Below are 140727 nucleotides of genomic sequence, written 5' to 3'. Positions count from 1 at the left end.
ACTTGAGCCTCAGTTTCCTCATCAGTATAACAGTCACCGTAGCACTAGGAAGTAGTGCAGCCGAAGCCCCTGGCTTGGTCCGTGCCTGGTGGGCAGTGGTTACTCAGTGAATGCTAGCAGCTGTCTTTACCTTCCCCTGGCCAGGGTCCCGTGGAGAGAGGAGGGGGACTATCACAGGGAAACAAAGGTGGTGTTAAATTTCACAGGCTAAATGCATTTGTTTCAATGATCCTCAAATTTTGGTGAAAAGCCGTGTTTGTTCTCTAGGGACGTGCAGTCACTGCCCTCCCTTCATTGGTCATCTCATCTGTGCCCTCCCCTTGGCAAGACTCCACTGGGACCTCTCCAGGACCTTGTGGGGGGCAGGGAGCTTGCTTACATAACGTCACTGAAACAGTTTTGGTGCAGGGGCGACGACCTTGGGGTTTAGGCTCTTCTTCCTTCCCTCCCATGTCCTCAGAAGTGGGTAGTGGGAGTCGGGCAGGGGTAGGAGGACCGGCGCAGTGGAGAGAGAGGATGCCTCTGTGACCAGCTCTTTGCTTTGCAGATCGCTCCTCCAGAAACGCCTGACTCCAAAGTTCGTATGGTCATTATCACTGGACCCCCAGAGGCCCAATTCAAGGTTCTGATCTTGATTGTTTTTCTAAGCTGGACACATTGGAATTGACTCGGGGTGGTGATGGTGCAAGTCCGTCCCCATTTTGAAGCTTCCCTGCAGGATATAGGGCTGCAAGGCCGCTTTACAACTGGCATCGAACTTCATTTCTATTGACTTCTACTTCCCTCGTTACTTCTTAAAGGTCAGCAGGCATATGGGAAAGAGGGAAGTCTGAGGCTTCTTCCTTGCACTCCGCCTTAGTTACTAAGGAAGGCCTTTGATGCCAAATTCTCTTCTCTCCTTTATGTCTCTACGACATCCCTGAGTTCTCGAACTTCTGGTCAGACAGCCAAAGAGCTGACAGGGGTGGAGAACTTAGCCTGATAGGGACGGAGAATGGGGACAGCTCTGCAGGCTGCATCGAATGTCCGAGAGCCTTTCCTCTGAGTCACTCGATCAGCTGCCCCTCGGACCTGACTTGCTAGCTCCTGCCTTGTTCAAATAAACAGTTATCCCAGAATCCCACAGGCCGGGTTTGTAGCCTATTTTTCCAAACTGAACCCCCTCCTCTAGGAAGGTATTTGGTTACTCTACCCAAGTTCTCCTGGAGAGATAAGCAGAAGGGACACTGATGGGTCAATGCTGTTGACCTTTTCCTTTTCCCTGACCTAGATGGTTGCTCCACCCCCAGGTGGGATGGGCTCAGGGGCCTGAAGAGGGTTGGGTGGAGCTTGGGGACTACACTTCATATTTGTCACATATGTGTGGCCCGAGATTAACAGTGACCTCCTCTTCTCAGGCTCAGGGAAGAATTTACGGAAAACTCAAGGAGGAGAATTTCTTTGGTCCCAAGGAGGAAGTAAAGCTGGAAACCCATATCCGGGTACCAGCATCAGCAGCCGGCCGGGTTATTGGTAAAGGTGGCAAAACGGTAAGCTGTGAGGGCCACCTTGAAAGTTCTGGATCTTGGTCCGCAAACGCAGTGGCTCTACCATGACCTACCCTGCCCAATCTTAGGACTCCCAGTTTGTCCATTTCCTTGATTCTGCTCCCCAAATTCAGCTTCTGACTCCCAGTTTTCACCTACTAGTCACCCTCTTGCCCCTCCCTCTAAGCCTACCCAGGCTTTCTTAATGGCAACTTGAGCTCCTCTGCCCACCCTACCCCCAGGTGAATGAGTTGCAGAATTTGACAGCAGCTGAGGTGGTGGTGCCAAGAGACCAGACCCCTGATGAGAACGACCAGGTCATCGTTAAGATCATCGGCCATTTCTATGCCAGCCAGGTATATGAGGCAGTCCCCATTCGGGAGGGTGCAGGAGCCCAGGGTCAGATACGCAAGACTCCAGAGGTTGCCCAAAACGACCTGACAGGTCCTGTGACTCTGCCTGCCTCTCGGTTGGCTTGTTCTCCTCGAGGGGCAGGAGTTATTCCCTCTGAGATTCCCTAGGGAAAGTGATTTGACAACTTTAATGTGTTTGCAATAATTGTATGTTACATAACTTTAAATATTATACATTATTTATTAGTGATCCTTCATGTTATTTAACCATAGTCCTTCCCTAACCATTTTGTGCACTGGATAAGAAAAGAAATTGATACTTTATCACCCAGTCTGGTTCATGGGAAGGAGATGTTCTGGGACACTTCTGTCAAGTGAATTGTACTTTGCCATTGATTTTCCTTATAAAACTTTGTTCTCAGGGAAAAGACCTTTTTAAGAAAGAGCAAAAATTCCTTGGTATTTTGCCCATTTCCACAGTGGCAGTAGCTAATCCATCTCCGGGCATTTTATCCACTTTCCTGGGGATATTTACATGTGTAGTGGAGCTGTGATTTGTGACAAGGTCTTCAAGTTAATGACACTTTGATCAACATTTATCTGGAAACTAGGAGTTACATTGTAGGTTCAGTAACATGGCAACTTTGTTGTTAAGTTTTAAATTCTGAATAAATCTACCCCCCCGCCCCCACTATATTATCCAGTGGGTGCTCGGGGTCCACTCGGAGGCAGAGAGACATAGGCCACTCTAATCCTCAGTCCTCCTCTTCGAAGTCCTATGTGTCCTGTTTGTGGCTGATGTCTGGGTCCCTAGGACCCCTCTCCCTGTGGAAGGCTGTCTCCTTCCTTACCTTTGGAGGTCCCCACTCTCTCCTCGCCTGTGCTTTCTGCAGATGGCTCAGAGGAAGATCCGAGACATCCTGGCTCAAGTTAAACAGCTGCACCAAAAGGGACAGAGTAACCAGGCTCAGGCACGGAGGAAGTGACCAGCCCCTGCCCACCACATCGGCTCGAGGACGACGGGCTGAGATCGAGAGCGCGTTCTCCCCAGCAGGCCTGAGAATGAGTGGGAATCAGGGACACTTGGGCCGGGATATAGATCAGGTTTGCCCACTTGTTTGAGAAAGATGTTCCAGTGAGGAACCCTGATCTCTCTGCCCCAAACACCCAACCGATTGGCCCAGCACTGCCCGCCCCTCAGGGTGTCACCATGGAAATTCTAGCTCAGGGTGCTTTTAAACGTGGATTGTTTTAAGTAAGTTCTTCAGGTCCCATCGAGAGCGTGGACCAGATCCCAGTGGGAAGAGAAATAAAATTTCCTTCAGGTTTTTAAAACATGCAGAGGGGTGTTTTAATCAGCCTCAAAGGATGGTTTGCTTCTTGACCCTAAAATCCTTCCAACCTTCTCTTGCTTGGTCTGTTGATTAAAATACCTCTACATTCTCATGCCCTGACATGGCCTCTTCCTATACTCACACTAATTGTTTTATCTTTACTGCTGCCAGAAAAAGTGAGAATGAATTCATCGCTTAACATACGTTATTGACTCAAAGGGAGAAGACACATCGGCATCTGTAGTTTAATTCCAGTCCCTCCCTAACCAACCAACCTACAAGAACAGCAAGGAATAAAGAATGGGGGAGAAAGATATTAAAATATAGTAATCCACGTTTAAAAGGAGTGCCCTTGTGGCTGATCTATTCCAGATCACCACCTTGGAAAATTGGCACAATTAAAAGTTCCCCCACTCTGCTGGGGCTTCCCCACCAAGATTCCCTGCCCCAGTCACATCCCTCCAACCTGCAGGTCCCACATCATGTCGAGGTGCACATGGGTGGTACTGAATGCTCAGTGGGATAGGGGCCGACCACTGTACTGTCCCTGATTCCCATCATTCTCAGGCAGATTTTATATTTTTTTAAAGTCTATTTTAATGATTGGATATGAGCACTGGGAAGGGGACACTTCTCCCCTTGATAAAGTCTCAGTTCCATGGAGGACTTGAGTGGCCCCAAAGGCTGCCACTGTGCCCTCACCCCAGCCCATGTGCTCCCATGAGGGCTGGTTCCCAGAGGCAGGGGTTGCGGGACGCTTCCCCCCACCCACGGCACTGTTCTTTTGGTGGTGATGGGATGCGGAACCCAACCCTGAGCTCCCAATAAAGCTAAAGTTCATCATCTGGCATAAATTATGAAGATTCAATAAATTGGAGAGTATTTGCTTCTGTTTTTATCCTAGAGGCATATTTAACTGATGGCTTCTGCCTCCGTGACTCACTGGCCTGAGGAAAGGTGTGCCTAAAAAACAAAGTTCAGAATACCAGCAACCTATTATGCACAAAGGGGTAAATACACTTTATTAACTTACCAGCCGCAATAAGATCCAGTTGGACGTTCAGCCCTTGTGGGAGACCGCAGCCGTCAGTTACCTGAGGTTAGGCCTCCTGCTCTACTTCTCGTCAATGCGTATTAGCCAGGTGGTGTACTTTAGCTGCCTCGGACGATGCTAGCAAGTGTGCTGGGGAAGGAGAAAGGTCTCTGCGTGTGGGACAGTCCACTGCGGAGCCCCCCCCTTCCGACATTGCAACAACAGTCCCAGCCAGCCAGCCAGGACACGGGCGGAGTCAGTCAGGTAATGCTGTGCGCAAGTAAACTACCTCAAGGTATGAAGTTACCTCAGCAATTACTTTCCTTTTTTTTGTCCCCCCCCCCTTTTTTTTAAAATTTTTTTTCTTTGCGGCTTGCTGATATTTTATATGAAAAAAAAAAGAAAAGCAAAAGAGAAGCTGATAGTCTTGAATATTTTATTTTTTTAATGAAAATAGAAAAAAAATGAGAAAGTTATGTTTCGTAATTTCTTAATTTCTTACCACATGAGCCAGTGTAACCCTTTAGGAACTCTGGGGAACAGGCCCCGTGGGAAAGGCAGCGGGGCTGTCTCCGTGGGAGCAGGCTGGGGCCGGCAGGGAAGCCAGTTCGAGAGCCCAGGCCTCTGCTCTCTGACTCCAGTCTCCTGGGAAACCCCACCTGGTGTGATTGAGGGGCCCGCCCGGCTGTAGGCCCCCAGCGGCAAAACAAGCCTCTGGTGGCCCCTCTCCCGCTTTGGTTAAAGGTCATCCCAGCTGGTCTTTCCCACCAGCGGTGCTGTTGAGATATTTTTAAATATTGCCTCCGTTTTATCGAGGAGAGAAATAAAAGTAAAAAAAAAAAAAATACCCTTTAAAAATTTATATTTCTCTGTTTAAAATATGGGAGCCAAGATTCTGTTGGTGGAAGAGACAAAGCCACCCTCTAACCCTCCAAGAGGTCTACCTGGTCTGCCGTTGCCACGCTTTGCATTTTTTTGGTTCTTGTCTCATTTCCATCCCATCTTGTTACTCTTCTTGGTCTGTTGCAGTAGGACCAAGAGACCAGCAGATTATTGGACGACTGCTCCTCGCTGCTGCCCTGTCTTTATATTGATCTGACGGTGGACCCAGCCTTAGGGAACTCTTGATTAAGGGTGGTGGGTGGCAAAACGGGCAGGGGACATGGGAACGTGATTGGGGGCAGGTCTCTGCCTCATTCATGTCTTAACCACTTTCTCACTGTGACGTTCCTTTATTTTATAGTCCCCAGAACTGTACTTTTAAGGAGAAGAGGAAGCAGGAAAGCATTTAGGGTTAATGTCAGGCCAGAAACAATGAAGCTTCCCATCTGTCCTAGCCACAATTAAAGGGTCTTCTAACTTCCATCCCTGGCTCTACACGCTTTATCCCCAAATGAAGCAGATAACTTTCAGACATTGGCCGTTTAGTGATTTAAGGTGAATTTCCAGCAGCCAGCATGCTTTGATACCTGGTTCAAACTACCATCAGAAAAGAAAAAAATCCGCAGTACCTGAAACGTGATTGTTGCAGTGCTCAGTTTCCTTGGGATTCTGCTCCCGTCACACCTGCATCCCAGGTCCTTTTCCTTTGGCTGATTCAGCTCCCAGGAGAGACCCGGAAGTGTGGCAAGGGACTGGCAAACTTGTCTAGGATTAGGCACAGCTCCACCCATCGCTGATATTTTGCCCAGCAGGAAAACGGTGAAAGTTAACACTACCAGAAAGCAAAAGGAATGGTTTGGTGGTTAAGGTTTAGCGGGTAAGGGGCTTGTCTAGGTGGGTCCACCTCTGACTCATAGGCAGTTCCTCACCCTCCTGCACATCACCTCCATGTCCCCATTCTTGGTGAGATGACAAGCTAATGTGAAAAGCACTTGGGAGATATGTATGATCTGAGAAAAGTGACTTCTGTGCTCTAAGATATATATGTATGTGTGCGTGCGACATATATTTTTAAGAAAGGACCATCTCTTTAGGATGTATTTTTTAACTCTGTGGAACACGTAAAAAACCAAAATGGTTTGATTCACTGACTTTGAAGCTGCATCTGACAGTTACACCCCAGTGGCTTTATTCCCTCGAGGGTCTGGTTGCCTTTTGCAGTTTGGGTTGTGGGCTGGGCTTCTGTGAAGGCTCTGGGTAGTGGAGAGCCATGCTTAGGGCTAGGGAGTTTTATCATAACCTACCCTTTTCTCTCCTCCCCAGTCCTCCTCAGTCTTTTCCCCCCTGAACTCTCTACTTCTGGAGGCACTTGGGAGCTATTCTCCTAGTTATGCCTCACTATTGGCAGAGAGACCCCCTGTAAAACCCAGAGAACGCTGGATGGGACACCCCCCTTAGTTCTTTGTGTCCATTTTCCTCTGTGCCAAAGACAGACAGAGGCTGAGAGAAGCCGTTTCTGAATCAAAGCAATAGCCATCTTTCAACATAAGACCCGGGCTATCTGAAAAGGAGAGGGCTCCTGGTAACTTGTGAGCTAAAGACGGGGCCCTTCCTCTCTGAGGCTCCTAGGGGGTGTAGCGGCTATACGTGCCAAGGGGTAGGGAGCTGAGACAGGGGTCCGGTGGCTCCTGGTTGCACTTTGGGGATGGAGGGGAAGTTTGGGGCTCCTCCACATGGGACAGTTCTTTGTCCCCTTCCCCCACTGCAGAGATAGCACCCGAGTTCCCTTCAGGCCTGGCAGACTGGCAGTGAGGAGGGGCCTCAGTTAGCTCTCAAGGGTGCCTTCCCCTCCTCCCACTCCAGACACACGCTCTGCCAAACTGGGAACTAGCAGTGCTATGTAACTACCTCACAGAGCCCCAGAGGAACCGCCTGGTCACCCCCTTCCTCCCACCGCTCCTCCAGGGGTGGGGGAGCCTCCTCTCTTCTCTGCCCACCGCCCAAGGTGTTTATGGGGAGACAGATCCTCGTGGCTCTGACACTCCTACCATGCAACCGTCTTGCCTGTTGAGAACTGGTAGAGGGATGGAGGGCACAAGAAAAATCCTCAGTGCCAGGGGACGTAAAGCCATTTCCCTTCCAAACACTGAAGTAATTAGATGCAGAACATTTCTCTTGTACTCAGACTTAGAGCAACACCAGCTGAAAACCAGTTTCTGCCATTTGGGTGCATAAGGCTTCTCTGTGGGGCACAGGACAAGGAGACCTCGTGACCCAAGGTGGAATTGGAGGGTGAGGGCCAGAGCCCGACCCTGACACTCTGCCCTTCTTCGGGGGGCACAGTCTGATGGCACCGATACTGGTGACGGTATGGTTGACTCCGGACTGACAAGTTTTTTTTAAATAGCAGGAAGCTCCTTGGGAGCGTGTGTTTTGAGTAACCACAGGTGGTGGGTGCTACGAGTGTAAATGGATTAACTACCTCAATCCTTACAGTAAGATTGGAACCAAGGGCAGGGACTCGTGCATAAGGCAGGGATCCCAGCCAAGAGGAGTGAGTTGAGGCTTGTGCCACAAAAGGTTTGTCCTTGAGGAACAGGCAGGCCTGCCAGCTTCCCTGACTCCTGTCAGTTGGGTCGGGAGGGCTGGCCATCAGTTCCCCACTTTGCCTTCTTTGCCCTGGGGTCCCGCGTTTCACCCCCTTCCCCCTACTTGTCCCTCTCACCTGCTATATCTGTGGGTTGGACCAGAGGGTGAGGAGCGGAATCGCCTCCTCTTCTACCAGAGGGGGCTGGCTGGGGGTGAAACCTGGGGCTTATCCTGGGACCCACCACTCAGCCCCAAAGCCAGGAAGCCTGGGGAAGCCAGAACTAAGACCTCTTGACAGGGTTTCTTTGAGATGCCCCACCCCCACTGCATCCCCTTCTCAGTCTCCACGGAGACAGTTGGCCCTAGAAGGAAAAGAGGTGGAGCAGGATCCTTCGTCCTGAGAGTCTGAGGGCAAGGTCCTCTGGACACTCGGGTGTCTTTGTAGTCCGGGGAGTTCACTGGGCCATCCCAGCCCCTCCCCACCCTCTAATGGACCTCCTCATAGAAGCCCCATTTCACTTTTGTTTATCTACCTCTTAGCAAGACAATAGAGAGAAATTAGGTAGTGGCAACTCCACTTGCTTAGGTTAGGGGAGGGGGGAAAGATTTCTTTTTCCAAAGGAAAAAAAAATTACCTTAAAAATTCTTTCCAAAAAATTTTAAAAGCCAAAAAAAGAAAAAAAAAACTAATTAAAAAAAAGAGGGAGACATTTTCCAGTGACTGCTGGATTATTTTAATTCCCCAAACTTCTTTTCCTCCATAAATAAGTTTCACTCTGGTGATTTTCTCCACTCGTTTAGGTGATGAGCAACTCTTAACAGGTACAGCTTTCCCAGCTGGGCCCCTGGCCTGCTCTGCCCCCACAGCCCATTCCTGCTCATGAGTCCTACCTGTGCTTCTCACCTGTTGCCCCTCTTCCCCACCCCCTCCCCCGCCAGGTGACTTCCAGTCTCCCCCAGCAAGAACTAAGGCTTTGTGTGTGTGTGTGTGTTGGGGGGGGGGCTTCGGTCATGAGTCACCATGGGTGGGGGTTGGGGGACCACTTGTATCACTTTTTTGTAAATTTTATGTAACCCACTGCAATGTAAGATGAATTTCAGCAGGTAATGAGTTAACATCACAAACAAACATCTGCCAGCATTTGGATTCTCCCCCGTCTCCAGCGACATGATCTTGGTCCCAGAAAAGAGCCCCCTCCCCTGAGGCAAAGGGAATGGCTTACTCAGGACAGTGAAAAACGTATTGTTACGAATGCGCATCATGGTGGGGGCTGGAGGGGGACTCAAGTTTGTGATTGTGCTGCCCTATTCTGTAAATGTGGCCACTTTGGAAATTGTACTTTGCTGGAAGTTTGCCAGCCATCACCGCCCGGATTTTGATTGTATGCTTTCTCCCACCGCTTTATCTGGTCTTGACTTTGCCCCGGGGGGAGGTGGGGCAGCTGGCTCAGACTTTTGGGGTTTGTTCTTTTGCTGGAGGAGCACTCCAGCGTCAGCCACAAACCACTTCATTCCACTGTTTCTATTTCAAAATAAAAGGAAACTTATATTGAAAGCTGAGTGTGTCTGTGTTCTCAGAGGAGGGTTTTCTGGGTTGGGGAGGTGAGCTGCTTAGACATTCAGAAGAACGACTCAGGGTGAAGAGACCTGGTTTCCAGGGTCCAGAGTTACCCAAGTGCAAAGTAGGCATTTTGCTTACATTTACAGCCCAGCAGCAGGGGCGTGGCCTTTTAAGTGGTGCCTTGCTCTTAATTTTCTTTGTATATTAGAATACGTCCTCTGTTCAAAGATGTTGAAAATCACTGCAGATCCATCGCAGTTGCTCTAGAAATAAGGGTGTGTTGCTGTTCTTCCTGAAAACTGTCCTAAGAAAAACTATGCAAACAGCTTCTGCTTCTTTTTTTTTTTTTTTTTTTTAAGGTTTATTTATTTATTTTTAGAGGAAGGGAGGGAAAAGGAGAGGGAGAGACATTACATGTGAGAGATACATCCATCAGTTACCTCTTGCGCACCCCCAACTGGGGACCTGGCCTGCAAGTCAGGCATGTGCCCTGACTGGGAATCAAACCAGTGACCTTTCAGTTCACAGGTCGGCACTCATTCCACTGAGACACACCAGCCAGGGCTGTCTGTGAAATCTTAACTTCCACTGGGGAGAGTGGGGAGTATTTGCCAAGTGTTGTTACACAAGTATCTGGCCTTTCTTTCCTCCTTCCTGCATTCTCCATCCTTTCTCCCCGCCCCCCCACCCCCCACCCACCTAACCCAGTCTTGTTTGAAAAAATTTAAAAGTGAATCTGCATGGGTTAAGGTCATTAGGCTAGATTTGGTGGTGGTGTTAAATATGCCTCACCAAACAATTGGATGTAAGTTCGGACATGATTTTTGAGTCCTAGTGGAAGCTTTGTATAGGAGGTGAATATTTATTTGTTCCCAGTCTTGTTTCAGAAATAATTAAGTGGTTTAAACATAGGAATGAAACTGGAAATTTTGCTAATAATGACCAATACTTGAGATAAATATTGTGCTTCTTGCACACCTGTAAGTCATTAAAGACTTTACATGGTGGATTATTTAAGCCTCACAACAATCCTAGAATATGACTTCCATGTTATAGAAGAAGACAGTGAGGTTACTAAAGTCACAGACATTTGATTCGAGAACCTATACCTTTTAACGGTACAGCTAATTATCTCTGCAAGAGAAATCTTCATTGGTGCATGTGAGACAAGCTGGAAATAAACATTTCAGCTGTAGATTTACTAGAACACATTCTTTTTACTGTCTTTGTAAGTAATAAACTTGAGTTCTTAAAGAGGTTCTTCGAATATTCACTGGTCAAATCAGTTAGACTTTGGCCTTGGCCTTGCCTTGTTATGTGTGCATGAGCTTGACAAGTTTGGTGCTCAACCTTGGGACCCATAAAGTTACAGAGCCCCTAAGACTGAAGGGCACATGGGTCAGGTTAGGGGGTAAAATGCGTGCCCCAGCACTGGGTAGCAGAGCCCTCGCCTAAGCAGTGGGTGAGAGGAGAGACATTCTATCCATGCGCTGTATGGATCGAGGTCAGGTTAGGGGATAGGACTTCCTGGGGTCTCAGCCTATGTACCCAGTTGGTAAACATTTGGGGGTTAAGTGGCTAGAGGTAGCATTGGTGCCTTCAGGTATTAAAACCTAGTCAGTGCAAAGCTGAGTTTGCCTGTTCTCTCAATAACAATTTGGTTTCCAAGCATTCTCCAAAGTGAAAGATTTTTTTAAAAAGGATCTTTAGTAATTGATGAATTTTAACATAACTAATGTGTTTCAGCTCATTGTTTTTGTTCTTTCTGCTGCTTGGTCCATTGAGGAGACAGAAACCAGTTATTTAATATAAATTTAATTTAACAAAATTATTACTAAAAATTCTTAAGTAGGTATAAAGTTGGTAAGCAGGTAATTCAAAGTGTATAAAGAACTATAGGGTAGCAACTTGCAACCTTTTTAATCTCGTGGTACATTACACATAAATAATTAGTGAAATTATATTTTTTGTCCATCTGACAAAAAAAAATAGGTGTAATTTTGATTCATTGACACAGAATGGCAATTGTAGTATTGGCTGTTGTCATTTTAAAAATTGGACAGTCTAAGAGATAGACGTCAGTGCCCCTGACTAAATAGGTATTGGAAGTTTTAAAAGTCCTTGCAGCACACCAGTTGAAAATTGTTGCTCGGGTATTCAGGAGTTAGGGTTGTCTGAAGTAGCTACAAATAAGAGGAAGAAGTGTCCTCTATTGACTTTCATCTGTAGCATTGGTTACGTTTTTTTTTTTTTTTAATAAGAAATATTGTATTTATTTTTAGAGAGGAGAAGAGAGGGATAAAGAGGAGAGAAACATTGATCGGTTGCCTCTTCCCACATCCCCAACTGGGGATTTGGCCAGGAACCCAGGCATGTGCTCTGACTGGGAATTGAACCAATGACCTTTTGGTTTGTAGAAGGGCACCCAACCCACTGAGCCACACCAGTCAGGGATCATTGGTTACTTTTTTAACTATATATTTCACTTTTCATTTATCCAGATTAGGTTTTCTTCCTCAAACTTTGAACAAGAAAGAGGTGTTGAAACGGAGCAGACGAACCAGAACAAGTGTAATTTGGGAGTCAAGGGGGTTGCAGATTCTGGAAGAAAGAGGGACCAGGATTTAGTCTTCAGTAGCCATTTTGGATTGCTTATATTAGAAAAAGCAGAGGTTGGAAGCGTGGAGGAGAAAATGAAGCAAATAGAATTTGATAGAAAAACATGTGCTACTTTTCTCTTTGTTTCTTTTTAATAAGAAATTGGATTAGTTAGTAAATTGCTATAGGCTAGGTGTTACAGGTCCTGAGATCTGCTAGTCTCATTGTTTGTACTATCATTAGGGCCATTTATTTCTGTCAAGTCTCAATTATATATGTTATTGGGGAAGGTCTATAGATAATCAGATTTTAAACCCTCTTCCTAAGCAATAGCTTTACCTGCCTTCTCTTTCTTTTAAACCCTTTACCAGAAGCACTGTACAGGGAACAACATGATTTGCGTTCCACGCTCTCCTGTCCTCTTCCCGTTTGGTGGTGGAGGTGCTGTGAGAAAGAAGTGGACGGTTCATCCATAAGCTCGGAGCATCGGGCTCTAAATCCCTGAGAACCAGCTGCATCCCTCACTCTCAGGCTCACTTTTCCATCTGACCTCCCTGGGGGCTTCACACAGGCCATCAAAGGACCCTGGAAGAGCACTGGTCATGGTGGGGGTCCTAGAGCCCACAGTCTCCTCTGGGGAGGTGGTCAATGAGTAGATGCCGTCTGTGTCTGTGGGCTGTTTTCTACTTGAGATCATCTCACTGAGGGTGACAGATGGCTGTGCAGCAGCAAACTGGGCAGCCGAGGATTCTGGGTGTAAACTCAATTTGGACACAGATACAGATACGTCTTGCACTTGCTCTCTCCTTTTAGACTCATCTGACCTTCGGGAAGGAGTTCACAGAAGCGGTAGAAGCCAAACAGGTGGCCCAGCAGGAAGGGGAGGCAGTGATTACACAGGGTCAGATGATTGAATGGTCTCAAGTGACTTTTATCTAAGCTGCAATAGTGACAAAGGATACAATACAGTAGAAGAAAGAAAACAAACCAAATATTAAAGAGACCTGAGATATTGCAGTCCTTTCTCAGTCACCTAAAACATGCTTTTTGAGAAGATTACAAATCACCAAGATATATGTGAGGTATCTAGGTCTTAATCGAAAAACAAGATGATATAAAACTGCAGTGCTACAGACTGAATTGTGTCCCCTCCAAATTCATACATTGAAGCCCTACCCCTCAATGTGATGGTGTTTGGAGATGGAGCCTTTGGGAGATAATGAGACTTAGATGTGGTCCTGAGCGGGGGCGAGGTGGGGGGAGAAATGTGGAAATGGTGCAGGGACTAAGAAGCATAATCGGATGGTACGAAATAGATGGGGATGTTAAGAATAATATAGGAAAGGGTGAAGCCAAAGAACTTATATACATGACCCATGGACATGTACTAAGGGGGGTGGGATTGCTGGAGGGAAGGCGGGTACTGGGCAGAGGGGGGCAGGGGGGGCAGAGGGGAGCAGAGGGGAAAAAAATTGGAACTACTGTAACAACATAATCAATAAAATATACTTTAAAAAAAAGTCTTCATTTTATTCTAAGTTTGTGGGGGATACTGGTTTTTCAGCAGAAAGTGTCATCATCTGGTCCACCCTGTGATGTGCAGAATGGCTTGTTAGTAAGTATAGAAGCAAATAAACCAATTAGGAAGCTCTTGTAATCAAGAAAGCAAATAAGTGATGATGATTTTGGCAAGGGTAGTAGCTGTGGCAATGAAAAGAAGTGAACAGATCTGTAATATGAATTGGGACTTGCTGATCGATTGAATAGAGGGAATAGAGAAAGAAAGACATCAAGGGTGATCCCCAGATTTTTGGCTTGAGAAACTTACTGGACCCTGGCTGATGTGGCTCAGTGGATTGAGCACCGGCCTGTGAACTGGAAGGCTGTTGGTTCGATTCCCGGTCAGGGCATAACCTTGAGTTTCAGGCCAGGTCCCCAGTTGGGGGCGCGCAAGAGGCAACCACACATTGCTGTTTCTCTCCCTCTCTTTCTCCCTGTTCTGTAACAATTTGGCGACGCAGACGGGACGTTAATAATTGCCCGTGGCAGGTCGACCCCCTTGGGAGACACCTTCTGAGGGCGCCGACCGCCTAAGCACGCCAGTGTGGTGAAAAGAAAATAGAACTGAGAAGGGATTAGAGAAGTAAGATTGTTTGCTAAAACTTATTTCTGAAGTATTTCTGAAATAATGGCATCGTGGATACTAGATTTGTTTGTCCGATTAGGAGAATTCCTGGAAGTAGCAGAACTATGGATGCCTGAGTGGTATATATGCTTTCTGGTCTTTGGGGTTTTTCTGGTTATAGCCATTGTCATGTATGTCTGGGTCAATAAAAGCAGTTCTTGGCAAGCCCCTGAGTGCAGTCCACTGAAGAGAATTTTGGAAAATTGGAATATGTACTGTCGTTATCCTATGACTAAGAAAATGTTAATTTATTATTGTAACACTGTTTGGCCTGAGTACATTCTGGATGGTAAGAAAAGGTGGCCTGTGAATGGTTCTCTGAATTACCTTATGATTAATCAATTAAAGAGGTACTGTCTGCAATCGGGAAATTGGGAAGATGTTTATTATCTAAACGCATTTGTAGAGTTGCATAATAAGACCTTAGCAAAAATAGAGGGCCAAATAATGGTGCAGAGGGAAGAAGAGGCCAAAAAGCCTTTTCCTGAGAGTCAAACGCCGGAAGAAAGGGAAAATGAGGAGGTAGCCCTCTTTAACTCTCTAAATCCGGGAGACAAAGGAACTGTTTTGGCGCCAAACTGCGCCCCGGTAAAGGCGCCTCCTGTGGCACCACCCCTTCCACAGGTAGGGGCAGCTCCCGAGGCAGCATCCAGGGCTCCTGGGGCGCAGCCCTCTCTGCAGGTGGGCGTGGCTTCTGCAGTGCCCACCCGTCTGCAGATTCAAGGGACTTCCCTCTCAGCACGCCTTTTGGTTATGGCCTCTGAAGTGACTGCAAAGCCAATGACTCCACCTCTTCAGGAGGAGAAATGGGTCTCTCCCTCCAGAGCCCGCATGAAGGTTGTGATTTGGACACTGAGCCTCATAGGTATACTGCCATTTTGGGTAAGCCACGTGAGTGCTCCACCATGGTGGATAAGTCACGTGGGTTTGCCACCATCTTGTGGGTGGTACTTATGGGTGCCACCGTCTTTAAAGATGCTGGATGTAATGCTGCCACCATCTTTGAAGTGGGCAAAATGGTGGGTTAGGTATGCTCTTAAGGTGATGTGCTTTGTTTGCAAAATGGTATATGTCTAAACATTCAAGTCATTGTTGCATGAGAGGTATTTGCAAGGTCTAAGCTTCAGAAAACTGCAGAATATCTACAAATCTAGGGAAATTTTAGCTGCTAAATACTGAGTTTGGGTAGAGTCCTTTACAGTGTGGAAAAGAATTGGAAATGGGTTATGGTTAAATCTGAATGGGTAAATGTGTAAAAAGGTTGTGAAAGTTTTAAACCTGGGAAAAGGGAAACCTCAACTACTTGTGGTCTAATTGTATGGTTACTGTACCTCTGTATTGGCATGTAGCCATTGGGGACCTATGAAAGATCATTTGGAATTCCCTGTGTTGGCATTTAGCCTTGGGACCTATGAAAGGTCGTCTGGAATTCCCTGGATTGGCATTTAGCCTTGGGACCTATAAAAGGTCATTTGGAATTCCCTGTGTTGGTTTGGCATTAGCCATTGGGGACCTATGTAAGGTCTAGAATTCTCTGAGACCTAGGAAGGTCTGGAATTCTCTGTATTGGTACTGGCCATATAATCTAAAAGGAAAATTGAGGTTTCCTAGAGAAAGTTAAAACTTCACATGTAGAAAAGTGAACAAAAGAAAGTATAAGGCATGGAAATGCAATTTTAGGAAATATTAGAAGGACAAGAATTTTCCTTCACACTGTATATTTTTCTCCCTACCTGATCCCTCCAGAATTTGGCAATTTAAAGGAGTAAGTAATTACATTAGGTTTCTTTGCATAAAACTAAAAAGACCAGTTGTTAATAAAGGTATTGTTTACCAAGACTTTTGACTGGAGTGACATGCCTAAAGGAGGCATGCTTAGGCTCTGGTTATCACCAGAAAGCTCTGAGGAACTGGACTTGACTTTTGAAGCTAAGGAAAGCCCAGAAGAGGAAAAAGGCCTGACACCTTGGTTGGTTGTGCGGTTCATGGCAGTCTTTCCAGGGAAGGAACGAAGGTTGCTTTCCTGAAGGATGGCTAGAAAGAACCTAAGGCACAATGGAAAAACCCAAAGGACTTGGGAAAGCAGGTGTTTGCAGGCAAGGCTGAATGGCAGGTGTGTGGCTAAGCTTCTGTGCCCTGATGGGCAGACTAAAGTCAACATGAAGGTTCCTTGTATAAGTTCCAGCAAAGTAGACTTAAGAATCACATGTGATCAATCACTGCTGCTCTTGTTGTGTTTATGCAAATGAACAGGCTAAATTAAAAACTGGACTTAATGCAGTCCCTTTACTGACAAGGAGGGTGATCTTAAGAAGAAAAATCATGACTCAAGGAAAATCACAATGCTCAGTGCAGCTAACTGTCTATAAAGTTTGTTTTTCATTTGAAAGTTAAACCAAGTCTGTGACATTATCAAGGATGTTTAATTTACAGGCAAGAAGAATGTCAAGTGCCTTGCAACTGGATGTCTTCCCAATAAGACAGTCTCTCAGGTTTGAAGACTGGTTTGTCAATTGTGTTGTGTGATTTAACATGCATGTTCTTTCTGTTTTCATAGGGCGTAAGCCTATGATCTCTACCTGAGTGATTATCTGTACATATAGGCCTCACCTAAGAAGCCCATCTGCATCGCCACCTCCTGAGACTCAACGGTTTGGCTGAACTAAGTGGTTGAGTTGGTGAAGTATGGGGTGGTCTGCGGGCTTCACTTTAAAACTGGTTTCTTTTCTGTCCTAATGGCTTGGACAGAAAGGGCCCAGAGGTCTAAGAGGGGGGGAAATCCAAAATTTATACCCCTCAGCCCAAGCTAAGTATAGTGGGCAAAAAGGGCTTTGGACAGGTGTGACATGCCCTGCACACCTTCCTCCAAAGAAGCCATTCTTTTTTCTAATGTGGGACATTGAAAAAATTAACTCCTGCCTTTTGTATATAGTGGTTGTAGGTTGAATTGTGTTTTTTAACCCTGTTGCCAAATCTGTTGCCTCAGAATACAACAAGAATGCCAGCTTGTCCAGCAGTGCCAGCCCTTGGAAACTGAGCATGCTGCTACCCAGGAACAGCCAACCGACCTGGACTCTGCAAGATCCTTCCCCATGTGGGAAGGCCACCCTCCCCTACATCCCCACTCTTATTAGGGATTTCTAGACCCAAGGGTAGGCAGGACAACGACCACGTCCAGCAGGAAGCAGTTAGAGGAGCATGAGACCTTCGCCCATTGTCCTTTATAAGATTATAAAGGGTCTAAGTCTGAGAGGGGGGAAACTGTTACAGAAACAGGGGTGTTCCAAAAAACCCCAGAGTTTGCAGCTGGGGGATGGGGAGAAGGAAGCAGCTTTTCAGAATGCCTCCACATGCCTGAGGCCGGTGGCTAGTGTCTTTTTTATGCAAAATGGCTTTAATGCATCCAAAGCCTCAGGTAGATGGGAGGAGTGTTGAACCAGGGGATGGTATGGAGAAAGCACACAGAACCCGAGTAAGGTTCTGTGAATGGTCAGAACTGGTTACCGCACCCACTACATCAGAGGATGTAGTCAGGGATTTAAAAATAAGCGGCAGACATTTTAGGCAGGCTGACTGTGCGGATTTAACTAAGGCTGAGGCTGACTGTGTGGATTTAACTAAGGTTAAGGCGGACTGTGCGGATTACAAAAGGCTAACTATACAGTTTACAAGGAGGCTGAGAATCCATGAGGTTCTGGATTAAAAGCTGGTGGACCCCATAACACAGACGAGGTCTCCCCAATCAGGATTGAATGATTGGCAGCTACTGGTAAAGCTGAACTGTGTTTGGAAAGTAGGGAAAGGGTTTCTCTGACTTTTCTAAAACTAGCCTGGTTTGGTAGAGGGGAGGCAAGGATATGTGTTTATGGGTGTTTTAAAGAACATAAGACTTAACAACAGAAATCTGCAAATAACTAAATCTATATAACTGTTAAATAAACTATTCTTTTTCTTTTCACTAAACTCTGGTATTGAGAGTTATAATTTTGTCGGCGGGCAATCGGGCCCCTAACTAAAGAGCCCGCGGGTTTGTTTTCAACTGGAGCAGCCCAGGGGTTCTGTAACATGGTGATCCCTGAAATTGTAGCCAGTTGGTCAGAGGTGTGGGTGGTCTGTATAGCCCTGAATGTGGCATGTGAAGTGAGCGTAGTTTTTGGCGACTGTGCCCTTAAACCTATAGAGTCTGTGTTAACTCTGGGTGGTTAGTGTCAGAACAGGACCGTAATGTTGCAGCAAGTCTGGAGTTGAGGGAAATGGTGGAGATATAGTTAGTCACTGGCATGGAGATGGTATTTAATGCACGGTCTGGATAAAACTTTTTAGAAATACTATATAGTTGGAGAAAGGAGTCTCAGGAATGACCTTAAATAATGCTAACATTTTGAATTTGAGCAGGGAAAGAAGCTGCCAGGGAAGTAGAAGGGAAACCCGAAGGATGTGGAAGGGCAGAAGCCAAAAGAAGAATGAATGGGTTCCTGGAAAGAGGGAGGGAGCAGTTGACTGTGTTAAAAGCTCCTAAGCCCTGGCAGGATGGCTCAGTTGGTTGGAGTGTTGTCCAGTACACAAAAGGTTGCGTGTTCAATCCCTGGCCAGGGTGCATACCTAGGTTGCAGGTTGAATCCCCAGTAGGAGCACATCTGAGAGGCAACTCGTCAATGTTTCTCTCTCTCCTTTTTTCTCGCTTTAAAATCAATAAACATATTCTCGGGTAAGAAGTGAAAAACAAAAAAAAGCTCCTATGAAGAAGATAAAAAAACATGAGTATAGAGAAGGGACCATTGAATCTGGCAACGAGATATTCTCAGGGCAGTATTTACCACCAGAGTCCCTCTTGTTAGATCTACCTCATTGCTCACAAGGTCTTTCTTTTCTCGTCCTCCTCCTTGGTCACTTTGGAAGACAGCATTGACAGTATGCCCTCTGTGCAGGTGCGGAAGCTTCGTTAGCCTCCTTCCTTTCTGTAGAAAGCAGGGGGCAGAGAGGTGCTTTTACAACTCTGGTCTCTTTTAGGCCGGGTTGGGCCACTTTGTCAATGTACCTCTCACAAAATGGAATATTTTCTGTGTATTGGACTTCAGATAACTTCATGGGCCAAAGTCATGCCCATAATTATTTCAGGCATATCATGTTTCTGTAGTTCTACAATACTTTACTCATTTAAAAAACCCTTCGGTCTAGCTGAATGGATCTGCAGGCACCACCTTAATTCTTCCAGAGGTCTTTAAATAAGGGTGTAATAGCCACACCCTTGATTTAATATTTGTCCTAAAACTATGTGATAGATTGCAGTATTGGCCACAAATTCCTCCCATTGTATGCACACTGCTTTGTTTGCATTGTGACAGTCAACTCTCCCAACAAAAGACAGATTTTTTTTACCCTTTTAATATGGGTTTAGCTAGGTGGCTTGCTCTATCCAATGGCACAGTGCCTGTGCTAACCTCAGTGCTTCTGCCGGCACCCGCTGTCATGGTCTTATAGAATGTTTCATGCATCATCATGGTGTCCCTCACATTTTATGATGAAGCAAGTATGACAATGGGCTCATGCTCACAGAATTCCTGGTCTTAACAAGTGGTGCCATCACAGAAGCAATGTCTTGACAGAACATTGAGGACTCAGTTACACAGCATCTGGGAGGCAACACATGTGCCTTTGGGTTTCTATCCTACAGCACACAGGACACGAACTCACCCCTAACATTTGTGAGGCTAAGGCAAGGATACAAGTAGAGGTCTAAATAGCTTAAAGTTAGGAAAAAGGCTAACAGTCCAGTACAATGTGTTCTGTCTTCATACCTTCATAACAAATTGGGAAATCAAATTTAAATTCAGTTTACGGATCTCTGTAGTGCACACCAAGCCAGCCCCCAGCAGTAGCCTTTGGCCTAGCCCCTTCTTTTTCCAACCACTGACTTTTTTCCCCCCTAAATGTGTATGGACACCCAAACCTTCACATGCCAAGCTCCGTTCACGTGCCTTGCAAACAGCCAACCCTTGGCCACTCCATGAGCTTGGGGTGTGTACACTGATGGCGGTGGTACATGTCTAGGCAAGAGGCCTGGCAGACTCTGCAAGCGGGCAGGGAATTCCAGGGTTCTGAGTGCCCGGAGAGTGGCCTGGGTGGGTGTGGGCTCTGGGTTGGTACATCTCCTTAGCCTGGACTCCTCATCCCATGAGGGTGCCCTCATGGGAGAAACAGAGCAGGGCCTCTAAAGTGCAAGGCCCGACTCCAGGGACCTTTTTGCCTGCGTCTAAAGGGCACATGCCTTAAACAAGAGGCTGATATAGGCTATCTTTCTCTAGATGCATGGCATGGGAGCCACAGAGCGAAGGAGAGGGTAGCCCCCCTCACTATTACCCCTAATAGCCCGCTGGATTAATCTTTGCTTCGCATCCGCTTAGACTTTAGGGCTGTGAAGATCCTAGTGCACAAGAAGAAATGTTCTCATCTAAATGGACAGTCATGGTTTCACTGAATTAGGAACTGAAACTGCCTCCCGAAGGTTTGGAAAGAAAGGAGTGGAGCCCTGGCTGCTGTGGCTCAGTGGATTGAGCGTCAGCCTGCGAGCCAAGTGTCGCTGGTTCGATTCCCAGTCAGGGCACATGACTAGGTTGCACGTCAGGTCCCCGGTTGGGGACGCGAGTGAGAGGCAACCACACAGTGATGTTTCTCTCCCTCTCTTTCTCCTTTCCCCTCTCTCTAAAAACAAAATAAACAAATTATTTAAAAAAAAAAAAAGAAAAGAAAGGAGTGGAGGTGGTAGAGAAGCGTTTCTCCAAGTTGGTTGGTGCTCTTGTTTTTATTTGTTTGTTTGTTTATTTATTAAGTCTGTCCATTGGTTTTCCTTTTAATTATCTTTTCTATTTATACACCTTCTATGTGAGTCTTTTTTTCAAATCTTGTTTTTTCCACAATATTCTTTCTCTAAGGATTCAATGTCTTCTTTATTCCCTTTGAAAAATGCAAGACACTCATTTTAAAGTCTGTTTCAAATTGTCATATTATTTCTAGTTCACAGTTTGTTGTATTTGCTAACTAGTTCTCATGGTGTTGGGTTTCCTTATACACTTCATAATTTTCATTTATGAGTTTCTCTTGAGAGAGTCTCTCCCTGGGCGTTTCTTCTTGTGGAATCCTTGTTATTATCCTGGATTATGAATATGTCCTATGATGGTACCTTTTATGGTTGCCTTTTTTGAAGGCATACAAGATCCACTTGTCCTGTATCAGTTTTTACATCGGTGTGTTAGCTGGGAGTTCCTGCAATGTAAGCTCAGTCTGTCATATCTATAGAAAACAGGGGTGAGGCTCAAAAAAGGGCTCAAATTTAAGCCCCACCTTGGGCTTAAAGGAAACATTTCCCATTAGGGGAATTAGTGCCAACTCCTCCCCTTAGGTTTATTTTATTTTATTTTATATGTTTTATTGATTATGCTGTTACAGTTGCCTCAATTTCTTTTCCCTCTGCTCCCCTCCACCCAGTGACTCCCCTCCCTCCAGTTGCCCCCCTCCTTAGTCCATGCCATTGGTTGTGCATATAGTTCTTCTCAATATCTTCCTGTCTACTCCACTCCCTCCTACTATGCTTCTTAATTCCTGCACCATCTCCCTCCCTTTCCTCCCTTCCCTCTCCCTGCTGACCTCCCCACAAAATGTTCCGCATACCTGTAATTCTTTTTCCACTCTTGTTGCCTACTTAGTTTGCCTTTGTTTCGGTTCCCTAACTTCTGTTGTTGGTTATTGTGATACAGTTTTCATTTTAATGTTCATAGTTTTGATCCTCGTTCTCCTAAACAAGTCCCTTTAGCATCTTTAACAGTGGTTTGGATCTGATGAACTCCTTCAGTTTTACTTTGTCCTGGAAGCACTTTCTCTGCCCTTCTATTCTGAATGACAGCTTAGCTGGATAGAGTAATCATGGCTGTAGGTTTTTGCTTTTCATTACTTTGAATATTTCTTGCCAGTCCCTTCTTGACTGCAGAGTCTCCTTTGAGAAATCAGCCGATAGTCTAATTGGGACCTCTTTGTACATAATTCTCTTCTTCTCTCTTGCTGCTTTTAAGATTCCCTCTTTATCCTTAATTTTTGACATTTTGATTATAATGCGTCTTGGTGTGGTTCTCCCTGGGACCAGTTTATTTGGAACTCTCTGTGCTTCCTGGACCTGTAAGTCTATTTCCTTCCCCAAGTTAGGAAAATTCTGCTTCATTATTTTTTCACATAATTTTTCAATTTCTAGTTCTTCTTCTTCACCTTCTGGCAACCCTATAATTTGGATGTTGGCCCGCTTATAGCTGTCCCAGAGGTTTCTGAGCCTCTCCTCGTTTTCCTCACTTTTTGTTTCCTCTTTCCGCACTGGTTGTTTGCTCCTTCCCTATGTTCCGATTTGTTGATTTGATCCCTGGTTTTCCTTCCCTCACACTTGTTTCATATGTGTTTTCATTCATTTCAGCAGGACTAGTCATTCCTTCCCCATCTTTATTAAGATCCTCTGTTAGTTCTGTAAGCTGTCTTATAACTATAGCTCTGAACTGAGCCTCAGAAAGATTATATATTTGCTGGTGCGTTAAATCATGTATTTGTTGTCTGGTCAGCTTCGTGACTGGGATCTCTATCATTATCCCTGCCATCCTGACAGGTTTGTTTACCTCTCCTTCCTGGGCGGGGCTATCACCCCCCCTATGCTATCGGGGGCAGAGCCCTATGCACACATCACTACCTGGCGACCTTTCTTACCACACTGTGGCACTTTCTGTGGGGGTGGGGGTCCAAGATGGATTCCTGCCGTTCCCTCTCCGCTGAGAGACCAGGAGCCTCCTTCTCCGTCCCCATGCCCTCTGGGCCTCACAGTCCGAGGCAATGGGGGTCTGCCTTCCCAACATTGGAATCACGAGCTGACGGGTTTGGTCTGCAGCCAGGGGTGCTCCCAGGTGCTTCTCACCTCCCCTTAAATACTGGTGTCTGTGCTTACTGCCGTCCCACTGCCGGTCACTGCAGCTGTCGCCGCCTGCACAGCTTGACCTCTCTGCCCTGGCTTCGCCCCTCCTACCCGTCCAGACGAGCACCACTTGTTTATAATTCCATAGGTTGGACTTCCATGTAGCTTTATTTTCTGGAACTTCTGGTTGTTTCTGGTTTTCCGGTAGTTGTAGTCCTTCTTAGTTGTGGGGGGAGATGGAGCCTGTCAGTCTAGGCCTCCATCTTGGCTGGAAGCCTCTCTTCCCCTTAGGTATTAAATGTGTCCCAACGTCCAGGTGGCAACATCTTTTCTGGATGTGACAGGGACTGTGGACTGCCTTCCAGTATCCATTCTTTCTTTCTTCATGGCAGAACCTCAGTTTTATTCAGGCTGTCAATCAGTTCAGCTGAAAAAAGAGGAATAAAAAAATACCACATTTTCAGCCTATCTTAAAGCTAGTGAGGTCATATGACACAATTCTGGCCAATGAGATGTTAGTGGGAATCACTGGCTTATTAAGAAGGGGCAGATTCAACTGGGAGACTCAGTTGTTTGTACTTGGTCCTTCCTCCCTCCATCCAGAAATGTGGAGCTGATTGCTCCAACCTTAACAGTCAACGTGTGAGCATGAGGATGAAGCCTCACCCTAGGAATAGAGTGGAGAGCGGGAGAAATCTGGGCTCCTGGTGTTGTAAAGCCACCATCCCAACTCCAGATTACCTTCCTCTGGATTTCTTGTTATACAACATAAATGAAACTTCTAATGTGTTTAAGCCACGCTTTTGATAGTCTGTTTCTTGCAGAAGATCTCAATTCCTAACAGATGTTTAGTGTAACTCTTTCTTGGTGCTTGGCATGTGGACAGCTTAGCTGGGGCTCCGGCAGCTTTCCTGTAAGTTCCTGACTGTTAGAAGGACGTGTGTATAGGCTAAAACCAGGTCTATACAACCCTGAATAATGGGACAGCTGATCCTGGTTTGCTAATACTATATCAGAAGCTTTCCCTGTGCTGCAATTCAAAGTTCTGCTCCAGCTCACCACCTCTGCTTGGTCCTACTGCTACTCCCAGGCCTGGGACCTCACCACACTGCCAACAGGTACCCAGCCAAACTCTGGTATCAGCTTGGTTTCCTTAACTCTACCCATTTCTCTGTAAACAGTCCCTTATTTGAACTCCATTCAGTCAAACCCTTCTGAATGAGTCACATTTTACCTTTGAAATTGACATTCCCTGATGTATACAATTGTTTAAAGAAGTTTAAATATTAACAGTCCCTGATTGTTGTGGCTCAGTGGGTGGGGCGTGGTCCCACAGAGTGAAAACTCTCCATTTCGATTCCTACTCAGGACACATGTCTAGGTTGCGGGGAGCCAGGACCCCAGTTGGGGGCCTGTGAGAGGCAACTGAGCAATATTTCTCTTGCACACTGAAATTTCTCTCCCTCTCTTTCTCCTTCCCTTCCCCTCTCTATAAAAAATAAATAAATAAAATATTAAAAAAATAATAATCGAAGTTTCCTGGAATTTAGGATTAAAATTTACTGGTTTGCCTTGACCAGCATGACTCAGTTGGTTGACTATCATCCAGCAAAGCAAAAGGTCACCGGTTCAGTTCCTGGTCAGGGCACATTGCCTGGGTTGCAGGCTAGTCCCCAGTTGGGGTGCATCCAGGAGGCAATTGACAAATGTTTCTCTCACACATCAATGTTTCTCTCCCTCTTTTTCTCCCTCCCTCACCTCCCTCTAAAAATAAATAAATAAAATCTTAAAAAATTAAGGTTTAATTATTAATAGAAATAAAAGTCTTAGCTGACTTTTGCCACAATAGTGCTGTATAACAAACCACCCCAACAATGCTTACAAGAAACATTTATTCTCAAGATCTTGGGTCCAGAAATCAACTATGGTTTAGCAGGTCCAGGCTGAGCTCAGATGGGTGACTCTACTCTATCCTGCTGTCTACCTAGGCTTGACTCCAGACCACATGTTTGGTTTGGATCTGCTTCTTGGTTTTTTTCTAGAGCCAAGGCTGAAGGAGACAACAGCTACCTGGGCATGTTCTTCTAATGGCAGATCATTTTAACTCAGAAAAAAAAAAGTCAGTTCAGCCCTGGCTGGTGTGGCTCAGTGGATTGAGTGCCAACCTGTGAACTGAGAGGTGACTGGTTTGATTCTCATTCAGGGCACATGACTGGGTTGTGGGCCAGGTCCCCAGTTGGGGGTGAGCAAGAGAAAGCAGATCCATGTATCTCTTGCACATTGATGTTTCTCTCCCTCCCTTCCCCTCTCTCTCTAAAAAAAAAAAAAAAGTAAATAAATAAAATCTTAAAAAAAAAGTCAATCCACACAAACATATTTCAGCCTTGTCTAACATCCCTTTAGCTAAAGCAAATGTTATAGCTAAGTCCCACGTTGCAGGGCATGGCCCATCCTGAGGCCATGACAAATGTGATGTGTAACTCTAATACAGCAGAGTGAAGTATTGGAACCAATAATTCATTCCATCACAACTAATAAAATCTGTCCATTGTTTGTTATTGCAGTTGTCCCCATTTGTTCCACTTTTGCCCTCGTTTACCCTCTCCGCCTCAGTCAATCCCCACACCATTGTCTGTGTCCATGGGTCATGCATGTATGTTCTTTTGCTAATCCCTTCACCTTCTTACATCCAGTTCCCTGCCCCTTGCTCCTACAGCTGTCAGTCTGTTCCATCTATTTATGCCTCTGTTTCTGTTTTGTTCTTTAGTTTATTTTGTTCATTAGATTCCACATATAAGTGAGATCACATGGTATTTGTCTTTCACTAACTGGCTTATTTCACTTAGCACAATAGTCTCCAGGTCCATCCATGCTGTCGCAAAAGGTAAAAGTTTTTTTTTTACTGCTGCATCATATTCTATTGTATAATGTACAAGTTTTTTGATCCACTCATCTACCAATGGGCACTTATGCTGTTTCCAAATCTGGGCTACTGTAAATAACACTGCATGTTGAATACAGAGCTACATTTGTGACTCACAAAATTTAATATTAATTTAAACCTTAGAAATCACAAAGAGACTTTTCAATGCATAGGAGCTGCCATTCAGATAATAATTGCTAACACTTACTATAGAAGTATTATTTCCTAATAATACTTTGTGTTTGAAGCACTTGAGTGCACTTTGTACATGTATTAACTCACTCAATTCTTAAAACAACCTCATGAAATAGGTGCTATTATCATCTGCATTCTTATAACTGAGAATACTGGGGCACAGGACATTAAATAACTTATCCGCGGTCAACACAGCAGGTAAGGGGCAGAAGAAAAGCAAGGCTCTGGAGTTCATCTTTTAACCAGTATATTATACTGCTTCTTGAAGGCATCCAGACAATTCAGAAGACAATTAAGAAGAAATTTTCAGCCCCGGCTGGTGTGTCTCAATGGATTGAGTGCCAGCCTGTGAACCAAAGGGTCGCCAGTTCGATTACCAGTCAGGGCATGTGCCTGGGTTTTGGGTCAGGTCCCCAGTTGGGGGTATGCGAGAGGCAACCGAATGATGTATCTCTCGCACATCAATGTTTCTCTTCCTCTCTTTCTCCCTCTCTTCCCTCCTCTCTAAAAATAAATAAATTAAAAAAATTTTTTTAAAGAAGAAATTTTCAGCCTCTTAAGTCATGCTGTTTTTGCCTCAGTCCACATAAATGATGTACTTCTTGACTGCCAGGCTCAGGCTGAATCCAGCAGAGTAGCACCCTTGACTTTTGTCCTTGCTTCATTGTTCCAGACTTGGCCCTGGTCCTTCCTGGCTGTCTGTCTCTTCTGCACCTCTCCCATACTCACTAACCTGAACACTCCCCTACACCCAGGCAGCACAGGGGAGGTGTAGGGCTTTAGATCCAACAGACCTGGCTCCAATCCTTCTGTGTCCAATCCTTGAGTTTCAGTTTCCTCCTGTGAAAATGAGAAAGATGCAACACTGAAGGCTTGAGATTGTTCTGAGCATCAAACAGTATAATAAAATTCATTCAACTAGGAGCCAGCCCCTATGCTAGGGATACAGTGGAGAGCAAGACTGAAGTGGTACTGCTTTTCAGTGGACATGGGAAACAGGCAGCAAACACACACACACACACACACACACACACACACATATACAATTACAAACTCTGTCCAGGACTGTGACCAGAAAATACCGGGACACCAAAAGAGGAATCTGACCTGGTCTAAAAGAGGCCATTTTGAGGATGTGACATTGAATCAGAGACATAAAAGCCAGACAAAAGCAACATGCGACTGTGGAAGAGTCTTTCTTAGACAGGGGACAGCATGTGAGAGCCTGAATAATCTTCAGGGCTCTGAGATTCTAACACAATCTGCTCAGGACCTTCCTCCTTTGAGAGCACAACTCAGCACACTCATAGCTTAATTCTCATTCTGGAGCAAATGACACCACTTCCTTTTTCCTTGAGTTTATGGTAAGCCAGGTGTTGTGAGAGATAATCAGAGGACTCCTTGTTGACTCTTGAGTTGGACCGGGGATCCTCACCCCTGTCCTGTCCTTGGAATATATCTTCCACCCCACCATTCTCACAGTGGGAGCTGCTCCAAGGAGCCTTAAAGAAAGGTGTTGTTGAGACCACCTGGACAGTATATATGATGGACCCCACTGAAGGCCTCTATGTAAACTTTAAGACTCTGGTGGGTGAATGCGAAGATCTACTCATTTTGTAGCCACCCAAGACAAGCCTCTCATGTAAGAGTCCTTGTTTATTAAACCGGCCACTTACCAAGAGAAAAGCAGTTAGTTACCTATAAGGAAGCTCCCATAAGACCTTCAGCTTGTTTCTCAACAGAAACTTTACAGGCCAGAAGGGGTTGGCACAAAAAATATAAAGTGACGAAAAGCAAGAACCTACAACCAAAATCACTCTACCCAGCAAAGCTATGATTTAGAATCAAAATACAGATAAAGAGCTTCCCAGATAAGAAAAACTAAAGGAGTTTATCATCACCAAACCAGTATTATAAGAAGTCTTAAAGGTTCTTCTTTGAGAAGGAAAAAAAGATAAAATATATGAATAATAAAATGGTAATGAGTATATATCTATTAATAATTATAATTACTTTATATGCAAATGGATTAAGTGCTCCATTCAAAGGACATATAGTGGGTGGCTGGATAACAAAAGAAGACCCTTACATATGCTTTGTCTACAAGAGGCTCACTTCAGATTGAAAGATACACATAGACTGAAGATGGAGGATGGAGGAAGATGTAACAACGAAAAAAGCTGGGATAGCAATACTTACTCCAGACAAAATAGATTTTAAAACAAAGTCTATAATGAGAGACAATAAAGGTCCAGCCATTCCACTTCTGGGTATTTAACCGAAGAAACCCAAAACACTAAATTGAAAAGACATATGCATCCACATGTTCATTGCAGCATCATTTACAACGGTCAAGATAGATGAGTGGATAAAGAAGAACTGCTACATATAAACAACGGAATATGACTCAGCCATAAAAAAGGATGAAATCTTGCCATCTACAACAATATGGATGGACTTAGAAGGTACTGTGCTGTGAAATAAATCAAACAGGGAATGACATATGCTATATAATTTCACTTATATGTAGAACTTAAAAAACAAAACAAAAGTGAACAAGCAGAACTGAGATAGACTCCAAGATACAGAGAATATTTTGACAGTTGCCAGATGGGAGGAGAATTGGAAGGATGGTGAAAAAGATAAAGGGATTAAGAAGTACAAATTGGTAGTTACAGAATAGTCATGGGGAGATAATAAAGTACAGCATAAGGAAAATAGTCAATAATATTGTAATAACTGTGTATGGTGTCATATGGGTACTGGATTTACTGGGGTATTGCTTAATAAGTTACATAATGTCTAATCACTGGGTTATACACCTGAAACTAATATAATATTATATGTCAACTATAACTGAAAAGTAAAAAGATGATTTTAAAAATAAATTCTGTAATTACCTTATGAATAGCATAATTAAATTGCGGGACATTGTCACTTGTGATATAACATTAAGAAAAGGTTAACTTAAAAAAAAAAAAACACACTGCCTTTCTGGAGTGGTCTGCCTCTTTGTTTGGTCTTTCCTTGCCCTCCATGGACATGGCCCATTTGTAAACTTACACCAGGGTTTTTTGTCCCTGCTTCAGTCTTCCGAGCAGTTGACCCCCATCTTTCTTTCTTTCTTTCTTTCTTTCTTTCTTCCTTTCTTTCTTCCTTTCTTTCTTTCTTTCTTTCTTTCTTTCTTTCTTTCTTTCTTTCTTTCTTTCTTTCTTTCTTTCTTTCTTTCTTTCTTTCTTTCTCTCTCTCTCTCTCTCTCTCTCTCTCTTTCTCTCTCTCTTTCTCTCTTTCTCTCTTTCTCTCTTTCTTTTTTTCTTTCTTTCTTTCTTTCTTTCTTTCTTTCTTTCTTTCTTTCTTTCTTTCTTTCTTTCTTTCCTTTTTTTCTTTCAACAAACATTTACTGAACATCAGCAAGGACTGATTTGAGAATGAGGAAGGTCTATTGACTCAATGCAATCATTTACTCAGTCGATGATGAGTGCCTACTCTGAGCAGTTCTGCTGTGAAGTTCTGGAAATAAAAAAGTGAATAGAACAGCCTTGGCTGGGTGGCTCATTTGATTGGAGTATCATCCTGTATACCAAGAAGATCTTGGAGTTGATCCCCGGTATGGGCACATACAGGAGACGACAAATCAATGTTTCTCTCTCACATCGATGTTTCCTTATCTCTTCCTCCCTTACTTTCTCTCTAAAATCAATAAGCATATCCTCGGCTGAGTATTAAAAAGAAAGTGAATAGGACATAGTTACATTCCTCTGGAGCCCAGAAGTTGCTATCAGACACCAATACCTTGGTAGAGGGTTGGAAATCATTTGACTTCTTTCTTCCCTAAGTGTTCCTCCTCTTGACTGAGAGCACTGTTTTAATTGTACCAGGATACAAAGCTCAGATATGTTCCAGGTTATGTAGCTGAGTTCCCTGTGGGCCACTAGAAGCTTCTCCCACAAGGGACGAGTAGACAAGAGCCCGATTGTCAAGGATAAAGAATTTGCCTTTTGGTTCAGCGACACCAGTGCCAGCCTGGAGTGGCTGGGATGATCAAGCACAGAGGAGATTCAAATTACATAAGAACTGGCTGATTTGTCAAAGTGACGGCCAGAAATGGGTCAGCAGCCCATTCACCCTAGGGAGAAGTGCAAGTGTTGTCATGCTGGTAAAACAGTAACCAGCCATAGTGAAAAAGTTTCAGGTCATCCACTGGGAAAAGCTACCCTTGGGCTGACCCCAGACAGCACCTCGAGTGTGATGTGCACAGGCCTAGCCGCCCTCAGGGCTCCAGGCAGTCTTGAGAGGCCATTTCTTCTCTGTGATGTAGGGCTCTGTTTGGCTTGGCTGGGCTCTGTATCTTGGCTCCCAAGGACTACAGTATGGCTGCCATCGGAATGGGTGTTAGCAAATTCTCACTTAGCTAACTTTCCCTTCTTGCCAGTCACACTCAGGGCAGAGAGAGGCACAATCACAGAGAATTCACCTTGGAACTGAATCCACAGGTCAGGACACTTCTGTAAGGCAGAAGGTAAGGTTGAATTAACCTCATCCCCACTTCAAAGTCACAAGAGTTTTCCCATTTTGATAGAGCTGGTGAGGCAGGGTGTACAGGGGAGCCAGCACTGACTGGCCTTAAGGACCCAACTCCCGGGTGCGAGTCCTAGCTCTGATCCTGGCCAGAAAAGTTTGAACAAGTCATGAAATCTTTCCTAAGCTGATTCTTCACATGTGTGAAGCAGCTCACAGTGTTATTAGGAAGGTTGAATTAAGGAGGATAATGTATATGAAACTGCTTTGTAAGCACTGAGGTCACTTTACTACATGGACATGGTTAAGTACAATGCTTTGCTGCTTAGTGTTGTCCAGGGAAGCATAACATCCCTCTCAGAGCCGTTTCTAGAAAGCAGTTGTATGCAACTGCTACTTCAGAGCCTCCCCTCCAGCAGGGCTTTTCTCTTTTCTGCTGGCTGCCGAGAGGCTCAGAGCTGAGTTTGAGACTCACCTGCACCAAGGCTGTAGTCTGTCTGGCATTTCTTTCTAATTACTTTCCTGACTTATTTGGTCCGATTTGTTTTTTTCTCATTATTTACACCACCTTGTATTTGATGTATCTCTGTCTTAAATTCTTTTGAGGACAAAGCAGGCTATATAATTAAGAACATATGTATACACATAGAAACACTCGTTACTTTGCATGCCATTGTTTTGCCTACTTTAAAAATATGTCATGTTTGCAGCTTAGGCTGGGTCTCAGAAAAATACAATACAATCACACCTGCGATAAGGCACAGGAAAGCACTCAGCACCGCATCTGGCTTGTGAAAAGGTTCCTGCAAATGCTAATTTCATCGGAAATTCAGCAGACTCTTCCAGGCATTAACTGGCTGCGGGGGTCTGTTAGAGGGGTTCAACCCACTCCAGCTTTCCTCCCGGCAGCTTCTGCCAGAACAATTCCGGTGGAGTAAGGGGTGAAGTGAAGTGTGGAGGCAGCGCAAAGGCTGAACTTGGTGACCCAAGTGTAAGGGGAGGGCTGGGTGGGGGTGGAGGAAGGGACGGGGTGAGAAGGCTCAGGGACTGTAAACACAGCTTAGCTGGGAAGGAAAGGAAGGGGCAGTAGTGGTAAGGGATCTAGAAGTGGGCACAGGGATTTTATTGTTCTTTCAAGGTCGAGAGAGAACTCCGATTACCCACCGAGGAGAAGGAGAGGAGGTGCCAGCTAGAGGCTGGGAGGTCTGGCGAGCAGCGCAGGGGCCCGAACTGCAGCCATCGGGCAGGGTGCGCAGTGTGCTGACTGGCTCCGGCAAGAGGAGGGAGAAGGGAGACAGGTGTCGCCATGCGCTCCTGGTCCTCGCGGGGGCACGTGACCGTTCTCCTGTGCGGCCTCCCTGGGTCCGTGACCATTCAGAGGTTTGGGTAAACCGCTGAGTCCACGGGGTCCTCCGCAGAGAGCCCCCCTTCTATGAACTCGGACCTCCAACGCTGTGGAGTGGGACGGGCTTGGGGGCTCCGCGATAGCGGGGCAGAAAGCGCTCCACTAGCCACGCGAGCTTCCAAGTCACCTAGAGGCGGTTAGAATCCCAGCTCCACTTACTAGCTGGTCACTCCCACTTTGCCTCAGTTTCCACGTCCTAACAGTGGGGCTAATAACGTTACACACCTCTTAGGGCTGTTGTGACGAATAAATGGCACAACGTAAATGAAGCGTTTAGTGCGGAGCCGTACCTAGGATCATACAACAGGGACTGTGGTCATTGTTGTCACCTTTTCCAGCTCTCCAGGGCTGCTCGCTCTGAAGTTTGGTTGCCCCCAAACGACGGTATAGATGTTTGGGCAGATTGGCTGGCACCACGCTGGGCTCACCGAAAGAACCAGGAGGCGGGCGCGGTGGTGGTAGAGGTGGTGACGTGGGACTTGGGGACCGACCCGAACTCTCACGCCTCCTCCACCTGCCCTGCTCCCAGAGAATTTGCTGGCGCTGTTGCCAGGACCTGACAGCCGGCGGGGTGACTGCCCGGCTCTGCTCCACCAGTTCGCCCCGCTCTGCCTCGCTCTGCCGGTCCGAGGCGGCGTGGTTCAGAATGACCTTGTGCGGGTGAGTGTTACCCGGGCACAGAAAAGGAGGAGGTCAAACTTGGCCAGCCCCGCGCCATCGGAGAGTGGCCAGATGTGGGGGCTGCGAACGCCAGGGCAGGGGGAGGCAAGACTTGGTCTTTAAATTCAGTCCAGTCGGTCCCCCCACCCCCACGCAGGGGGGCAGCGAGAAGGGGACCGTGCCTAGTGACGCTGTTGCTGTGCCCCTGGGGAACACTGGTTTTCCAGTTAAAAAATTTGACTTGGAGACGGAGAGTGCCTCTCCTGACCCGGAGCGCAGGGTTCTGAGCTCTCGTTGGAACCCAGAGGCTCTGGGCTTCTTTTCTGCAGTCGGGACCGATCGTCTCGTGGACGTGGGTCCCCCACCCGCGGGCTCTGGACGGTTGGGGAACTGAGGCTACGTCCTTTCTGTGGCTCCAGAAAACACCCGAACAGGCAGGATTTTGGAAAGTCTATTTCCAGGTGCATTCGCACAGCCTTACCGCAGAGCGAACATCCTCTCCGTGTCCCCGAGGAGCGCTAGCGGGCCTCTAAGGAGAAGCATAATCATTAATGGGAGGGAGGAGACTTGGAGGTCTACCTTAATGCTTACAAGCTACTTAGAAGGATCAGAAATACAGCTTGCGCCTTTTTATTCTCAAGTTTCTCTTTTCTTTGTAGAACAGTTATTTAGTACTGACAAAGAAGTCATCTTTTGAAAACATGTTGGTGAGATGGTGTTTATGAGCGTTAAAAGGAAGTTGACTCTGTACGGAGGATGAGACCAAAAGAGGGCAAGGGAAGCAGCCCTCAAATTGATGTTGTTTGCTAACTTCATGTCTACTATCTTAAGGCTGCTGGCTGGTGTGACCTCGGGGAAACTGAAGTTCCTCTGAAGAAACTTCTTTTAAACTTTCCCTTGCTTCTAAATTTTCTTTTTCATTTAAAAAGTCTGATTTTGACATGGATACTTTTGATTTTGTCCTTCTAAGATGAGGTAGCCCAATAAACAATGGGGAAAAAGTTGACTTGGAGGTCTACCTTAATTTTCATAAGCTACGAAGAAGGGTCAGGAATACGTTTTGTGCCTTTTTCTCCAAAGTTTCTTTTCCTTGTATTTTTCAAAACTAGAGCGATCATTTGATACTGACTAGGAAGTCAGTTTGCAAAAATGCAGAAACATGTTTGTGAGATAATGTTTCATAAGCATTTTAAAAAGCACACAGTGTACAGCAGATGAAACGCCCCAAGACATTCTCCCCTACCCAGGAAACGATTTAGTGCTTTGCAGTAAGCTCAGTACATCCTTGTTGGTAAATTCCTTTCCTTTCCTACGCTATGGAGCACCTATGTGTTATGCATAAGTCCTGCTCTAGATGGTCCCAGCAGTGCTCACAGCGGAGCCTTTTGAAGAAAGACAGTGTTATAATGAATGGCAACACTATATTTGTTTATATTATATTTAATATTTTAATATTTTCAAAAACACTCTCTCTTCTGATACAGCAAGCAGCCCAATAAAATATAAAGGTTAATTATTAACCGTATTTTAGAGATAGGGAAACCGAGGCTCCAAGTACCTTGTGATTTGCCAAAGATCACAGAGGAAATAAGGAGCAGGGTAGGGCTTGAACTTTGGTCTTCAGACTCTAAATCCTTAGCCTAATAAGTTTAGTACTTAATTATTCTTCCTAACTTATTTTATTTTTTTAATTATTTTTTTTCCATTTTTTAATTGTTGTTCTATTACAGTTGTCCCATCTTTCCCCCATTGTGCCCCCCTGCCCCGTCCACCTCCTCCCTCTCCCACAGTCAATCCCCACCCTGTTGTCCCTGTCCATGGGTCATTAACATTAGTTCCTTGACTAGACCTTTCCCCTTCTTCCCCTACTTCTCCCCCTCCCTCCTCTCCCCTGGTCGCTGTCAGTCTGTTCCTTGTTTCCATGCCTCTGGTTCTCTTTTGCTTGTTTGTTTGGTTCATTAGGTGCCTGTATTAGGTAAGATCATATAGTGTTTTTCTTTCACTGCCTTAAAACCAATGCTTTTTGATTGTGTAGGACATTTTATTCATAATATTTCATTCAATGAATATTTGATAACCCTACTATGTGCTAGATATTGTACTAGATGCCGGGAATGAGCTGTTCAAACCTTCTGGAGAAGTGGCAACTGTCGCATATTTGACATCATCAGCTGATCATGTTTAACCTCCCTCCTCTATAGAATAGAATTATTTTCTATAATAATCAGTAATAATGATTATTCCCTTGCTTTTTTATTTCATTTTAAGACAAAAATAGGCTACATTTTTAAAAGACACTCAAATTGGGTAATATATTTTATGTATGACTTAAAACCCTCACATAACAAACAAACTGTACATACAAACTGTAAAGAGCCCATAGAAGTCACTTGTGTGTGAGCTCTGCCGAAGTTAGTGGTGTTTTAGGATTCCATCTAGTATATGCATACTCTGATTAAAGTCACTCTGTATAGCACCAATTCTTTATAATACTGTCTCTAAAACATTTTGTTAAATAAAAAAGCAAAATGATCCTTTTCAATATATACTTAATGTATACTTTTATACACTTACTCCAGGACTGGAGATAGTGTTACCATACTTCACCTAGTAAGTTTCCTTATGCCACACAATCCACCATCTCAACCAAAGGGGGCATCACTGCACCATCATGAGTTCAGTATGGTTCTCTACTGTGGCTCGTTACCCAATGAATGGCCTCTTCCTGCTATTCATTTTAGCCTGTGGACAGTCACGATCCACAATGGCTCATGAAAGTGGGCAGATAGTGGAGCTGGACTTGACAAAGAAACTGAGAAAGGATATAACATGATGCTAAAATGCCAGTTTTATGAAGGCTCAGTGTGTTCTTAATGAAATGGTTGTCAAAACAGAGGGTTAAGACCAGTGAGTAATTAGGGATTTATCAAAGTTGTGCAATAGTGTATTTCTAAGTATGGCTTTTTAGCTGCTTTCCAGAGGCTTTGATATGTGACATTTTCATTATCACTTAAGCCAGACTATTGTCTAACTTCCACTGAGATTTATTCTTTGGCCCATGGTTATTTAGAAGTGTATTTCTGAATTTCCAGAAACAGGAATTTTCTAGTTATATCATTGTTGTTCACTGCTAACTTAAATGCGTGGAGGGGCAGGCAGAAAATATACTCCATATTATTTAAATTCTTTGAAATTTTGGACACTTGTTTTATGACCCAGAACTTGTTCAATTATTGTAAGTGTTCTGTGTATGTTTGAAAAGAACATCTATTTTACAGTCACTACCTGCAGTGTTCTATCTACGTTCATTTACATCAAGTTTGCCGACTGGTTCAAATCCTTACTAATTTTTTGTTTGCTTGCTCTATTAGTTAGGCAGGGCAGTATGTTAAAATCTCTCAAACTTATAGTGGATTTGTCTATTTCTTATTGTAATTCTATCAGTATTTTGCTTTATATCTTGAGAATAAGGAATTATAATACCTTCCTCTGAACTGAATATTTTATAACTTTGAAATATTCCCCTTTATCTGTGGTTTTGGCTTTTTGCCTTACAATGCTACTTCATTGGATACTAATATAGAGATAGCAGCTTTATCTTGGTTACAATTAGTATAGTTATATATGTTTTTACTCTCAGAGTGTCTGTATCTTTGTGTTTTAGATATTTCTCTTACAAACCACATATAACTGGGCTTCTCTTTTTCCTTTGGTCTGACTAGCTTTGTGTTCTAATTGGAGCACTTATTCAGTTTATATTTATGTAATTGTTGATACACTATACGATTTATTTCACCCTGGCTGGTTTGGCTCAGTGGATTGAGCGTCGGCCTGCGAGCTAAGTGTCGCTGGTTCGATCTTCCAGTCAGGGCACATCAGAGAAGGAAAACTCTGACTCCAAAAAACCTCCGCTGCCTTGCGGCACACCTCTTCAGGGGAAAGGCTAAGGGAGTAAACCCCGACAGAAAATCCGGAGCCGGAGTCCCTAAGGCGGTTGGACGTTGTAGTCAACACCGGCAACTCCTGCGGCGCACCTGAAGCCAAGCTGTATTGACTCCGTCTTTCCCTTGGACCCTTCAGCTGCGAAGAGAGGGGGGTCTGCTGCATGGGCAACAGCAGACCCTCCATATCACCCTGCCCAGGCTCTGTAGCTTCAGCTTCACTGGAGAGGACACTCCAGCGTCATCGTAAGATGTCGATTCAACACGGGAGGAGACAGATACCGTGTCACTCCCGAGTCGGACTGCACAGCCATTCTCGGCGGTGCAGATAGACTCTTAAGAAGCTACACCATCGTCTCTCGAGACGGACGGCTGCCGCCGCCGCCGCCGCCGCCGATATGATTTGTTTCAGTCTAACATCTCATTCAGTGCTTTCTATTTTTTCTACCGAATCTATGTTCTTCTTTCTTTCTTTCCTTGCATTTTTTGGTATTTTTTTTATTACTCCATTTTCCTGTCAGTTGAATTAAAAGTTATTCAATATTTGTACTATTTCCATAGTAGTTACATTATAGATCATAACATACTCTTGACCTATCAAAGTATAAAATTACTTGGTATTTCTAATCCTCTTCCTAAACAATGCTAAGACCTTAGAACACTTTTAGTTTATTTATTGCCTTTCCTAACATGTTATTATTTTACTATTTTTATTCTATTGTATTTTAAATCAAACAAACAGTGTTATTGTTTTATGCAGTCAATAGTTATCCAACTTTACCCACTTGCCTTCTTTATTTCTCTTTATTGTTTCCTTATGACCTGCCCTCTGGGATGATTTGCTTTTGGTTGCTACATTAGTGCAAATATGCTGGTGACAAATTTCCTCCAGCATTGTTCACCCTTCTCCAAGGTGCTGCAGCCCATTGGTGTTCTAATGCAAATTAAAGGGGATTCACCAGAACCCCCCACCCCCACCTCCACCCACGGTGGATCCCGAACTCTAATATTTATTCCTCTAGCCCCAGGAGGCTGAGAAAAGCATGCTTAGCCTATGAGCTACTCCGTCACCCCTCCGCAGGAAGCAGCAAACACATCCAGAGGAAAAGTAGCCTCCACCCTTACTTCTATTATCCCTCAAATCCTAGCTAAGTAATTCACTATGTTGGCAACCATCTGGTCTCTTTAAACAGATTTCTTTTTTTTTTTTTTTTTTTTTGTCCAGCTTTTCTAGCTGTCATCAGTGGGAAAGTTGATCTGAATTGCATGGTCCCCCATTATAGGAGGCAGAAGTCCGTTTTGCCCCTGAGGCTCTTAGATGAGCCAGTAGAGGAGGTGGAAGTTGATGAGACTGTTTTTGGACTTTCCGCTGGTCACAGCAAGGGTGGAGTATGGCCAATTTTAATTCAGTTTAAGAAAATAAAGAAAGGTGATATTGTTTGTACTCTTAGTACACAATGAAACACTGAAACAATTCACAGTCATTACATATATATATAATTTGAATGGGTTTCTGTTAACTTGCAACCAAAAATTCCTGACTAAAATATCCAAAAGCAGTATGTATATACTGTATTACTTTTGCCCACGATCTCACCAAACACTTTGGTTATTAATAGGCATTAAGTGCTACCTCAAAGTTATTTTTAATTTCAATATTCTTAACTTACAAGTGAGAACAAACATTTTCCTATGTGTTCACCTACTACTTACATTTATTGTGGGGTCAGTCATTTCTTCGTATCTCTGTCCATTTATTAATTGGTATCTGAATTAAGATGAAAACTTTGCTCTTGTAGTAGCCCTTTTAATCTCAGTGTTGATTTTCACCATGCAGACATTTTAAAAAGTTCTAATGCACACACAGAGATGAAGCACACAAAAATCGAGACTGGCTTCTTCGGCAAAAGAACTATTGGGGCTGCTGGTTAACCGGCTTCCATGGTTTGCAGAGAGAGCTTGACATCAGGTCCATCCCTGCTAGGGTACAAGAGTCCCTCGGGGCAAAGAGGACCACCATCTTCTGACTCAGCACTGGGCTGCCCTTCAGTCTCTGCCTGGCTCCAAAGCTCTGTATCTGGACTAGGAGAACTGCTTGGCAGAATTAAACAGCGGCACATGGCTGATACAGATGACTGACTCATTTCCTTATTTCTCACTGACTCCTGAATGTTTTTCAAAAATGGCCCAACAAGAATAGCAGAGCCATACAATTATAATTTTAAAATGCCCACTTAGGCACAAAAACGGTACAGTTTTAACAGTGCAGAACATTTGTAGTTATCTAGTAAAAATCCAGCTGTTGAACATTTTATTGGCAATCTAACCACACAGTTCCTATTAATGACTACATTAAAATGCTGTCCTAAGACGCTATCCCTCTCTGGAATCAGGCTTGTGTCAGGTTGCCTTGCTCTGAGAAATCACCTAGAGAACAGTCTAGAATTTTACACCAGGTTTATTGAAGGAAGAAGGGAAAGAGGATTGGAGGAAAGAGGAAACTCCCAGTCTAATTCAAGGGCCCATATGAGCAAGGAGCAAGGAAAAGAGAGAAGAGGAAAGGGGGAATGAAAATTCCCACTCACCCACAAAGAAAGGCCTGTAAAAATTACCTGCCTGTGTGTTTGGAGGCGCCCGACTCCACACTTTTCCGAACATACATTTCGGTTAGGGTGAGTTTACCCAGCAACACTTTACATCTCCCTGCTTTTCCTCCATCAGGCCAGTCAACATGTGGTGCTAAGTCTATCAACAATTCTTGGCACCAACAAAGTCCATTTTTATTTCCTATGGGAGGGGCTAGGTCCAGGTTATTTTGCATATGGTTCATTTGCATACATCAAAAATCCCAGGGATGGGATGGTCTAGCTGCCGCCTTGTTCTGACAGTTTGATAAAAAGAACTCTAAGCTGAGACAGGTCTGATCAGATGGTCAAACTTGAAGTAAAGGTCTATTTTCTACCACTGTTTCTGTGAGTTGATTACTTCAAATATATCTATCTTTTTCTTTTTCCTTTATTTTTTAAACCTGACTGAGAATATGTTTTTATTGATTTTAGAGAGAGAGAAGGGGGTGCAGAGAGTAGAGAGTAACGTCAATGTGAGAGAGAAACATAGATCTCATACATGCCCCAGCTGGGATCAATCCTGCAACCTTCTGGTGCACCAGACAATGCTCCAAACAACTGAACCACCTAGCCAGAGCATGTTCATATTTTCCTGAATACCATTTTAGGAAATCAGATGGCCACAATTAACAACTGATGTGTGTCATTTCAGATATTTTTTCTGCGATTATACACTTCAAATTCACATGTGGTCTAGTATACAGACCAATAAAGTTTTAGTTTGAGGACTCATACTATACTTTCTATGTATATTCAGCCATTTGCTTTTTTGAAAATTTAGAAATGCATTTCATTATTTTAAAAAATATTTTATTTATTTATTTTAGAGAGAGGGGAAGGGAGGAAGAAAGAGAAGGAGAGAAACATCAATGTGCAAGAAATACATCGATCAGTTGCCTGTTGCAGGCCCGCAACTGGAGACCTGGCCCACAACTCAGGCATTTGCCCTGACTGGGAATTGAACCGATGACCTTTAGGTTCACAGGCTGGCACTCAATCCATTGAGCCACACCAGCCAGGGCTCATTATTTTTTATTTAGATGTTTAAGCTCTCACACTAGGATTTAACAAGGGGATGCACGCTGGAGAAATCCGAAGAACTATAATCACACATTCTCAGCATAAATATATGATTGAACTTATATCAATATACATCACATTTTATCAAATACATAATAAAACAAATTAGCAAGTATCCAAATATTACACTTCACAGCTCAAAAGGCATCTATTAATGCCTGTTTAATTGATTATCAGAAGCTCACCTTTTTTTAAAGAGAAATTGGGAAGAAAGGGAAAATAATCACACTTCAAACAAAAATAATTGTGGTAAGTCCTAGCCAGTGTGGCTCAGTTGATCGAGTATCATCCCGCAAACTGGAAGGTTGCCAGTGTGAGTCCTGTTCATGGCATGTGCCTGGGTTGCAGGTTCAGTCCCTGGTTGGGGAAACCAATTGATGTTTCCCTCTCACATTGATGTTTCTCTCTCCCTTTTTCTCCCTCACTTCCCCTCCCTCTAAAAACAAATTAAAATATCTTTAAAAAATAATAGTGGCAAGCAACTTCTAAGGTACAAAAACATTACAAGATGTTCAAAATTTTTATGATTTAACCTTGCATTAACAAAGCATCACTATCTTCTGAAAATATTTACTAAAGGATATGTTCTACATGTTCTGCTCAAGACAAAGGCAACATTTTATTTAAAATATTAATAGTCTTGCTCATTTTTTTCCAGGCCCTTCCTGTTAAGTTATACTCCAAATGCAAACATTCAATTAATTACCTGTAAAGGTGTTTTGTCTGACGGCATTAAAGACAGTTGCTTCTGTAAAATGTCAATTTTCAAAATGGAGGTTTTCAATAACAGCACAAAATGAAATTTGTAGAAAGAAAAATAATCACTGTAAGATTTGGTTAAAATCCAACACAAATTAATGGTTGCATCGATCTGATTATACTGGTACAAATGTGGAAGATTTAACATAAAACAAACAGACCAATTACTGTACAAGCCCTTCTTTCTGTGTTTGAAATGACTGAAGGGAAAAACCACAGAAGATCTAGTGTGTTCCTGGGATTTTAACTCTATAGGATACTAAAAATACACAAGTATTGGGTTGGGTATTTTGGTATTTAATCTCTCTAAATTTCTTGTATGTTAATACAATTCTGGCATGTGAATAGGTTTAAAGAAGACATAACTTAAGACTGCATGATTTCAGGGAAGGCCAATGATACTAATGAAAAGTCCATTTTAAATGCTGAACAGCAACAATCTTTTGCTAAGTGTCCAAATAGTGTCATGAGACAGGCTCATGGGGGTTACCTTAACTGTCTGCTGCAGAGGTCCCACAGGTTTCTTCTCAGGTTTCTGCTGCCTGGGTGTTCTGTCCCTTTGTGTTGTGAATTTGAATTAGGTCTCTTCTTTCACTATATTTTGACTCCGTTGGCTTATAGAGAACTGTGTAGTAGTGTGGTTTTGAGCCCTGTATCCACTGCTTATCAACTGAACAATTTCCTTTTCCTCTTTAGGCAAGCCTCCGCTAGCTCATCTGTTAATTGGGTGACATAATAGAACCTCTCTTTATGTTGCTGTGAGAACTAAATGCGATAATGTACACAAAGCTCTTGGCAGAGGATTAGAACATAGTAAGTGGTCATTAGATGACAATATTAATGATTATTATTAAAAATATTTATGACCTGACCAGGTAGCTCAGTTGAAGCGTTGTCCCCTTGCGCCAGGGTTGTGGGTTAGCTCCCTATCAGGGCGCATGCAGGAGTCAACCACTGGGTGCATCAATGGGTGGAGCAACAGATTGATATTTATCTCTGTCTCTCAAATCAATAAGCAAAAAATATATTTATTTCATATCTAGTTACCCTACTGAAATCTTACTATTTTTAAGTTTCTTATTTAATACATTTTAGTTTTCCAGTATGCAATTATTTCATCTGTAAAAAAAATTATGCTTGTTAGTCCCCCTTTTTTAAAAATATGCTTTATTGATTATGCTGTTACAGTTGTCCCAATTTCTTTTCCCTTTGTTCCCCTCCACCCAATGACATCCCTCCCTCCAGTTGTCCCCCTACTTAGTCCATGCCCATTGGTTGTGCATATAGTTCTTCTCAACATCTTCCTGTCTACTCCACTCACTTCTACTATGCTTCTTAATTCCTGCACCATCGCTTGTTAGTCCCCTTTTTGTTATATATATATTCTTATTTTATAAGCTAATTTTACTGCATTGATTAGTGCTTTCATGATGAAGTTCAATAATAACAGTGGGCATACTTATCTTTTCCCCGACAATAACGGAATAAGAAGCATGACTTTTTACAGATGAACTGATTGCCTACTGGACAACTAAAATGCATTAAATGAGAAACTATTGGACCAGAGGCAGGGATTTCTGTCTATATAGGTCAGCTCCCCTCTGGCCCTGGGAGTACATTTTCCCTTTCCACCAAAAACTGAAGACTGTGATTCCCAGGCTGGAGTTGAAGATGAAATACCAAAGATGTCGTGTAGGAGCAGGACAGAGCAGACCAGCGCAGGGCAGAGCGGACAGGGGCCTGGTCCTGGGGCCACCGAATCCACAGGGCTGTTTTCACAGCTCTTCCGTGTCACAGCTGAGCTACTTGCAGAGAGTAAAATCTCCTTCTTCACCATACCCCAAATTAGGAATTTCTGTTAGTGTTGAATTGATGTCAGCTGACCTTTGGTTGACACATCATTATTCCTAAGTAGTTATTTTGTATCCCCGTAAAGCTGTTTTGTAAACCAGGCTGCAATTGTTTATGTTTGAAACATAGATTTGGGACTTTGTTGAGGGGGAGTGGGGGATAGATATGCAGGCCTTCAACAACGTCCTCACTTTTTTTCACTTTAGAGGTCTATTTAGATCATTTGTGTTTTTCTAGAAAGTTCTCTCTTTCATCTAGGCATTCAAGATCTAGGCTTCTCTTGTGTCTCACCTTCTATCTGCTCTCTTCTCCCCTTTCTTCTCAGTTCAGGGTACCAGGATAAGCTAATCAATATCTCTGACTCCCAATTCCTGGGGGAAAAAATCTGGTTTATTGGCCCAGTTCAGACGACGTGTTCATCCTCAGCCCAGTCAACCATGAGCAGGGGAGAACCATGTAATACAAACTAGGCCTGTAGGTGTGACCTCTGTGATTCAGGAAAAACGTCTTAAAGAAGGGAGGTTATAAACTAGCAGTTATCCCCCAAGTGGTCTATCCAGTGCTTAGATTTAGTAATTATTCAATTTTAGGATTTTTCTACTTTATGACTTTCTACTTGCATTATAATTAAGTTCTTGTTTCTACTTTCCTTAGATTTATTTTGTTGTTCTTTTTCAAACTTCTTGACTTCTCCATTTATTTTTTTGGCTTATGATTAAAGCTTCAAATTTTCCTCTTCATACAATTTTAGAGTATTCCATAGTTTTGGTATGTGATGTCTTTATTATCTTTACATTCTTGTTCTGCTCTTGTTCTTGATTCAAGAGTTGTTTTGGAAAGGATTTTTTTTTTAAATTAAATTTCCATGTTTTAGGGGGAGGGAGTTTGTCAATAGGTAACTGATTGCACTGTTGAGTATATGATCTGAACTATTTCTATTTTATTGCAATTTTCTTTTTTATTTTATTTTTATTTTTTAATGTGTTTTATTGATTATAATATTACATTTGTCCCAATTTCCCTTCCCTCTGCTCCCCTCCACCTTGTGGTCCCCCTCCCTCCAGTTGTCCCCCCCTTTTAGACCATGTCCATTAGTTGTGCATATAGTTTTTCTCAACCTCTCTCTGTCTATTCCATTCCCTCCTACCATGATCCTTAATTCCTATATCGTCTCCCTCTCTCTCCCCGTTCCCCCTCCCTGTTGACCTCCCCCCAATATGTTCCCCGTACCTATAGTTCTTTTTCCACTCTCATTGCCTGTTTAGTTCGCCTTTGTTTCAATTCCCTAGCTTCTGTTGTTTCTTGTGATGCAGTTTTCATTTTAGTGTTCATAGTTTTGATCCTCCTTTTTCTAAACCAGTCCCTTTAACATCTCATATAACAGTGGTTTGGATCTAATGAACTCTTTCAGTTTTATTTTGTCCTGGAAACACTTTCTCTGTCCTTCTATTCTGAATGACAATTTCGCTGGATAGAGTATTCGTGGTTGTAGGTTTTGGATTTTCATTACTTTGAATATTTCTTGCCAGTCCCTTCTTGCCTGCAGGGTCTCCCTTGAGAAGTCAGCTGATAGTCTAATTGGGACCCCTTTGTACATGATTCTTTTCTTCTCTCTTGCTTCTTTTAAGATTCTCTCTTTATCTTTAATTTTTGACATTTTGATTATAATGTGTCTTGGAGTGGTTCTCCCTGGGTCCAGTTTTTTTGGAATTCTCTGTGCTTCCTGGACCTGTAAGTCTATTTCCTTCCCCAAGTTTGGGAAGTTCTCCTTTATTATATTTTCACTCACTTTTTCAAGTTCTAGTTCGTCTTCTTCGTTCTCTGGCAAGCCAATGATTCTTATGTTGGGCCTTTTATAGCTGTCCCAGAGGTTTCTGATCCTCTCATCGTTGCTTCCCGTTCCTTCTCTATATTCTGGTTTGTTGAAATGAACTCTGGATTTTTTTTCCTCACAATCTGTCTCGTATGTGGTTTTGTTCCTTTCGTTATGAGTGTTTTTCGCTTCTTTCTCATCTTTTTCCAGATCTTTTGTTAATTCTGTAAGCCACCTGATAACAATGGCCCTGAACTGAGCCTCTGACAGGTTTCTTATTTGTTCATCTGTCAGATTCCTCATCTGTTGCCTGGTGAGCTGTGCCACCGGGATTTCTATAGTTGTCTGCCTCATTCTGACAGATGCGTTTTGTTTTCTTGGGCCGGCTATAGGGGGCAGTGCCTGTGTACTCTTCTCGACCCAGCGACCGGCGGCAATTCGCAACCTTTCTCGCTGCGCCGTGGTGCTTTGTCGTCACAACCCAGCAACAGGCGCCTGTCCGCAACCTATTTCGCAGCCCTGTGGCGCTTTCTTTGGGGGCGGGGGTCCAAGATGGATTCACACAGTTATTCCGCTAGGAGACCGGGATCCGTCCTCCCGCCCCCCTGGGCCTCAATGTTCAAGGCGATGTGGTGGCTGCTTTCCCCAGCGTTGGGGTCGCGAGCTGCCGGGGTTTGACCGCAGCCGGGATTGTCCTCCCTGCCGCTGTTCCTGGTGCGACAGCAAACAGCACCGCCCCCTTTCGCTCCCCTTACCTGCCCAAAGGGCGCCGCTGGTTTATAACTTCATACGTTGGGCTTCCGTGTAGCTTTATTTTCTGGAATTTCTAGTTATCTTTTGTTTTGAAGTAGTTGTAATCCTCTTTAGTTGTAGAGGGAGACCGAGCGTGTCCGTCTAAGCCTCCATCTTGGCCGGAAGTCTCTATTGCAATTTTCTTTGTGTCCAAATATGTGGTCAAGTTTTGTCAATGTTCTAAGAGCTTTTTCACAGAATATGAATTCTATCATTTAATTGCTCTACTGCCTTATATATTTTTGATACTTGATCTGTTAAGGACTAAGATGTTAAAATATTAGATGTGAGAATGTTAGACTCTATGGCTATTTTTGTCTTTTGAATCCCTTTCCTCTTATAATCTGCAATTCTTTACTTTATGTATTTTATTTAGTAGCTAAAGTTCATGACCACTACATCTATTCTGTGGGTCATGCATTTGATAATTATAAGTGATCCTTCTTGTCCTATTTAATACTTTTTTTTCTCCCTTAAATTCAACTATGCTCATACTAATATCACAAAATTTACTCTTTTTTTCCCCCCTTTGGAATGTTTTTGCCTATTCTTTTATTTTTGATTTTCCTGAGTCTCTTTATTGCAACTTGATTTATTTTTTTGATTTATCAGGAATAAATTTTCATAAATGGTATGAAATATAAATTTAACTTACTTTTCCCCCTCAAGTTACAGTTCCTTTATATATTACACAATCAAATAATTTAATACCTTATCAAGAAAAAATATGTTAATGGAGTTTGCTTTTTTTGTGTTCCAACAGCTCTAGATTTCGGTGGCTCCTCAAACTATTCTTCTTCTTTGGAGCTGGCATGGGTTTATTGGTTCTCATGGAGGAGTACCTTCCTGTAGAGGTCAGCCCCCAACCAGAGCGCCCTCATCCTGCTCAGGCTGTTCAGATGCCAAACCTTCTGCCTGAGGAACATCTCAGGAACCTCTTTACCTACGATGGAATTTGGTAAGATATCACCTGTTCATTCTCTTCCACCTTGGTCTGACATTTCCCTCGCTCCTCCTGTGGTTTGCTCTGCCCTCGTGTGCCCATTTTACAGGTGGTTCTCTACCTTCCTGAACCTGCATTGGTTACTAAAGTGATTCCCAATGGTGGGACCAGGGAGTGCCCGATGTCCAGGGCACAGTCTTTGTTCTCTGCAACAATCAGCAAAGTCCTTTAAAGCCTTCCTGGGCCCATTTAACTGCTGCCTTTTCGTCCCTCCAGCCTCCTCTTCTGGTGGGGCTGAAATGCCACTGTCATTCCCATGACTTAAGTTTAAAGATGTTTGGTGCAGGGGGTAATTCATGAAAGGGGGGGCCTTCTTCCCATCTCCCTTCTCTCTCTTCCCCGTGTCTCTGTCAGGGGCCACTGCTGAGATTCCAGGGTCTCAGCCCAGCTAGGACAGCGGGTCTAGGAAAGGAGATTCTCGGAATGACCCCTGGATGAGACCTCAGGTTCCCCTCCCCCACCCACCCACCCACCCACCCTCTAATGTTCAGTCAGTCCTCTTGCTTGTTTTAGGCTGTTCCCGAAAAATCAGTGCCAGTGTGCAAACAACCGTCAGGGCTACAACTTTCAGGATGCCTATGGCCAGACAGACCTGCCTGCGGTGAAAGCGAGGCGGCAGGTTGAATTTGAACACTTTCAGAGGAGGTAATGTGGGCTGTGAGAGGACTCTTGGGTCCCGAGAAAGAGCAAAAGCTCTCTACTTTGTCCTGAGAGCCTGGGTTCAAAGAGAGAAGGGAGGAGCTCCCCTTCCTGCAGGGTCCCTGGGCGGAACTACTAAGAATAAACTAATGAAAGGCAGCTGAGGAAATAGCCCTTAAGTGAAGATTTAGAGACTTTGCATGTATGAAACATTTCATAATAAAGAAGGAGCGAAGGAATGACGCTGGTCTGAAATGTCAGTGGGGTGTTTTGGCACAGCCTCCATGCACCCAGGCTATCCTAGCAGGTGGTTTTACAGTCCCACCAAGTTGTACTATCTTATTCAGTTACATTGAGAACATACTGTCTCCCTGCTATGTGCAAGGCACAGAGTTAAAACACTCGAGGTGTATTGACCAGGATTATTGATTGAAAAGAGCAGAAACTGATTCCAGCTGGCTTCTGTCAAAAGAGAATTTGTGGGAAGGACGTTGGGAAATCACCAAATCTGTAGGTGGTAGGATGACTGGGCTGAGAAATTAAGATACAACAGAGCACATAAGGGCTGGACAAGCCCTTCCATCTATTCATTTATTCATTTACAATCATTTATGAGCTATTGTAGAGGGTGTGCTATGATAAAAAAAGATAACAGCACTGTAATTAAAGACTTTAACTTTGAAACAAGCTGGATGGCAACTTACTTGACTTCATAGCACTTCAGTACCTTATATGAAAAATTATAATAGGGATACTTCCTTCAAAAGCTTATTGTAAGGTGAATTGTATTAACATGCAAAGAACCAGAAACTCAAAAGGGGCCTGACATATAGAAGCGCTGCAAAAATATTACCTTCTCTTATTGTTGAGGTTTATTATTAATATCATCATTCTTATAGTTCTTCACAGGCAATACATAATACATGAAGAAATACATAAATCACCCATATATTAGATGGTTAGAAGTGCTATGTGCAGACATAAGTTAAAATACTATGGTAGGATGCTACCTGAAGTCATAAAATTTCATGAGATCATGAAGGAAGGTGATTTTGAACTCTGACTTGTATGTCAAGCAGGGTCTGCCCAGGTCCCCCACAAAAGAGCGTTCCAGAGAGAAGAGTTCATGCAGAGCCCAAAGCCAATGTGGGTCTTTCAAGCTGGTAGCATGACAAGAAAGCGGGCCATGGAGCCTTGTGTACCAGGGAAAGGCAGGTGGTTTCTCAGCCCAGAGGGAGGCTGGTCAGGAGGACCATTGTAAGCCAGCAAGAGGAGTTTGCATTTTGTTTTCTGGGTAGTAAAAAAGTGGCAAGTTATCCAAGATACGTTTGTGAAACATCATGCTGGCCTCTGTGGAGACTAAATTGTCGGGAAGGTATAGGGAAACCTGTTGAGTTGTCAGGTGGGAGGTAAATGTTCCTTCTGCTGGAGTCTTTGCCTGTATCTTCACATTCAGCAGTCCCCAGGTTACTTGCCTTAGTGCTCAGTTGTCTGAGCCTAAGTTATGAATCAAGGAAGAGGAAGAGTGAATTGGGTTCTCTCCAGGTTTGATTTGGGTCACTACCCCCAAATTACATACACATGGAAGATTCCCCAGAAGAAAGATGGCGGCACCAAGAGGAAGGAGTACTGAAAGCCAGAACCAGTGGAATATGCAGGTGATTCCGGCATGGATTTGAACTCTGGCCCCATCTAGTTGTGTGAGGACCAGTACAGGTCAGCAGTGAACAGTGCTGCCAGGTGAGGCAGACGGGCTACATTCAGGTCCGGCATCCTCCATGTCCGGCTAGGTGACCCCAGACAAGCAGCTTAACCGCCTCTGTAAATGCTGATAGTAATAGTCCCTAGAGTTTTTGTGAGCATGAGTTGATACCTGGAAGGGCTTAAAACTGCATCGGGCTTGGATCCACAATGAGATTATACACAATAGGATAGTAGAGATGATAAGCAAAGTATCTGTAACTCCATGTGATAAGTTCTCACACCAAGCAGCACCTGGGCTCTGGTTCCGACTCCCTCTCTCTGCCTCCCACCAGGAGGTTCCCATTGTTTGTCTCCTGGTGTCTCTGTGAGATCCCTGTAGGTGGGGACTTGAGGTGCCTGGCACAGAGCAAGGTTCAACAAACGTCTGTTGAAATAAGTAGATGGTGTGAGAGGAAACCCTGGGGCATGTTTTCTTCAAAGTATATTTTATTGATTATGCTATTACAATTGTCCCAATTTTTTCCTTTTGCCCCCCTCCACACAGTACCCCCCTTCCCTCCAGCAATCCCCCCCTTAGTTCATGTCCATGGATCGTGCATATAAGTTCTTTGGCTTCTCCATTTCCTTTACTATTCTTTTTTTTTTTTTTTTTGGTCACAAGTCAGTTTAATGAGGAAATTGAGATGCTAGAGGTTAATTCTAATCACTTGGTTACTTTTCAGTATGTCAAAGAAGACGCCAAAGTCCACAAGTCATTTAGTTACACAATTACTTTCCCATATTTTGTTCAGGAATATAAAATTCAAATACAACAAAATGTTCAAGTAAATCTAAAAACTTTTTTTCCCCAAAGGGTTAGGAAGTATGGTGATAGGGAGGAAGGACAAAAATGGGACATGTAGAAGACAAATACTTTTGCTGGATTTCATTTTTAAAGTTTCAAATCTTCCCAACTTAAAAAAATTTTTTTGCACCAAAAAAGGGATCAATACTTTTCATTTCAGTCTTGTCAACTTTAGCCAAAGCCTTTTGAGCTGTGGTCATTTTGCTATTTTTCTTTTCAGTCTTCAAATCTTTAGTATTAAACTTATTGTAATCTTCTTTTGCTTCTGTGGGTTCATGTAATAACTTTATTTTCTTTGATGGAGGGCTTGGCAATGAAGCTGAAGGTTCTGGAAGCTTTAAATATTTAGATAAGTCATCACTTAATTCTTCTGGGATGTAATCAGATATCAGGCCATGGGCATAACAAAGATAGTCCCTTCCTTGTCACTAGAAATTGTGTGACTAGGGGAAAATGCAGTTGACTATGCTGCCATAGTCTGAGTAACCTTTTTTCCCAACCACTTTAATGTCTTCTCTTTGCTGTACTTGTAATATTTCTTTTTGTCTATTTCTTTTTCCTCTGTTACATGTCGAAGTAACTTCTCAAGTTCAGGAAGTTTCAGCAATAAGATGCAATTTGGAAACACGTCATCCATCCAAACACGCCTAGAGGCTGAAACTTTTCCTTTGTCAGCCTTTATAAGGTAGTGAAGGAGTAGAAATAGAGGGTCCATGGATGTGACAAAGTGAGAAGGCCTCCTGATTGAACTGATTGGTTTATAAACCAAGAATCGTGTTTTTCCTTGAAGACTTTTATTTCAAACAGCTGCTGTAAACACATATTGAACAAGGGTTAACTAATTTTACAAACATAAGTCCAGTTTTCATCTTCTTTGAAGCATCTTTTAAATATTCTGGAAGCAGGAGCACGTGTTGCCGGGTGCCAGTGCCTTCCCCGCAGTCCATGTGGCCAGCCCCCTAGCCTGCCCTCCTTTACTATTCTTAACATTCCCCTATTTTCTGCGAGGAGGTAAAACACATCTACCTACACCTCCACGTTGGCCAGAAGTCCCTGGGGCATGTTATGTAGGATGATGGCTCTGTTCTTCCCGGGCAGTGTGGGGACTGCTGAGAGAAAGAAGTCATGGCTGTGTCAAGGAGGGAACACCTCAGGTGTGCAAGTTGCCGGAGATGGCATGGTGGGGAAGGGAGAACAGGAGATGGGAGAGGTGAGCTAGGGAGGACATGAGGCAGGTGACACTTGGGTGGAGCACTGACCTGGAGAGAGCTGGGAAGAAGGAATTATAAGACAGAAGTGACTCCAAACAGGGAGGAGCTGGCCATGTCCTTACATGCCCCGCCCTCACTTGTGGAAATGCCCAGCTATCTTGGATTTACACCCGACAACTCAGGTGTGTGCAACAACAACAACACAAAAAACAGAGCCCAATAAATAAAAATCAATGTGAACCAGGTCTCATGACTGTAAGGAAGTAGCTGGACTGAGAGTCGCTCGGTTCCTACCAGTGCCTCAGATTTCTCAATCGGCTGATGGAAAAACACTGAATATCTGCTTTGAGCAAGGCACTGAATTAGATACAAAGAGAAATCTGATCCAGATCCTGCTCTCAACAAGCTTGCAGCACAATAGAGAGGATACAATCAGTGGCCCTTCCCCAGAGTCATGTCCTTTCCCACTACAGACACGGCGTGCCGTCATAATCACGGAGTGGCCGAAGCCAGTGTTGAGTGAGTGTAGGCAGTCGGTGGCCCATACATTGTAGTCAGCAAACTGTGTGGAACTCAAGAGTTCAATTCAAAGCTCAAGATTTGAAGAGCAGTCAGAGGGAGTGATGTGGCACGTCTTAGAAGGCAGAGTCGCTTCCAGCTCTGAGACTGAAAAAGGAACAGTCAGGAAGGTGGTGACATTCAGAGCTGGCCTCATCTCTGTTACTGAACAAGTTTCTAGTTGTTGGGGTTTGGGTCTGGCTTCCGCCCTTCCCAGGAACGGGGCTTTAGTTTCTTTTTTGTTCCCAGCTGAGCACAGGGCCTGGCAGTCAAGAAGTGAATGAGTAATGGGGCATAAATTGATGTGTGACTCCAGGCAGAGCCCAGGGTGCGGCTCCTTTCTTGAAGGAATGCAACCAGTTCGGAGGACAATGTTTCAGGTGTTAAAAGGAATGAAGAAGATCTAGACACAGTGATGGGGAAAAAGCTCTAGTATTTATTATGACAAAAAAGCAAGGTGCAAAAAGTTTGTACAGTATGCTACCATTTGTGTTTTTAAACCTACCATTTGTGCAGGGAATATTTGTGTGCGTGAGTACGTGTGTGTAGGTCTGTTTATATATGTTGGGGGAAAGGTATGAACAGTGGGGGCAAATGTTTAACAATGGGTTTTTGAGGCTTTTGATGGATGCTTTCAGTGTTTGCCAATATCCATGATTTAATAATCACACCATGACTGATTTCAAGCTATCAACATAATGTCACTGAATGCATACCTGGGAAGACAAACAGAGGAAGTCACCATTATGCAATACCTACACTGTACAATACCCCGATAGATGTAGATAGCCTCAAGAGCAAAGATAGTAAAATAATTAAGAAGTGAGGAGTTCTGGGTGTTTATTACCTTTGTGGCATTACATTATATTTAATTTTAAGTGTATGTAATTTAAATTTTATTAATGGCTGTGTTTAACAGCTGGCTTGCACAAGTCCTGAAAATTCAACTATTGGCTTTCCTGTGCCAGTACAAGCCAGCCCCAGCATTGGGCCACATGGTCTGATTATTTTTATTTTTTATTTTTTGTTGGTCATGATTTCTATTTTGTTTTATTTTTATTGTTGACACTATTACAGATGTCCCCATCTATCCACCTCCATCCAGCCCTTGATTTTTAATTTTTAAGCACTTTGTTGTAAACTGCCTCAGTTTCTTTGTGGAATTAGAGGCTGGGAATAAGGGAGGGGGAGGATGGAGGGGAGATGGGGGACAATCTACTTTCCATTTCTCCCCAGTGGCAGCACAAAGCTCTGGGCGCAGACACTGCTTTAGGAACTAACCTGGGCCGGGAGTCAGGACAGCTGCTAACATTCCGTTTCCTTGCAGAGAAGGGCTGCCTCGCCCACCACCCCTGCTGGCTCCACCCAACCTCCCCTTCGGGTACCCGGTCCATGGAGTGGAGGTGATGCCCCTGCATACAGTTCCTATCCCAGGTAGGTATGTCCCGTCTGAGACAACTGGGCAAGTTTCCTATTCTTTCTTCAGCAAAATGAGGAAACAGAAGGGAATGGTCATGAACGGAGTACCTGCTGTGTACCCAGCACAAGGCAGGAATTTTGACACGATTTCATTTAATGTTGATGTCACTGTTTTCACCACTGGAGATCACCCTGAGTAGCTGTGACCTCCCTGGGGCTTTGAGATAACACAGAAGAGGACAGATATCTGTGTACCCCAGGAATCTTAGGGCAAATTGTCTTTTTGGTGTCCTACAGCATCATGGGAGCAGGTAAAGCCAGAGCCCTTCTCCAGGGAGTGGAATATTTATATTGATTAGAACTCCTAGGCCTATGCCCTGACTAGTGTGGCTCAGTGGGATGGGCGTCCTTCCATGAACTGAAAGGGTCATGGCATCAGATCTGAAGAGAGACGTGTTCATGGTGGGCCAGGGCCGCTGCACACACAGGGGCCCGGATAGCCCCATCCTGGAGGAAGATCTAGAAATGAAGCACTTATTTGGTTTTTAAGCAACTAAAAAGCCTGTCCTGAGCAGGACCTTGCTCAGGGGAAAAAAAGAAAAAAAGATTTTTACACACGTCTCTATCTCAGCATCACAGCTTTGTGAGGTAAATATTATTTTGCCAATTTCACAGATGAGTTAGTAAGTTGTCTATGGCCACACAGGGAAGATATGTTTGAATTAGAACTTGAATTAATCATATTATAAGAGAAGAGACAGATGCTAAGTACATTTGAGGTTAATTGTTAGTGTTTTTGAATAGTCACTTAAAAATGATATGACACTTTGGATGATTCCTTTCTTATTGTGGTAATGTATACATAACAAAATTTGCTATTTTAACCATTTTTAAGTGTACAGTTCTGTTACATTAAGTACATGCACGGTGTTCTGCAGCTATCCATGCCCAGAACATTTTCATCTTCCCAACTGGAACTCTGTACCTGTATAACATTAGCCCCCTCTCCCCCCTGCACCTGGCCCCCACCATTCTACTTGCTGTCTCGGTGAATCTGACTGCTCTAGGTCGCCGCATACCAGGACTGTTTCCTTCCCTTCAGTAACGGAGATACCTGGAAGGGGCTGGATTAATTCACAGCACCCACCTGAAGCTGAGGATGGGCATGAGAGGTTTTAGAACCACTGGAAAGACCATGAAAAGCATCTAACAGGACCCTGGGGAGGAGGTGTGTCAGCAAACAACCTGGATAGGAGGAGACGCTTAAAGGGACTCTGGAAGGATATAGAGTCAGCCAGGAAGGTGTGAGCCTCAGAGAGCCCTTGGAATCCTCTCAGATGTTGCTTTCTTTTTTTTTTTTTGTCCTCTTTTCTGTGTCCTGCAGGTCTCCAGTTTGACGGACCCAACGCCACCATGTATGAGGCAAGAGTCCCCTTCCCAGTCTTTTTGTGCACTTGGCAGCCTGTTCTTGATTCACTACCCATGCCCCCTCCCCCAGGGGTGGCTGGTCTCAGATTCTAACAGAGCCTCCATACAGATTAAATATTAGGCAGGAGTCTGAGGGGGGAGGGGACAGGGAGAAGGGTACCTATGGAAGGCACACTTTTTCCAGCCATAGAAGTGGCTGGAGTTCCAGGGAGGACTTCCAAGACTGCACCAAAGCCCCGAGCCCCCACGGACACTGCTGCTTCTCCTGCAAGAGGAAGCTGCTGTGACAGCCATGGCTCCTGTGTCACACGGCCTCTGTCAGGGTTAGCGCCACCAAGATGGGGGCCCCATGCCCTGCCCAGCTTTCCCTACTTAACAAAGCTCCCAATCAAGGTCTGCAAGCATATCCGACTAGTGGGGCGAAGGTCACATCAAGAACTCTGACTAAAAAAGAGCCTGGGAAATGTAGTTTTAGTTTTCTAACATCTGCATGTTAAAAACAGAGGTTGGAAGCAGTGATAAGTGAGCAAAGCTACTCCATCCTGCAGAGGCCCCCTCTGCTCCCGGCCCCCAGCTAAGCCCCCCCCCCCGCTTCTGTTGCTTTCTCAGTACTCTGTTATCTTCTTCGTAGAACTTACCTGTACCTGAATTACCTTATAATGTGTTATTATATGCTCATTGCCTCTCTTCCCTAGTGGACTATAAGCTTCTCGGAGGCAGGGTGTCTGTCTTATTCATGATTCTTTCCCCCACGCCTATAATTTCGATCTCAGAAAATATCCATTGACTGATTAAAGTATTTTCAGGAGTGACATAATCTAGTCCACTCTTCATAAAGATAAGTGGCCACTGCCAAAGATCAGAAGGCCAGAGAAGAGAGTAGCATTAGGGAATAGCAATGAGGACGAAGAGAGGTGGACCAATTCCAGCTACATTTTGAAGGTAGGAATGATGGGACTTGTTCATAGACTAGCTGCAGGTGTGAGGGAAAGGGCAGAAGAACAGCGACGACTTCCATTGCGGGACTTGAGCAGCTGCGTGGAGGAAGGTGCCGTTCACAAGGCAGGGACAACCAGGGAGGGGGTGCCAACAGGTTTATAGAGAAAAACCAATAGTTCAGTTTTGAAGATATCAGCTTGGTTTGCTTGTGAAACTTCCGAGCAGGGCAACCAACCAGGCAGTTGGATCTCAGAAAGAGACAATCTGTTGATATAAAATTTGAAACCATCAGCGTATGGATGGTATGTAAAGCCTTGGGAATGGATGAAATCTTCTAGCGAGAAGGTGTTAGAATAAGAAGGCGGAGGGTGCAGAATGAAGCCCTGGAAAGCTCCATTTGAAGGTCCAGCAGAGAAAGCGGGGTTGGCAAACTGAAGTCAAAAGGAACAACCAGTGGGAGGAAGAAGAAACCTAGAAGAATGGTATCGTGCAAGCTAAGAGATAAGAAAATAAACTGCTTGAATGCACCAGGGCACAGGGCTTGATTCTCCTTTGCTGGCACTAAAGCAGTGACACTGTGCAGAGCCAGACCCTAGCTTCTGGGACACCCATGATGCTTCTCCTCTCACCCTAATATGCTCTGCTCCCTGCTAGCCAAGATGGGTATGTGCCCTTCCTTGCATTTGGACTCTGTATTTCACCCCCTGCTAGGTCACCCTGGCAGCTTCTCTGGGGACATTCAACACCCTCGTTGACATCGAAGACAGTGTGGTGAAGGGCAGAGGCCAGAAGCAGCTGACCATTTCGACGGATGACCGGAAGCTTTTGAATTTCATCCTCCAGCACGTGACCTACACCAGCACGGTGTACCAGCACCCCAGGGTGGATGTGGGTGAGAAGCTCTCCTTGGATGGCAAATAGGGAGCTGGAAAACACTATGGGGCCCTCTCAAAGTCTTTCTCCTCCAAGAAGCCTGCCTGCATTTCAGATGCTTCCCTTGCTCCTGTTTCTAATCCTAGACCCCTAACTTCCAAATTAATGTACCCAATACTGCCCCCACATTGCCACTGACTCTGCAGAAGTGACCGGAGGAAAGGACAGGTGGAATGCCTGCTCTTCTCTCTGTGTGCCTGGAAACCATCCAATTCTGTTCCCTATTCTCTAGTGCTCAAAGCTGAAGGCTTCAGCTGTGGTAGAGGAGGAAGCCAGTCTCTGCATCCGTTTATTGTCCTGCGTATTAACAGGAAAGAGGGGTATAGGGAACCTCCCAGTCCAAAGGGCAGTGGTTTGGACTCTTCCTTCCCAATCAACCCCCAGCCTCCACTCTAGGAATCCCCTGGAGAACAATTCCTGCCATCTTCCTGGCAGTCCGGTTTCTCCGTGGATGAGAAAGTCACCCCTTTCTCTTTTCCCTAGCTTCACAGGGTGCATTCCCAGGACACTAACAAAAAGAAACGAAACATAGGACAGATTACCCATGACCGCACACTAAAGAGTGCGTTCTCTCCACCTTCAAGTTCTCAAACATTTCCTTTCACAAAATGACCCTGTGAATTAAAATAGGGCAGGTATTAATATCCTGGCTTTGTAGCTGCAGCAGGTTGAGTGATCTGCCCAAGTGTTTCAGATAATAAATGGCAAAGTCAAATTTAACCCACACCCTCTGACTCCACACCTACCCCACCCAACCAGCTTCTAACCAGGGCAAGAAATATGAGTTTAGGAAGCACTCAGCAAGTTGTTGTGGGGACACACAACAAGTCAGGAGCCAGAACGCCACAGACTCCATTAGGTCCTCAATTTCATCCCAGCTGGAACATTGTCTACCAGACCTTCACTGCCACCTAACATGGGCTTCCCCGGGGCAGCATGGAGAGTGGCCCAGACATGGTGCTGACCACTTGACCTTTTCTCTCTCTCCAGTGAATCTGAGGTCCAAGTCCACAACAGCCAAGTTTCCAGTGACCATCCGCCATCCTGTCATACCCAAGTTATATGACCCCGGACCAGGTAAGGCCTTTGCCCCTGAGGCTGCATGGTAGCATCCTGTAGAGCTATTGGGAAATTTACATATCCTCTGGGACAGAGGATGAAGCTTAATCAAAATAACAGCTCTGATGTGATTCCTCACAACAATCTTTGTTTGAAGGAAAACAATTCTAGGATCCACTGCCCTAAAACAGTATTCCCTCACTTACCGCGGGCATTACGTTCTAGACCCCCCCGCGACAGGTGAAAATCCACGAAGTAGGAACCTTACATTTATTTTAGTATTTATATATATTTTAAGGCTTTATAAACCCCTCCCACGCACTTATAAACCGTTCCCAGTCCCTTATTAGCCTTTCCCACTTCCTTATTAACCTTTTCCACACTTTTATAAACACTACTTACGTTCTTAAACACATTCTACACTCTTAAACCTACGTAAATTTAACAACATACGTATACAGTACCGCAAAATCCCGCAATATAGCGAAAAATCCATGATAAATAATTAAATATATTTTAAAAAATCCCGTGACACAGTGAGGCCGCGATAAGTGAACCGCAATATAGAGAGGGACTACTGTATTGCTTAATTATACTTATTGTATGGTTGCGCTTGTTTTGAAAAAGATCTAAGGAATAGTAACATTTGTTTATTTTCATTTTTTTTTGAATGGTAACAGTTTAATAAGTAATAATAATAAAAGCAGAATAGTACTTGAGCATGAATAGATATACGTATCAATGGAATCGAATTGGAATTCCAGAAATAGACATGTTGAAATTTTACCATGTGATAAAGGTAACTTTTCAAATTAAAGAGGGAAAAGATAGATTATTTAAGAAATGATGTGGGATAACTGTGTATTACTTTCTATCTATTTAGAATTTTGAACAACTTGGCATTTAAAAATATATACTACCTACATATTTAAAATATAATCTACCCTATCCAAATAATTCTATTCAAAATATAAATTAAATTGCTTAAAATAGAAATAAACATTATGGACGGTGATTTAAAATATTTGTTTAATATAGCTATCTCAAAAATAAATGAAATAAGCATAAGAAAATTCCCAAAACCCTTTTTAAAGGGCTTCAGGCTTGTTTTAAAGATAGTTACAAACCGGATGGAAATCTCCACAATGTATTCCCCTCCCTGTCTCCGTCAACGACAATCATGGGTATCTCTTCCCTGCTTTTGTACATTTAATATGTAGATTTCTATTCACACACACACACACACACACACACACACACACAATGCATACAGTGTGATTTTATGCATTTTTGAACTTTTCATAAAAGTTATCATGCTGTATGGTATGAAGTTTTAGATCCTGACCTTTCGTCAGCCCATGGCTTGTCTTTTGATTTTGTTTCTGTTTTGCTTTATCTGTTAGTGTAGTAAAATTGATCCATTGTTTTCTTTCTTTCTTTTTTTTAAAATTGTTTTTCTATTACAACTGTCCCACTTTTTCCCCGCATTGCTCCCCCTCCACCCAGTCTACCCCTTCTCCCACAGTCAGTCGCCACCTCATTGCACATGTCCTTGAGCTATTTATACTAGTTCTTTCTGTTTTCTTTCTAGTCTTTGCTCTTTGTGCCTTGTTCAAGAAGTTCTTCCCTACATTAAAGCCAGAAAGATATTCTCTTGTATTTTTTCCAAAGATGTATATGTTTGCTTTCCCATTTAGATAGCTGAACTACCTAGCTATTACTTTTATGTGTGGCGTATGATGGAGATCTAATTTTTTGTTATATGAACAGCAAGTTGTTCCAACAGCACGTAATTTTTTCCTCCTCCCTGGCTTGTGTTGCACTCTGTCACACACCAAAGTGCAAGAGTCTGAATCTGGGCTTTCTTAGGTTGCTTCTTTATCGTTGGCTTAATTCCATAATATTTTGATACACTTTATAATAGATTTTCTATCTAGTAGGGATAAATCTTGTACTTAAGGATAACTGTACTTCATTTATAAAATGTTTTAATGTTAAATTTTTTTTGGTTTTTCACTCTTCCATTAGAATTTTAGGATCAGCTCAAGATCCTCTAAAATCCCTTGAGATTTTAATTAGAATTTTGTAGATTTAAATACTAATTAGAGATGAATTCTCAGCATTATGAAGCTGACTATTCCCAACAATGAGTTCAGTATACCTCTCCACATTATAGTCTCCATAGGTTCTTCAGTAATTTTTTAAAAAACATTTATTTATTTATTTTAAAATTATTTTAGAGTGAGGGGAAGGGAGTGAGAAGGAGAGGGAAAGAAACATCAATTGGTTGCCTCTTGTATGCGCCCTGACCAGGGACCAAACCCCCAACCTAGGCTTCTGCCCTGACCAGGAATCGGACTGCCGACCTTTCGCTTTGTGGGATGATGCTCAACCAGCTGAGCCACACTGGCCAGGGCCTCTTCAGTAATTTATTTTGTAATTTTATTTGTAAAGGAATTGCACATATTTTTATTGGATTTAGCCTTAAGTACCTTGTATTTTTATTGTTATTGTGAATTGGATCTTTTTCTTCTAGATTTAATTGATTGTTGCTAGTATATAGGGCACTGGTAATTTTTGAATGTTGAACTTATAAACAGCATCCTTGTTGCACTCTTATTAATTTTTTTTTTTACATGTAGAATCTCTTAAACAAATGGTGATGATTTTTGTCTTTTTCTTTCCAACTCTTATAATTTGTTTCTTTTTCTTGTCTTATTGCATTTGGCTAAAGTCTCCATTTTTACAGTGAGCTCAGTAGCAGTGGTAGCAGGCAAATTTGCTTCTTCCTGACCTGAAGAAGAATATTCTAATGTTATACCACTAGTGGTCGCTCTGTATGAGTGTGGTGGATATAGCAGGGTAAGAAAGTGTCCTTCTTTCCTTCTGTTTCTATTGCTAAGCATTTTTCTTTTCCTTTTTGCTAAGCACTTTTCTATTTCTGCTTCCCGTTTTCTATTTCATATTTAAGAGTTTTTTTTATTATGAATATTGAATTTCAGCAGGTAATTTGCATATTGAAAGCTTTTTTCCCCTTGATTTGGGTTCATACAGTGATTTCTACTGATTGATTTTCTGCTGCTGAAATATCCTTGCATTGCTGGAATAAATCCATCTTGATTGCAATACATTATTTGATTAAATGCTGAATTAAATTTACTGCCGTGACCCACACAGCTCGATGTTGAAACCTAAGGTACCAGAGAAGGAGGCGACCTGGAGATTAAAAGAAAAACACAGACACAAGACACAAGATTAATGCAAGTGGGGGTCAGCTAGTCCATTGCCCTTGGATGGAGAGACAATGACACGGCCTGAGTCCACCAAGTTTATAATGTTCCATTACATCAGCTACTGACATCAGCAGTCAGGAAGTAAAACTAAGAAGTGAAACTTCTAAGAAATGAAACTGATGAGAAACTCCTGAGAAAGGTGTAGGTGGAGTGTTCTCAGATATCTTGCAAGTAGCTTCTGCTTTAATCTAACAGTCAGGATGTTCCCTGCTCCTGCTTTGTTTCCAGGCCCCACCGCTCCAGCTTTTGTTATCAAAACGCTACATGTTGCAAACGTATTCAGTCAGGCAAGACCTTGCAAATACCTGATCCTGGCCAAGCAAGTTGGCCTTCCTCTTGTAACTTCAGCTTTCACCGTCCCCTACATCTCCCCCTTTATTCTTTTCTAAACGAAACTGATGCAGGGCTACTTGAGTTTGCTGCAGTTCTCCTTGCAATCTTTGGCAGACTGAGGAAAAAGCACATAACATCATTAGCAGAAAACATCCTAAACCGTTAAGATACCAGAGTGTATGCTGAAGCACATTAAATGGGTTAAGTCCTTTTAAATCATTTAACAAGTTCTGTGCTAACTGCGCTGGACTCAAGATAGGATTTTTTGCTTCTTGAATATTAGTAATTTCTTTATGAAGAAGAGCCAAATCAAGGCTTATGTTTTGATGATGCCAGACTCCAGATAGATGTTTTTTAACTTTTTTTTAAAATCCCACTTGCTATCATTATAAAGCATGCGAGTGACACAGATAAAAGAAATTTTTAAGTTTCGTTGTCGAAACTTAACTGCTTCTACCTGATCTCTAATGCCACTCTTTCCAATAAGCCAGACCTGCAGCCCTTGCTGAAGCTCTGGAATATTGTCTTTCAGCTGCAGTTATACCCTGTGTATCACAATTTTAAAAATTTAAAGTGTACAGAGTTAAATTAAGATGTCTTGTGGAGAGGAGATGACGTCTCTCCTCCCGCCTTTTTGTTGTTGTTGTTATTGTTGAATATTCTGTGAGCTCATTCTACAATAGCTTGACCTTGAGAGTTATATGGAATATCAGTTTTATAGATAATATTAGATTGTTGACAAAAGGTTTGAAAAGCTACACTAGTATATGCTGGACCATTGTCAGTTTTACTCTGTTGAGGTTTTCCCATTGCTGCAAAAGAATTAAGACAATGATTGACTTGTTTAACACTTTCTTCAGATTAACAAGTAGCAAACACAAATCTAGAATAAGTATCAACACAGACATGTACCTATCGAACTCTACCAAAGCTAAAGCAAAAGGAGACATTGGCCCATACATGCTACAAGCTTCCTTAAGATCCTTAAGTTTTATTTTATTTTATTTATTTGTTTTTAGAGAAGGGAAAGGAGAAAGAGAGGGAGAGAAACATCACTGTGTGGTTGTCTCTCACACACCCCCAACTGGGGACCTGGCGTGCAACTTAGGCATGTGCCCTGAATGGGAATCAAACCAGCAACACTTGGTTCACAGAAGATCCTTAAGTTTTAAAAGGAATTGCTGTGTGCTGCCTGAGAACCTACCCTGGATTATTTGGATTAGGAGTTTTAAATATTGGATACAAAGAGAAATCCGATACATCTTCTCCCTCTGCTGCTGCTTGCCTCAAAGCCTGTTGTAACCCTGTTAATTTTGCTTTTCCTGATAATTGAATCTGAGACTGCTCTTCTTTTTGTTTTGATCCAGTCTGGGATTTAGCAGAATGCGGCAAAGCCATAGCTTCTAACAAATTCTTAACTTGCACTGAAAGCTGAAAAAATCTACGGACTAAAGACTGCTTCTCCTCCAAATTATTTATAGAATCTTCCTCTTCTTTATCAGACTCCTTATTCCTTTTAACCATGTGTTTTTTGTGCCTCATTTTAAAATTCCTTTTTACTCTCAATCGACAAGGATTCAGTGACAGCACTTCCCCTCCGAGGCATAAGGGGCAGAGCCATTGGTGGCAGCTGTAAAAGAGAAGAATCCCCTGCCTCTCTAATAGCTTCTTTGTGGTATCCTGTTTCACTTTAACCACCTCTTTCCTTTGATTTATAGAATCCCGAATCAGTGAACAGAAAGTGAAAGAAAAAACAGGCAACCCTGAAGGGCCCTCCCTTGTATAACGCTCTTGTAATTGTTGACCTACTCGAGCCCAAGTTTGCTCATTTACTGCTCCCTCCTCTGGGAACGAAGGACAAGTACCCTGAACGTATTCTAAAAATTGCTCTCACTGCTGACTTTTCACATTTACTCCTTTATCTGCCAGCATTGATTTCAACACCTTAACATATAACTTGCTTTTTGACGATCCTGAATTCCCCATGTTTTACACCTGACGCTATCTAGTCCTTTCACTCGGGCCCAGTTGCTTACGAGTGTACAGTCTTCCTTCGGAGCATCTCCTGGTCTTGGTTAAAAGTTCCCCATACTCTCTAGCCCCACACTGGGCGCCACTTGCCACGACCCGCGCAGCTCAATGTTGAAACCTAAGGTACCAGAGAGGGGGGCAACCTGGAGATTAAAAACACAGACACCAGACACAAGATTAATGGAAGCAGGGGTCAGCTAGTCCGTTGCCCTGGGATGGAAAGACAATGACACCGGCCTGAGTCCACCAAGTTTATTTATAGTGTTCCATTACATCAGCTACTGACATCAGCAGTCAGGAGGTAAAACTGAGATGTGAGACTTCTAAGAAACGAAACTGATGAGAAACTCCTGAGAAAGCTGTAGGCGGAATGCTCTCAGATATCTTGCAAGTAGCTTCTGCTCTAATCTAAAGGTCTGGATGTTCCCTGCTCCTGCTTTATTTCCAGCCCCCATGACTCCAGCTTTCATTGTCAAAAGGCTACATGTTGCAAATGTATTCAGTCAGGCAAGACCTTACAAATACCTGATGCCAGCCAAACAAGTTGGCCTTCCTTTTGTAACTTCAGCTTTCACCATCCCCTACAATTTACTACTATTTTATTTAGAATTCTTGCATCTGTATTCAAAATTGAGAGTATCTTTTCCTATAACATCCTTGCTCAGTTATCAATGTTACACAAGTCTCATAAAATGAGTTGGGTAGCTTTTCTTTCTTTTTTTAAAAAATTATTTTCTGAAATGAATTGTAATAAAGTAGGAATTACATGTCTCTTGAACTTTTGTTGAAACTTATCTGGTCCTTGTGTCTTTGGGGGTTCTGAGTTGCAAGGTGTGTGGTTAGGGGTTAGGAGCAGGAATGTAAATGGGAAAGAGTGAGAGAAAGGGGAGAAATTTTAAAAGACAATTCTGTGTCTTTTCAGTTATTAATCTGTATGTACATTGAGTCAATTTTTTAAGTGTTTCTCTAAAGGTATCCATTTGATGTTTTTTGTCATAAAGTTGTTCATAGTGTTCATTCTCTTATGCTTTTTATAATATTTAAATACATCTGAAGTCATGCCCCCCTCTTGGTTCTTAACATTAATCTTCAATAATTTTAAACAGCTTTCATATTCAAATATTCTCATTTTCTTTATACCTGTTTTTATTTCACATTTTCTTTTTTATATGTGTGATTCTGTTATTGTTTTAAAAATTTTAAACCCTTTTCAGATGTCTTATTTTCAGTCTATCTGGAGTGGGTTCATCTGTACAAGGTAGATTTGTTGGCCATTGTTTTTCATATTAATTTTGAGTGTTTTGGAATTTTTACTGGTGAGTTCATCTGCAGTAGGAGACTTTTTCTTGCTTGTTTTCCCTTTTCTCTTCCTCTCCTGATGCCTTCCCATCTCACAGCTTTACAGTTGCCTCTACTCTCAGTAACCCCAGATTCCCAGTCATTCTCTTATACTGGGGTCTTGGATTCCATCCCAGGGTGCTACTGGAGTTTCTAAAGAGCCAGTTGCTGGGCCCGAGGGTGGCTTGGCACACGTCCTGCTGTGAGGTGGTATCATCTCTGTACTCAGAGGTGTGTATAGGGGTGATAGCTGTTTGGGGTTCCTTGTACAGTGGGTAGTAGGTAGAGGATGGAGGAACTGCAACCTAGTTTCAGTCCCTGGATTCCAGCAAAAAGCCTGGCTCTAGACCCACACATCTCCTGAGACACTTGTACTCCGATACCTTTCAGAATCTGCCTCCCACCTCCTCTGTTGCTCTGACCCCAGAATCCAACCCCTGCTTGCTGCTTTTTATTTCTATTCCTTGGAAGAAATGTCATCTATTTTTGAGCATGGCTATATCTTTGTGTTTTTCTTTATCATTACTGTGTGTTTTGGGGAAAAAAAAGGGAATCTCAAAGCAGAAAGCTACACCACCATCAACTTGGCCAGGAATCCCTTACCTTGATCACAACTTGTGATAATTCACACTCTTGATTCTCTTTAACAAAAGAACCACACTTGTCATGTGGCCTGAGAAACAAAAAGGGAGAATTCATTTGACATGTTCTTGAATGTGATCTACTTGACTCTTTCAACTGATACCTTTATCCCTCACTGCCTCAGACCGAGCGGAGCTGGGGTAATGGAGCAGCCTGGCGGGTTCGGGAATGACTCCTGTCATTCTGAGAAAGCGGCTCTGCAGTGGGTTTAGGGAGCACCGACTCATAAACACTGGGTAGGGTTATGTTTTCAGCATGAATTAACTCCAGCTGAGCAAGCCCACCCAGACCCCTGCGTGCTCAGTCAGCTGGTGTGGCTCTGCTCTCAATGGCTAAATCCCAGACACACACCAGCAGCTCTCGTTCGTTGTTCCATCACGCCGTCCTTTCCATAGAGCAGCTGTCCCTTCTCCAGCCTTTCACATATCACATCCCCTAAGGCGGACAGTCTGGTCCAGACCTTCCAATCTCCAAGTAGACCTATTTTCATTCATGTCTTCCTGAGCCTAAAGTTCAGATAGATTTCTCTCTAGGAGTCTCAGCTGATAACGGGGGCAGGTCTCAAATCCTTTAGATCTTCTCTCCCCTTCCTGGGCCCGTGACCTTCCATATTGAAGGGCAAAGCTCTGTGCATCTCAGATCCTAGTATGAAGGGGAAACAAAGAGCAAGCAAAGTGCTGACAGACAAGTGTACATACACTGAAGCATCCAGATCGACAGTTAGGAAATGGCACCATGGAACCAACAGAACCAGTAAAAAGAAAACCTCTGGAATACAAGACAGATAAAATTTCAACAAACTGCATATGTTTTAAATTTATTTATTTATTTATTTTCTAATTTTATTAAATTTATTGGCGTGACACTGGTTAATGAAATAGGTTTCAAGTGTTGTCGTCGTCGGCAGCTGTCCGTCTCGAGAGACGATGGCGTAGCTTCTCGAGAGTCTATCTGCACCGCCAAGAATGGCTGTGCAGTCCGACTCGGGAGTGACAATCCCTGCCGCACTTGTTACAGGTGAAGGCAGATGGCTGTTGTTGCTGCTGTTGACGCTGCTTCCGCCTCGATCTTTTCTGGACCGCCTCCTCGTTGCGCGCAGCCTCTGCGCGTGATGTACCTTGCCTGACCGCGAGCCTCCAGGCTAGGCGGTCGTCTGCTTGAACTTCCCATGTGTTGAGATTGATGGAGCATTGTGTCATGTCCTTTTTGCAGATGTCTTTGAACCGCAGTTTTGGGCGCCCTGTCATCCTCTGGCCTTCTGCTAGCTCGCCGTAGAGGAGGTCTTTGGGAATACGGCCTGCATCCATTCTTTTGACATGGCCGAGTCACCTGAGGCGTCTCTCACTAAGAACTGCATGCAAACTGCTCATGTTGGCTCGCTTCAGCACCTCGGTGTTGGGGACCTTATCCTGCCAGGCGACATGCAGGACGCGTCGCAGGCACCTCATGTGGAAGCTGTTGAGTTTCCTTTCGTGCCTTGCGTAGGTGGTCCACGTCTCGCTGCCATAGAGGAGAGTGCTGAGTATGCAGGCTTGGTAGATGCGCAGTCTGGTTTTCTCGGTGAGGCTGGAATTGTTCCACGCTTGCCGGTTCAGTTTGGCCATAACTGTGGCTGCCCTGGCGATTCTCCGGTTGACCTCCAAGTCGACTGACAGAGAGCTCGAGATGGTGGACCCGAGGTAAGTGAAATCGTTGACAACCTCCAGGGTGTATCCGTCGATGGTGATGCATGGGGGAGTCCCTGTGCCTTGAGCCATAACGTTCGTCTTCGTCAGGCTGATGGCTAGTCCGAACTCCTTGCATGCGTGGGAAAGGCAAGTGACTAACTGCTGGAGTCCCTCTTCGGAGTGTGATGTCAAAGCTGCGTCGTCGGCGAAGAGCATCTCACGGATGAGCACCTCTTTGACTTTGGTCTTGGCTCGTAGACGGGCCAGGTTGTAGAGCTTGCCATCGGATCTGGTGTGAATGAAGACACCCTCGCTGCAGTCCTTAAAGGCGTATTGGAGGAGCATGGAGAAGAAGATTCCGAACAGCGTAGGCGCGAGGACGCAGCCCTGCTTTACTCCGCTGCTGACTGGGAAGGCCTCAGAGGTTGCGCCGTTGTAGGACACCGTGCTGTGCATGTTGTCGTGAAAGGACATGACCACAGCAAGCAGATGTGGTGGACAGCCAATCTTCCGTAGCAAGCTGAAGAGTCCGCTTCGACTGACCAGATCAAACGCCTTCGTAAGGTCGATAAAGGCGAGGTAGAGTGGTTTATGCTGCTCGTGACACTTCTCCTGCAGCTGGCGTAGGGAGAAGATCATGTCCACTGTTGAGCGGCCAGCTCTGAAGCCACACTGGGACTCTGGGTAGACGCGGGAAGCAAGGGTCTGCAGGCGGGCAAGAGCGACCCGGGCGAATACTTTGCCGACGACGCTGAGGAGAGAGATGCCCCGGTAGTTGTTGCAGTCGCTGCGGTCTCCTTTGTTCTTGTACATGGTGATAATGTTGGCGTCTCTCATATCCTGGGGGATGTAACCCTCCTTCCAGCAGCGACAGAGTAGATGGTGGAGCGGCTGTAGCAGGACTGGTTTCCCGCTCTTTAGGATTTCTGGAGGGATTCCGTCGCTTCCTGGTGCTTTCCCGCAAGTGAGGCGGTCGATGGTTTTGCCGAGCTCTGCCGCAGTAGGTGGGGTGTCTAGCTCCTCCATGACTGGTAGGTCTGGGATGGCGTTAAGAGCAGTGTCTGTTACGGTGTTCCTCGTTGTGTACAGCTCAAGGTAGTGCTCGGTCCACCGCCGCATTTGCTGTTCCTGGTCAGTGATGACCTCATCTGTCTTGGACTTAAGGGGGGCAATCTTGGAGGGGATTGGGGCTGTTGCCTTCTTGATACCCTCATACATTCCTCGTGCGTTGCCTATATCGGCGGCTTCCTGGATGCTTCTGCACAGGTTTAGCCAATAGGTGTTGGCACAGTGGCGGGCGGTCTTCTGGACTTTGTTCCTGGCAGCCCGTAGAGCTTGAAGTATACTGGGAGTGGGCATGGCCTTGTAAGCCAGTAGGACCTTCCTCTTAGCCTCGATCACGGGTTCCATTTCTTCCCAGTGAGCCTCGTACCAGTCAGCGTTCTTCCGCTCTTTCTTCCCGTAAGCAATAATGGTGGAGTTGTATATGGCGTCGCGGAGACGTGGCCAATTGGATTCGATAATGTCGTCTGCCGCCATTCCCTCGCCGAGTGCATCTTCCATCCTGTTGATGAATTGCTGGGTCTTAACTGGGTTGCTGGCACAACTGGTGTTGATGCGTGGGCGACCCTTCATCTTGGAGTGGTGCAACCTCTTCGGCATTATGCGCACCTTGCTTACCACGAGGGCATGGTCCGTGTCGCAGTCTGCACTGTGGTAGCTGCGGGTGAGGAGGGTGCTGCCAATATCCGTTCTTCTGGTGATGACGAGGTCAAGCTGGTGCCAGTGGCGGGAGCGGGGGTGCCTCCATGACACCTGGTGGATCTCTTTGCACTTGAAGAATGTGTTTGTCACGCACAGGCCGTGATGACATGAAAGCTCAAGCAGTCGCTGACCATTCTCATTGATCTTTCCTCTCCCAAAGTTTCCGAGGCAGGTGGGCCAGGCCATGTGGTCGGCTCCTACTCTTGCGTTGAAGTCTCCAAGGAGATAGAGAGCGTTACTTCTGGGGATCTTGGATAACGCTTCGTCCAGTGCATGGTAGAACTGTTCTTTCTCTTCGGTGGTGGCGCAGAGGGTTGGGGCGTACGCGCTAAGAATGCTGACTGGGCCGAAAGTTGTTGACAATCGGAGGGTAAGTAATCTCTCTGTGCCTCCTGTGGGTGGCCCTATGGAGTTAACAAGCGTGTTCTTCACAGCGAACCCAACACCGTGCTGTCTTGGTTGGTCCGGAGACTTCCCTTGCCAGTAGAAGGTGTAGTTGGTTTCTCTGATAGTTCCGTTGTTGGCCAACCGGGTCTCCTATAGAGCCGCAATGTCGATGTTTAGTCGTGCCAGTTCCCTGTCAATGCCGGCGGTTTTCCTGACACCATTGATCCACGGAAGGTCTGCAGTAAGTCCGGGACACATGGTCCTGATGTTCCAGCTAGCGAGGCGAAGAACTGGAGGCTTCTTTCTTGTTGTTTGCTTGGAATTGCCTGATGCGAGTGTTTTGTGGCCCACTTTTCGAGAGATGCCTCTCTGATCCCCACGCACCCAGTGGGGCAGGCGAGCCATGGCGAGACGGCACCTAGTTGGCTGGGGGCTACCCAGCTTGAGGCGGGTGGTAGCTGTCCAGTGAGGTGCGATGACCTCTCCCACCATCAGAGGAGACCCCTGGCGCTCGTTTCCTTCGCCAATCGGATGAGCTTATAACCAGTATCTGTCTCCTCCCGTGTTGAGTCAACATCTTGCGATGACGCTGGAGTGTCCTCTCCAGTGAAGCTACAAAGCCTGGGCAGGGTGATATGGAGGCCAGCTGTTGCCCATGCAGCAGACCCCCCCTCTCTTCGCAGCTGAAGGATCCAAGGGGAAAGACAGAGTCAATACAGCTTGGCTTCAGGTGCGCTGCAGGAGTTGCCGGTGTTGACTACAATGTCAAACCGCCTTAGGGACTCCAGCTCCGGATTTTCTGTCGGGGTTTACTCCCTTAGCCTTTCCCCTGAGGAGGTATGCCGCAAGGCAGCGGAGGTTTGGAGTCAGAGTTTCCCTTCTCCTGGAAGATCCTGGTTGTAGGTCCTTGCTTTTCATCACATTGAATACTGCTTGCCTGTCCCTTCCTGCCTGCAAAGTGTCCTCTGAGAAATCGGCTGATAGTCCTGTAGGCATCCCCCTCAGGGAACTCTCCGCCTCTCTCTTGCTGCCCCCAGGACTCTCTCTTTATCTTTCACCTTTGGCATCTCAATCATGATGCATCTTGGTGTGGTCCCCTCTGGGTCTAGCTCACCCGGGACCCTTCGTGCTTCCTGGACCTGTATGTTCAAGTGTACAGTCCTATAATACGTCATCTGTATGTTGCATTGTGTGCCCACCACCCAAAGTCACGTCTTCTGTCACCATGTATTTGACCCCCTTCCCTTCTGGTAACCACCAGACTGTTGTCTGTGTCTGTGAGTGTATGTTTGTTCATTTGTTGCTTTCAGCTTTATGTCCCGCATATGAGTCATACCGTATGGTTCTTGACTTTTTTCGTCTGACTTACTTTGCTTAGCGTGATGATCTCAAGATCCATCCATGTCGTTGCAAATGGCAGTATTTCATCTTTTCTTATGGTTGTCTACATGTACCACATCTTCTTTATTCGATCATCTTTCTAAGGGCAACTTGGTTGTTTCCTTATTGTGGCCACCATGAATAGTGCTGCAGTGAACATAGCGATACATAAATACGTTCATTTTCTAACCCCATGAACAAACCCTTCTTAAGCACCTCCTGAGGCATGAGGCTCACAAACATGGAGAGGCTGTCGCGTAAAGAAAGCCCCAGAGCAGTGCAAGTTAAGACCGTGAGACTGCCTGAAAGACGCTGCTCTGACATCTGCCCTTTCTTGCCCAGAGAGGAAACTCAGAGACCTGGTGACTATTGCCACCAAGACTTTCCTCCGTCCCCACAAGCTCATGACGATGCTCCGGAGTGTGCGTCAGTATTACCCAGACTTGACCGTGATTGTGGCTGATGACGGCAAGGATCCTTTGAAAATTAATGACAGCCATGTGGAGTACTACATCATGCCCTTTGGGAAGGTATGTCCCTCCCAGATGGGGAGACACAAGAGGGCTCCAGAGTCAGGTTCTACCCTGGATGGGGCTGCTTCAGGGGCCTTCCCAAGGAAGCAGGGTCCTAGAGTGGGAACAAGCAAGACTCTTTTCTGAGTCCTCTTGCTGACCCCAAATTCACAGAGAAACCTGGTCACTCTAACTTTTCTATATTAACAGGGTGGTTAATTTGACTTTCCTCCTACTTAGTGTGGAAGTTGATTGAGGTCCTTCTAAGTGATTTGAGGTGTCTGACATCCCCAAAATTCCTCACATATGGATCCACCAGCAGAGAAACTTCTCATCCCTATGATTCCACCCGAGCTGGAGTGGCTGTCTCTCTGTCTCTCTCACCCCCACACCTTCCCCCAAGGACACACAGAAGGAAGTTGATACTATACATACCAGAGTCCCACCTTCCAGCATCTTCCAGGCAACATAAGGGGAAATGGAAGGAGAGCCCCAGAGACTCTCAGAGAGAAAAGGACTTCAATCCATTCATATTGGCCACAGGGCCAAGAAAGGGCTTTCTAGTCTTGCAGTCTTTGATCCAGAAGTCATTGTCCTTCTTCCAGTGTCTCTGAGACATGGACTCTCTTTAACCCAGTTGTTCTCAACCTCAGTTGTATATTGAATTCACCCCCACAAATTTTGACTTAATTCATATGGGTGCAGCCTAGCTATTGGGAATTGAGAAAGCTCCTCCATGTGATTAATCTGATGGTAACCACTGATCTAACCTCATTCCACCTGCAGGGTTGGTTTGCTGGTAGGAACCTGGCCATCTCTCAGGTCACCACCAAATATGTTCTCTGGGTGGATGATGACTTTCTCTTCAACCATAAGACCAAGATTGAGAGGCTGGTGGATGTTCTGGAGAAAACCGAACTGGATGTGGTAAGGGAGAGTTGCCAGTTTTACCCCAGCGGCAACCTGTAGAAACAAGTAAGAGAGGGAAGAAGAGGAGAAGAGAAGAGAGGGAAATAAGTGAGGGAAGAAGAGAAGAGGGAAGAGGAGAGAGAAGGAAGCTGAGGGAGAGGGGCTGATGCAGGAGATGAATAGCCAGCGCAGCTCTGGGGCTCAGAGCATCACACCAGGACTCAGGAGAGGCAGAAGTTCTGTTTCTGCCTCCATACATACTTTTCTTGGAGAAAATTACAGCCCCTCCCCAATCCACCATTGTTTCACCATTCAAATGCTGTGTGTAGGCATCCCTTCTAACCTCCTCTCTGGAATGGTGTGAGATGAAGGAGAGGAAGTAGTGCTCTGGTCACACACCGTTTGAAAATAATGTAAATGGTACAAAGTTGTAAAAGCACACTTATCCCTAATGACATTTTAAAAAGAAGAAAATAGCAAAAACATCAAAATTCAATTCACATATAGAAAAGAGAAGAAAAGGGTGCTGTTGGTAATGATACTCTATTGTATTCTAGAAATATGGGACAGGACAGATCTTAAATCTTCTCACCACCCACAATGATACTTAGGTTAAAGTGACAGATATGTTAATTAGCTTGACTGTGGTGATCTTTTCACAATGTATACGTACATCAGAACATCAAGTTGTATACCTTAAATATATACAATTTTAATATGTCAAAGATGTCTCAACAAAAGCTGTTAAAAAAAGAAAATGGATTAGTGACATTGTAACCAGATAACTTTTACTCCAGATGGCCAATCCCCAAAGCATCCAAGTGACAAAGAGATTTCTTGGCTACTCTTCTAGAGACCAAATCACAATAACATAACTGAGATAGAAGGTATAGTTCCCGCTCATGTTAAAATCCAATCTGGCACTTGACTCTGCTTCTGAGGTCATCCTGGACCAGCTTCCTTCTCTTGTTGCCCCATTGTCCACATGGTCCTCAGGCCAGAGGAAAAGGGGACCGAAGAAGGGGGGGATCATTTTCTTTTAAGAATGTGATCTATCTAAATTATCTAAATTATAGCCCTTCAGCCCAGACTTGGTCACATGGGGAAATTTCTTCTTTAGCTGGATAGCGAACTGCATCTTAATTTAATCCACTTAAAACTCAGAGAATTCATTTATTAAAAGGAAGAAGGGAAGAACAGGTGATGCGCAAGAGCATAGGCTTTACTACACCATCTTGAATGATTATGATGTTTCAGGAACAGATGTACTCGCTTGTCCTGTTTGACTTGGGCTCAGATATATAAATGCACATGCCTCCCAATAAGTACAGGGACAGCTACTCAGAGAGGTGAGTGGGGAGCAGAGAATGGAAGGACAAACTGCAAGAAGCCCAACATTAGAGACTCCACATATGGACCACTGTGCATGTGGACTGTCTTTTGCCTGAACCCAAATACTGCTCTTCCTAATGGAACGGAGTGAGTTACCTTCTTCTGGAAAGGATGAGCTTGCTGTAGGGTAAGCAGAGCAGAGAACTTGTCTGCGCTTTCAACTTGGTATAAGTGCTTTCTGCTCTCACGAAGGAGATTTTCTGGGGTGAGTAAGAATGAAGGATCAAAGGACCCAGCAGTATATGCTGAAGGCTGTGGCCATAATAGCAAGAGAGAGTAACTAAGGGATAGTATGAATGGTAGTTAGAAAAAAGGTGTGATTCTTGTTGTAACTGAAGTTCATTCCAGTAAGACTTCCTGGAAGAGGCAAGATGGATATTGAGTCTGTGTTCTCTAATGTGGATTTCTCTGCCCACGGGCTAGGTAGGTGGCAGTGTGCTTGGAAACACGTTCCAGTTTAAGCTGTTGCTGGAGCAGAGTGAGAATGCTGACTGTCTTCACCGGAGAACAGGATCTTTCCAGCCCCTGGAGGGCTTCCCCAACTGTGTGGTGACCAGTGGCGTTGTCAACTTCTTCCTGGCCCACACAGACCGACTGCTAAGAGTCGGCTTCGACCCCCGCCTGCAACGAGTGGCTCATTCAGGTGAGAAGGCTGAAGGTGTGAGGATGGCGGCTGGGTTATGAATGGACCTTAGACGTTTGTTCTTTCAATAGCACGCTCCACTGATCACAGTCGTTTGCTGGCAACCATGGGTTTCCTTTCCCTTCCATCCCAAATTCAGGAGCCTGTGGCCTCTTGGGCCTCCCTCTTCACCCTCTCTTTGACATTTTGTCTCCTGCAGGCTATTCCTACTTATCTGAGACACCCTTTCCCTTTGTTTCTCCACAGCTCCGTCCCCTCCCTCTTTCTCCACTCTGCTTCCCCAAAATCCTTTCCTATTTAACTGCAACTGGTTAACTGCCCTCCCTCTTTCCCCTCTTATTCCCTCAGTCTTGGAGTCCACAGTCTGTCCAGCCGAAAAGCTACTCTTTGTTTCCCTGCCTCTCTACCCATATCTCTGTCTGAGAAATGAACTTATTTATTTCCTTCCAGATCAACTTGGGCAGATGGCTCTGCATGAGCTGAACCGTCCCAGGGATATAAACTGTGTCTCCTCCCCCTGACTCTCATCCCAGACCTGGAATATGGCCCTGGGTTCCTGGCTGAAGCTCACATTTCCTTCTCATGCCCTCCCTCTCTTGGCAGAGTTCTTTATTGATGGGCTCGGGAGCCTGCTCGTGGGGTCATGCCCGGACGTGATTATAGGTCACCAGACCCATTCTCCAAGGGTGGACCCGGTGCTCGCTGCCTTGGAGAGGACCTACAGCAAATACCGGACCAACACCAATGCCCAAATCCAGTTCAAGCTGGCTCTCCACTACTTCAAGAACCATCTCCAATGCTCCACATAAAGGTGCCCAGGCATCGGAAAGGCACTAGGTCGACTGCTTGTGGGTATCGGAACAGTGGAACCGGTGATCAGGCTACCAAAAAATGGACTGCTAAAAAGATGAATGTTATAAAAAACTGTATAGTGTGTAGGGCAGATGGGATGGGTTCAATTACTGGAAAGACCAATCAAAGCCTAATGATCATTAGAAATGGACCAATCACTGCTCAGTGCAATGGAGACCATATTGATAATGATTATTTATTTGTATGATGCCCCACTGTTGATGAAGTATTTGCACATATAGTATCTTACATCGTTTCCTTCAGTCTCACAGGAAAGAAGGTTGGTATTCTCAGTCAAAAGAATGGCTGGCTTCTGGGTCCTTGAGGGTTATTTGGTGGCAGTTATGTAACAGCCAGAGCATCACCTCTTGCATCACTGTCACCCACAAAATTTTATTTGGTCCTACCTTGTGGATTCAGATAATGTGAATAATCCACGGTCCTTGCCTTGAGGAGGTTGCAGCCTGGTTCAGTTCAGTCCACTAGCATCATCATGGAGCCAGGGTCAGAGGGTCTGAGGAAGGAGAAGTCACTATGGCCCAGGCAGCTGAGGAAGGCTCTGTGGAGTGAGCTTATCTGCAGCCTGGAGATGGATGGGATTCAGGTAGTTGGAGGGCAGGAGGAGAGCATTGGGTAGTTTACTGTCTGCCAGCACAAAGGGTCTCCTGGTATCAGACTTGCTACCACAAAGACACATTCCAGAATGCCAGGGATTGAACTTGGGCCTCATGCTAAGGTGTCACAATAAACGGTATAAGTGTGGTGGCAAGCCACTGAATTCCTGGTCCTTGAGAGCAGTTACTGACTACTCAAGACACATGTCATCTACAGAATGGAGCCAGCACATGTCGTTGAGGAAGGCTCTCTGTTATCTTTGGAGTCAGCAGATTCTACAACAGTTGATCTAGCCCTGCCTTTATGTTTTCCACTCTTTTCTACTGAAGATGGCCTAAGGCAATTCAGGGTCTCTGAAGATGTGTCTGTGAGATATTAATAAAACTTAATGAGAAATATTTTAGGCCCCGGCCGGGTACCTCAGTTGGTTAGAGCATCGTCCTGATATGCCGAGGTTGCAGGTTTCAGTCTCTGGTCAGGACACATATAAGAAGCAATCAGTAAACACATAAATAAATGGAACAACAAATAGATGTTTCTCACTCTTGATACATATATATTAAGAGTGAGAAGTATATATATATATATAAATATATATATATATATATATATATATATATATATATATATATATATTAGTGGTCAAATGATTTTAAAAAGTTGCAACTCACATTAGCATAGTAAAGGCTCTGAGAAGCTCTGTAGTAAAGAAATCAGTTTAACTGCATTTCTCAGATGTGCATATAGACTGGCCATCATTTTCTATTTTCCCACATTGGAATTGAACACACCTACCTCATTCCATTGTTGTCATAAAGAGTCTATTGCAAAAGCTTTCCTAGATTGAACTAACATGCACAATCACTTTATGTAATAGTACATGCATTTTATGTACAGTAATGCTAGCTAGGACAAGGGTCTCAAGGTCCGGGCAATTCTTACCAAATGCCATTCTTGCTAAATGTTATGTAAAATGCAGCACAGTATTTTGCATATGCAGCTGTAATCAGATGAGCTTCACCCAAAACCAACCAGATTAAGTTTAGCCTACTGCAAAGAAGAAATCAACATTAATATTAACCAAATAGTATACAAGCAATGGCTAAGCCTCCTTTTGGAAGACAGAGATTTTGGTGTGAATCCTGTCTCCAAAATTACATAGTGACAACCATGTCTCTTTCTTGAACAGGATACCCCAGAGGTGAACCCCTTGAGCTGGGTAACATTCACAAGCCTGGGGCTGGCCATAGAGTTAAAACTCACTAGCTATTTTCAGTCAGGTTCTTAAACTGAATTGCTAATGAGACCTCAAAAACTTACAGGTTTTCTGTTATTTCCAGTCAGTTCCAGACATCTCGTCTAGAATCTCTGAGACTGGGAAATCCATTCTGGTAACTACAGGCCTCTATGACTTGCCTTTGGCACTCAGTTAAATAGCCTCTGCCTTGAGGAGTCTAGGGTACAGAGAGAGACCATTTATAATCCCTTTTTTGCCCCCACGTTTTTCCTCATCATGGGCAGAAAATGTTTAAAGCTTTGCAATGTAGTAGGTTGGTTTTTTTTTTGCTCAAATTGTCTCCTGCTAAGTCTCCAGTCTTTGCTGGTGCTTTCTCTTGGGGTGGAAAATTCAGTTTTGCCAGCCCTGCAAGGCTCCAAATGATAGGACTTGGACTGCAAACCATTCTCAGCAAGAGCATATTATGCCTGCTTTTAAAACAGGGTGTCTCAGCCCAAATCTTGTCTCCCCTATAGGACCAGCCTGAAGACTGCATGAAGTCACTAACACACACTAACACATCGTCATTAGTTCCGACCATTTCCTATTCTTGATATTCTACAGTCTTGAGAAACACAGTCTGTGCTCCAGACACGAGCAAGTTTCAGGATGACCCGCTTTCCAGAAGGTCACTGCTCTCTATCCCGTTTCTTTTGCACAATCCTACATCTAATGACCTTCACAGGGGATTCATATCTGTGCACAGTTCTTTTTCTTAATCTTTTGCTTGGATGCTCAGTCTTCCTGCTCCAGCTTCCAACAAGTCTTCTTTATAAAATCTACATTTCTCATCCCCCTTTAAAGTTAACTAAGAGACTTTCAAGGTTTTCATTATGCAATTGAGGAATCTTTGTAACTGCACATGTCTATTTTCTACTTCATATGCTTGGGAAAAGACCCCTGGTCTCTGTATGTAAGGACCCAGAAGGCGTTACTCACAAAAGGAAAAAAAAAAGGGGGATATATTTGACTTGACCAAAATTAAAAACTCCTGCTAATCAAAAGTAAAAAAGATAAGCCACAGACTAGAAGAAAATATCTATGATACAAATATTTGGCAAAATATTCATATCACATATATGTAAAGAATTCTTGTAAGTCAATAAGATGACAACTTTTAAGTATACTTTACTGATTATGCTGTTATAGCTGTCCCATTTATTTTCCCTTTGCTCCCCATTGCCTAGTACTCCCCTCCCCTTCAGCAATCCCACCCTCCTTAGTTCATGTCCATGGGTCGTGCATATAAGTTCTTTGGCTTCACCCTCTGCTATATTATTATTAACTTCCCCCTGTCTATTTTGTTTCTACCAATTATGTTTCTTAATCCCTGCACCTTTTCTCCCATTCTCCCCCTTCCCCCTCCCAGCTGATAACCCTCTAAATGATCCCCATACCTATGATTCTGTTCCTATTTTGGTTGTTTGCTTAGTTTGTTTTTGTTTTTATCTTTTAGATTTTGTTGTTGATAGTTGCGAGTTTGTTGCCATTTTAATGTTTATAGTTTTAATCTTCTTTTCCTTAAATAAGTCCCTTTAACATTTCATATAATAATGGCTTGGCGATGATGAACTTCTTTAGCTTTCTTTACCTTGTCTGGGAAGCATTTTATCTGCCCTTAAATTCCAAATGATAGCCTTGCTGTATAGAGTAATCTTGGTTGTAGGTCCTTGCTTTTCATCACTTTCAATACTTCTTGCCAATCCATGCCTGCAAAGTTTCTTTTGAGAAATCAGCTGATAGTCTTATAGGAACTTCTTTGTAGGTAACTTCTTTTTTCTTGTTGCTTTTAAGGTTCTCTCTTTATCTTGAACCCTCGGCATTTTAATTATTATGTGTCCTGGTGTGGTCCTCTTTGCATCTAGCTTGTTTGGAACTCAGTGCTCCCTGGACTTATATGTGTATTTCCTTTGCCAAATTAAGGAGGTTTTCTTTCATTATTTTTTCAAGTAAGCTTTCAATTTTTTGCTCTTCCTCTTGTCCTTCTGGCACCCCTCTGATTTGTATGTTGGTGCTTTTAAAGTTGTCCCAGAGGTTCCTAAGCCTCTCCTCATTTTTTTTCAATTCTGTTTCCTCCTTCTGTACTGGTTGACTGTTTATTTCCTCCTTATGTTCCAAATCATTGATTTGAACCCTGGTTTCCTTCCCTTCACTACTGGTTTCGTGTGGATTCTCCTTTGTTTCACTTAGCATAACCTTCACTTCTTCCCTTATATATTTGTCGTACTTAATCTTGTCTGTCAAGTCTGTGTGCATTGTTGTTACCAGCGTTTTGACCTCTTCATTTGTTAGGTTGGCTATCTCATTGTCACTTAGTTTTCCCACTGAGACCTGATCTACTCCCTCCTTTGGGCCATACTTCTCTCGATCCTCAACTTGACAGGCTTCTGTGTTTGCCTCTGTGTCTTTTGTAGAGCTATCACACCTGTTACAGTGTAAGGGGCAGAGCTGTAGGTGTTGTCAGTAGGAGGGAACCCATTTTACCACGTTGTGAGGCTGTGTGTGGGGGAGAGGTCTGTCTGGATGAGTATTTCTTCTTTAGTTCTTTGTTTGTTGAACTTCCATTCACTTAGATTTTTCTGGTATTTCTGGTTGTTTTTTATAGTTTTGAGGTAGTTGTATTCCTTTGTAGTCGTGAAGGGGGTTGCAGCGTATCTACCTACACCTCCATCTTGGCCAGAACTTCTGAATTATCTTCAGATGACAGTGTTTTAAGTGGGAAAGATACTTGAAGAAACACTTAGAAAAGAATATAACCAAATAGCTAATGAGTATGTTTTTTTAAAAATGTTCAACTTCATTAACCATCAGGAAACTGCAAATTCAAGCCACAAGGAGAGATCATTATACACCCATTAGAATGGCTAAATTTAAAAGACTAATAATACCACATATTAGTTAAGATATGAAGCAACTGAAACTCTCATACACTGCCGGTGGTAAAATTGTACAGCCACTTTGGCAAGCTGTTTGATAGTTCCTAATATGTAAACGTAAATGTTTAGTTAGCCTATGACCCAGCAATTCCATCCCTTGTTATATACCCCAAACAAACAAACAAAAAAAATGTTAGCACAAGAATGGTCAGAGTAGCTTTATTTATATTAGATCCAAGGTGGGAAAAACCCAAATGTCCATCACCCAGAGAATGAACCAAGAAATTGTGGTATCATCATACAGCAATAAAAATATGCTGTTGATATATAAAGGGAGATGGACGAATTTTGAAAACATTGTTACCACAAAACGGTATCATTTGTATGGCTTCTTTATATATATATAAAATTTAAAATAGGCAAAACTATTTTTTTTGGTGATAGAAACCAAAATAGTGATTTCAGGGGAGCAGGGTAGGTAATGACTGAAAAAGGGCACCAGGATATTTCCTGTGGTGATGAAAACTCTCTATGTCCTCAACTTAAAAAAAAAAATTAGCTCTCAATTACAGTTTACATTTAACATTGTTTTGTATTCGTTTCAAGAGTACAGCATAGTGGTCAGACAATCATATACTTTACAAAATGTTCCCCTTGATATTCCCACCTGACACCATACATAGTTATTATAAGAAAATGCTCTGTATCTTTTTTTTTTTTTTAATCCCCACATTGTCCATGTCCATGGGTCATTTATACATGTTCTTTGACTAGACCTTTCCCCTTCTTAACCCTTTTCTTTCCCTCTCCCTTCCCCCCATGTTGCTCTATATCTTAATCTAGGTGATGGTCACACGGGTGTATACATTTGTAAAATTGTGATTTCAGATCAGATTTGTGTATTTTACTTTATGTAAATAATGTCTCAGTAAAATACCATTTAAAAGGAATGAGCCCTGGTGGGTGTGGCTCATTGGGTTGAGTGCTGGGCTGCAAACCAAAGAGTTGCTGGTTCAATTCCCAGTCAGGGCACATGCCTGGGTTGCAGGCCAGGTCCCCAGTTGGGGGTGTGCAAGAGGCAACCACACATTGATGTTTCTCACCCTCTCTTTCTCCCTCCCTTCCCCTCTCTCTAAAAATAAAAAAAATAAAATCTTTAAAAAAACAGTTTAAAAAAAAGAATGAGATCTATTTTACATGTACTGTTGTGGAACAACTCTCAAGATTTGGTGCAAAGTAAATAAAACAAGGTGCAGAACAATGTTCTTTAATTTTTTTTAAAGAAAAGAAATATGCATACGCATGTATATTTTTATAAGAAGAAAATATCTCTAGAAGGAGAGTATTGGAAGTTTCCTCTAAGTAAGAACAGAAAATTTTCATCAGGAAGTTGTATTCATCTATGTATTTCCTTTTGTACCCTTTGAATTTTGTATCATGCTCATGTATTACCCACTTAAATACTTCTAACATTTTTAAGGAAAGAAAAAGCAACACAGTTTTTAAGTAACAAGTTATTATTATGTTAAGTGCCAAAACAAAACATAAAATTTTACACATACTGTGAGACTGACTATGTAAACATGCATTTTGAAAAAAGAAAACGAGCTCTGGCTGGTGTTGCTCAGTGGCTTGAGCGCCGACCTGTGACTCAAAAGGTCATTGGTTCCATTCCCAGTCAGGGCACCTGCCTGGGTTGCGGGCCAGGTCCCAGTTGCGGGCTTGTGAGAGGCAACCAATTGATGTAGGTCTTGCATGTTTCTCTCCCTCTCTCTGTCACTCCCTTTCCCTCTCTCTAAAAATAAATACATCAAATGTTAAAGTGCTTGTTGGGACTCTGGTTATTTTGAACTCTTTCTACTTTATTGCATTTTCTACATTTTCCATCATAAATGTTTTACGTTTACAATCTGAAAAGATAAAATGATTATTTAAAAAAGAGAAAATGAAAACATGCAAGAAAAGAATAAAATGTAGGTGCTGCTTTGTTCAAAATAAGAAGGTGGCCAGATTTCCCAGGTTTTCCTGGGAAATGACAGGCCCAGAGCAGGCAGCTGGGTGGGGCCAGTTGAGAGACTCAGAGCATCACTTGTCACCCAGCACAAGGAGGTGCTGGTGACTTGCCTGGCATAGCCAGAGCTCCCAAGGTAAAGTGGAGAATTTGTGGCAGATATCACCTAACCTGGGTGGTGAGGACACAGAGCAAGGCAGAGTCTATCTCAGCTCACTGTGAGTGGCCTCAGCATGGATAAAGGAAATCGATTAACCTTGACAGTGAATATGAATACTTTTTGTGTTAAGTACTCAGAGCATCACTGTACCTATTATTTCAGTCATTATCTGTCCATACAGAATCACAAGAAGCCTGGGAGAATATCTTAAACGTTCCTTATCCTGGACTTTAGCGCTCTTTTTTTTTTTTTTTTTTAAGTATATTTTATTGATTATGCTGTCACATTGTCCAAATTTCTTTTCCATTTGCTCCCCTCTGCCCAGTATCCCCCTCCCCTCCAGCAATCCTACTCCCCTTAGTTCATGTCCATGGCTCATGCATATAAGTTCTTTGGCTTCACCCTTTTCTATATTATTCTTAACTTTCCCCTGATTATTTTGTCTAACCAATTATGCTTCTTAATCCCTGCACCATTTCCCCATTTCTCCCCCTTCTCCCTCCCAGCTGATAACCCTCCAAATGATCCCCATATCTATGATTCTGTTCCTATCCTGGTTTGCTTAGTTAGATTTTGTTTTTATTTTTTAGATTCAGTTGTTGATAGTTGTGAATTTGTTGTCATTTAATGTTCATAGTTTTGATCTTCTTTTTCTTAAATAAGTCCCTTTGACATTTCATATAATAAATAATGGCTTGGTGATGATGAACTCCTTTAGGTTCACCTTGTCTGGGAAGCACTTTACCTACCCTTCCATTCTAAATGGATAGAGTAACCTTGTTGTAGGTCTTTGCTTTCCATCACTTTGAATACTTCTTGCCAGTCCCTTCTTGCCTGCAAAGTTTCTTTTGAGAAATCAACTGATAGTCTTATATGCACCCCTTTGTAGGTAACTCTCTGCTTTTCTTTTGCTGCTTTTAAGATTCCCTCTTGATCTTGAACCTTTGGTATTTTAATTATGATGTGTCTTGGTGTGATTCTCTTTGGGTCTAGCTCTTTTGGCACTCCCTGTGCTTCCTGGACTTGTATATCTATTTCCGTCACCAAATTTGGGAAGTTTTCCTTTATTATTTTTTCACTCAAGCTTTCAATTCTTTGCTTTTCCTCTTGTCCTTCTGGCACCCCTATGATTTGGATGTTGGCAGTTTAAAGTAGTCTCAGAGGTCCCTAAGCCTCTCCTTGTTTTTTTCAATTCTTGTTTCTTTCCTCTGTACTAATTGACTGTTTTTTTCTTCATGTTCCGAATCATTGATTTGAACCCTGGTTTCCTCCCCTTCACCACTGGTTTTGTGTATATTTTCCTTCGTTTTATTTAGCATAGCCTTCACTTCTTCCTTTCTGCTTTTGCCATACTTAAGCATATCTGTCAAGTCTGTGAACATCTTTATCACCAGTGTTTTGAACTCTTATGTCTCTTAGGCTGGCTATCTCTTCATCGCTTAGTTCTATCACTGGAACCTTGATCCATTCCCTCTCTTGGGCCATACTTCTCTGTCTCCTCATCTTGACAGGCTCCCTTGTTTGTCTGCCTCTGTGTCTTGGGTAGAGCTGTCACACCTGTTACATTATAAGGGGCAGAGCCTTAGGTATTTGTCAGTGTGGAGCGACCTGTTTCACCACGTTGTGGCGCTGTATGTGGGGGAGGGGTCTGAGAGGGAGCAATGCTGCCTGCTCATCGCACTTGCCCCTTTTCCAGGCACTTCTCCCACTTCCTATATGGGACTGGTGCCCTTCTAGCTGTTGCCCTGGCTGTTGCTCCCCAAGTGACTGGGTCTGCGGATGTTCTAGGACTCTGGGGGCGCTTTAAACAAGCGGACTCTGCCGAGAGACCAGCAGATTCTTCCTCTGCCCCAACCCCCACTGGTTTTCAGTCAGAAGCAATGGGGTTTTATTTTCCTTGGCTCTGGGACCATAAGCTGTGCAGTCTGGCCTGGTGCTGGGAACACTCTCCAGGTGTCCCTCTCTACTTTTTAGAACATGTAACTGCGCTTTTTTCTGGCCTGCTGCTGCCACTGCCACCACCACACCTCGTCCTCTACACCCCAGCTCCACCCCTCTTACCTGTCTGGATGAATATTTCTTCTTTATATCTTTGTTTGTTGGACTTTCATGCAGGTTGGTTTTCTGGAACTTCTTTTTTTGTTGTTTATTTTATTTTTATTTTTTTAATTTTATTTTTTGTTATTCAATTACAGTTGTCCCATTTTCCCCCCATTGCTCCCCCCTCCCAGCCCATCCCTTCTCCCACAATTATATCCCTCCCCATTGTCCATGTCCATGAGTCATTTATATACGTTCCTTGACCTGACCCTTCCCTTCTGTTGTCTCTAGTTTTGAGATAGTTGTATTCCTTCTTAGCTGTGGAGAGAAACACAGCATGTCTGTCTAGGCCTCCATGTTGGCCAGAAGTCGTTAGCACTCTTTTCTTAAACCCTGGCCTCGTTGTACTTTTGGGGGTACACTCTGCCCAAGTTTACCCCTTAGACTGAACCCCACCTCAGGTTAACCCCACTTGGAGCAGAGCCCTGACTCCCCTACACTTAAGGAGCCACTTGTGGAGGTTTAGAGTCTGTTCTCAAAGAGGGCAAAGACATCTTCGGGATGTCATTCACCGTGAATTTAATTAAAAGAAACTAGTTATGCTAGGGCAAGGGGATTACATATTATCTGTTTTCTCTTATCTCTGGGCACAAAATAGAAAGTTGTTTCTTCCTCCCAAGTTCTCCTGGGCCCTCTAAAGGGGTTCAATGAAGTGTTTGGTAAGGCATAAGCCACATTAAAAGATCAGCAAGTCCTAGGCCCTGTCACCAAAGGAATTCACAGCCCAGCCAAGGAGGGGAGGGAGGAAAGATGAGAGAGACTGAACCGTCGTCGTCGTCGTCGTCGTCGGCAGCCGTCCGTCTCGAGAGACGATGGTGTAGCTTCTTGAGAGTCTATCTGCACCGCCGAGAATGGCTGTGCAGTCCGACTCGGGAGTGACAATCCCTGCCGCACTTGTTACAGGTGAAGGCAGATGGCCATTGTTGCTGTTGTTGACGCTGCTTCCACCTCGATCTTTTCTGGACCGCCTCCTCGTAGCGCGCAGCCTCTGCGCGTGACTACCTTGCCTGACCGCGAGCCTCCAGGCTAGGCGGTCGTCTGCTTGAACTTCCCATGTGTTGAGATTGATGGAGCATTGTGTCATGTCCTTTTTGCAGATGTCTTTGAACCGCAGTTTTGGGCGCCCTGTCATCCTCTGGCCTTCTGCTAGCTCGCCGTAGAGGAGGTCTTTGGGAATACGGCCTGCATCCATTCTTTTGACATGGCCGAGCCACCTGAGGCGTCTCTCGCTAAGAACTGCATGCAAACTGCTCATATTGGCTCGCTTCAGCACCTCGGTGTTGGGGACCTTATCCTGCCAGGCGACATGCAGGACGCGTCGCAGGCACCTCATGTGGAAGCTGTTGAGTTTCCTTTCGTGCCTTGCGTAGGTGGTCCACGTCTCGCTGCCATAGAGGAGAGTGCTGAGTACGCAGGCTTGGTAGATGCGCAGTCTGGTTTTCTCAGTGAGGCTGGAATTGTTCCACGCTCGCCGGTTCAGTCTGGCCATAACTGTGGCTGCCCTGGCGATTCTCCGGTTGACCTCCAAGTCGACTGACAGAGAGCTCGAGATGGTGGACCCGAGGTAAGTGAAATCGTTGACAACCTCCAGGGTGTATCCGTTGATGATGATGCATGGGGGAGTCCCCGTGCCTTGAGCCATAACGTTCATCTTCGTCAGGCTGATGGCTAGTCCGAACTCCTTGCATGCGTGGGAAAGGCAAGTGACTAGCTGCTGGAGTCCCTCTTCGGAGTGTGATGTCAAAGCTGCGTCGTCGGCGAAGAGCATCTCACGGATGAGCACCTCTTTGACTTTGGTCTTGGCTCATAGACGGGCCAGGTTGTAGAGCTTGCCATCGGATCTAGTGTGAATGAAGACACCCTCGCTGCAGTCCTTAAAGGCGTATTGGAGGAGCATGGAGAAGAAGATTCCGAACAGCGTAGGCGTGAGGACGCAGCCCTGCTTTACTCCGCTGCTGACTGGGAAGGCCTCAGAGGTTGCGCCGTTGTAGGACACCGTGCTGTGCATGTTGTCGTGAAAGGACATGACCACAGCAAGCAGACGTGGTGGACAGCCAATCTTCCGAAGAGACTGAACCACAGAACATGATTAATGACAAAAGCTGTAAGGGAGATGATCCTTTTATGCCACTTGAGGAATGCATGGGTAGAAGGGTTTCAGATAGGGTCTCATTTGGGCCAGTAAAATTTTTCTCAAGTTTAAAAAGGAGGAGGTAGGAACTGCAAAAGAAAAACAAGGGAATGGGAGTGGGGAGAAGTGGGAGGAGGAAGTCACTCCTTCACCCTTGTACTGGACAGAAGGAACTATATCCTATACACTTTCAAAGGCTATCATCTTCACCCTGTAGGATTTCCACAGTAGTTTTGGAAAATTAATTGCAATACACTTTCACAGAGCCCTTGTAAGAAGGAAATAGATAGGAAAGCTGAGGTCCAGAGATGCTAAAGTCATTTGACATTAAGTCAATTCAATATTAAGTCACTCCAGCCTTCATAGAGGGACACCTTTATCTCATGAAAGGAGCTCAAAGGGAGTTGGGTTTGGTCCTCAAAATGGAGAATTGTCCATGTTTCTTTTGACAATCAACAAGAGTTATCAATGTTTTTCAAGCAATACAGAAAAATAGACCCTCATAAATTTACTCCCCAGAGATACTTGTTATCAACAGACCTTTTCCAATTTGGGCTAAGAAAGTTCTTGACTGTATGAAACAGAAACGGACTTTGTGTACCTTAAGCAGAAAAGGGACTTATTGGAAGGAGATCAAACAGCTCATAGCACCAGTGGGAAAGCAAAGTCGGGAAAATGGGCAAGAATGAAGGGAAACTAGGCAACTAGGAACCAAGCCAAAGTCAGGATCTTAGATAGTCTGGTTAGGATGCCACTTCTGCTGCCAGTGGCCATGGTATAGGTGCCATAGCTGCTCCTGTGACCCTGGGTATCACAGTCACCACCAGCAGCAGAACAAGTTCTAAAATATCCCTGCTTCTGGATTCTAGGTCCAATTGGCCAAGCTAAGGACACATACTTCCTCTCTGGCTACCAGAAGCCTGGAGAATATGTCTGTCTTGGGGAGAGCCCTGCTGTCACCCAGACACATACAAAGTTGGATGCCTCAAGAAAGGGAGTCATATGTCACAAAGCAAATAAATGGCAAATGTTTGTTACATAGGCACACGGCTTTCCTGTTTTAATAATGGGATTTTTATTATTCATACTATTTGGTAAGTAGATGTTTTTGTTTAGACCTGTTATATCTTTTCATGTTAATATAATAACTTATCCCTTAAATTCCTGCACAGTATCGTATAGTCAATATTTGTCTAATCGATTTTCACTTAATGGAGATTTAGTGTCTATTCTGTACTGTTATAACAGCACAGCTGAGACCATTTTGAACACTTGGCACTTGTCCCAGTAGTTCTTTACATAAAGTTCCAACTGTGAAATTGCTGAGTCAAATGGCATATAAAATTTTATCTGTCGTGCGACTGATGTGAAGGAACATTATCCATTTATGCTTTACTAAAACTAATGAGAAAGTCCAAAAGGGACCGTCTCTTTCACCGATCTGATTGTAACATACATGCCAAAAGGAACCACCTCCCAAGTAGCTTTGAAAGTTGAACACGGAACTGGAAGTGAAACCTCCCGTGCAGAACTCTGCTGCTTCCAGCCACGTGAAACCCCAGGCATCAGTTGGGATGCACTCCCTAACCAGAAATTCACGCCTGGCGCGCTCGGGCCTTGAACCGTGATCCACTAACGTGCCAGTCCGCTTGCCTCCCCGCTCGGCCAAAATATTCCCATCAGAACACTCGTTTGTAAATAAATAAACAAGTACGAAGCCCAGGACGTGGGCACCGAGTTTCCTGCTGGGAACGTCGGGAACTAGAGCCGACCTTGGCCTCCAGCCAGCCCAGCATCACCGGCCCCGCCCACCTGAGAGCGCCCTCGCACACTTGCCGCCCTCCGGGATTCCCGGGACACGCGGCGCAGGACCCCGGGAGGACAGCAGGAAGAGGGGAAGCAAGAGATACCACCCAGAGACCAGAAACGTCAGGCACGCTAAAGCCCTCGCTTTTCGCTTCCGCCTGCCCGTGCTGTCTCGCGCCTAGCGCTCAGGCTAGGTGGAGCCGACATTAGCCAACAATCTTGAAGAACAATTCGTCCCTCTTGCTATATGGTTTGAGAGGACTCCCGGTCGCCTAAAGCAGCCAGCAGGTCCCATGGTGTAATGGTTAGCACTCTGGACTTTGAATCCAGCGATCCGAGTTCAAATCTCGGTGGGACCTCTCCAAATGCTTTTTGTTTTTGTAATTCCTGTTTTGGGAACCAATGGCGGCAGCGGCCACCTTGAACTGTGCCGTTGCCCCTGCGACCTGCCGGACTGCAGTTTAGGGTCCCTCCTCTTCTCTCAAGACGCTTTCATTTCAGGGCAGGCCCATGGTTCGCAGTGCGCATGCGTACGAGTCTGGGCGGAAATAATAGAGCTGTCGGCGGGACTTTATCCTGGAGAGAACAGCCGGAGGAACCTGAAGGGCACCTGGGACCCTGTTTCGGGCGGGCAACAGCGGCAGTCTTCGGGACTGGGAAAGCCCACCCCCTTAAAGCTGTCGGGAACCCTTCCTGTGGGCTAGTGTGCAGAATGCGATACATTTCTGTTGTGTTGTATAAACCAGGACGAGCTCACCCTATCGAGCCAAGGGGAGCGCGAAGGAATGACTGGCTGGGGAAGAGGGTGTTTGGAGGTCAGTCTATCTGTGAGTCGGTCAGATACTGAAGTGTGTGTGTCTGTTTTGGTTGTGTGGTATTGAGGAAGTACAGTGATTTCTGTGTTTTTCTTTTTTTAAAGATTCTTTAAATTTTTTTTCAATTAAAGTTTACATTCAATATTAATTTTGGTATTAGTTTCAGGTAGACAACATAATGGTTAGACAATCATATTTTACAAAGTGTTCCCCTTGATATTGCCATACATACATAGTTATTACAACATTATTGACTACTATTCTGTACAATGTCTTCCTTTTTAAGAAATTTTTTAATTGATTCTAGAGAGAGGGGAAGGGAGGAAGAAAGAGAGGGAGAGAAACATCGAAGTGAGAGAGAAACATGGATCGGTTGCCTCTCTCACACGCCCCAAATGGTGGGGAGGGGGTTATTCTTAATTAAGTTATCTGTTCTTCAATCTGTCTCAGCGTGTCAGGGTATATCTCCTGTCGGTTTCTCATAATATGACGCACTATTTCTCCTAAGCAGAGGGTAGGAATCTCTATATGGTTCACCAGCATCGTTGAACGAATCTCTATATTGGCAAGTCTGTCCTAAATCCGCGTTTCGGGTGCTGACCAGGCGCACATGATTTGCAGGAGAGGGTGTACCTCTGAAGTAGCAGGGAAAAAACATGCATGGAGTGCTGTCTTCTTTGGATTGGCTTCTGGGTTTTGAGAGCTGTCTGTCCCTCTGGGATAAAGCGAGGAGAGAACCCACTGACGCATTTGTGATCTCCCTAAAGGGTGATTGGCAGACATGGTGGTTATAGTTCCCGCCCCTTGGGAAGATGCCATAGTAACAGAGAGGATCCTAGGACTGCTCTGAATCTCTCCCTTGAGTGCCCCTCTCTCCACTCTACCCCGTCCCGCACATTCTTTCAAAGTTTGAATGGATTTGTGTGTATGAGCCATCCTACCCTCAAAAGTACCTAGGCATAAGAGGTGGGAAGACTTGCTCTACCAGATATTAAAGCTCATTATCAACTATAAACTATAGGAATTGAGGTAGTATGATGATGGTGCAGGGATACTGGTGCAAACATACCAACGGAGCAGAATAGAGAGCCCAGATGCAGCCTGGCACATACTTGGACAAGTGATTTATGACAAAGGTAGCACAACAGGGCAGTGGGGCAAAGGGCCTAGTTTTCAGCAAGTTATTCTGGGACAATGGATGTCATATGGAAAAATATGAAATCAAATTCCTCCCAACTTACACTAAGCAGAGCAATAAATTCCATGTGAACTGTAGGCCTTTGAAAGGAAAAGCAATAAAGCTCTGGAAGACAACATAGGAGAATATTTTCATGACCTCAGGGTAGGGAAAATCTTAAACAAGACACAGAATGCCCTAAAAGTTTGATATATGGCATCATATTAATATGATATTCTATGTTCTTCTCCTCAAAGACCTCAACAAGAAAGTGAAAGGTAAGCCACAGAATAAGAAAAGGTATTTGAAATGCATAACTGACAAAGAATTTGTAATCTAGATTATATGAAGAACTCCTAAAAGTCAATTAAAGACAAACAACCTAGGGAAAAACAGCAAAAGACTTGAAATGGCACCTCACACACACACACACACACACACACACACACACACAAGGAAATTAAAAATAATTAAGCATATTAAAAGATGCAAAACACCATTAGTCATCAAAAAGATGCAAATTAAAAGCTCAATAAAAATGACAACAAACTCAGAACTATCAACAACAGAATCTAAAAAATAAAAACAAAACAAACTAAGCAAACAACCAGAATAGGAACAGAATCATAAGTATGGGGATCATCTGGAGGGTTATCAGCTGGGAGGGGAGAGGGAGAGGAATGGGGGAAAGGTGCAGGGATTAAGAAGCACAATTGGCAGGAACAAAACAGACAGGGGGATGTTAAGAATAGTATAGGAAAGGGAGAAGCCAAAGAACATACAGGCATGACCCATGGACATGAACTAAGAGGGGTGGGACTGCTAGAGGGAAGGGGCGTACTGGGCAGAGGGGAGCAAAGGGAAAAATATTGGGACAACTGTAACAGAATAATCAATGAAATAAAAAATTTTTTTTAAAGCTCAATGAGCTGCCACTGCACACTCACCAGAATGACAATGTTGTCCACAGAGAGGGACTCAGGATAAAGATCCTTTACTCTGAGCCAGCCTAATGCATTTGGAGGATCAGGTTCCATTCTGAGCATCACATAAAGTCACTGGTAAATTTCCTCCTGTCTGGGTGCATTTGGGTAAGCAATTTAAATGTTCAGAAATTGTAAAGTAACATTTTCAATGTGAGGTTATGGATGTGATAAGTAAACTTGTGGTAATCATTTTGCAATATATATTAATTAAATTTTGCAATTTAAACTGTTGTACAGTTTAAGTTTATACAATGTTATGTGTCAATTATATTTCAATAAGGCTGGAAAAAATTAAAAGTAAATATTCTGAGCCTCATCTGTAAAAGGACAATAATGGTGCCTTTTGCATAGCAGTGTTGCAAGAATTAGTAAAATGGTAATTGAAAAGTTCTTTTTCTCTGCATCTGATCCACAGTAGGCTCAATAATGGTAACTGCTAGAAAGACAACCAGAAGACTAAGGAAGCTCAACTTCTTGAGAAAAGAAAATGAACTTAGAGGTTCCAACAGAGGCAGAGAAGGAGAACTCGTGGGTGGATGTCAGAGAGCCAAGTAGGAAAAACTCCCTAACAGCTTGAGCTGTCCATCAATAGAACAGACTTGAGAAATTCTCAGTTTCTGATACCTGCAAGTCTCCTGGGGGGGCTCCAAGTTCTTTGTCACTTGCAGGTGTAGGAAGATCTCTCCACTGAGATGGAAGTGGGGCTCCACAAAAGTGGCCTTGCTTTCTGCCCTGAGGTTTGATTCTGCTGTGAGCCTCACACCCACTCAGGATTTTTCTCACACCCACTCAGGACCTTTCTCATCACTTCTCCAGTGGCTTTCACCATTTTTTGTTGGTTGGTTTGTTTCTACCAAGATCCTCCCTAAGATATCTGTTTTACATCACAAACCAGTACACACACACAAAAAAAACTGAAACAAAAGTTTAAGAAACAATATTCACTTTTACGACGTGTAACAGTACAGTCATATTTTTATTATTTTTTAAAAGTTGGTTATAATCTAAATGGACTTCATAACACTAATGGTACTTAACTCACATTTAGTAAAATACTTATGAGCTCATCACCATCCCTCCCCTCCTAGCTCCAGCTTCTCTGAAACCCCCTCCACGTTTCCTTCTCTTTCCATCCCTCATAGCTCAGGGTACTACTTCCCTCTCCTTCTGGCCACCAGTCTGAAGAGACCCTTCTAGCGGTTTTATTCCCTTGAAGGGACCCCAGGAACAGCATTTTCCAGAAGATGGCGCCGGCAGTTTGTTGTACCTGGCCAGAACCACCAGCAGAGGGCAGAGCACCAGGCATATCCCTTACGCTAGATTCCTAGGGTTGTCCATTCATTATCTTCTTTATACATCAGATAATGTACATGTAACACTTACCCCAATGCCTCTCACGTAGTAAGCCTACAAGTGATAAAACAGGTAGAGGCATTTAACACCCACCCATTTGTTGAACACCTACCATGTTCTAGAAGCTGGAAACACAAACATCAAAGACTTCACCCCTGCCCTCAAAGGGCTTGAACTCTCGACTGATAAATTGAAGACTAAAGTAGAGTGTAAAAGGAGAAGCAATAGGCTCAGGAGTGTTTGTGGACACAAAGGTAAGTGAAATCCAACGTTAAGAAAATCCAGACAACAGCTCAGAACAGCATGTAAGTGCTACCATTTATGTAAAAAAGGGGGAGAACGTTTGTATATATTGGCTTGTATATGCATAAAACAGCTCCTAAAGGTTATCTGAGAAACGGGTAACATACATCTCTCCAGGGAGGATACTAGGGGGAGGAAAGGAGGGAAGGACTGTTCAACGTGTACCTTTTTGCACCTCTTGAATTCCGAGCCACCTGATTTTGAATGACCTAGTCACCCAGTCACCAAGGATAGAGTCAGGGAAAGCTTACTAGAAGTGATGTTTAAACTGAGTTGTGACTAAATGAATTAGCTAAATAAAGAAGTGGAGTCATGATAAGGTGTTTCAGCTGGAGTCCTGGGGGCAGGTGAGGTGAGCCGTGGGGAGAGCTGAGGCCCAGAGGTAAGTTAAGCAGGGCATGCGCCATTGATGTGGGAAGGGCCTTGGTGCTAAACTCCGAAGTCTTTATTTTTTCTTCTTTCAATTACAATGACATTCAACATTATTTTATTAAACCCAGAAGTCTTGACTTGGTCTTACAGGGAGTGAGTGTCAAGAAGGTTTCTGAGCAAGGGAACCGGAGAGAATACACAAGCAGCCAAGTGCAGTGTGAGGCGAAGGCAGGCCAGGTAGAAGGGGTGTTTCCCAGCAGGCCGTGAGTCATAGGGTGGGAGACTATGAGTCTAACTAATGGTTTGGCAGAGGGAGCAAAGGGATAAACAGGCAAATGTGGGGGAGATGTCGAAGATAGGATCTCAGGTATTTGCCTGATTAGATGGGATGGGGGAGAGGGCAGGGAGGGGCAAGTGACTGCGCTTCTTTGCCTCTCTCTTCTCCTGGCTGGCTTCCTTGGTTTCTGTTTCTTCAGCTCTGATGCTAACAGGTGATAAGTCGCCTACATTATCCATTTTTGTGGTCTTCTAGAGAACAGGAAAATCAGAGGGGACAAGGGGACTGCAGAGTTGTCTTCTCTACCCCAGCTTCAGAAATGGTGGAGGAGGGGAGGGAGTAGGATGGTTTTGGTGCTATTTTGAACCCCACCTTAAATCCTGCTCCTAGATAAGCCTCACACCCCCTCCACCAGACCCCGGACCCTGTCTCCCTACTCAGGACCAGATACAGAAGGGGTGGGGCCCAGTACGAAAGGAAAATGTGAGGCCTCTGTCCAAAAATTATTAAGAATTTCAAGGTGGCACCCTGGCCGGTGTGGCTCAGTGGATTGAATGCTGGCCTGTGAACTGAAAGGTTGCTGGTTCGATTGCTAGTCAGGGCACATGCTTGGGTTGTGGGCCAGGTTCCCAGTTGGGGGCACGTGAGAGGCAACCACACATCGATGTTTCTCTCCCTCTCTTTCTCCCTTCTTCTCCCTCTCTCTAAAAATAAATAAATAAAATCTTTAAAAAAAAAAAGAATTTGAAGATGGCTACAGCAGAGTGTTAAACCGAGCACAGGGCCCTTCTAAGCAGGAGGCCCTTTATAACAGCTCTGTGACAGCACAGGTGGAACACACCCATAAAGCTGGGCGTGGCCTCAGGCTCACAGCAAATAAAACAGGGTGCAGCAGAGGGCTCTAACTTTCCCAGAGGCCCTGGGGTCATGGGTGGGGTATCAAACTCTGCCTAAGGCACCAAGATGCCCTACAGACAAGACTTCATCCCTCCAGACCACAGGGGTGAAATCCAGGAGGCGCCAGGAGTGGGGAGCGGGCGCTGGGCTGTATGATTCACTAGGAAGGATTTCAGCTTCAGCCAGCTTCCGAAGCTGAGCCCTGAACTTATCAGTCAGCTGTTCCCCTCTTCCCCTCCCCTCCTTCTAAGGCCTGGGAATCCCGTCCTGGGGGTCTTCCCTGAATGTGTGGAAGAAAGATGATATAGAATTTGAACCCTGAGAATTACTCAGATTCATGTAGGTTGACCAGGAAGGCAGGAGCATTCCTCCTGATGGGGGACTCAAATGTTAGAAAAATTTTAGTTTCAATTGATAGCTAATAAGTGTAATAATCAATGTATGTAAAGAGCTGTTGTTTCAGCAACTGAAGGTATGACCCACCTTGACTCCAGGAGACCATAAGCAGTTCCACCTTTGTGTCTTAGGAGGACTGCAAGCAATCAGGATGGTATTTGAGCCATTGTATGCCAGGGTGAGACAACCTTCACCCAGGACACAAAGACCAACAACACCCAGGACACCGATGAAGGAATGCTGCAGCTTTTATCTGATTAACTTTTTCCCTGAATTCCAAACCCCTTATCTACACTTTTCTCTCCTTATAAAAAGGGCCTGTTTATAATGGAATTTAAGATGGTCTGTTAAGGTACACACCTGCTGTCTTCTCAGATTGAGGACCATCTGAATAAAGCGCCCACAAAGATTCCATCCCTGTCTCTGCTTTTTGGGTCTGGTAGGTGACAGGCAGCATGAACACCGGCTTTTCCGGTTTCACCACCACTCATGGGGTCAGTTGCTAAACTAGGGAAGAGCAGAGTGTTTCCCAGTGGGATCAACGGGGATTCAGCAGGTAGAGGAAATGATGGCAGAAGAGTTGAAAGTGGGGTTGGAAAATGGATTCACAGTGCATGCAGCCAGATAGCTTTACTCATTCTGTGACTAAGGGAAGGAGGAAATTCACTGATTCTCTGCGTGTCCCAGGACAGTTAGTTCTGGGTGAGGAACAGGGCTGAGAAGGGCCAGACAGTCAGGGTGAGGGGCTCTGGCACCATCAGCTTATTATACAAGTGCCTTTCTCCTTGAAGGGATTCTTGTCTTCAGGGATGCCTTTGAGAAGAGGGTCGTTTCCTGCTTGGGCCTCCACATAAACCTTGATTTCCTTTCCTGTCTTGGAAATCTGCAAGAAAGCAAAGCAAACTTTCAACCCTTGTTTATTGCTCAGCATCCATGACTTGGTCAGTCCCAAGGAAACAGGCTTCTGGACAGGGTGGAGACAGTGGCCAGAGAGGAGAAAGGTGAAAGGGACAGGCAGGTGTGAGAGGGGTGTCACGTTCTTGGCCAGAACCATAACACCTGACTTGCCTGCAAGGGAAGCTGGGCCAAGGCCAGTCCAGAGACCAGGACAGGCTCAGAGGCTCTCTCCTGAGCACCTCCATGGGGTCAAACCCCAGCCTCTTTTCACATCCTACCCCATCCCGGAGGTACCCGCTGCTCCTTCTACTGCCCTGGAGAGGTCCCACCACCCCATTATCCATCGCTTCTTCCTTCAAGTCCCAGCTCCATGAAAAACAGAAAGGGATGGAGAAGAGGGAGCAGGGAAGGGAAGAGGAGGCTCACCAGAGCTCTTGGGTTCTTCACTTCCTTCTTCAGCTGCTCCACCTCCATCCTCAATAGCTCTTTCTCACTGAGTTCCTGGGCCATCCTGCTCTGGAGAGACCTGGTCCTGGAAAGGATTTCGTGGCCCAAATTGCAAACACCCTGGGCTCCCCCAGCCCCCTCCTCTGCTCTCTCTACGCCTTAACTTCTACCATCATCCCCACCATGCCCCTCAGTTCAGGCCCCTCGTTGCTCACCATGTGCTCACTGCATCTTCCCCCACCCCAGCTCCATCGTGAGTCTAGGCTCAGGAGGTAAAGATGCCCCCAATCTGATGGGGGAGGCACAATCTCCGCCCTCGAATTAGGACCTGTCTATGGAGGAAACAGGAATCAGAGCATGGGGAAAGGAGAGAAAAAGAGTTTCTTCCAGTGAGGCAGATTTGGGAAGCAAAGTTATTGTTGCATGTATTATGCAGGTATGAACTCTGGGTCCTGTCACAGGAGGGGGAAACCTAGTGGTTAAGAAAAGGGCTCTGGAGCCTGTCAGGCTCCGGCTCTGGTCCCAGCTCTGCTACTTCCAAGCTGTGTGGACTGAGGCAAGTCACTCAACCTCCTTGAGTCTTACTTTCCCCATCTGTAAAATGGGTATAATAGTAGTATCTACCTTATACGAATATTGTAAGTACTAAAAAATTAATTCACATAAAATATTTTAATACACTGCCTGGCACATAATGAACACAATACATTTATTATTATTACTATTATCATCATCATCAACATCATTATTACACAAGTATCTGGAAAGCCTGTCTGGTGCCTAACCTCAATAATTCTAAGACTAGACCCCAGCTCAGCACAACCTTAGCCCCTCTCACCTTCCAAGAAAGAGCGTGCACTTCAAGTCACTTCTGCCTGGCCCAGACAAGATGGTGTTTGAGCCTCCCAGCTCCTCATCAGCTGAAAGTCTTTGGATAAAGCAGATGGTCTGGAAGTCCAAATCTCTGATGCCTAAGCTGATCATAGGCTCAAGGTTCTAAGCCTATCCATCGGCCCGAGCCTCCAGCTCTCACTGCCACCAGAGCACACACCTGCCCCTGCATGAGCTCCACTCCTCCAGTGACTCCTCTGGCCTAGAGCCTATTTCCCCAGTTCTCACCCTCCAGCCTTACATGCTCCTCCCCCGCTTTCTCTCCCAAGCCCTCCTCTCCCCTACCTCTGAGACTGTGCTTTCTTCCCAGCAAGGCAAGTCCTAGATCAGCTCCTAACTTTCTCACCCAAGGAGACTTTGTGTCCTCAACTGGAGCCCCATGATTTCCCTTTATAAGGTTCTCCCAGCTCACTCTTCATTCAATCATTCAATAAAGACGTATCCACATAAGATGTTATGTCATTTAGCACTTGGGGCCATGGCCACCTCTAACACGCAAGTCTGTGCCTCCTTCTGAGCCCTGAGTGTGGGTCTCCCCCAGAAGAGAGCACACATCCTCATCTTTCTCTTGGGTCTCCTCCCAGGATCACCCAAGATAACAGACACTGAGCTCCTGCTTGGGCTGATGCTTGTCCAATACCAATATGATCAGTGAGCAATCATCTGTTTCTCCTGCCTCTGGGGTGACAGGCTGGGTGCTAGGAGGGCTGGGGAGGGGGCCCAGGATCCATTTTAACTTCCCCTGATCCAGGCTCTCTAAGAATCTGAGATCAGGACAGGACCCTGGAGGCCATTCAGTCCAACTCCCCGTTAATGCAGGAATAGAGCACCTACCTCCCGAGGCCAGCTCAGTGCTCTGTCCGCTGTTGCTTCCTAAACCCAACCAGTTCATCTGGAACTTGAACCTGGTGCTTCTCAAAGCCAAGTCCTTTCTGTTGTCTAATCTGAGTCCCTCACCCTACACTTGGTCCATTTCACCTTCTCCTGCCTCCATCGGGCATAGAGCATGTACGCCAAATCTTCATCGCATGTAGTAATCCTGCCGAGGCTTGACAACACTTCAGGAGGCTGCTGGCTGTATCTTCCTGGTGTCCAGCCTGATTCCTCTTGCTGTTGCATTGTCTGTTTTCCCTTGTTGCTGCTCTGCCACCCTCCAGGCTCCCAGCGTGACTGGTCTCCATATCCTCTCCACCCTCCGCTCTCCTGTCCCTTGGTGACTCATCCCTGGCCTTCCCAAGGAAGCGCCCACCCTCTGTCCTTTCCTCCCCTTCCATGAGTGGAAAATCCATCTCCACCCCCACTGCCCCAGAGCAAGCCAACCCCCTTCCTCCGTAATCTCCCCCCCTCCCCAACAGTTTCCTCTCCAGGCCGAGGGAGTAATCACAGACGCCCCAACCTTGGCTTCCTCTGCTGGGAGGGATTGGGGGGCAGGGCCCCCAAAGGGGGTACTGGCTTCCCCCTTCCTCTGGGCAGGGGACAGAAGGGCGCAGGCCCAGGGAGCAGGGACTGACTTCCTCTTGTCCCGGAATGAGCATGCCTGCCCTTTGCAAGCAGGTTTGGGTCTCTCATGAAGAGGAAACCAAAAGCAGTGAGAGAGAGGGAAGGCAGAGCGACCAATCAAGGGCAGGGTGAGGCACAAAACCAGAGGCTCCCCAGGGAGCCCGTCAGAGGCTGGGGGCCATGGCGGAGCTGCAGCAGCTGCAGGAGTTTGAGATCCCCACCGGCCGGGAGGCTCTGCGGGACAACCACAAGGCCCTGCTGCGAGTCGCTGATTACTGTGAAGACAACTATGTGAAGGTAGGCAGAGCGGGCACAGGCTCCGACACCCCAGTCCCTGGAGCGGCCCTGGGCAAGGCCATGGGGGCTATCCTGACAGGTGCTTTGGCCGAGAAATCCTCCCACTCTAGGTCTCAGCTTCCACTCGGTCCCCCAAACTTTAACTGTGACTCATTGCTACACAAGCCCCCACCGTGCCTCTTCTCTCTCCCAAAGCCTCAGACGTCCAGGCAGCACTCTTCCATCCTATCATCAGGCCTCACCCGGGGTTCCTCTCCTTTCCAGCCTCGCACTCAAATCCACAGGCCCAAAGACTTGACCTCACACACACATGTTGGTGCCATCATTTCATTATCAGGCTAGTTCTAGGTGAGCCTTCAAAAGACTTCCCAAATACCTCGGTGAACGTGAGATGGACCAGGGAGAGCAGAGAGACAGCAGACTAGGCTGGGTACAGAGACGGGGTCTGACACCGAGGCCAGGGCCTGAGCAACATGACTGGAGGGAGCAGGCTGCCAGCCAAAAATGAGGATACAGTGGCCTTTTAGAGCAGTTTTCTAAATTGTGTTGTTGTCCCAGGACTGAGCATGTAGATTCCTGGATCAAGGGAAGAGGAATGAGAAAAAATAATGACTGAGCACCTCCGTTATTTCATTAATCCTGATGACCGCCTCATGAGACAATACTATTATTTCCATTTCATAGATGAGGAAACAGCGATGCAGGGAGGCAAGGGACTTGCTTAAGGTCATACCGCTTGGAAATAGTAGAGCTGGACACCAGCTTCTTGACTTTTGAAGCTGAGCTCTCCACCTTCCCGTCTCCCTGACATGCTGTATGACTTAAAGGCAATTTATTTATACTCTCTGTCCACAGTTTCTTCTGCTCCTTAAAGGCTATAGGCTAATCCTGTTATCCCTTGGGCAAAACCTCGTTTTTCTTTTTTTAAAGATTTTATTTATTTATTTTTAGAGAGAGAGGGAAAGGGAGAGAGAACGAGAGGGAGAGAAACATCAATCGGTTGCCTCTCACACAACCCTCACTGGGGACCTGACCCACAACCCAGATATGTGCCCTGATTGGGAATCGAACTGGCGACCTTTCAGTTCACAGGCCAGCACTCAATCCGCTGAGCCACAGAGGCCACAGCAAAACATTTTTCTAACCTGTTCTGGCCAAACTGTCAGATGAGGCACAGGAACCTGCCAGATTAATAAGTGTTGACAAATAATAATGAAAGGAGCAAGTGCTCATGGGAAAATGGCAGATTAAAGAGAGTCAATGATAATAGTTAAAACACTCTGCCCCCTTACTTTAAGCAGGTGAGTTGCCTTCTTTGGTCCTCACCCCAATACTGTGCGGTGAGAAGCACTCCCACTTCACAACCAAGAGGTTGAGGTTCAGAAAGGTTAACTCACTTCCCAAGGTTTTCAAGCTAAGCTCTGGATTCAAAACCCATAACTCTAACTCCAGAGCCCACCTAACAAACCTTTAGTTGCAAACACTACCCAGGGAGTAATTTCTGATTGAATAAATGCTGAGAGGCTTGTAAACCAGCTCCAGTCTTGCAGCACTGGCAGGCACGCCCCTCCCGACGATAAGGAGGGAAGCAGTCCTTTCCATTCCTTCAGTAACTTCTGTGCGTCTCAGAGTATGTTCAGGTAGTTTCTCACTTGCACACAGTGTGCAAACAGCTTGCGAGGCTGCAAAGACCTGAGTCCAATTTTCAGCTCTACCAACTACTGACTATAGGACCTGTGGCAAATTTCTCCCTCTGATTCTTCACGTGGGTTAAATGTGATAATGCGTTGAAGCATTTAGCCCAGTGCCTGCCCCTTATAAAGGCCAGGATAAATGGTAGCTGTTAATATAATCATCATCATCATCATTATCATCATCATCAGAGTCATCAGGAGAATGAGAGACACAGAAGTCAATTCTAGCGAGGCAGAGCAACCCTTGCAAAATACCCAGGGCACAGGAAGCTCTGACCCAGGTTGGAATCCCTGGGCTCCCACTTCCTTCACACAGAACACTAATGGGGAGACCACAGAACCAATGACCTTTCCTGGCCTCTCTTAGGAGTTTTGTCTGAAGAGCAAATGCCTGGAAGGGTTTGGATGACTTCTCAAAACTGCTCATTAACAAGGCCTGGTTCCCAGGCCCTCAGTGCTGCCCCTCACTCCCTCCCTTCACCCCAACCAGGTGTCAGGAAACCCATGGGGAGTGAGGAAGGGCAGGCTGGGGTCAACGGCAGAGTTCTCCCTTAGGGTCCATGAAGTTTACAGGCAGGGTAATTTGCATGATAAATAAGCAGTCAGTTATGAAGATAGATACCAAACCCTTGACCTCCAGACCTAATTTTGGTTTAACATCAAAGCCAGAGGTCAGTAGGCATCCAGGCTCTAGCTTCCCAGATCTGGGCCCAAGCAAACCTTCTTCCTATGTAGGCTGATAGGAAAAATCTGGTGACGAATTCCATCCACTCACGAGTCCAGGGAGGGAACAGTACAGGAGAGCCGAGGTAAGAAATCTGGGTAGAGACCAAAGGAGTAGCCACTGTTCTATCTGGGCCTTCATTTCCTCACTTATTAAAGGCAGGTCTTGAACAAGAACAAGGCCTGCTATCCTTTCTGGTTTTAACATCCTGGGTTGACTGCTTTGCTTGTTCAAGGCACTTAGTTACATATGCTGATTAAATGTAAATTGCACGCAAATGAGCATCTCCTACCTGGTGGTGTTGGAACAGAAAGGCAGGGAGGGGCTCCAGAGAGGAATACCACAGGAGGGATGGCTTGTAAGGGTCTGAGTCTGCCCTTTGGCAGTGCAACCCTGCCCAGCCCCTGGCACAGTACCTGGCATGCAGTGGGAAGATGTCAAGCAAGTATTTGGGTTTACAGTGAATCCATTAATTAACTCACAAATGCATATTTATTATCGTCTGTGTTGGGGACACTATACCAGACTGGGATAGAGAATTAAACAGATAACTTCCCTGCCCTCACTGTGCTTACGTTTCAGTGTGTGTGTGTGGTGGGGGGAGGGATAGATAATTAAGTAAATAGATAAATAATTGCTGATAGTGCTAAGTGCTCTGAAGACAAAAGAACAAGGTAAATATGTTCGAGAGTTGATACAAAAGTGGGCTGGGGAAAATCCTAAGGTGGTGAGGGAAGTTGTCTCTGAGGAGCAAAGACTTAATAATAAGAAGGATTCTAGAAAGAAGTACAGGTGCAAAGGCCCTGAGGTAGAAATAATTTTAACTTGATGAGAAACAGAAATCCAATGGCCAGTGTGGCTGGAGGGGAGTGAGAGAGGAAGTGGTAGGGGTTGAGAGTGAAGAGAAAACAGTACCCAGCCGCATGGGGTCCTATATAGGCCATGGTTAGTAGTTTGGATTTCATTCCTCATGTACTGGGAAGCTATTGGAGGGAATGAATGAATGAGGTCAGTCTTCCGGCTTCAATTTCCTTACCTATAAAACGGACCAAATCATTGTTCCCCAAACACCCACCTGCAGAATGGAGCTAAACCAAGAACGTGAGAATCACCTGGGGAGCTTTTAAAGGTACAAGCTCATCACACTCACTCCCAGAGGATTCTGGATAGAAGGACTGGGATGAAGGGCCTGACATTACTTGGTTGGTTTTGAGTTTGAGATCTCCTCCAGCCAGTATTGGGTTTCTCTTTCCTTTCACCCTTGACCCCTCAAGAGGTCCTCAAGAAGGTCGTAGGGTTCATTCTCAACTTGACTATTTGAGAAGTATCTTTCCCTTCCCTTGCCCCCATTTCCCAGGGCTTCAGATTTGCTTTTCTGATGTCCTCTGAGGTACCATCATTCTTATGGAAACCACTTCAAACATTGAAGGGGTGTTGCTTTTCCCAATTCAACCCCACCCTCCCGATACCTTCTCCCCTTCTACTTGCCCAGCAAAGAAAGGATCAATGCAAGATGCTGGCCTCCAATCAGGACCGTGTGTATTTCAGGCCACAGACAAGCGGAAGGCGCTGGAGGAGACCATGGCCTTTACGACCCAGGCCCTGGCCAGCGTGGCCTACCAGATCGGCAACCTGGCCGGGCACACTTTGCGCATGCTGGACCTGCAGGCAGTGGCTCTGCGGCAGGTGGAAGCCCGTATGAGCACGCTGGACCAGGTAAAGAATGTGGAAAGGCTTCCTGCATCAGCTCCCGACTCTTCAGGCCCACCTGGACATTTTTTCCAGTAAAACTTCTTTCCTGCCGTTTTCCACATCCAAATGCCTGACTCCACCCACCACAGAAGCTTGGTGATTCCCAAGTGACTTGAACCTCCTTAAGTCTGTGTCTGTGTTTCAGTGCTGGGTCTTGCTACCCCATCAGAACAGGTAGTCCCTGAAGGCTGAGCTCTTTCTTTCTCTGAATTTTATCCGGCATGGTAGAAAGCAGGCTCTACCAATCCCGGTGGCTGCACAGTCTAGGAAAGAGGCAAAATAGATTCTGTTTCTATCTAAGCACAGGCGACGACTTAATATATGTCCTAGACCCAGAGTGCTCGCGTGGCAAGGTCATTTTCAGCCCTGGAAGCACTGCCACCACCATACAGTGTCCCCCACCCACCTATTACACACACCCTCCTCTTTCCTTCCTGGATCCTTGGCTGAGGAATTAATTGCCCATAAACCACATGCACAGATCCGATTACACATCAGCCTGGCCTGTACAGCACCCCCATGTTCAGTGTGGGTGTGTCTTTTTCTCTTATCCCCGCACCTGGGAGTTCCTGCCCTCTCAGTGCTGCAGGTTTCTCCACAGAACATCTCAGGAGGAAGACAATTCACTTATGTGTCCCTTAAAAGGGAGAGCTGATCCTGCCACAGTTCTCAGCCACCTCCGCATTTTCCCTCTCTGCTCACAAGCCAGCCCAGTGCTTCAGTCTCTTCCTGACATCCCCAGGGATGCTGTGTTTTCTCTTTTCCTCTGGTGCCTGCTCAGCTAATAATAACCCACATTCTCTTCCATCAGGAAGTTGCTCCAAAGTGGCTCACTGGCAACACTTCCCAAGTGCCTTGTGACCTTGGGGTGCAAAACCCATTCTTTCTCTGGACCTCACTGCCTCCCACAGTCCCTGCCCCCCACCCCAAAGTCTCTAGCCTCTTGCTCCCTTAGGGGAAAGGGCTCTGTGTAGAGCACCCCCCCACCAGTTACCTCAAATCTTGTCACGTAGATGGTGAACATGCATATGGAGAAGGTGTCCCGGAGGGAAATAGGCACCTTAGCCACTGTCCAGCGGCTGCCCCCCAACCAGAAAGTCATTGCCCCGGAGAGCCTGCCTCCCCTCACGCCCTACTGCAGAAGACCCATCAACTTCAGTTGCCTGGATGACATTGGCCATGGGATCAAGGTAAAGACAGATGCTCCTCTTTCTCCACAACCCCTCCTTCTCTGCCTCATGGCCTCCTTCTCTCTAGAGCCCCAGTTCTCTTCCACACCCATGATCTTGTCCCAACCTGCAGTCCCGTTCTCTTCTCACTCCCTGAAGCCATCACCCTAAGGAGGAGCACTTCTCCTTAAAAATCTCCCCTGCACCCCCCCCCCCAACTGGCCTTTACCCTGTACTCAGATGATCTGCTGAGAGTGACATTTGAGCTGTGGGGGCTGGGTATGTGTGAAGGGCAAAAGGAGGAAGGGCGGCTGTCAGGGTGTGCATGAGAATGGCTCCCCAGCCACATGAGAACTGTGACTTCCTCTGTCTGGAGGTTTGAGGTCACAGCACTGAGATGTCACCTCAGAGCTGCTGCTGGGTGAGAAGGGGCAGGGGGGTGCAGCCAGTCGAAGGGGACATGGTGAAGACAGGGGAACATGACCCTGGCATTTTCTTCTCGGCCCAACTCCTCCTGAGAGGTGGGAGAGGACACACAGCCCTGTCCCGTTTTATCAATTCCTGTCTCCACACGCCAACATTCCAGGTTAGATTAAAGCTCCTCTGCACCTAAGTGACCCCGCCCCCCATATCCTTAACATACCTTCTCCCCAAAAAGAAGAAACGAAACTCCCTCCTTCAGTCACCAAGCCTCCCCACCACTAAGTTCTTTCTATTGTCACACTTAAATGCTTTACGGTTCAGTTCAGGCCCCTTTGTTTTGTCCCCAGTGAAGTAGCAGCGGAGGGTGTCATTCCCCACATGCCTACTCTTGCGAGAGCTGCTCTGTTGCACGTGGGTTGCACCTTGTTGTTGGTACCCCCTAGTCTAAATCTTCTGCTCCTCTCTGCCCTGAACTCCCCAAAGCCAGTTCCACAGGCCTGCGCAGGTGGGACATTTCTAAGTGTGGTGGTCCTCTCCTTTCCCCACGCCTTCCTCAGCCCCGCGCTGGGGCTGGGGGTCTGTCAGTCAGCGGCCAGCACGCTGGGCTCTGAGATGCTTTGAGAGGGGTGAGATGATGGGCCCACTCAGCCTCTGAGGCCACGCAGAGGAAGTGGCCTTCAGACTGTGTCTGTGCGCTGAGGTTTCCGTGGGGCCGGTGGCAGACTTGGTGCCCAGGCAATGAGCAAGGGGGCGGGGCGGGGCGGGAGAGGGGGCTGGGAAGTGGAAATGGGAACTTGCTGTGCCCGCACTCCCTCAGTTCTTGTCCCCATCCCCCATTTCCTCTGTGGGGTGAAGGGGCTATTGGGGAGTACCCATCAATGTCAGCCCAGCTCCCTGCCCCCCGCAGGATGTGAGCACGCAGCTGTCGAGGACCGGGACCCTGTCTCGAAAGAGCATCAAGGCGCCTGCCACACCCGCCTCTGCAACTTTGGGGTGAGGCCTCACCGAGACCCACAGCAGCCCCGCATGACCCTGAAACTATCCCCCCACCCTCGTCTCCACGCCGGCGCCAAACTTCCTCCTCCGCCGGCTGCCCTCGCCTCCCCGCACCAGCCCCCTGTTCGCCAGAAGCCTTCCTACCCCCCCATCCCCCGCCCAAGGACACATTCCCCTTCCTCCACCCCAAGGAGACCGCCCCGGATCCCGGAGCCCGTGCAGCTGCCCGCGATGCCCGACGGCAAACTCTCCGCAGCCTCATCTGCCTCTTCCCTGGCCTCAGCGGGGTGAGCCCCAGAAGTCCAAGCTGGGAGTGGCTGTGGGGCGGAGCGGGCGGCGGGGGTGGGGCGGTTGTTGGGAGGGGTCTCCTGACAGTTGTCATGGTGACTACTAGGGTTGGTATCCCCAACCAGCTGAGCCTTGCTTTCTCTCATATCCAGCAGCGCCGAAGGTGTTAGTGGGATCTCCGCGACCAAGGGGCAGGCAGCACCCCCAGCCCCACTTCTTCCCAGCTGCACGGCCCCACCTCCGCCACCAGCCTCCGACACCTGCCTGCTGCCCCCGCCACTGGAAGAACTGTCCCTGCCCCCACCGGGTATGGCTCTCTACCCTCTCCTCCTAGCTCAACTCTCGGGTCCTCCTCTCACCTTCCGAAACCCCTTCGGATCTAACCCAGCTCTTGGATCTAACCCAGCTCACCTCAGTGAACACTTTGTCCAAGTGAGAGTAACAGGAGAGAGGAGGCAGAGAAAGTGAACTAACATAACTTAGTACCTGCTTTATACCAGGCCTTGGAATCGAAGCTTCTCATCTACCTTCTCACTTAAACTTAACAACCCTGAGAGGGTCTTCACATTCCAATTTAACAGATGAAGTTGAGGATGAAAGGTTATGTGACTTTCCCTGAGGTCACCCAGCTAAGTGGCAGAGTCTGACTACTCTACATTGTCCAAAGGTTCAGTGTTTACTGAGCACCTACTATGCGCTGGAAGCATTGTGGGAGGACCAGGCTGGGCAAGGGCTGGAGGAAGATTACATAAAATGGGTAGATCCTGGGGCTCTGCTCTTGAGTATAAGTTTCTTGGGGTGGGTGGGAGTTCCCTGTGCCACACTGGCAGCCTTTCTGCTTTCTCGCCCAGCTCCAGACCTGCCCCCTCTTCCAATCCTGGATGTAGATGAATTGGAACTGCTACCTCCACCTCCACCAGACTTTGGGCTGGAAGAGCCTAGCTGGGTCCCTGCTTCATACTTGGAGAAAGGTACCTGACCAGATCCCACCACCAGGGTTCCCCCTACTCTTCTACCCCAGAGGCATTCTGTGCCTATTGTCCTGCCCCCAACCCACCCATTTTCTGAAGAACTGAACAAATGTTCATCCAGGGGTTGTCCAGAACCAAGCTGGGAAGAGAGCAGCTGGCCTGGTATCATTATTAACTGAGCTGGGGAAGGGACCCCAGGGCTCAGGAGAAGGCACTTCCTGCCCATTATTTGTAGCCTTCTCCTCTGGGTGCTCTGCCCCCTAGAATCACGTGGGCCCCTGCATTGCCATGGCTGGGCAGCAGGCAGTCTCACAGCACCCTCTCCTCTTGCCCTGCAGTGGTGACACTGTACCCATACACTGGCCAGAAGGACAACGAACTCTCCTTCTCTGAGGGCACTGTTATCTGCATCACTCGCCGCTACTCTGATGGCTGGTTCGAGGGTGTCAGCTCGGAGGGGACTGGATTCTTCCCAGGTAACTATGTGAAGCCAAGCTGCTGACAGACAGCCTGGGGGTCTCTCTGGACTGCTGACCACAGGTTTTCCTCTGTGTGACCGTGGAGCCCCAGGCCAAAGCTAGCTCCAAGGTCAAGCAAGGCTGAACTAGGCTTGCCTGCCTCTTGAGCTGTGTCTGCACCTTCCCCCATTGTGGTGGGAAGGGGTACCTGAGAGAGAGAAGAGGTGCCCAGAGGCCTGCTGCAAACAGGAAAGAACTGAAAGCCAAGGAGTTTGGTGATCTCATCCACAGAGGACCCCTATTCTACGGAGGGTGGGGTCTCCAGCTGTCAGTGCCAACTTTGAATAAAACTCTGATGAACTCCTGATGGATTACCCTGCAGGACGGCAGGGCGGGGCAGAGAGGGACTGAAAGGCATTTCAGTTCTAAGGTTTCTGCTACTTAGTGAGCCCCCTCTGCCTGCCTTGGCAGCGGTATCTCTCCCATCTCCCCCATCTCACTGCCTGCCCTCTCTGTACTGGACCCCTGATGTCCTTGCATTGATGGGCCAGACTTTGTCTGCGTTCAGTCCCGGTTTCTCATGTGAGCACTCCGCCAGAGTGGGGAACCAACTCCCTCACTTAAGTGGGGCTCCCTGAGAGCAGAGACTGCCTCACCCTCACTCCTCAGATTGCGGCGCCAGAGACCCCAGTCACCTTTTCCCCCTTCACCTGCTTTATAGCTCTAAAACACCAAGGAGTGAGGAGGGGCTTGGGTTTCGCTGGCTCAGCTTTAAAACATCATGGCTTTCTGTTCCATACGGGAGGAGGGGGCCGCAAAGGGCCCAGCCCACGAGGGTGACTTTGGTTAAGTCCCTGGTCTTGCATTGCATAGACGAGGCTGGAGTGCGAGGACACCGTGGCAAGCTGCGAGGTCCCTGGCTGGCCCGACCCGAGCGGGACAGCGTGCTACCTCGTTCCACCACCAGGAGGCGACTGTTCCCTCTGGCTTTTTTTTCCTTTGAGGATGCTGGCAGGGTGGGCGGGCGAAGGGAGGCAAGAAAAGGGATGTAGTGTGGGAAAGCGGTGGGTGAAGCAAGATGTAGGCTTGGGGCTATCGGGAGAGCGAGGGAGCGAGAGCGCGGGAGAGCGTCATCTCTCCACCGGGAATCCGATGCGGGAAGATTTCGGGACCTGAGTCTCCTTGACCTAAGACTGAGGGAAGGGGCGGGGCGGGGGTTATGCGGCCCGGGCAGCAGTTCAATTTCTCTCCCCTGCAAAGGAACCCCTTCCTCCCAATTCGGAGGACAAGGTTTTTGCAACCGCTGCTGCGTTCCCAGGTACACGCACCATCCAGGTTGAGCCAGACTCCAGAATTTAACTATTTGCCGTGGATCTGAGGGAGGCAGCCGAGCTAGTTTAACTGCATAGATAAGGACAGCTCCGAACTCTCCCCTTCAGCTCCCAAAAGGACGAGCCTGGAATTCTAGAAATTCCTGGAGGGACATACCAAAGCGAAAGGGAAAAGGGAGTTATGAAACCAGGTTGTCTTTCCCGATCTCCTCATCCCTCTGCGTCCGGGCGCCCCCTGCAGGCAGCCATCTCAGCACGTCTTCAGCACCTGCTGCAGGTGGAGGCGTACTTCGGCGGCGGTCTCCCAGGGCACCACGCTGGCGCGGAATGAGCTGGGCTCGGCCTTCTGCGCCTCCTGGATAAGGCGATGCATGGGATAGCCACGGCGCGGGAAGGCCACGTCGCCGCTGGCCAGCAGCCCCATGGGGCAGAAGTCGTTGGCGCCGTCGCCCACGTAGAAAAGGCGCTCGAAGTGCACGCCGTCTTGGGCCCGCTCGCGCAGGTAGTCGCTGAGCACCTTGTGCTTGCACATGTTGGCGGGGCAACGAGCGCAGCTGTGCGTGTGGAAGGGCCTCAGCGTCAGCAGCCCCCGCGCGTCAGGCGCCGACGGGTTGCTGAAGATGCGGCGGAACAGGCCGAGGTGGCCCGCAGCGCGCAGCGAGCTCTCCACACCAAAGGTGTTGGCATCCGAGATAAGAATCACCTCGAAGCAGGTGCCCTGCTTGGCCACAAACTGCAACAGGTCGCCCATGCCCGGCGACAGGGGGATGGCCTCATAGACAGCGCGCAGGTCCCGCGGCCGCACGCCCTGCTCGCCCAGGTACTTGAAGACCCGCTGCATGTACTCGTTGTAGAAGCCCTCGCGGTAGGTGGCACGCAGGCTCTCAGGCAGCCGCTGGCCAGGCGCGGCGCGCACTATCGAGTCATCGCTGTTTTCGTCCACGATAGTCTCGTCAAAGTCGAAGGTCAGGAGGAAGCGCGGCGCGCCCTGCACAGCCATCCCGCTGTCCTGGGAGCAGTGGGGAGAAGAGCAGGAGGAGGAAGAGGGAGCAAGCGAGAGCGGGCGCGGCCGGCGCCGACCCGGGAGAGGCTGGTTAGCAGGCCTCGGCCAGAGGTGCTGGCACATCCAAGACCTGAGGAGGACCCAAGGCTGGTTAAGCTGGGGGAACACGCAACGCCGCGGACCCCATCCCCAGCTCCCTGCCCACCCCCTTGGCACCTCTTAAGTTAACTGCGCTGGGATTTATCCTCAGAGGACCATCCCCCTCTTGAGTTCAGAAGGGCTTCCTTGGTACCTGTTTCTGCTAAGGCCATTGGGACTTAATATAGGTCTGCTCAAAAGCACGTGGACAATGAGTGCCAGACCTCAGACCTGGAGAGCAGGTGCCTGGGTCTCCACACTGGCCAGGGAACTGGATTTTAGCTCTCGGAATAACTAGATAGGTAGATTGACAGCACAAGATCCAGGAAGGCTCTTTGGGAACTGCTCTGGGCAGGGGTCCATGGATGAGACTCAGGTTTTCCAGGGAGTTTTAGGGCCCTGTGCCGATTGCTCATCACTGGTCACTTGCCAATTCCCCGGGAGGACCGTGTCAGCGGGTGGGGTTCCTGCCAGAGTCCGAAGCAAGCGGGCAGCAGAAGCAGTGGGGCTTTGGGAGGTAGAAGCCTCCCACGCCAGGCCACGACATACCTGGGGGACAGGTAAGGGAGAGGAAAGAGAGCAGTAGTGGCTGAATAGGTGGAGGAGAAGTTAGTGGGGGCATGGGCAGGGGGCGATATAAAGTAGCAGTGGGGAAGGAGGGGGCTAGGAATACATAATGATGAGGGAGCAAGGAGACAGACTGGACAGAAGAGAGAGTGGCGGCAAGGAGCTCCAGGAAGTGGAGACCTTGGGCCAGAGTCATATTGACGGGGGGTGGGGGAGAGAGGAGACAACAGGACAAGTGTGAAGGCACATAGAAAAGCAAGCACATGGAGTATGTCCCTGCCACCTCTGCCTGCCAGCAGCTGTATGTATAGCAGAGCAGAGTGAGGAAGCAGATCATGCACAGCTTCAGAATATCTACCACAAGGCTTTTCTCTCTCCCCCTAACCCAAGTCTCCCACCCCTATTAGTCCAGACAAAACCACTCCTCCTTCTGGTGTCTTCCTAACTCCCTAATATTTCTTGTGAAACAGAAGTCCAGGCCCCTCATTTCAAAGCTCAGCTTTGAACTTGGCTCTCTGCCTCCCCAATAGAACTGTCCTTTAGACCTCATCCTAGAGTCACCCACTGGTCTCAGAAACATCCACCTGGGAGTCTCAGTGGCCCAGGGTCTCTGGAGTTGAGGATGTAAGGCATCAGGACCCCTCAACTGGGATGGAGGCTTCTAGGGGTTGGTGGAGGCCCAGTAGAAGTGAAAGCAAGCCTGAAAGAGGCGAGATAAGGTTCTTCCCACCCCATGATGGAAACATGGAGGCTGAGGCCTCATCCTTTGAAACCTCTAGAGGGACCCACTTACCCTAGACAGGCACCGGAGGCCAGCAACTGGAAAACACCCGCTCATTGTTGGCACACCACCCTGAACGCCACCTGTGGGGACTCTGTTGGTCTCTAGCTGTCGTCCAGAGCTCCTGACAACCACACAAAGTCTGTTTAGGGTGCCCAGTCAGCTGGCTTTGTTTCCACACTAATGCCACCCAACCTTATCCCCTCCTCTGAGCCCCAGGAACGACTCCCAGGAGCTCAGTGACAACAACCCGTCAGATGGGCTGAACGCTTACAGACCAAAAAGCCCTTGTTAAGCATCCTCTTAGCAATCCACTCTGGTGCTGGAGAGGTTATAGATGATGTAGCTGGAGACGAAGAGAGGTTAACTGACTTGCTCAAAGGTCACCCACCCACTGTATATGGCAGAGACAGAGCTCAAAACCAGATGAGTCCGAGACCAGTGCTTTTTTCTCTAGTATTGTCATTGCCCCTTTCTTGTGTATGGTACAAATCTTGTGTATAGTTTACAAATCACCCTCTCTCATATTCACTCACTGCTCATCAGAGTTTCATGAATTCAGTAGATGAAAAGGGCTCAGTGAGGTTTAAATAACTTGCCAGCAGCCATGCTGTTTCCATGGGGCCGAGCCTGGATCATGGGCACCTGGCCACAGCCTTGCCTGCCCTCTATCCTCACAAGGGTAGGGGAAGATGTTCAGACTCATTGTACCACATCCGGGGGTCCCAGATCCCTGGGCGCCCCAGGTGATCTAGGACTGGCTTCCCTGCTACTTTCAGGGGCCCAGCTGTCAGACTGGAGAGTCCAATTGAAATTTCTGCTGGACTTTGCTGTGTGGCTTTGGGGTCAAAGTTTGACGCTTTGGGGACAAAGTTTGAATTTGCGGGGCCTTCACCAATGCAGCTAAAAAGGGCACCACCTACAGCCCCCCAGAGCCCCCTCCACCACCAACACCCTCCACCGTGGGGTTGAATAAGAGACCAGAGGCAGCTGGGACAGATCTGGAAAGGTATTTAGAGCCAGACTAAACAAGGAAGGGAGCAAAGGTCTGGCTGGCTGCTGCCCTCTGGTGGTGACCATGGGTGAGCACCAGGAATACCTCTGACTTTGTCAAGGTGAGGCTCTCCTCAGACCATCCCAGGATAATAGGCAAAAACTACTGCTCCCAAAACAGAGACTGGGACATCCCAGGAGCAGGGCACAGGTCAGAGGGAGGGGCTCTATCACTTTCCATCTTGAGGTACCCCATCTGACTCCACTTCGACCACATATGCATTAAATCCTTTTGGTCAGGATGGGATGTGGGTCTCAGCATTTTCTCTAAGAACTTTTAACCTTGGAATTGGGAGAGGTGGTCAGAACTAAATGGGGCAGTGGGCAAAAGAGGGAGGGGTTATGGAGAAGAGACAGGGTCTAAGAGATGATGTGAGAGAAGGGGAGGCAGGTTTTGGAGGGTGGGAAGGCTGTCCCTAGGCCTTATCTGGAGGATCCTGGCTGATAACACATGTCCCTCCTCATGCCATCCCCACTGTAAAAGCAAACAGGAACAGACATGGGCTCATATGCCACACACATGAAGAAGCGAGGGGTTAGAGACAAGGAGATACAGAAGGTCTCCAGCAGCCATCCAGAGACTAACTTTTATCTCATAGAAGAGGGTCTCCTTTGCCTTTTTTTTTTCCTTTTCATAATTTGGTGGAATAGTCTAATCTATTAATTTGAATCATCATCGAATTCTCATTTCTCATAGCAAAAGGCATAGGTACTTTCTTTTCATATACTAATAATAATATTTAGGGAAATTGGTTAAAATTTTCATTATTTGGCAAGTTGTCTTTGTTTCTTTTAGTGCCCAAAGCAGAAAGCAAGGCATCCCAGATTTCTCCCCCCTGCAAATGGGGAAAACCACACTGTAACACCCCACCCCTCACCCAGTCCCACAATAAGCAGAGGGACCCCCTGGCCCCACTGGAATCTGTCTCCAGTGATGGTCAGAGAAGTTACTCACCTCTAGCAGTTTTGTCCTGAATGATCAAATCATTTTGTCATCTAAAAGAGTTCCTCAAATAAAAGGAGGACAGGATCTCTGAGCTTCTCCAGCAGGCTAGAACAGAGAGAGGAGGGAAGGGTTTCTTTAGGGTGCCAGGGAGTCCATAATTAGTCCCAGATAAAAGCTGTGCTTGCTCCCTGATTCCACACCAGATCACCGGATTCCTCCCCACTTCCCTCTACTTTTTACATAAATGCTCTAGATGACATCTGTGGGAATGGGTGGAAGGGTCCCCTGGGGGTGGGGGTGGGGTAAACAGACCCCTTTTCGGTATAACTCCTAAGTTTGCAGTTCCCTTCTTAATGGATGGATGGAGCCCACAGGACAGTTTGGGGACAGCTAACCACAGGAAATGGGTGGGATGGGTATGGGGGAGGATGAGGACCCCAGAGATACCACAGCAACAAGACTGGGTCTCCTTGTATCAATCACTAGAAATGAGATTCAGCCACTAAGTTGGAATTCTTTTCCTCCCCCAGAGAGCACTCCCAATCTCACCACTGCCAGCAGCAAATAAGAAAAACAGAGGCCAAAAGAGGTCAAGCTGCCATCCTGGAGCCACACAGTCTCAGAATCAGGATTAGAACTCAGGGGTCTCTGGTGCTTCTTGGAGACCCCCGTGGGCTATGAACTTCCTGTCCTGTCTAGCAGGAGGTGATGCCAGGGAGGAAGCTGGGACCTGGAGTCACCTCTGGGCTTGCCCTGCTGGGAGGGGATCCTCACTGGGTAGGGAGGTGGCAGCTGCCGGGTGGAATGGGGGGGAGAGATATTTTTAGAGGTGGCTGAAGGCAGGCACTCTGGCACACCCCCAGCTGGCGGGTGCTTCGCTCCAATGCCGGGTGTGGGGTGCGCAGTTTAGGGAGCCGAGGGAACTCGTGGGTGGCAGGGAGCAAGGGGGCACCAATTCTTTCACTTTGACATAATCGGGAACGGAGGATACACCCAGGCACCACGTTCCAGGGGCAGGAGAAAGGGGGATTCATCCCTCTGCTCCAGGGACTCCCCCACTGACAAACACGTGAAGAAGCGCCCTCAAACTCCGCACAGCCCCCACCCTACACTCTGACCCCAGCCCTCCCCTACTTCGGGGAGCCCAGGACTCACGTGGGGAGCGGCGGCGGCAGAAGTCTGTCCCGGCTGAGTTTGGAGTGTAAAGGAGTGGGGAGAGAGGCTAGCTGAGGTATTTGGGCGCAGGATGGAGCCAGGGGTGCTTACTGGAATTGGAGGGGAGGTGGTGTCTTATCCACCCCCGGATTTCTGGACTCCAGCTCACAAGTCCCTCCGGTCCTGAGGGGTCTTGGATGATGTGCGTCTGGGCCGCCCCTCCAACTACCCTCCATCCCCCTCTTCCCCGGGCCGCCGCCGCGTCCCCTTTAAATGCCCGGGAGCCGGAGCCCCAGCCGCGGCTGGTGCTGCGGCTGCCGCAGCACCCTGGCTCACCGCAGTCCCTTCACGTCACAAGCGACTGTCCAATCACACAGGCGCCGGCGCACATCAAAGGGGCGGGCCACACCTCCCGACTGCCCTGGAGGCTCCGAGAGGGCCAGCGTAGGTGGGACTGGGTGCCACGGGCAAGGATAGGAGGTGAAGAGGGAGCTTAGCCCTCTGGAGGAACGTGGGTGGGAGCACCTTCCTTAGCGTGATGCCGGGTTCTGCGTAAGTCCCCGCCTACATAGCCTGGAGTGCCAGGGCTGCGGACTTTCATCTGATCCCTGAGCTGTGGAGAAATGCACCCCAACCTCCAGCTCTCATTCGGTTCTTGGGTCCTAAACCCGGTGACAGGCACCGGCTGACCCAGCTCAGGGAAAGCAGTTCCCCTGTTCCTCTCCCACGCGCGCATAGCTGGGTGCCCTCTCTCCTGCAGGCGGCGCCGCAGCGCCCGGCCCCGGCCTTTGGGGCCCTTTCCCGGTTACGCGTTACAGGGGATTGCCAGGAAAGGCTCTCTAACGCCCCTACACTGTAAACACTGAGTTGGGGACCCAACGGTTTGCCCCTTTGTGAGTGGTGTTGTAATTAAAATAGCCACCTCTGCCTCCTAGGAGTCTGCTCTGAGCCAACCCCTCTCCCACCCGCTTCTGCCCTCCCGGCCTGGCGCTGAGGAAGAGGAAAGCGGTGACGCTCGCATTTACTGAGAACATTCTGTGAACAGGGCGCTGTGCTAGGTCGCGGCACTCGTGGTTGAATGTTCACAACATTCCGGAACAATTTTTCGCTTGAGTTCAAGCCCAGGCACACCTGACTCGTGGGACCCCAAAGGGGCTGTGTGGGTGGGGAAGATATAGGTGCCCCCAGGCCTGGTTTTACCTTCAGTCTTCCCTAAATCTCCCCTGCTCCATTCCTTGAAGATAGCCAACAACTGAAAGGCCCTGCGTGGTCTGAAAGCCAGTGGGGCTGGAAACCAGAGGAAGTGAGGGGTCAGCAAGGAATTACCCTAATCTCTGTGCCAGTGGCTGGGGATGTAGTAATGAACAGGACACGTGTGTCATGTTTCCACATATACAAAGGGAAACAAATGCTTTAAAGCTGCCAACCTGACCCTTAAAACCCTTGACGGTCATTCCCAGTGCTCCAGCTCCGGAAACTGACTTGCTGTTTCAATTCGTTATGACTCCTCACTCTTCTTCCGCTCGCCAACATACCCTGCTCTTTACTTGGCACTTCCCTCCTCCAAACACGCCTGTCCCCTTTGCTGGTCTAGCTCAGCCTCTACATCATCTCTTGCCCCATAGCTCCTTTTAGCACTGATCATGTGTGTGCTGCCAGAGCACATAGCAGGTGCTGTAAATAATTTCCCATGTATCAATTCATGTAATGCTCACCATCCTATGGCCTGGGTGCATGGCTCACTTTATTGTTGGGAAATCAGGGTACAGAGAGAGTTGAGATGGCCCAGGTCACCCAGCTGGTGAATTGTAGAGCTGGGCTAACACCTGGTTGCCTTAACTGTTCCCTACAGCATCCCTCGCACTCAGCATCTGCCACCCCATTTCTCTCGTGAGCAACGTGAAGGTGGAGACCATGTTTGTTTTATTTATTGATGTCCCCCTAGTCCCTAACATAGAGACCCTGGTATGTCTTAGGCCGTAGATGTTTGTTGTTGAAGAAAAAAATCCCCTGCTGCATTCCATTTGTGTTCCCTCATTTCATCTTCAGGTTGGTGAGTCAGTCACTCCAGTACTATCCCTATTTTACAACAGGGAAATTGAGACTCAGAGCGATCAGATGACTGGCCTAAGGTCAAATGCCCCTGGCATTAAATTCATACAATGACGCTTTGATGCAATTAGCAGCTCTTTTCAACCTTGTTTCCAAATTCACTAGTGGGGCTGGAGCAGTGTAGGCTGATGACTTTGTGTCACCACCTACAGGGAGTTCTTACTGCCCAACCTTGCTGTCTGGTGATGGGAATACCAAGGTTCTTAGGAGCTGTGGGTAAAGAGCCTTTGTGGGAGAAATGTAGAAACTCCTAGTTCTTCCTGCACTACACTTTTCAGGACACAACCCTATCTCTTTTAAACTTTCCCCTCTCATTGTGCCAGTGAGTAATTAAGTTGGATGGGCAGCCATGTGCCTAAAGATAGGGACAGAAATGGAATGCAGATCCTACCTCCCACCCCCATCACAGCCTCCAGAGCAGGTTGGGGCCTCTGCCCAGCACTCAGGCTGCAGAACTTCCTCTCCTGTGGGGCTCACCATAGGACTCAGATCAGTCACTGTGGCAGAGAGCTTGTAGACACAGGAGTCATCCTAAGGTGACAGGGACAAAAGTCCCTGGTGAACCCTGACTCAGGCAGCCAGGGATGGAGCTCTCCAGCTGGTCTGCACAGAGGGCATGACTCTTGCCCAAGGTTTGGGTGTTAGAGCCAGGGAGGCCACAAATCCAGCAATGTGGCCTGCTCTCCAATCAGCCTGGAGGGGCGAGGGCGAGAGGGAGGGGCAGATCTGCCCAAGCCTGCCCACCTGAAGAAGGACCAGCTGGGCACCGGGCACATAATCCTCACAACCATTCTAGCAACTGGGTCTTAGTATTCTTGTTTTAACAAATGAGAAAGCAGAAGCAGCTTGGGAACGTTAAGAAAGCACCTTGCCCAAGGACACTGTGTAGCAAGGGGCAGTCAGCCCAGATGTTGAAGTCTGCACTTCTTTGCAGAATGCAAGGGGCTTTTGGTGACCTGGTGGTCGATGTGGGTAGGCTTAGTGGAAACGGCCACTGGGAGTGTCCCCATTCAGGTAGTTCTGTAAGATCACCTTTTGGAAGGCAGCTATGCTCACCACTATACCACCAACACCACAAGATCAGCTTTTGGGTGCTCTGGATCAAAGGCTGTGTCCTGGGGGTAAAGGACCAGGACTGAATAAATCCCTTTCCAGGTCTCTTGTCTCCTTCCTAGAGGACAATCAGTAACAGTGACAGAGCACACCATGGGCCAAGCTGTGTTCTAAAAGGCTCAGTCTTCCCATACTCATACTAACCCTGTGATCGATTACTCCCCATTTTACAGATGAGAATAATGAGGCACAAAGTGGTCATGTGATTTGTCCAAGGTCATGGAGCTAGGAAGTTGCAGAAGCAGGACTTGAAGCCAGGCAGTCAGCTGCAGAGATATGTTTCTAACTAGAACACCACATGGCCTGCTTCATGATGTGTCTGGGTTTTGTTTTGTTTTGTACCCAAAGTGTGTTTATTGGGATGGCTCTCCACTCATCTTGATTTGGTGTGTTTTTAGTGCTGCTTTCTTCTGAAGGAGAATCTTTCTGTTAACCTTGCTTTTCTTCCTGTAGGCTGACTGGACAGTGGAGCATAGCTAATTTTACTTAAAAAAAAAACTCACCTGAGGATATATTTATTGATTACAGAGAGGAAGGGGAAGAAAGAGAGAGAGAGAGAGAGAGAGAGAGAGAGAGAGAAAGAGAGAGACATCAATGGGTTGCCTCCCATATGTGCCCTGACCAAGGATTGAACCCACAACCTAGGTATGTACCCTGACCAGGGATTGAACCTGCAACCTTTTAGTGCCTGGGACGATGCTCCAACCAAATGAGCCACCAGACCAGGAGAACAGTAGTGATTTTATAGCATCCTGGGCATTTCACATCTATAAAGTAGGAATTGGGACTCTGTACCAGGTGCTTCTTATGTTTTCTCTTCTCTTCTGGAGAGAAATGAAGGAGATCCTTAGCAAGAGGCATGTTATCGTGGGGTGGTCATCACTGCTGGAGAGGTGAAGTGTCTGGGTTATGAGTTGCCCTTCTATGCTTCTCTCCCATCCTTGGTCCTTGAAAGAATCTAGTGATAACATAGATCAAGGCTCAGCCCTTCAGAGCTGAGCACCAGCAGCTGTAGGCAGCCCCCTGCTCTCCAAGTCATCTCTGCCACACCGTGTTCATTAGTTTGTGCTTTCGCTCATTCAGCAGGTATTAACCGCATCAGGCTCTGGGAGATATGATATTGAACAAGACACACACCCTGCTCCCAAGGAGCTTACAGTCTAGAGAGGGGGCCCAGACAAGCAAACAGGCCTTCCCAAAAGAGAGCCAGGCAAGAAAAACTGGCAGTAACCACCAAGGCAATTTTGTCTTGTCCTTCAGCCGGTGAGGCAGCTGGGACCTGCAGTGCCTCCAGCAAAAAGAGGAGGCTCATAGTCACCTGGAGATGCCCCATGCTGATCACTCTCCTTCCTGTCCCTCCCCAACTCCTGTTCTCAGCTGTGCTGGCTGTCCCCTCCCCTTTCCTCCCCACCTCTCTCAATAGTGCAGCCTGGAGACACCCTTATCTGCTCTTTCCTTCCCTTTCCCATACAACAGACTTACCTGGTCATAGCTGTTAAAGAAAATACCACAGGCCCCAGATGGCCTCATACCTGACCTAACTGCAGTTCCAGCCTCTCCCAGAAATGTAATCTTAATCAACCGGCCTGGAAATTTCTGGTCAAGCACCAGTAATGTCATCTGTCACCTGGGCCCTCTCTGTCTCTGCATAGAAAGAAGAGACAATCTGCAAGATAAAAACCCTTCACACGGGGGTGGATGGGGCAGGGGAGAGCAATGGGGAAAAATGGGACAACTGTAATAGAACAACAATTAAAAAAACAAAAAAAACAAAAAAACCCTTCACTTCCTCTTCCCCACACACATAAAAAAAAAAAAAAAAAAAAAAGATATTCCAATCCCCAAATAATTCTTTCTCTTATGTCGTTCAAAGCTCCCTTGCTTTGAACACCCTGCTTGTAAACCTTCCACTGGTACGACTCCTGGGAGAACCTTCCAGTTGCTAGGTGGGAAGCTGCCTGGTTCATGTATTGCTTCATAAAGCCAATTAGATGTTCAAACTTAACTTGGTTGAATTTTGTTTTTTGAACAGAGCTGTCCACTGTCCTCCCTCAATAAGCAGCAGGATGAGGAGTAACAGGGCAGAGGGAACAGGACACAGAAGAGATGAGCAAACAAGCAAACCCCCTTTCTGCAGACACAAGTGAAGAAGAGAAGGCAAGACCCCAGCTTGCCTTTAGTCCTTTCTACCTGACTCAAATCCCTCTTACTGGGGTGTTTTCTCTCATTTGGCTTCTGAGTGTCCACAGAACTGAAAAAGAGCCTGGAGGCTTTGTTCCAAAGAAGAAAGAAAAGCTGAGTTCTTAAGGTAAAGATTACATTCTTGAGAAGAATCAGTCCTATACTCTAATCCTCTAGGTGACCAGTTGTCTGGATAATGAATATTAGACGGTCTGAGTACCTGAACATTTCTTCCCTAGTCCTTCATGCAGGTAACCAGAGGGTTATCTGGAGATGTGATGTAAATCCAGGCATTGACACAGGATTGAAAAATAAAAAATTTAAATTTCCACTTAAAGCAAGGATAGAAATATTTCCTCATGCTTCAACCTACTTGATTTTAGTAATTTAGCAACTTGACTATAGTGACTCCATTTTATTTCTTCACTTTCTTCCTCATGAGATACCCTTCTTCTGTGTAACAGCTATTCAGAGACTTGAAATCTGTCACTTTAGTTCCTTAGTCTTTGCAAATGTCACATGGAAGAGAACAAGGGGATTTAGTCTCTTCCTGCCACGTATCCCTGGTTACTTCTCTAATTGCATCTCACATCCATCTCCTCCTCACTCTGCTCTGAGCATACCAGCCTTCCTTCAGATTTTCCAATGTGCTACCACAGGCCCTTTGCACTTCCTATGTGTCAGATACTGTGACACACTCTGCCCAGAGTACTTCCCGCCCCATCCATAGCCTCTCATTGAGTTCAGGGTTCAGCTCATATGTCACTTCTAAAAGAAAATTTGGCCCTGGCTGGTGTGGCTCAGTGGACTGAGTGTAAGCCTGTGAACTGAAAGGCCTCTGGCTGGGTTCCAGGTCAGTGCGCATGCCTGGGTTGTGGGCCAGGCCCCCCATTGGGGGCATGCGAGAGGCAACCAGTTGATGATTCTCTCCCTCTCTTTCTCCCTCCTTTCCCCTTTCTCTAAAAATAAATAAATAAATAAAACCGTTTAAAAAATAAAATAGCCCTGGCTGGTGTGGCTCAGTGGATTGAGCACTGACCTGTGAACCAAAGGGTCGCTGGTTCCATTCCCAGTCAGGGCACATGCCTGAGTTGCAGGCCAGGTCCCCAGTTGGGGGTATATAGGAGGCAACCACATATTGATATTTCTCTCACTCTCTTCTCCCTAAAGATAAAAAATAAAATATTAAAAATAAAATAAAATAAAATATAAGGACATTTGTCCTGCCTCTCCGATCCCTGCCTCCAATGAGATCAGAGCCTTCCATTAGACAGCTGCAGAGCACCATGTATTTCTGGGTGATTGATAATATCTGCTTCCCCACCCAGGAATCTTCCGATCCTTAGGGCAGTTCTGTGCAGATGGAGACCCTCGAGGGCAGATGTATATGATATTTCATTCCTTTTGCCAATCCAGAGGCACCCACCAAAGCAAGAGTCCAACCCAAATAAGAGTACTTCATGGTTTTAGGAGGCTGTGTAGCCTACAAAACACACTCCTTAATTCCCATTAATTTCCTGATGAGGCAAATGAAGCTGAGAGAGTCTGAGTGACAAGTTCAAGGCCATATAGTTAGGTGACTAAGGCAAAACTTGAATGCAGGTCTTCTGAAGTCAGCCAGTTTTCTGGAGGCAATTCTATAAGCAGAGATGTGCTGCTAACTAGCAAACATTCCAAGATTGTGGTTTTTTTGGCAGTTGTTTGATTCTTTCATTCTTTTTTATTTATTCCTTCTTGCATGCATTCATTTATTTGTTCAGGAGACACAAGCTTCAGTCAGTGCCTTTAAAGATGCTACAGCTCAATTCTAGCTAGCATTTGGAAGCTGTGGTCCACTGAGCTTATGGTGTCCTGAGCTTATTATATATGCTTTTTTTGGTGTGTTTATGTACAAACTAGCTTTAAAAAAGAAGATTTTACATATTTATTTTTAGAGAGAGGGGAAGGGAGAAAGAAAGAGAGGGAAAGAAACTTGAATGTGTGGTTGCCTCTTGTGCACCCCCAACCGGTGACCTGGCCCACAACCAGGCCATGTGCCCTGACTGGGAATTGAACTGGTGACTTTTTGGTTCACAGGCCATTGCTCAATCCACTGAGCCACACCAGCCACGGTATAAATTTGCTTTTTTCATGTAAACTTTCAAAAGGTTCCATGACTCCAGCCCCCTTCTCCTCCTAGCCCTGCAAATCCTCATGATGAGGATTCCTGGCTGGCAGAAACTGTGGGAGATAATACATGTTTCTTTTAAGATGGCTGTTACATTTTTAGGGTACTCTATTAGATACTAATAGAGAACTAAACCAGAGGTACATCTGTAAACACAATTGCCATGATTCTTACATTTTATGGAAAGGAAGCACACAGTGGGAGGAAGGAAGAAAGGAAGGAAGGGAGGGAGGGAAAGGACCCAGTGTATCAGATAACAATAAGAGCTATGGAGAAAATAACTCAGAGAAATGGGGAGGGACTGAGGGAGGTTAAATTTAAATAGGGTGATCAGAGAAGGTCTTCCTGAAAAGGGGCAAGTTAAACAAACACCTGAGGAAGGGAGCCTGTAGAAATCTGAGAGGGAACTGCATCCCGGCAGAAGGAATAGCAGGTGCAAAGGCCTTGAGGTGAGAATATGTCTGGATCATGTGATCCACCCAGAGACTGCACTTTGTGTATCTTGCCACTAGATTGATTGTCCTCACTAGGCCTGGCTTTGGCCACCTCATGACGTGACTGCTAGGAGCAGGGAGGCAGGTTGCTGAGCACCCCCCTGCTCTTTTGTTCTTTCCCTAAAAGGCCTGAGCCCTAGACCTTAGCTCCATGGCTGGATTCCTGGGAGTCAGTCGGTCTCCTGTTCTTGGGAGGTGGAAACAGATGCAGTGACCATATTTATCCAGTCTCTAGGTGTTCTCGGACAAAGTCAATGAAACTACAGGATGAGAGAAATGATAAAGGAAATGCAATTTGGATGCAGAAAGACTCAAATTACAGAGGTTCTCCAATATTTATAGGGACAACGGGTAGAATAACCGAACTCCAGCCTCATTGTTGCAGTTGTAGGTTATTCTTTGCAGTTTCCACTTTGGAGCAGGCCGAATACATAGAGTATCTCAGTATCACAGCAGAAAGTGCCAAAATAACCTGACCTGCCCACGGGGCACGCACTCCCCCCTTGCTTCCTGGTAATAGATTTGTTGCTGTTAAGTGACTCACGGGCTGAGGACTCCGTCTTCGGTGCCCTCCTCCCTCTCACCCCAAAGATGCCTTGCCGTCCTACGGTACAACCTCAGGGCTCCTTGGGGCTCCCCGCCAGCAGGTCCATGGCCACAGCAACTACATTTTCCAGGTCAGAGGGACAGCAGTGCAGAAAACCTGGAGTCATGCTTGGAGGGAAAGGGACAGAATGCAGAAGCTGAGGCTTTCTGGGAAAAGGAAGGGCACAAAGGAGCAAATAGCCCCCAAGAGATCCACTCATCCTGAAGGGGCAGAGGAGTCGTTCATTTCTTCATTTGTCTGTTCTTTCAACAAATTTTCCTTGAACACCTACTATATGCCAGGGCTGAGCAATGTGCTGGAGAAACAATGTGAGCAGACAGAGTTCCTGCCCTGGGCGTGTTTATAGTCAGCTAGGGAGACAGACAGGTGCACAGGCACTGACCTGGTGCTTCTGGTGAGCGTGGGAGGGACACTCAACCCAGCCCAAGGGAGGACCAGGGAGAATGCGTACGTGTGGTGGCGTCAGTGGAAGGCTCCATGAGAAGTGACTTCTAATCCAAGACCTGCCGTATGAGTAGGAGTTAGATGAGGAGGACAATTGTGTCCAGGCACAGGGAAAGCTTGTGCAAAGGTCCTGAGGTGAGAGAAGTGGTAGAAAGGGCAGAGGAGGAGGGTCTTGTGAGCTTCGTCCCTAAGGGCCATGGGGAACCAGGGAAGATTTGAAGCTGGAGAGTGATATGAGCACATTTGCATTTTAAAAACATCACTTTGGTTGCTGTCATTGGCCCCTGCCCCCCGTTTCCATGGCCTTGTGGTTGAGCACACCTAGCTGAGGCAGGAGCCTTTGGGAAGACTATGGCCCGGACTGACCCAGTCCCCAGCATGTTGGGGAGATAATGACAGATTCTCCTCTCCTCTGCACCCCACCCACCACAGCGGGCTTCAGGGTCAGGCTCTGAGGGCTGCTATGTTGGGCTCTCATGGGTGAGGGTTTCATCTTGCTTCTGCCCACATCGAACCAGCTTCCCCCAGGGCTGAGGAGTCGTTTGTATCTCCAGGGTGGCAGGGCCTCCTCCCCAGAGCCAAGGTGCCCAAGATAATAGGGCAGCCTGGGAGCTGTTTATGAAAAAGCAGGCTAGTGGGGGTGGGTGGGCAGGGCCCTCAGGACTGGTGACTGCTGCCACAGATAGCAATTGGGGCGGGGAGGGCTGTCTAAATTACAGCTCCCGGAATAGAGGGGCCAGAGGGAGTGGCGGGGCATCCTACCAAGGAAGCACTGGCAGCCTGCCAGGCACGTCTGGGCTCCAGTCCCTGCCACAGGCAGAGGCGGGTGACCACACACCAGTGGGGCCATGGGGGATGCCATTCATCCTTGGCCAAGTAGCTGCCAGCTGTGAGGTGGGGTCGGGCAGTGGCAGGGGTCTCTTGGTGGTTGGAAGGAAACCAGCCCAGCATGATCTCCTGGAAGGGGTGAGGGTGGTGATGGGTGGGAAAGACTGAGATGAGGCAGGGGGGATATCTTGCCTGACCCTGGAGGAGATGCTCTATCACATGTCCCTGTGGACATTTCACATAAGGAGTGTGAAATACTGTAAAAACAACCAGAATGACAAGCATACTAACAGCAACTATGTGTCAGGCACTGCCCTAAGCAATATCATATATCACTTCAGTTCACCCTCACATCTCCCCATTATTATCCCCATTTTATAGATTAGGAAACCGAGGCCCATAGAGATCCAGTATGTACATGCCAAGTAGAGGCAGTGCGTGGTAAACCTAGGGTCAGAGCCCAGGTTTGTCTGACTCCCAAACCTAGGCTCCAAGTTAGGGAACCCGTTTGGAGCCTTCACCTCGCTGGTTTCCTCATCTATCACACAGATCAGTCTCTTGCTCTGTATCAGCCTGACAGCTGTTGCCAGAACCATGCGGGGACAGCGTGATCTGCTGGGAACAACTGCCAGTCTGAGGCCTGGCTGGCTGAGCTGTGGGACTTACCCACTCTGTTCTCTCATCTGCAGGATGGGGACCATTATAGGTACCTCATGGGGTCCTCTGGGAATCTGATGACAATATACGTACATCAGGAAGTGCCACATGTCAAATGATTATTATGTAGAAGCTGAATATTTATAAAGGCAATGATTTCCAGTTGCCTAGGGGAGTGCACACATGCACAGCATACCCAAGGAGCAGCCCTATTTAAAATGAGGACTAAGTCCTGGCTGGGTAGCTCAGTTGGTTAGAATGTCATCCTGATATGCGAAGGTTGCAAGTTTGATCAGGTTCGATCCCCAGTCAGGGCACATACAAGAAACAACCGATGATTGCATGGATAGATGGAACAACAAATTGATGTTTCTCTCTCTCTCCCTGTCTCTCTCTCTCAAAGCAATTAAAAATAAAATAAAATGAGGAATGACCCCTTTCTTATCCTCGCTAAGTATTTGGTTTTCCTATAAATGGTGACTTAAAGCAAGGCACACTTGCATTCACTTTCGGTCAGGGTTTGCAGACTTGAAACTGTCTGTTCAATTGCTTGTACCCAGAGGTGTCAATTGTCAGCTCAGGCTGGGGACTCCCCATCCCCCAAGTTCCTGGCACCAGCTGTTTCCTGGGCTGGGGTTCTCCATACAGAGAGACACAGGCTTGCTTAGCCCCGGATGACCCTTTTCTCAGGCTGCTGCTGGCTTTCTGAGCCTCCTGCCCTCCCAGGTGTTACTTAATGTCATGTAAGATCCTCTAGCCTGCCCCAGGGGAAGTGCCGCAATAAACCCCAGAGACTGGAACTTGCTGATTCATGGGAGGAGCCAAAGGCAGGTTAAGGGCACTGAGGTTGGGGGAAGGAGGGGACTCTTGGCCAGCAGCCTCACTGACACTCCCATCATGCATGATTGGCTCCCCCTTCTCTTGGTCCCTGGCTCAGTGTCTGCAGTGACCAAGCACCATGCAGGGAGCAGGGAACCACACCTTCTACCTGCTCCTCCTAAGCTCTGTGGTGGTCTCTTTCCAAGGCCCAGTCTTCTGCTCTCCCCCTTAGGTCCTCGTCATCCACCATGAGGACCTAGTTCAGCTTGGCACCTGTACCTTCTGGTGAAATTATAATGGCACTGTTAAGATTCCTTGTGGCACAGTGAAGTTGCACCAGGACTTACTGGCTCCTACCGCAGTCCACAAAATCAAAGCTCCTGTCCATGGTGAGCGACCCTCTCCATCTCAAGGAGGAATCTGTGGAGAGGGGGTCTATTAAGAGGAAGTAGTAAGTCATGCACTTATTCATTCAACGAATGCTTAGTGTGTGCTTACTATGTGTCAGGTGGTATTCTAGGTATCAGAGGCACAGATGATCTTTGCCCTCACGGATCTCACATCTAATGGGAGAGGCAACCAGGTAAATACATAGAATGCTGGCGAGTGATATATGCCACAGAGAACATAAAGCAGGGAGGCTGTTGAGAGTGGAGGAGGGGATATGTTAATCAAGGGCCTGTTGGAGAAAGCCTCCCTGAGAAGGCATGGGCACAGTGAGGGATCCGGCTGTGCAGATATCTGGGGGAGACCTGGCAGAAGGAGCAAGCAGCAGGCAGCCAGCGTATGGATGGAGTAGAGTGAGCCGGGCCCCGGGGGTGGGTGGTGGATAGAATTGAGATTTATGGAGAAGCAGGTTTGAAGGATGGAAGTTTTTTGCAGGGGAGATCCTCCTAAACTCTAACTCAGGTTCCTCAAGCTCAGAGGAGGCCACCTCTCCTCTTGGGGACATGCGGGCTCCAAACAGCCTCCTCCGTACAACAGCTTTCCTTGGGATTGGAGGAGAACTGGAGTATACGAGGCACAGGGCGGGGCAGCGGTGGTAGGTGGCGAGGGAGGGGACCCAGGACTCCCACCCAGAGCCTGAGCAGGATCTTCTGGTTCCTTTCTCTCTCCTTGGATCTGGCTATTTGAATACCAAATTCCTGTCATCTCCAGGATGTCACCTGAGATGAGACTATAGTCTCTCAACCCCAGGGTTTTAAGGAGGGAGGCCTCATGAGTCTTTCCTCTACCACACCCTCACCTCAACAGGAGGAGGAGTTCTGCTTTTATTTCACATGTGTTTGTAGGTGTGACTTCATTTCAAAAAGGGGTTTGTTTCTAAACACACACACACACACAGTCCGCAAAACATTGGTGTAGCTGAAATGAAAGTGTTGAAAACTTTGGTTCTAGACTTGGCATTATTTGACCAGGGCTGGCCTCCGTCTCCTCATCTAACACTAGGAACATATGGAAATACCTTACCGACCACAGGATGAGAGCTGTCAAATTCTTCGAAGCAGGGTTCTCTGGTCTTCACATTTGCCACCTGGGGGGCCGACGATGTGGGGATTCCAACCCAGGTGGTCTAGAGGCCATCACTTGACTAACATTGCTTTTTAAAAAATTCCTAATTGCCCTGGCTGGTGTGACTCAGTAGATTTAGCGCTGGTCTGCGGTCCAAAGGGCTGCTGGTTCAATTAATTCCCTGTCAGGGCACAGGCCTGGGTTGCGGGCCAGGTACCCAGTTGGGGACATACGAAAGCAACCACACATTGATGTTTCTGTCCCCCTCTTCCCCACGTCGCATCTCTCTAAAAATAAATAAATAAATCTTAAAAATATAAAAATAAAATTAAAAACTCCTAAAAAATTTATAAAAAAGAATATTTGATTTCTGAAAGGATATATAAGAAACTAGTAAGAGTGGTTACCTCTGGGAAGGAAATTGAGAGGCTTGAGGGCATGTGAGGTGGAAGATTTACCTTTCACTGTTTTCTCTTTTATACCTTTTGAATTTTGTGCACATGCATGTGCATTTTAAGCATATACCCATACAAATAAATGTACTGTACACTTATTTGAGAAAATAAATTTTAAACATTTAAGCAAACACCCCAAATAGGGCCACTTGCTGTGTTCACGCTGCACATTGAAACTGAACCCCGGGGAATACCAGGAAATCTATTCCTGAGGTCTTTCAGACAAGTCACCCAGGGTGACCCAGAGACCCCCAAGAGAAGGGGGCAGAGGAGTCACCCAATAAACCTTTCCGTTAGGTGTGTCACCCAAGCCAGGCAAAGGGTGGCAGGTCCTGAACTTCAAATGTTTCCCTTAAGGGAGATGCCAAGGATGCCAGAGAGAAAGCAAAACAAATAAACAAACTCAATACACGGGGAGGGGAGGGCGCTCCCACAGCAGGGCTGTGTACTTGAGGAGAACCACCTGGAGGTGCTGCGTCAATCTGTGCACTTGGTGCCCCCCACCCCCGGTGTCTGTTCCTCCAAGGAAAGGCCATGTCTTGTTTGTTCATCCTTTGTGTCCTAGTCCTGTTTACAAACCAGATGCAAATGCCCAAGGAAAGAACCCTGCCAGCCCCACGCCAGGCAGTAGCATTACCACCGCGACCTCAGCATCTAACAAATGCAGGTTACAGCTTCCAGTCTTCTTTTCTACCCCAGCTGAGCTTTCCTCAATCCTGTAAAACAGGCATGACAATTATTTTCATGGAACAAGTGAGGAAATGGTCTTGAGTCTACCACCTTGTATTCTGTGGTGTGGTCTTGGCCAAGTCACTTCACTTCTATCTGTAAATGGGAGCCACTGCTGCTAACAAATCCACAGGCCAGGGAACAGCTAAGAATGCAGGGGTTCAAAAAGGTGACTGGCCAGAGGCAGTAAGGGAGGGACAGAGGTCAAATTCAAACTCAGCTTCTGAACTGAAATAATTCTGCTGGCCCATCAGCTTCAGAGGTGGCTCCTCATCATGCCAGATGGTGCAGAGATACTTGGAAAATGTTGATAAATCCACTTACTTTTCTCTTCTTGCTTTTGATCATCATTAGGAATTTGTTAGGAGAAAGGAGACAGGCAAAGGTATACGTATCTTTTTTTTTTAATCCTCACTCAAGGATATGTTTATTGATTTTAGAGAGAGAGGAAGTGGGGGAGAGACAGAGAGAGAGAGAAACATTGATCAGTCACCTCCCAAATGCCCCTACAACAGGGGACTGAACCCACAACCTAGGTATGTGCCCTGGCTAGGAATCGAACCCATGACCTTTTGGTGTATGGGACAATGCTCCAATCAACTGGGCCACATGGCTAGGGTATATATTTATACTTATATAATAACCTTTTATTGAGTAATACTATGTGCACAGGTGCTGGGGAGGCAAGTATAATTATAAAATGGAGAAAAGGAAGAAAGTTAAATTCCTATGGCAGGGTGTTGCCTGCAGAGAAAGTATGTGAATTAGAATCCTGGAATAGTTGTGCTGGAAGCTGCCTTAGGGGTTAACAGTCCCTCTTATACGGATGGAAAAACAGAAGCCCCGAATGGGGAAGGGGCTTGCCCAAGTTTCACAAGTTAGAACACTCAGGTGGTCTTTGATGAGATTGGTTAATGAGAAAATAAAGAGTGTGGGTCCTTAGCCTCTGATCCTAATGGATGAAGCAAGGAAAAGGGGAGTAGGGAGAGCCCAGAACTGAATCCAGGACGTCCATCCTCTCTCCCTCATGTCGTGGAGACCCTGAAGCCTGCCATTCTCTCTGCAGAGGATGCAGGCAGACCCAGACCTGGGGGGTTATCTAGAGCCTCACTCCGGGGACTGACTGGGGAGATACGAATTCTCTCATTTCTGATAGTTGTATCTCATCGTGTGCTTTTGGCCAAGTGAGTACACCCTCAGTTTTGCCATCTGTAAAATGGGACCATTGTCCCTGCCACATCGCAGGCCAGGACAGAATTCAAGGATCAGAGGAAAGGAGAGCAGAGGCAAGGTTATTTGTGCCTGGCTTTTTTTCTGCAAACAGATTTCTCCCTCCTCCCCCAGGACCTGTCCCAAAGAGGCGTCTGGAAATTCAACAGAGCCAGCCAGTCTGGGAGTTAAACAATCAGCAGTCCAACGCGGGTATCCGCCGAGACAGAACAGCTATTCAGACGGTGGGGGTGGTGAGCGGGGGCCGAGGACCGAAATGTGGAGAAAGAAGCGTTTCACACGCGTCCCCTCCCGGCCCACGCCCGTTGCCATGGCCGCCCCCCTCCCAGCTCGGCTCGCAGCCTGCACGGAACCGGCCTCTCACGGGCCTCGGCGCCCGCTGGGCGTTCCCCGGGGCTTCCTTGCTTGTGGTTGAGCGAGCGCAGAGCGGGTCACGTCCAGAAAGGACAAGTCGCCCGCGGCTAGGACCAGGCATCCTGCGGGCAGGGGCCCCGCCCAGCCCGGTCACGTCTCTATAGGCGCCACGTCCCAGGACGCGAGCGGTGGCCTGGAGCGACGCCTTCTCGGGGCTGCGCAGGGCCACAGCGGGGCAGGGAAGGGGAGTTGCGCGACCGTGACCCGGGAGCCGACGTCTCAGCCGCGCCCGCCACGCCCGCGTCCCTGTCGCGCCTGGGATTTGAGAGCGCCGCGTCCCTGCCACTCCCGTGACCCAGTGGCCGTGGGTCCGCCACTCCCAAAACCCAAATGTCCGCGTCTCCGCCGCGCCGGTGCTCCATCCCCGCCAGACATGGTGCTTTACGGAGCGCGGGGCGTCAGCTCGCAGCTGGATACGTACTGTCTCCCACTGACCCCCTTTTTCTGCTCGGGACACTTGCCCAACTGAGAGTTGACAACCTGGGGCCCGAAAGCCACCGGGGGAAGAGGCTCAAACAACTTCCCCGGGTTCTCAATTCCACTGCACTCTCCCGGGTCAGGTCTGAGAGCGTTTTCTCCGCGCTTGGCTTACACTGCCCTGCCCCAGGAGGAGTCAACCGAGGAGCTAGAGGAAGACAGCCTAGGGTGAGGAGGGTGTATACCACCTGTGGGGTAACCCTGTGCGTTTTACTGATGAAGAAACCTTGGCTCAGAAAGAGGGGCCCTGACTCGTTCAAGGTCAAAGTCCCACTGTAAATTATGGCACAGCGAGGACTGGAGCCCAGCGCAGAGCCCTTTCCCCACAACCCCATACCCTGCCTCAAATGAAATCAAATCCATTCTAGGGCTAAGGACAGCCGGACTTTTTGCCAAGAGTGGTTTGGCTAAAGTAGTGACATGCTGGAAAAAATGGAAGTTTTCTAATAACTGTCTCCACGGGCCCAGAGTATTATAAACAGTCACCCCCTGACTGCACAAATCACCTGCACAACCTCCTCAACATTTGCAGCCTGGCAGCTCTAGGCCTCGCTACACCACCTCTCCCCACCCTGCCCCCCACTTTGGCATTTTCTTCTCTGGCACCTGGAAGGGGCAGAAATATCCAGAGCCTGGTTTGACCTCTACTGCCTGTGGGTTTTCCCCCCTCTGCCTTTAAATAATGCTCAGGGCTGGGAAAGTGGGAATGGGTGGTGGATTTGATTTTTCTACTATCTTATACCTCTAGATGGGGTTCTTAGCCATAGGCAGTTCTCAGACTATGTCCCGTAGTTATATTTAGACATCCCTTCATTCCCAGTCCTTATGGAGGACTAATTTAGACATTATCCAAACACACGATGACAATGTTTCAAACCACACCAAGGAGGACCCTCTGCTTAAAAGTCCCACATCAAAAGTAGCTTTTTCTAGATCTCTGCCCTGCCCCCAAACAGTTCAGAGAGGAAATGGCCAGCTGCCACTTTTGTGGAAGACTGCAAACCTTAGCATAGTTAAGGCTTTCTTCTGTCAGGAAGAACAGAGACGGCCAGCTGAAAATATGAATCACCCTCAGCTTGTGTGTGCTTTAATCAGATTTATTAATGAGAAAATTAGGAGTGTTGGTGCTTGCCTCCTTAGCCACCCAACCCCTGTAGATATTCTTTGCCTCCATTCCTATTCCTTTGGAGAAACACGCCATCTTCTCACCTGTTAGAGAAACACCATCTTACGGGACATTGTGATGACAGACCTCAAAATGCTGTCAGATGACTGATCTATGCTCACAGGAGGGAAAGAGGTACATCTAAATCCCAAGTTCTTGTCACACCTGGGTACAAAGTGCATATGTATAATTTCTTTGTGTCCCAGGGATCAACTAGGTTGAGACATGCTTGGTTTGAGGGTTTAGGAATCTTGGGTCTTTCACTTCTCTGTGTGTCTCAGGCATTAGGACCCAGTCTTGGAAGTAAGATTGAGGTCGTCACAGACTCTGAAGTTAGGAAGCCACCTTCAAGATCAGCCAGCCTGACCCTCTCATTTCGGTGTGATTCCATAATTATTAGTATATTGAGTACCTGTCATGTGCCATAGCTAGAAAAATAAAATGATCAAGACAATTCTCATCACTGGGGGCGACGGGGGCACAAAATAGTACTAAGAGATAAGCGGGTCTGCCAATAATTACAAACAATGTGACAGTTATGTAGAGTCCAGGAGGGACCAGCTCTGTTTGGGGTTGGGAAGGGAGGGAGAGAGAGAAAAACATCGATGTGAGAGAGAAACATTGATCAGCTGCCTCCTGCACATGCTCCAACCTCGGGACCAAACCTGCACCCCAGGCATGGGCCCAGACCAAGGACTGAACCAGTGACCTCTTACTTCACAAGACAACGCCAGCCAGCAGAGCTACACCAGTCAGGGCTTGAGATTGGTTTTAAAGAAAGGTAGGTTGAGATAGAGGCTGAGTTAGGACTAAAACCCTGATTTCCATACAGAGGAAACTGGAGACCTGAATTCCCACGTGCCGAGGGGCGGTGCCCACGTCAGCATGCCTTGACCCAGCATCATCAGCAAGACCAGGCCTGCTTGGGCAATGGAGGGGGGAATTGAGAGACAACCTTTCGGGCAGACAGCAGGGAAGATTTGAATCCTTCAAAATTTTAGCTCGACCTGGAAGGACAACTTGGTCTAATTGTTTCATTGATCCTAGGCAAAGAACAGAGAGGTTTCCATTTCCTTCTCTTTTTGTAGGCACTAGTATAGCCTGGTGCGTTTGATTCTTGAGTATCTGTGTGGGGCTTATCCACTAGGGAACAAACTTTTCCAGACTCTCTTGTCCCTGACATATGACTTGGGATGCTCATGTCTTAGCACAAGACAAATCCAACTCAGAATGGCAATTTGCTGCATTAAACATGCAACAAATTTATAGAACGAATATGCAATAAAAATGAAGTTGGAAAAAAAGTGAAGTTGGAACCTATTGCTCTTTTTTGGATCAATCTTTGTATTGCTCCCCCTCCTTTAAAGTAGGAACAAATTAGAATTTTATATTAGTTTGAATGACTGAAATAAGCGAAATACCATCCAATGAGAGAGAGATTGAGAGAGACAGAGAGAGAGAGAAAGAGAGAGAGACTGATATGCAAGTAGAAGGTTAAGAAAGGAGTGCTACAGGGAGGTGCTGGGACTGCCTGCCTGAGGGCTGTAGCCTCAGCTCTGCCATGAGCTTGCAGTGTGGCCTTCAGTGGTCACCTCTCTCCAGCAGGCAGTTTCCTCACCTGTAAAATGGAGGGTGAGACACCAAAGAATGTGACACACAGAGTTTTGACTTAGAGAGTTTTAACTCTTGAACCTAAAGCCCAGCTGACTGACTGTGTCCCCCCCCCTCTACCCCCACAGGTGGAAAATAGTGTCTCCTGGTGAATGTCTTGCACATCAGTGGAGAATGACAAAGGGAAGGAGGGAAGGAGCATAGCTGGGATGGAGGGGAAGCATAGGCCCGGAGCACGTGGGAGGAGGGGCTCAGGGGCAGGAGAGGGGCTGTGTGGTGGTGGGAGGGCTGGCCTGGAGGGAAGCAGAGGAGGCAGAAGGGGCTGTAGCCAGTTCTGCTGGTTATTGGTCAGGGGGCTCTCCTGCCATGCCCCAAACCTGTGGTTTAATTTGGGGGGCAGCTCTTAAGTTTCACTTGAGTGGTCCCCGACTTGGGTGGAGGTTTCAGACACTCCACCGTTGGTGTCCTGAGCTGAAGTTCCTGGCGGTTTCCTTGGCCCATCCCTAGGGTCTGGAAACTTGGATCATAAAGAGGCGGAAAAAACCAAATCCTTTGAAAGGGGCTCTGTTCTTTCACTGGAGACAGTGGGTGTGGGTCGTAATAGACCCAACCCAAACATGGCCTGATGGCTAATTCTATTTATTCTCCTTGTGGTGGCAACCTGGGCAGAAAGATGTGGCTCCCTGAGGGCATGGGAGGTAAGCGAAAGAGTCTTAATTTGTAACTAGCTCATGTTTGAAGTTCTAATTTTGTAGCTGTCAAGGGTGAGCACTACTTTGTGGTCTGTGATGGTCTGGGATATTATTTGCTAAGCCAGGCCATCATCGTTCACCTCAGCCTGCCTACATTCCTGTTCTTTAAAACTTCTGCTGCTCTAGGCCTGCGTTGAGCTGGCATCTTCCCAATGAATTCACTGGGTTTTAACCTGCCCTGCCGGCTCACAGTAATGCATATCCTCTCACCTGGGCCCAGCAGGAGACAAAATGAAAACCGGGCTGTGAAATCAGTGCATCGATCAAAGCAACTCAGTAGCTTCCTAAACAGATTTTTGCAAAGTCACAACCAGAAAGTGAGAAAAGTAATTTCCACATGCTGAATACTGACTCTTCTCACTTTTCAGTTCAATATTCCTGACTCCAGGGGACATCCCTCATTCCTTCAACTGGTTGATCAATGATCCCTCTGCTTCCGATTCATTTCACCTCACACTTGCAGGACTGCAGGAGAATGTGTTTCTGCATCCAACCTACAAGGACCCCAGACCCCCTCACCCCACATCAACACCTGTCCTTTTACTCAAGAGGGAGACTTCTCAGCAGAAGCCTTCCTTGGATTAGTCTGTACCCACCTACTCAGGCCGGCCACACTTCGTAGTTTCTGTTCCTGTCCTCTGCTGACAACATTACACAATGTGATTTACCACCATCTGTGGTTATTAACACTTACTGGGCATCAGTGGGCAGCACAGAATACCAGCCCCAAGCGTTGTGGTCCTCAATAGTTTTCTTATCCCCAGCACTGTCTTTAACATCGAGTCCATGTTAACAGATACCACACAACAGCTGCTTAGGACAAGGCACGGCCTTAAGCTGGGGTCCCTGGAAACTGGTGATTTGGCAGTGGAAGACTTCACTGCCCACTCCCACTCTTTTTTTTTTTTTTTTTTTAATATAGAAGCATTTTATTTATTTACTTATTTGTTTATAGAGATGGGGGAAGAGAGGGAGAAAGAGAGGGAGAGAAACATCAATGTGTGATTGTCTTTCACATGCCCCCCAACTGGTGATCTGGCCTGCAACCCAGGCATGTGTCCTGACTGGGAATCGAACCACTGACCCTTTGGTTTGCAGGCCGGTGCTCAATCCACTGAGCCACACCAGGCAGGGCCCAGTTATTTTTTTTAAATAAGCCCTCAGATAGTGATGCAGGGCTCTTACCACCAGAGGAACAGAAGCAGTAGATGTGTGTTTTATATATAGTTTTATATAGGTATAATTTTAGATATAGATAGATACAATTGATCTATTGCAAGAAACTACACAATTGTGGGGGGCTGGCTGGACGAGTCTAAAATCTATTGGGTAGGGGAAGGCTGGAACTCCCACGTAGGAACTGAGAAATTCCATAGTGGAATTTCTTCTTTTCCGGTGTTGATCTTAGGGTCTTTCAACTGATTAGGTGAGGCCCACCCAATTATCGAGGATACTCTCCTTTACTAAAAGTCAGCTGACTGTAGATGCTAAATAGCAGCACAGCAACACTTACACCTGTGTTTGAATGGATAAGGATACTATTGCCTGGCCAAGTTGACACATAGAATGAACCAGCACAGGCCTTGTGGCAGGAAAGGCAAACTCATCCCCAAAATGTGTGTTCATTCCAACCAAGACAAATTGTTGCCCCATCCAGAGTGGAAGGGATCCAGTGTAATCAACTTGTCTTCAAGTGGCTGGTTGATCTCTGAGAAATAGTGGTGCTACATAAGGACCATGACATTGGTCTCTTACTGGCAGGTTGGTTGGCAGTAGCAAAATGAATTTTGATGAGTGGGAGCCCATGGTATTTGCCCCAGTTATAGCTTTCTTTCCCTATCCCCATGGATGTTTCTGCCCCTAATCAGTGAGCACTGGATTGACCAATGACAGAGGCTGGCTAATGCCAGCTGACCGTTATTCTGTCTACTTAGTGTGTACTTATTGCTTATTCTGTGGTGGATTCTCTCTGATGGGCATTACCGTATAATGCAAAGATCTTCACATCTCATGCCCATTCCACAATCTGTCCACCTGTCTCTTTCCCATGCCTCCTTGTCCCTGATCTTCCAAACTTTATTTCTCAAGCCCCGGGCCAACTAGTCAAACCATTTGCCACTGTTTGTGTCTCTGGTATAGTCTTACCTCAGGCAACCTCTCTTTGCACACGTAGGGAATGCCCATTTACACTGCCAAGGCTCTGCCCGCTGTGAGGATTTTCCTCCTACTGTTTTCCAGGACTGCCCAGAATAGGCCCGTAGCGCAGCAGTCGTCTATTCTCAGCTTGCATCCACCCAGCCAACTCATCTGTGAATCGAGCTCTGCTTTTTTCCCCCCTCTTACCTCTGATGATCAAAAGGACCACCTGCCCCTGCTCCCATGTAGCCACCACACACGTACGCCAAAGGAGAGGCACTAGTGTGCTGGTGGTGGATGATGTGAGGATCAGGGACACATGCTTGTGTAGCTTACTTGCACATCTTGCTTGTGTCTTGGATATATTCTTTGCATCTTAGAGTGCTGCTAGGCCCACCTGACCTTATTAACTGGTGGGTCTGACAGAATCAGGCCCCTGATGGGCAGTTCTGGCTACATGAACATGGATGGCCATGGTCAGGTTTTCTGTTTCTGCCAGGATCCAGTCACGTTCCAGAAGCTGTTTTGCAAAAGGTTTATAGCGATGCAGATGGTATGGACCTGCTCCAAACCCTGTATGTGTCTACATAATTCTCCTATTGGGACCTGCCATAAGCTCCATGTAATTTCTTCATAAATCCTTCTTATTCCATAGTTGTACGGCCCTTATCTACAAGTGGTAGGCCTGCCTAAACCTGTTGAAGAACCCTTTCCTGCTCTGGACCCACTCTAAGTTGGCATCCTTTTGTGCCACCAGTTACATGAACTGGCACAGCATTATACTCCTGTGGAATATAGTTCGCTGCTCAATTTTCCAGCTTTTTGTAGTGTATGCACTCTCGCATGCCCCCTTCTCTGAGCCTTTACTTAATGGTCTTCCACAGCAGTTTTAGTTTTTCTGCTTCTCTTAGCATAAGCCATCACTTTTTCCCGCCTTCTGGCCACCATCCCAGCAGCACATCAGCACCAGCCCCTGGAATCTTTGTTAGGGGTCATTATCAGAGGCCCCAGTATCAATAAACTGCCACGTTTCCAATTTACATCACCCTACACCCCTTGGTCCAGTCTCATAATACTGTCTGGCTTCTGTGAGTACATGCTAACCAGGGCCTGCCACTTCAGTCCCATCAGAAGACTGAAACCACATAGTAACCTGAACAGGGAAAGTTTAATACATCGAATAATGAAGTATAACAGGGAACTTGAGTAATGAAGGACTGGTTAGTAAAAAACAAAGAGAACTCAAAAAAAGATAGAAATAGCAGCTAGAAGGAACAGCCACTACCCCCAGTGCTGAGCTAGAACACCCAGGGAAGAGACCACCCCAGGGCTGAGTCCAGGTCTCCTTGAGAGGACACAGTCATGGCTCATTGGTTGGCAGAAAAGTCACTGTGGTGCTGAGCAGGTGGGACTTGCTGGAAAGCTGCCCGCTGGGACGCCTGGGGAAGCCACACACGAGGGGTATCACTGCCGAGGGGACCGGTGGGGAGGCCGACCAGCACGCACCAGGGCTGGGCAGTAGGGAAGCCAGCTGCCTGTGCGGCAGGAACCTGCCCGGAGCAGCCCACCAGCAGCAGAAACAAAAACCCTTCCTCCTGCAAAGTTTCTCCGTGGCCCTCTGGTGACAAAGTCTAACACTGTGCCCAGAGGCAAAGGAGAAATATTGAAAGGGCTCAGATTCATTCTCGCTGAGCAGGCAATGGAGGAGATATTTGGAGCTAAGAGGCAAAAATTGGCCACTGGCAGTCCTCTTTCTCCTTTAGGAAGAGCAGCACTTCCCTGGAGAGGTTATGCTGTCCTTGACCAAACTTATCTGTCTGTGGCCAGGAGGAGAGATAAGACAGATCCAGAGAGGTGTGTGTGGCTGCAAGGCAGAGGCCTGTGCATCTGCTTCAGGCAGGAGGGGAATGTTAGCCTCTTACAGGGAGGAGAGAACCACTCCTGCAGTCCCAGAAGGTTCAGGGAGATCTGGGACTTCATGGACCCAGGTGTCGCCACTATAGATCTCAGGGTCCCTCCCCTTCCCAAGCACAGCCCTGACCTTGTCAGAGTAGGCTTACAGTGGACGAGAATTCAACTTTACCTGGAACTGTGCTACTCCAATAATTGTCATGGGCCCGATCCCCAGCTTTTCTGCTTTCTGGCTGCAGGATGTGAGAGTTTCTTCTATGCTGTTAAGGCAGTTGGTTTTCTATTGCTGTATAACAAATGCTCACAAACAGCTGCTTAAAACAATATCCATTTATCATGCAATTCTGTAGGGAGGGCATCTGGGCAGGCTGGACTGGGTCCTGCTTAGGGTGTCAAGTCCTCTGTGCTATATAGCGTAACAGAATCATAGGACTAGTAGCTCATCACATTAATAAGTCCCAGGGATTAGGGTATGGCATCTTGTGGGGCCGTATTTAAAATACTGCCTCCTGCAGTCTGCTCTTTCGCCCCCAGAGAGTCATAGCCCTCCAAAATGCAAAATGCATTCATCTGTTTCCGAGTTCCCAAGGGTCTCACCCTATTACATCATCAATCCAAAGCCCAAAATCTCATCTAAACATGTCAGCTCATAAGTCTAAAATTTCACCCTTTAAATCAGGTGCAGATGAGTCCCTGGAGTAGAACCCTGTAAGTACAGCTCCTCAACACAATCCTTCTCCATCTACGGGCCTCAGAAACTAAAGAAGTACATTATATGCTCCCAACACTCCCAACATACAATGATGAGGCAGGCATAGGATAACAGTTATATTTTGGTTCGAAAAGGGGGAAATGGCCCTGACTGGCGAGGCTCAGTTGGTTGAGCATCGTCGTGCAAAGCGATAGGTCACTGGTTCAATTCCCGGTCAGGGTACTTGCCTGGGTTGCAGGCTTGGTCCCCGGTTGGGATGCATGTGAGAGGCAACCAATCAATGTTTCCCTCACACCTCACTGTTTCTCTTCCGCTCTTTCTTCCTCCCTTTTCCTTGCTCTAAAAGTAAATAAATAAAATCTTTCAAAAAAAAAAAAAAGTTGGAGGGAATGTCACCAGTTCAAAGTAGTTTTTAAACCTAGTTGAGCAGACTTCCATTAGGTTGCAAGGTGTGAAAATGATTTCATGTCTCTTTTTATTTTATAACTTTTTATTTATTGGTTTTTGGAGAGGATGGAGAGATTGATTTATTGATTTGTTTTTCCATGTATTGATGCATTCATTGGTTGTTTCTTATATGTGCCCTGACTGGAGATGGAACCTGCAACCCTGGGGTATCAGGATGATGCTCTAACCAACCGAGCTACCCGGCCCTTCATGGCTCTTGACTCTGCCCTCTGGGTTGTTGGATTCACCTTCTGGTCACTCTTCCTTTTTCATGAAAGATGACATGTTTGTAGCTGAGTTTTGTCAACCTGCTATCTGCCAGTAAAATTTGGGGGACCCAACAGCCTTCTTTCATTTGCTGGTCTTTCTCTTTCAGCCAAAGCTCACAGTGTTTCTATGGGGATAAATATTTCCAGAACCTTGTGTGCTTTGCATGGACTGCACAGGGACTCACTCCATTAGGCAAAAGGCTCTCCCAACAGATCTTTCTGGGATAATTCCTCAGAATTTAGCTTTCGCTGAGGAGGCTGAGGGAAAACACACCCTGCTTTGATTGAGATCTGAAGACTACCCCTGATAGAGGTTGAATTGTGTCCTTCCCCTCCAATTCATATGTTGAAACCCTAACCTCTAGTATATCAGCACATGACCTTATTTGGAAATGGGGTTGTTGAAGATGTAATTAGTTAAGAAGAGGTCCGTCTGGAGTAGGGCGAACCCTTACTTCAATGGGACGGGGGCAAGTTGGACACAGACAGGCGCACAGGGAGGATGCCTTGTAGAGACGAAGGCAGAGATGGAGGCAATTGTTGCCATGAGCCAAGGAAGCCGCAGATTGCTGACAGACCGCCAGGAGCTGGGGGACAGGCCCCAGGCAGATCCTCAGTCTCCACAAGGAGCAAACCTTACAGTCACTTTGATCTTGGTTTTGTAACCCTCTGAGACAACACATTTTTGTTGGTTAAGCCACCCACTTTGTGGTACTTCTTGGCGGCAGCCCCACCAAACGAACACAACTGAATCTCTTGTGACTGACCTTTGGGGCTTTCTGAAGTTTTAGCAGAAGGTTGTAGAGCCACGTGCCGGGCTTTCCTCTTTGTTCGTTCTGACAGCCATTTCTGGATGTTAGCTTCTTCTGCAATCCAGATAGGCCAAGAATTTCCCAAATCACCAAGTCCTGGCTCCTTTTTGTTGAACAGTTCTTCCATTAATTTCTTTCTCTCCTCTTTTTTAAAATTATAAACAGCAAACAAAACTAAAAACAGGCTTTGCCTAAAAAAGCTCCTCAGCCAAATATCCAGGTTCATTGCTTATAAGTTGTTTTCTACGTAACTGCCAGACACAATCCTGCTAAGCTTTCTGCCTCTACATAACAAAATCACCCTTCCTCCAGTTCCAGTAACATAGTCTTCACAGCCTTCTGAGCCCGTCAGCGTCTGAAAGTCCAGGTTGCTACTAACAATGTATTCATGGAGACTGAAGAAGCTTTCTCTGAGGCAACTTAGGATCTCTCTATAATTTTCCTCCCATTCTTCTGACCAGCAGTGTCTTTAACGTCGTATCGCTACCAAAGGTCTGTTAAGGCAATCTAGGCTTTTTCTATTGTGCTCCTCAAAAATCTTCCAGCTTCCACCCACTTCCCAATTCCAAGGCCTCTCCCATGTTTTTAGGTATTGGTTGTGGCACCCTGCTTCCAGGTACCCACATCTGTTTTAGTTTGCTATTGCTGTGTAATGAATATCACACGTGCAGAGAGCTTGGCTTGCGTAACAACCTGAGCCCTCTGACTTCCGCTTTGCTTTCAGTGGGTGATCGAATACCCTCAGTGCTCCATCTTTCCCTACAACATCATGGCGCTCACCAACAGCCTTCAGATTCCAGTCTTTAGAGTTAGTACTGCCCTCCCTGACCAGTGTAGTTCAGTGGGTTGGTCATCATCCTGCAGAGAGAAAGGTCGCCATTTCAATTCCCAGTCAGGGCACACGCCTGGGTTGCAAGTTTGGTCCCCTGGTTGGGGTGCGTATAAGAGACAATGATGGATGTTTCTCTCTCAACATCAATGTTTTTCTCCCCCTTCCCCCCCCTATAAATAAATAAATTAATTAATTAAATCTTAAAAAAGAAAAAGAATTAGTACTTCCCCAACATGCCAAAAGCCTGTGATATTTCCATCCCCACCCCAAGCGCATTCCTTTCTATAGTTCACCACAACAATTGTACCATTTCAGCATGAGTAGGGGGTCAGTTCCACGTACCACTCGTGTTGGGGGTTCTTC

General features: G+C 46.3%; 5 protein-coding genes, 1 long non-coding RNA gene, 1 other non-coding gene and 2 pseudogenes across 16 annotated transcripts in view; 5 read left to right on the top strand and 4 right to left on the bottom strand.

Moving 5' to 3' along the window:
• Positions 1 to 4054, top strand: part of IGF2BP1 (insulin like growth factor 2 mRNA binding protein 1) — a 13004-nt gene extending 8950 nt beyond the window's left edge. For both annotated transcript variants that reach the window (XM_090290527.1, XM_090290526.1), the window contains exons 9-12: positions 548 to 622; positions 1398 to 1529; positions 1769 to 1882; positions 2773 to 4054. In XM_090290527.1, the coding sequence (XP_090146653.1) occupies positions 548 to 622; positions 1398 to 1529; positions 1769 to 1882; positions 2773 to 2865 (414 nt within the window). In that variant the 3' untranslated portion in view covers positions 2866 to 4054. The remainder of the gene's footprint in view (positions 1 to 547; positions 623 to 1397; positions 1530 to 1768; positions 1883 to 2772) is intronic.
• An 18335-nt stretch (positions 4055 to 22389) lies between these two features.
• LOC149998287 (uncharacterized) lies at positions 22390 to 32888 on the bottom strand. 2 transcript variants are annotated; one of them, XR_016514132.1, is made up of 3 exons: positions 31803 to 32888; positions 26854 to 26960; positions 22390 to 23429 (listed from the first exon to the last, which is right to left on the bottom strand). It is a non-coding gene; the product is annotated as an uncharacterized LOC149998287 (long non-coding RNA). The 2 variants fall into 2 exon arrangements; XR_016514133.1 differs by having other exon boundaries at positions 26915 to 26960.
• B4GALNT2 (beta-1,4-N-acetyl-galactosaminyltransferase 2 (SID blood group)) lies at positions 31756 to 75459 on the top strand. The gene is made up of 11 exons (XM_090291956.1): positions 31756 to 32703; positions 46330 to 46524; positions 47083 to 47214; positions 52853 to 52959; positions 54329 to 54366; positions 56023 to 56203; positions 57235 to 57321; positions 70481 to 70668; positions 71437 to 71577; positions 73375 to 73594; positions 74198 to 75459. The coding sequence occupies exons 1-11, from the start codon at positions 32690 to 32692 to the stop codon at positions 74401 to 74403; spliced, it is 1509 nt and encodes a 502-aa protein (XP_090148082.1). The 5' UTR covers positions 31756 to 32689; the 3' UTR covers positions 74404 to 75459.
• Positions 49867 to 50703, bottom strand: LOC149998286 (ribonuclease H2 subunit B pseudogene; annotated as a pseudogene).
• Positions 75460 to 87708: 12249 nt separating the features above from the next.
• Positions 87709 to 87780, top strand: TRNAQ-UUG (transfer RNA glutamine (anticodon UUG)). The gene has a single exon. It is a non-coding gene; the product is annotated as a tRNA-Gln (tRNA).
• A 6804-nt stretch (positions 87781 to 94584) lies between these two features.
• Positions 94585 to 112390, bottom strand: GNGT2 (G protein subunit gamma transducin 2). 4 transcript variants are annotated; one of them, XM_090292252.1, is made up of 3 exons: positions 112333 to 112390; positions 95321 to 95426; positions 94585 to 94880 (listed from the first exon to the last, which is right to left on the bottom strand). In XM_090292252.1, exons 2-3 carry the CDS (start codon positions 95402 to 95404, stop codon positions 94755 to 94757), a joined length of 210 nt encoding a protein of 69 aa, XP_090148378.1. In that variant the 5' UTR covers positions 95405 to 95426; positions 112333 to 112390; the 3' UTR covers positions 94585 to 94754. The 4 variants fall into 4 exon arrangements, with proteins under 4 accessions (XP_090148378.1, XP_090148379.1, XP_090148380.1 ...); XM_090292253.1 differs by lacking the exon at positions 112333 to 112390 and adding an exon at positions 110337 to 110393; XM_090292254.1 differs by lacking the exon at positions 112333 to 112390 and adding an exon at positions 97067 to 97487.
• ABI3 (ABI family member 3) lies at positions 97594 to 106865 on the top strand. Of its 3 annotated transcripts, XM_090292245.1 has the most exons (8): positions 97594 to 98029; positions 101996 to 102163; positions 103213 to 103389; positions 104699 to 104784; positions 104979 to 105074; positions 105228 to 105382; positions 105927 to 106046; positions 106385 to 106865. In XM_090292245.1, the coding sequence occupies exons 1-8, from the start codon at positions 97913 to 97915 to the stop codon at positions 106546 to 106548; spliced, it is 1083 nt and encodes a 360-aa protein (XP_090148371.1). In that variant the 5' UTR covers positions 97594 to 97912; the 3' UTR covers positions 106549 to 106865. The 3 variants fall into 3 exon arrangements, with proteins under 3 accessions (XP_090148371.1, XP_090148372.1, XP_090148370.1); XM_090292246.1 differs by lacking the exon at positions 106385 to 106865 and having other exon boundaries at positions 105228 to 105421; positions 105933 to 106054; XM_090292244.1 differs by lacking the exon at positions 97594 to 98029 and having other exon boundaries at positions 101939 to 102163; positions 105231 to 105382.
• PHOSPHO1 (phosphoethanolamine/phosphocholine phosphatase 1) lies at positions 107426 to 112396 on the bottom strand. 3 transcript variants are annotated; one of them, XM_090292248.1, is made up of 2 exons: positions 112333 to 112396; positions 107426 to 108968 (listed from the first exon to the last, which is right to left on the bottom strand). In XM_090292248.1, the coding sequence occupies exon 2, from the start codon at positions 108959 to 108961 to the stop codon at positions 108086 to 108088; it is 876 nt and encodes a 291-aa protein (XP_090148374.1). In that variant the 5' UTR covers positions 108962 to 108968; positions 112333 to 112396; the 3' UTR covers positions 107426 to 108085. The 3 variants fall into 3 exon arrangements, with proteins under 3 accessions (XP_090148374.1, XP_090148373.1, XP_090148375.1); XM_090292247.1 differs by lacking the exon at positions 112333 to 112396 and adding an exon at positions 110337 to 110399; XM_090292249.1 differs by lacking the exon at positions 112333 to 112396 and adding an exon at positions 110337 to 110395 and having other exon boundaries at positions 107426 to 108844.
• Positions 112397 to 127747: 15351 nt separating this feature from the next.
• On the top strand, positions 127748 to 129674 carry LOC149998280 (uncharacterized; annotated as a pseudogene).
• The last annotated feature ends 11053 nt before the right edge of the window (positions 129675 to 140727 follow it).

This window comes from Furipterus horrens, unplaced genomic scaffold (assembly GCF_987537825.1).
Source record: "Furipterus horrens unplaced genomic scaffold, mFurHor1.1.pri manual_scaffold_11, whole genome shotgun sequence".
Classification (NCBI taxonomy): domain Eukaryota; kingdom Metazoa; phylum Chordata; class Mammalia; order Chiroptera; family Furipteridae; genus Furipterus; species Furipterus horrens.
The sequence above is the reverse complement of the archived record's forward strand: the minus strand, read 5'-3'. Positions and strand labels throughout refer to the sequence as shown.

Bases quoted from the DNA above. Each gene is read 5' to 3' on its own strand.
- GNGT2 (XM_090292251.1), bottom strand. From the start codon at position 96,325: ATGATCAGCTTAGGCATCAGAGATTTGGACTTCCAGACCATCTGCTTT. The intron at 95,427-96,179 runs GTGAGAGGGGCT...AATCCTTTCCAG, and splicing joins TGCACGCTCTTTCTTGGAAG to GACCAGGTCTCTCCAGAGCA. The intron at 94,881-95,320 runs GTGAGCCTCCTC...GCTTTCTTGCAG, and splicing joins TGAAGAACCCAAGAGCTCTG to ATTTCCAAGACAGGAAAGGA.
- ABI3 (XM_090292245.1), top strand. From the start codon at position 97,913: ATGGCGGAGCTGCAGCAGCTGCAGGAGTTTGAGATCCCCACCGGCCGG. The intron at 105,075-105,227 runs GTGAGCCCCAGA...TCTCATATCCAG, and splicing joins TCTTCCCTGGCCTCAGCGGG to CAGCGCCGAAGGTGTTAGTG. The intron at 105,383-105,926 runs GTATGGCTCTCT...TTTCTCGCCCAG, and splicing joins ACTGTCCCTGCCCCCACCGG to CTCCAGACCTGCCCCCTCTT.
- PHOSPHO1 (XM_090292248.1), bottom strand. From the start codon at position 108,961: ATGTGCCAGCACCTCTGGCCGAGGCCTGCTAACCAGCCTCTCCCGGGT.
- B4GALNT2 (XM_090291956.1), top strand. The intron at 46,525-47,082 runs GTAAGATATCAC...TGCTTGTTTTAG, and splicing joins TTTACCTACGATGGAATTTG to GCTGTTCCCGAAAAATCAGT. The intron at 54,367-56,022 runs GCAAGAGTCCCC...ACCCCCTGCTAG, and splicing joins CCAACGCCACCATGTATGAG to GTCACCCTGGCAGCTTCTCT.